The 144,179-nt window shown below is 37.2% G+C and overlaps 7 protein-coding genes and 1 non-coding gene across 11 annotated transcripts; 2 read left to right on the top strand and 6 right to left on the bottom strand.

Moving 5' to 3' along the window:
- Positions 1–59,358: 59,358 nt before the first annotated feature.
- LOC145018726 (metacaspase-1-like) lies at positions 59,359–62,380 on the bottom strand. Of its 2 annotated transcripts, none has more exons than XM_078976582.1 (5): positions 61,975–62,380; positions 61,510–61,843; positions 61,184–61,295; positions 60,536–60,715; positions 59,359–59,613 (listed from the first exon to the last, which is right to left on the bottom strand). In XM_078976582.1, the coding sequence occupies exons 1-5, from the start codon at positions 62,306–62,308 to the stop codon at positions 59,557–59,559; spliced, it is 1,017 nt and encodes a 338-aa protein (XP_078832708.1). In that variant the 5' UTR covers positions 62,309–62,380; the 3' UTR covers positions 59,359–59,556. The 2 variants fall into 2 exon arrangements, with proteins under 2 accessions (XP_078832708.1, XP_078832709.1); XM_078976583.1 differs by having other exon boundaries at positions 61,510–61,834.
- A 9,844-nt stretch (positions 62,381–72,224) lies between these two features.
- On the bottom strand, positions 72,225–75,688 carry LOC145018725 (metacaspase-1-like). Of its 3 annotated transcripts, none has more exons than XM_078976581.1 (5): positions 75,211–75,688; positions 74,558–74,891; positions 74,232–74,343; positions 73,570–73,749; positions 72,225–72,724 (listed from the first exon to the last, which is right to left on the bottom strand). In XM_078976581.1, exons 1-5 carry the CDS (start codon positions 75,611–75,613, stop codon positions 72,668–72,670), a joined length of 1,086 nt encoding a protein of 361 aa, XP_078832707.1. In that variant the 5' UTR covers positions 75,614–75,688; the 3' UTR covers positions 72,225–72,667. The 3 variants fall into 3 exon arrangements, with proteins under 3 accessions (XP_078832707.1, XP_078832705.1, XP_078832706.1); XM_078976579.1 differs by lacking the exon at positions 72,225–72,724 and adding an exon at positions 72,761–72,926; XM_078976580.1 differs by lacking the exon at positions 72,225–72,724 and adding an exon at positions 72,765–72,926 and having other exon boundaries at positions 74,558–74,882.
- A 5,261-nt stretch (positions 75,689–80,949) lies between these two features.
- On the bottom strand, positions 80,950–81,035 carry TRNAY-GUA (transfer RNA tyrosine (anticodon GUA)). Its single transcript is given in 2 exon segments — positions 80,950–80,985; positions 80,999–81,035. It is a non-coding gene; the product is annotated as a tRNA-Tyr (tRNA).
- Positions 81,036–81,524: 489 nt separating this feature from the next.
- Positions 81,525–83,879, bottom strand: LDL1 (LSD1-like 1). Its single transcript, XM_078976578.1, has one exon. The coding sequence runs from the start codon at positions 83,786–83,788 to the stop codon at positions 81,680–81,682; it is 2,109 nt and encodes a 702-aa protein (XP_078832704.1). The 5' UTR covers positions 83,789–83,879; the 3' UTR covers positions 81,525–81,679.
- A 9,515-nt stretch (positions 83,880–93,394) lies between these two features.
- On the bottom strand, positions 93,395–98,366 carry LOC145013955 (uncharacterized). Its single transcript, XM_078972307.1, has 14 exons — positions 98,055–98,366; positions 97,453–97,529; positions 96,983–97,141; positions 96,685–96,898; positions 96,126–96,212; positions 95,887–96,026; positions 95,727–95,807; positions 95,363–95,427; positions 95,090–95,265; positions 94,847–94,977; positions 94,688–94,775; positions 94,382–94,598; positions 94,210–94,301; positions 93,395–94,129 (listed from the first exon to the last, which is right to left on the bottom strand). The coding sequence occupies exons 1-14, from the start codon at positions 98,220–98,222 to the stop codon at positions 93,698–93,700; spliced, it is 2,127 nt and encodes a 708-aa protein (XP_078828433.1). The 5' UTR covers positions 98,223–98,366; the 3' UTR covers positions 93,395–93,697.
- Positions 98,367–100,686: 2,320 nt separating this feature from the next.
- On the top strand, positions 100,687–104,634 carry MCM9 (minichromosome maintenance 9). The gene is made up of 19 exons (XM_078974564.1): positions 100,687–100,913; positions 101,066–101,168; positions 101,246–101,381; positions 101,449–101,587; positions 101,674–101,740; positions 101,837–102,011; positions 102,084–102,183; positions 102,280–102,377; positions 102,453–102,518; positions 102,617–102,709; positions 102,807–102,923; positions 103,055–103,127; positions 103,228–103,294; positions 103,383–103,464; positions 103,554–103,675; positions 103,754–103,821; positions 103,893–104,050; positions 104,113–104,265; positions 104,370–104,634. Exons 1-19 carry the CDS (start codon positions 100,792–100,794, stop codon positions 104,414–104,416), a joined length of 1,986 nt encoding a protein of 661 aa, XP_078830690.1. The 5' UTR covers positions 100,687–100,791; the 3' UTR covers positions 104,417–104,634.
- A 2,569-nt stretch (positions 104,635–107,203) lies between these two features.
- On the bottom strand, positions 107,204–111,174 carry LOC145014767 (dicarboxylate transporter 2.1, chloroplastic-like). Its single transcript, XM_078973211.1, has 4 exons — positions 110,228–111,174; positions 108,991–109,304; positions 107,901–108,349; positions 107,204–107,510 (listed from the first exon to the last, which is right to left on the bottom strand). Exons 1-4 carry the CDS (start codon positions 111,047–111,049, stop codon positions 107,395–107,397), a joined length of 1,701 nt encoding a protein of 566 aa, XP_078829337.1. The 5' UTR covers positions 111,050–111,174; the 3' UTR covers positions 107,204–107,394.
- Positions 111,175–138,421: 27,247 nt separating this feature from the next.
- On the top strand, positions 138,422–142,002 carry LOC145015247 (bifunctional riboflavin biosynthesis protein RIBA 1, chloroplastic-like). Its single transcript, XM_078973703.1, has 7 exons — positions 138,422–138,582; positions 139,158–139,503; positions 139,714–139,929; positions 140,034–140,356; positions 140,437–140,566; positions 141,156–141,452; positions 141,527–142,002. The coding sequence occupies exons 1-7, from the start codon at positions 138,533–138,535 to the stop codon at positions 141,746–141,748; spliced, it is 1,584 nt and encodes a 527-aa protein (XP_078829829.1). The 5' UTR covers positions 138,422–138,532; the 3' UTR covers positions 141,749–142,002.
- Positions 142,003–144,179: the final 2,177 nt, after the last annotated feature.

Genomic DNA, 144,179 nt, shown 5'->3' with positions numbered 1-144,179 from the left:
AGAAATTATATTTTAACATAATAAACTCTAAATATTCATAATTTAAACATATTTTGATGAAAATCATTATTTAAATAATAAAAATCAAGTGGGTGAATTATTAAAGGTGGAGTCTTGACTTTGCCTTATCCAATGTCACAAGCAACCACCCCACACCCACTCTTTGACTAACCACACCTCCCCACCTTACCTAGGTCACTTCAATGCCCCTCACACCCAATTTACACTCATTCCCACGTTTTTGAACTGGAACAAACATAACTAAATTTTTTCTAACAGCCTTCATCAGAAAAGTTCAACTCCATTCACGGACTGTTTTGGGCATCTTAAACACTTTTGTTTTCAAAACTGTACAAGGTGCAAATAGTTCAAGTTTTTAGCTTTAAAATGACTACTTGCACATCTCCATACGATTTTTATGCAATTTATGGTGATTTTTACAAAACTGCCTATCATTTCAAACAACAATCCGGACCAGTCTGTGATTGTGGACTTTTTCACCCAAGTTGGAGGTCATTAAAAATCGTGATAAAAATTATGAGTAAACTAGACACATTTTGTGAACTCTCAGAATTTACGGATCTAGTTTTCGACTTCGTATGATTTTTCTATGATTTTTTCCAAAACAGGGCAGAATTGCTAAATTTAGCCAACAACATGTAAATATCATAACACTTTGTAATATGTTGAGCAAAGTGTATAATCATAAGCTCTAATTATTGAATGTGTTTCTTTGTTAGTTTATCATCATGAACTGAAACTAACTCATTCATAATAAATATATTTCATTCATTTTAGAACACGTATATTAAACTATAAAAAGTATAGTTTGATAAATTCATAACACTAATACATTTCTATAAAAGAATTCATACATATTACATACATTTTAGATAAATTATAATAGGTATAGTTTATGATACATCACTCAACACACTCGTACAAAAAGGGTACATTCATACAAGAAAGATTTATATTCACACATATTTCACGTAAAGTTGTTTATCTATAGTTTGATAAATTCACAACACTAATACATTTCCATAAAAGAATTCATACATATTACATACATTTTAGATAAACTATAATAGGTATAGTTTATGATACATCACTCAACACACTCGTACAAAAAGGGTACATTCGTACAAGAAAGATTTATATTCACACACATTTCACATAAACTTGTTAACCTATATTGTGAGACTCTCTCTCTCTCTCCCCGTACGTCCGAGTGCGGGATATAATTCCTGGTAGTTATAATCAGAATCTCCTTGAGGGAGAACGTGATACTTGTATATAGATCTATATTGGGTTTGACACCCCACACCTTGCTGCTAGCTACAGTTGGACCTGCAGGTCTACGGGTGACAAATGTCATTTTATTTTTCGCGACACTGAGAACGTCGTGGCAGGTTCACATAGTCATAGTATGATTATAGCGACTCACATAGGGATATAACAATCCATAAGTTTACGGGATTTTATTTTTAAAACCTAAATGAGTTTTATATCGATTTAAAAATCACTTTTTATCTCTATGAGTACAGATATTACTGTACACTTTTGGTTTTGGTAGTTACGACTACACATCATTTGAAACCACATTTATACTTTTAAGTATGGTCAATACTTGTTATTTCTCGGTCCTCTAATTTAGGACTACATATATATAAAGTATTAACGAACATGAGAACATACAGAAATTTCATTTAATTCAAACGCGTCCATGTCCATTTAAGTACATAACATTTTATAATTAATAAGAAAGGTTACTTATACATTTTGGTCTTCAGTCATAAGACTACATTATGCAGATTTTAAAGAAAATATCGGATTTTCTGGATGCATATTGTAACGCTTTTACAAGGAAAACGATTTACTTTTCCAACGAAATTTCTTATGAACTCACCAACCTTTGTGTTGACACTTTTCAAAACTACTTGTATTCTCAGGAATTCAGTGAAAACAGGAAATCAACAACGTTTTGAGGATGGGACGATAAATCGTCAACCAGTTCATTTTGTATTATAATGTAATTGATGGGAATCATGTAAACATGTGCTTTGATGTAACGTTTTCAATTATATTTGTGTTGGTTGTATTTACTTTGAGAACTATTATACTCTTTGTTGTGATACTCTACATGAAGTCCTCCACCCCCGGACGTTTCCGCCATCCTTGGTTTGGGGGTGTGACAGATTGGTATCAGAGCATTGTTTGTAGTGAACTCAGTATATCAAACCACATAAGATATACAAACTATAAATGCATTCGGACTAAGTCTCTGATTTAAAGTTTCAAAACAACTAAACTTTTAGAAATAAATAGTTTCTTATTAAAGGTATACATGCATACATACATATTAAGGTCAGCACCACTCTAGAATAAAAGAAAAGTAATGATTGTTGAATATCACAGGTAAGCTTGGGGATGTATGGTCAGTCTTGGGAGTGGCATAGCCTGATCAACTATGCTGGTCCGAGAAGTGATTAGCACATGCCCAAGAATAGTTGTGATATGGCAACAAGTCTAAAACTTACCAACACTACCACAATGAGAACATTAGAATAGAACATGAGTTTAAAATGCTATAGGAGTATTTTGTAATATCATAACTTATATGAAAACTAAATAGATCCTTATTAATAGGTCTATAGTCCCTAAGTGGGTACTTAAGGTTATATATAACTTAGAAATTATAGACTTAGAATTGTGGTCATTACTTTACTTCCTTTTCCTTGTTTGGATGTGGACTTAGAGTGGGATCACTTATTCAAAGGTCTATCGTATCTTGTTATATGTAATTAGTATGCACTACATCATTATAGAAGTAACTAATAAGGATCACCCCTATAAGTAATTGATAATAGAGTTAGACGCATAGTACTTATCTCCTCCCCTTCTATTCTCGCAAATACGGCATAGCAAAATCCTACTTACCAGACGACCCTTACTTTCCTAATCCGAACTCGAGGAATGGTGAACGATTATGAGAAGAATCATAAGCGGGACCGAAGGTAATCAATCCTCCATGCATAGCAAGGGTTCCGTGAACCGTTTCGACTATAACGAACCCATGAACCGTTGGGCAATCGTGATCGAGGGTTGAATGTCGACAACAATGAAAACAACCACCATGTGGAGACCAACGAGGGTGCTATGACCTCAACCACGGGGGATCGACGGACAGAGCCCTCCCGGCAAAGACCTGGCGGATCGCGATCATCGAGGATTAAAACAAGAAGACTACAATCTGAGTTCAGAAAACTAGCCACTACTATAGACCCCACCATCTCATGTACTGGTGACTCAGAATTATACTACTATTCCCGAGACCAACTCTCTTTTAGGACCTTATCACCACTCGTGAAGTGGAAAGAGAGTAATAGGGTAGGACACACATCATTCAAAGAAAGGATGATTGTAGCCAAGCGTTGATTGGCAAAGCTACAAAATTGCATCGACCTTGCCTCAAGCATCACAAGGGATGGATCATCGTAAGTAGAGTTCATGCCGCTCACCAGGCCTGGTAAATTAGCTTCATAAGTATGCGTTGGTGCTACTCTATTGTAAGTAAAAATCACGACACTACGAACTAAATGGTCATACTAATCGAGAAAGCTATCTACTATCAAAACCCGCCCATGCACAAATGTGAAGTAGACCTGCATCGAGATCAAAATTTTCACTAAAATCATGATTACTAAAGTCATATTAACAAGATGGGCTTAGGATGTACCTAACAGACTCGAAGGACTATCTAGCCTTAATTATATAACTAAAAATACATCAACAGGTCGTGATGAGGACTTAGCTTGGGTCAAGTATAAGGTTTCACTTGAATACAGAGCTACTAAAATATATGAGTTTATTATACAAAGAATCTCGTTATAAATTGTTTTCAGAACACCCTAAACAACCGAACTTTGATACAAATCGATATGAGATAAACTTAGTTAGAAAACTCGCGACATATAGCCATCCTAGAAACTCATTATCGTCTCACCTTTAAGCATTTGTTGAGAAGTTTCTTCTTCATAGACCCATGGGTGCGATCATACCAGCACTAATGCACCGGATCCCCTCAAGATTCCTCAGCCAAGATTGTTCGGACAAACATGATTCTAAGAGGAGTAAAACTTAACATCCGTATGAAACCCACTCCTACCTACTGCCATAACTCCATCTCGGGAGCGTTAGTAGAAACACTAAGGATAGTACAGTAATGTGCAAAAATTTATATGCGTAAAATATAAATTGTAAGGATGCACTTAAGACAATCATTTCCACTAACGAAGTCGTTTTTCGTCATGAAACAGAGCTATGTCTTCACCAAGAGGCAACAAACCAACTAGCAAGGCGCCAACACTTCGGATAGACGCTGCTACTTTTCAAGCTGCAGTCACGGCAGCCGTGGCAGCTGTCATGGTGCATTTCAATACTAACAACATCAACAAGGGTGGAAGCGATACTAACAATACAAATTATGGTAACAATCAGGGACACCAATGGGTACCTACCAACAAAAATACCTCAGGCCACGAACCTACGAACAAGAAGAGAAAGTTTTGGGACATGAAAGAGCGCCACCAATCTAAGGGATACACTAAAAGACAACAACCTAGGGCTGCCCCTACAATTACAACAGCAGTCATGACAAATGCCTCGACTCTAGCCTCGGGGTCTGCCACCCAAATGTCTGCCAGACCATATGAGGGATCACTCCCAAAGTGCAACAAATGTGGCTTTCATCACCATGGGGCTTGCCGAGAGATGCACTGTAAAAACTGCAACAGGAAAGGGCATACCGTTCATTTCTGTAGGGCCTCGGCCCATCACCTCCCTTCAATCACCTGCACCAAGGTAGGCCCAGTATGCTACCTATGCGGTGAAACGGGACACTTCAAGAGAGAATGTCCAACTGAGAAGAACGACGAAGGAACAAGAGGAATGTGACGAACACACCAACAGGAGCAACAAGGGAACCATGTTAGGACTTTTGTAATGTTCCCAACGACAATACGTTTAAGTACTATATGTTTGTAATGAATTTGGTACGCTTACTAAAGTAACCTTCCTTCTAAAAAGTAGCTAAAATATTTTCTCTCTCATACAAATCAAACCAAAGACATTCATATGTGACCTTAGGAGCATTACCTGTAAGTTGTAATGACTTTGTCCATACATCGGGGATAATTTAAAATCAAAATACTTAAGTCTTGAAATAGATAATTCCATCATGACTCCGATTCCATGTCTAGTATTAGGGGTTGAGTGGGGTCACCCACTCGACAAATTTCACGATGTCAATTTACATACGACAATCATATACCGCTCGATCGTAAGGAGACCTTTCGAGAGTCATGATATCAAGTATCATTACTGGCTATCGAAAACACACCCACTACCAGTGCTAGACACTGTGGTAGGAATCATCTACAATAATCATAACATCAAACAAAACGGAACACACAGAAAAGAAATACAGGACACTCTATCACTCTATTGATCTCTTCCTTTGTATACAACTTATCTCATGTTATCTAAAAAGATAGTGTTGTCGTATTCCAATTTTGATTGATATTGCCCTCGTCTTCCTGATTAAACGACTACAAAAGGGCTTTTCGCCTAACCCATGAATATCGAAACTATCGTCTCTCATAAACACCCAGCACGGACCTTTGGGTCATCTCTTGCTGTGGAACTCCAAAACACGAACCAGAGGAGTGTCATACTTCCCGAAGCCTTATCACATGTATATACGGGAGACCTTCGGGATTGTCGCGCATGTAGCAGACAAGATTCAAGCATAGAAGCTTGGGACAGATAGAGTACGAGTCCTGCCATGAGCTTCGGGCTAAGATTGCCCAGAAGGACGAGTGAATGTCCTACCATTCAAAAAGGCCTAGTCGCGTAAACCAAACCCACATACTTCCTACCGAGCTATAAGAGCTGTCAGGTCAAACCTATCGAACTACTCAACAATGAAATTGAAGAACCAATTTTCTCACCCTGAAAGGCTCTCGTCTTATTCTTCAAATTAGAAAGACAAATTGCTCACAATTCCATCGATTTCAGAGGCCCCGACAACATCTCTAATAGAAACCTTTACTATCTGCCTCGCATTGACGAATAGGCCGACTAACCTCAAGAAACGAGGTACCCTTCAGGAATTGGGCTTGAGATCTGAATATCACTAGTCACGAGTATGGAAGAAGGATATCCGAGAACAATCCTCCAATTTCGATGAAGATGTTGAAAGTTCGTTGTGATAACCCTCGGATAGGACCAGACCCACTCGTTGGATTCATGAACGTAATAAATAGGATATACCCTTATTGCTAGGATCAGTTCATCATCGTCATTACAAATGACTTACTTAACTACCCTCGTAGTAAGAAGGAAACCAAGGAGAGCAGCTACAACAAACCACGGAAGAAATACGATCAGAGAAGTATTACCCGAAGTTCTCTAGATACGAGTTTTGGAATTAAGGAGTTCAATTCTCAAGACACATCGTTACCAAGGTGGAAATTCATAAGGACCCTTTCAATTGATCAAAACCGTTGAGAAACAGTCAGCACCGAAGGCGTTAGCAGAAATACGCCAAGATTCTGGGTCTCGCTGACCTACCGTCTTAACTCCTTCGGAACCTCTCGAAAAATACGAACCCCCTCCCAACTTTGACCCTAAAGGGAGCAACCCTTGACAGGAAGAGAAACAAGAAGAAGAAACCTCTAGAACTCCGGTATGACCGACCGAATTCCTCTAGAAACGCTTACTCTGGGAAGGCTTAGTACGCTTCGGAAAGCATGGAAAGCCAATACCCCAAATAATTGTGTCTTTCGAGATTCTTGTCAGAATCAGCCCTGTAACTCGCTACTTCAATCTACTCCCGCGAGCTTGGTAAAGTACACCCTACCCAACACGTCCCAAATTTACAAGAAGAATCTATCCGATGAGACTCTTGCATTTCCCCTCGACGAGATCGAGTTCCACAAGAGCCTCACCTTCTTAGAAGAACCATGGTGACTTGATCGAAGTCAAGCGGATGAAACAACGCCACTTCCCATTAGTGAAAGTTCGTTGGAATACTAACCAAGGACCTAGAGTCACATGGGAGCGTGTGAGTCAGTCGATTAGGAAGTACCCTCACTTCTCGGCTTGATTATGTTGGAATAGTGTCTAAGGCTATAACTATATTCGGTGGTGCATGGTCCTTTTGGGTTGCCTTCACCATAGCAACTTGAAGGATGATTTGTTAAGAGAGAGTAAATGTTATAAGGAATAATATTTAGCTATTTGATTAATATAAGTCATAAATTAATTGGTATTAATTTGGTGACTTAAAGAGATTAATTAAATAAGAGGGTATAAAATGTCAATTGTTTGATAGTTAGACTTTGGACTATAAATCCATTAGGATGGACTTTGGACGGTTTCTAAGAGCTTTAGGATAGCTCAAAATAGTCCATAAGGATATCTATGAATGGATTTGGATAGCCTTAAGTGAAGATTATCCAATTAGGGTTTAGGGTGAAACCCTTAAGGAGTCTAAAGGTATAAATAGGCCCTTGGGGTGTGGAATTCGTGTACAACCTTTCAGAACCTAAAGCAAGGAACCTCTGGCCGAATTCCATCCCCTCTCCTCTCTCCTAAATCATCTTGCTTGCTATTGGTGTTTGTAAGCCATTAGAGGAGTGACAATTGTGACTCTAGAAGCTCCAAGACAAGAAGATCAACAAGGAACTCAAAGGTATGATTCTAGATCTGTATTAATGTTGTTGTTTAACCTAATTAGCCATTAGAAGTCTTGGATTCACAAGCATGTTTATTAGAAAGCCTAGATCCAAGCAATAGGGTTTTGCATGCGCACATAGGAAAGTTCTTATGGCTATAACCCAACAGTGGTATCAGAGCCTAGATTGGTTTTCTACAAATTGTTGCTTGAATAACTGAAACAAACCTGCAAAATTCGATTTTTTGGTTTTGAGTCACTGACTCGTCAAGTTCCAAAGTGGACTCGGCGAGTAGGCCTGACTCGGCGAGTCCATTTGTGTACTCGGCGAGTCCAAGCGTCAGGAAAGGCCAGATTCGGGATTTCTTTGTGTTTATCTTATCCAAACTTTCCATAAACTAATTAGATCAATATGAATCCGATTTCTTGATAAATATAAGTGTTATCTTGATCTAGTTAAAGGTAATTATCAACTAATTAAATATTTAATTTACTTATGTGATAATAATTAATTGTTTTTGGTAATTATCTTCAAAGAAATCAAGATAAATCAAATAAAGATAATTATAATATTAAATTGTTAATTGGAATTATTTGTTATTTGATCCTCCATGTTTTTAAATGTTTAAAACCTACCCTATAGTTTTGAAATTTATATTTGTGATTAAAAGCTTTAATTTAGACAACCTAAATTTCAAACCCTAGATTTTGAAAAGTTTAAAATACAACCCTATACTTATATGATATTATTAGAATAATATATATATGTATAACTAAATGCTAGTCTTACCGCTAGTAGGCCTCATTCGCGAAGTCGATCTATAAGGTGGGTATAAGGTTGCGGCCTATAAAATGGCGCTTAATGGGTGTACACTCACACCCACCGCTTGCTTGATTGGTGGAGGGTCGTTAGCCGAACGGGTAGGATAGGGCAACCTCATCCTCTCATTAAAAGTATAATAAGAAATACGAAGTAACTAAATCTTTTTCCAAATTTCCCAATCTTAGTTACTTTAGGAAAAGTGAATTGATGCAATTCCATGAAATTACACTTTGCACCTTGCTAAGATGTTAGTGGAGCGTGTGTGGTTTACCGGCACACTAATTGGTTCTAAGCGAAGGTGGCAAAGGGTGATTCATTGTTTATCATAGTTCGATGGAGCGTGTGTGGTTTACCGGCACATCGAATAGGTGATCGTAACAATGAAGGCACCATGTAAATTTGCATGGTAATTCACACCCGCTTTGTGATCCTCGGCATCCCAGTCACAAACAAGAGGGGCATATCGAGATTTAAACATGCCATTGAATAGTTCAATGAATCTCATCCGAATCTAGGAATTCTCAAAAACACTTAGGACTAAAAGTTTAAGTTTTGTGATGGAGAATTAGTGAATCGTCATTCACTTACCTTCAATTTATTTGCATGTTGGATTACGGCATCCCTTTTCTAGTATGTAAATGTTATTGTTGGATCCTAGCCCTAATTTTTCTTATTGGGTGATAATTAGGGATTCTTGTTCTAATCTATCTTTGTCCTTTCTATAGATGTCAAATGCAAACAACGCTGCTTCTAGTTCTTTCACGTTGATGAGCCTTTGCCAAAAGGTCACCTTCGATGGAACGATTTGGCGAATGGATAAGATACATTCGCACCATTGCTCGCTATGAGGATAAAGAGTATGTCCTCGACGAGAAGCTCGAGAAAATCAACCCCGAAATTGCTACTCCCGCTGAAATCACCGCCTTTGAAACCCATGAGCGAGATGCGACGAAAGTACATTGCATCATGATCGCCACCATGAACTCCGAGTTCCAAAAGTCCTACGAGGACATGTATCCATACGAGATGCATCAAGACTTATTGGAGAGGTACCACCAAAACGCGAGACAAGAGCGTTACGAGATCTTCACCAACATGATTTCCGCTAAGATGGGTCATGGAGAATCTCTTACCGTGCACTTGCAAAAGATGCAAAGGTATGTCGACCGCCTTCGCAAGTTAAACGTTGACTTCGGCGAAGACTTGGCGATCGACATGGTGCTTCACTCTTTGCCTCCGATGTATAATCAATTTAGGATGACCTACCACATGAACAAAGAGGAGGTCACTCTAAGTAAGCTCCAAGGTCTCTTGAGGGTTGCTGAGAGCAATTTCAAGGACAAGTCTGTTGCACCAACTCCCAATCCGTCTGTTGCGCCTGTCTTGGCAATTGGTCAAGGGAAGGGAAAGAAGAGGAAAGCTTCTTCAAATAACTATCGAAAGGTGAAAGCCCGAGATGGTTCCTCTTCTAGTGGGACAAAAGTTGATCCCTCTAAGCCCTGCTCTAACCCGAAGGAGGCAGAGTGCCACCACTGCCACAAGATAGGACATTGGAAGAGAAGCTGCCCGGATTACCTGCAAGCCATCAAGGAAGGAAAGATAAAGCCATCTTTCGCAGGTATATATGCAATCAAATCTAACGATTCTAATCATGCTATTTCTTGGGTTCTTGACACCGGTTGTGGTTATCACATTTGTTCTAATGTGCAGGGACTAAGAAGAAGTAGGGATGTGGAGCAAGGAAGGATCAATCTAATCATGGGGAACAGAAGATCGTCGCCTGTGACCAAGATTGGAGTGTATTCTTTGGTGCTTAAGAATAGTTTAGTTTTAGATTTGAACAATTGTTGCTATTCACCATAAATGGCTAGAAACATCATTTCATTTCATGGTTTATATAGACAAGGTTTTAGATTTTCTTTTAATAATGAGAATGGTTCTATTTTGGCTTATCTAAATGGTGTCTTTTATTTTGAAGCTATACCATGTAATGGAATATATGAAACTGTTATGATTGTTGATAACTTAGGAAATGATGTTTTGAATATTGATTCTTCCACTAGTATGGATAAAGCATCCTTGTGGCATTGTCGTCTTGGACATGTCAACAAGAAACGCATAGCCCAACTCCAAAAGGATGGAGTGTTGGAGTCATTCGACCTTAGGGAAGATGACACATGCAAATCTTGTTTACTTGGAAAGATGACTAAGTCACCCTTCACGAGTACTTGTGAAAGGGGTGAGGGACTATTAGACCTAATACATACCGATGTATGTGGACCTTTTAGATCAACCACGAAGGATGGGAACCGCTTCTATGTGACCTTTACCGATGATTATAGTAGATATGGGTATATCTATTTAATCAAGCAAAAGTCAGAAACCTTTGAAAAGTTCAAAGAGTTCAAGAATGAAGTGGAGAATCAATTGGGCAGGAAAATCAAGATGCTTCGATCCGATCGAGGAGGAGAGTACCTAAGTCTTGAATTCCACGATTATCTCAAGGAGTGTGGAATAGTTTCGCAATTGACGCCTCCTAGGACACCGCAATTGAATGGTGTGGCAGAAAGGCGTAATCAAACCTTATTGGATATGGTTCGCTCTATGATGAGTCGTGCTTCACTACCTATCTTCTTTTGGGGGTATGCCTTAGAGACTGCCGCCCATATCCTTAACCGAGTCCCTACCAAGAAGGTTACCAAAACACCTCACGAGATGTGGACGGGGAAAGTTCCCTCGTTGGCACATATCAAGGTTTGGGGTTGCAAGGCTTTCGTAAGACGAGATACTCACGACAGGCTTGAACCTCGAAGTGAGCGATGTATTTTCATCGGCTACCCGCAAACTTCCTTTGGATATCTCTTCTATAGACCGAAAGATAATGTTATCTTTGTTGCGAGGAGAGGAGTTTTCCGAGAGCGAGAACTCATAACCCAAGGAGACAGTGGGAGGCAAATCGAACTCGAAGAGATTCAAGGATCGATAGATGAAGGAACCTCTACCGCTGGCGTTCAACCCGAGGAGGAAACTCCGGTTGAACCAATTGACGAATCCTTACCTCTTAGACGTTCCGATAGAGTTAGAGTTCAACCCCAGTTTTATGGTTTTCATATTACTACCGAAGGGGACACGTATATTAGTGATGGTACACTAGTAAATCTTGATGAACCTAATAGCTATAAGGAAGCCATGGCAGGCCCGGAGTCTGCGAAATGGAAAGAGGCGATGGATAGCGAGATCCAATCCATGTACGATAACCAAGTTTGGAATTTGGTTGATTACGTGCCCGAACGTAAGACCGTAGGGTGCAAGTGGATCTTCAAGAAGAAGACCGACGTGGATGGGAACGTACACACATACAAAGCGCGATTGGTTGCGAAGGGCTTTACTCAAACTCCCAGAGTTGACTATGATGAGACCTTCTCGCCAGTTGCGAAGATTAAATCTATTAGAGTGATGCTAGCGATTGCCGCATTTCGTGATTATGAGATTTGGCAAATGGATGTCAAGACTGCTTTCCTTAATGGAAAGTTGGCTGAGGATGTTTACATGGCTCAGCCAGAGGGGTTTGTGGATCCGAAGCATCCGAATAGAGTGTGTAAGCTTGAGAAGTCCATTTATGGACTTAAGCAAGCGTCTCGCAGATGGAATCTTTGCTTCGATGAGAAAGTCAAAGAGTTTGGATTTGTACGAAGCGAAGACGAATCTTGTGTATATGTCAAAGCCAGTGGGAGTGTAGTAAGCTTCCTCGTTCTATATGTTGATGACATATTACTCATAGGAAACGACATCCCGACTCTGCAGGAGGTTAAGTCCTGGCTCGGGAAGTGCTTCGCTATGAAGGACCTCGGAGAGGCTTCTTACATTTTGGGAATAAGGATAGTAAGAGATAGAAGTAAGAGACTAATTGGACTTAGTCAGAATACTTACTTGGAGAAGGTACTAAAACGTTTTAGTATGGAAAACTCAAAGAAGGGAGAACTACCGATACAAGGAAATGCCAAGTTGAGTAAGACTCAAAGTCCGAGTACCGAAGCCGAGATAGCAGAAATGAGCCGAGTACCATACGCTTCCGCAGTTGGCTCAATCATGTACGCTATGACTTGTACTCGCCCTGATGTAGCCTTCGCTTTGAGCATGGTTAGCAGATATCAAGGGAATCCTGGCAAAGCACATTGGATTGCGGTGAAGAACATCCTTAAGTACCTTCGGAGAACGAAAGAATGGTTCTTAGTCCTTGGAGGGAGTGATGACTTGAAGGTGCGAGGGTATAGTGACGCCAGCTTTCAAACCGACAGGGACAACTATCGTTCGCAGTCGGGCTGGGTCTTTACCCTAAATGGAGGAGCAGTGACATGGAAAAGTTCCAAGCAGGAAACCGTAGCTGATTCAACGTGCAAATCAGAGTACATCGCAGCGAGCGAAGCGTCGAAGGAGGCAATATGGCTGAAGAACTTCATCGGTGATCTTGGAGTTGTACCGGCCATAAAGGAGCCCATGGAGATTTTCTGTGATAACGAAGGTGCGGTTGCCTTGACCAAGGAACCGAGGGATCATGGTAGATCTCGACATATCGACAGAAAATATCACTTCATTAGACATCGTGTAGAAGAAGGAAAACTCGTAGTGAAGAGGATATCATCAGAAGATAACCTAGCAGATCCGCTTACGAAGGGACTGAGTAGGGTTAAGCACTTACAGCATGCTAGGAGTATTGGGCTGAAGGATGATATTAGCATAGATTAGATTGTATTAGAAACGTATAATAGATAAATGTAATTAACATTTGATGATTAAATAAAGAAGTTTTATTTATGAGTAAAGTTACTATCACATGTTAGTTGTTTAACTATTGTTTCACTTTGCATGTTTTGACTTCCAGAATAATTGAGTTTATTAGGAATAATCGAATTATTTAAATGGTCCACAATCGTTCGTATGTTGGGAGTAGATATGAATGAAGATTGTCGTGAATTGGTGTGTAGAGTGTCTAAATGGTGTTAGACATCGCAAGAGTTGCTGCAACGTTCATGAGTGCTTACGAACTGGTTTTGAGCATTGGAATAAACCCGCGCTTGCTGGAATCACTTTATGGAATACGATATAAAAGGTGATCGCAAGACGATAATATCATATGGTCTTAAAACCTAGATATATGGTTTATTATTTGTTAATTGATTGTGCATTGATAATGCGATAACGCATCAGTAACTTGATGTTATAAAACGCATTGTTGTGTATAGTTGGTTAATGAATAAGTAAATGCATATAAGTCGAAGTTTATCTGTAAATTTTATCCTAAGAGGGTAGAAGAGATATCTTGGCCACTCGATGATTTGATTTGACTTATGTGCCGGGCCCGGTCAGAACTGAATTGATGTGTTCGATTAAGTTCTATGTCAAATAAATCGAAGATCGAGAAATCTAAATGCTAGACTAACCATTCCATAGGATTGTCAGCATGATATCTAACAGAGGACTGTACGATCCCTTATCTAAAGGACAAGATTGATTAGATCAGAGTTGACAGCGTCTTTGAGAGCTACGATTGCAAACCGTATTATACTTGTATAGTTACTAGACTTATCCAAGTGGGAGACTGTTGGAATAGTGTCTAAGGCTATAACTATATTCGGTGGTGCATGGTCCTTTTGGGTTGCCTTCACCATAGCAACTTGAAGGATGATTTGTTAAGAGAGAGTAAATGTTATAAGGAATAATATTTAGCTATTTGATTAATATAAGTCATAAATTAATTGGTATTAATTTGGTGACTTAAAGAGATTAATTAAATAAGAGGGTATAAAATGTCAATTGTTTGATAGTTAGACTTTGGACTATAAATCCATTAGGATGGACTTTGGACGGTTTCTAAGAGCTTTAGGATAGCTCAAAATAGTCCATAAGGATATCTATGAATGGATTTGGATAGCCTTAAGTGAAGATTATCCAATTAGGGTTTAGGGTGAAACCCTTAAGGAGTCTAAAGGTATAAATAGGCCCTTGGGGTGTGGAATTCGTGTACAACCTTTCAGAACCTAAAGCAAGGAACCTCTGGCCGAATTCCATCCCCTCTCCTCTCTCCTAAATCATCTTGCTTGCTATTGGTGTTTGTAAGCCATTAGAGGAGTGACAATTGTGACTCTAGAAGCTCCAAGACAAGAAGATCAACAAGGAACTCAAAGGTATGATTCTAGATCTGTATTAATGTTGTTGTTTAACCTAATTAGCCATTAGAAGTCTTGGATTCACAAGCATGTTTATTAGAAAGCCTAGATCCAAGCAATAGGGTTTTGCATGCGCACATAGGAAAGTTCTTATGGCTATAACCCAACAGATTATTCATGCATACTCCTCGCCTAAATTCAAATTTCGGGACGAAATTCCCTCTAACGGGGGGATGATGTGACAACCGTCAAATTTCGATCAAGTCAAAGTCAACTAAAGTCAGCAAGTCAAACCGTTTGACTCAATTTGCCCATGAGTACTAAAATTCACACTATGAAACTTCTACATAACTTCTATTCTAATGAGAAATCATAAAACAAAAAGTGCGAACATCTAGATCTCCTTAACCAAAAATTGTAGTACGTGGCGAGCCAAACCGATAAAACAATGATGCATACTCATCGGGAGTGTGTAAGATCCTTAAACAAGGCTTAACAGGGTTTACGAACCATGCATTGCGATGCCGGACACTCACAATTGTCACACATGGATCCTCTCTCAATCGTTTTCACTCTATCTCTCTCTATGTCAAATCTCTCCCAAATCTCTCCAAGTGTGTGAAATCTCTCTCAAATATCTCTCTGTATTAGAAATCTCTCCAAGAATGTCGAATCTCTCCCAAATCCCTCTAAGTATGTGAAATCTCTCTCAAATATCTCTCTGTATTAGAAATCTCTCCAAGAATGTCGAATCTCTCCCAAATCCCCCTAAGTATGTGAAATCTCTCTCAAATATCTCTCTGTATGAGAAATCTCTCCAAGAATGTCAAATCTCTCCCAAATCTCTCCAAGTATGTGAAATCTCTCTCAAATATCTCTCTGTATGAGAAATCTCTCCAAGAATGTCAAATCTCTTCCAAATCTCTCCAAGTATGTGAAATCTCTCTCAAATATCTCTCTGTATGAGAAATCTCTCCAAGAATGTCAAATCTCTCCCAAATCTCTCCAAGTATGTGAAAACTCTCGCAAATATCTCTGTGTATGAGAAATCTCTCCAAGAATGTCAAATCTCTCCCAAATCTCTCCAAGTGTGAGAAATCTCTCCCAAATCTCTCTCAAAAGTTTCCCGTAACTTTTTGGAATCATTTGGGTCATTCCGACCCTTAACCGGGTCAAAAACAGCTTAAAACGGGGTAAAAACGAGAAAACGGGACCTTAAGAACCGAAACCCTTCTTAAGGAGCCGAAGCTCCTTAAGGCCGAGATTAAACACCGAAGACCGAGCCTCTGTTGGCTAAGAAACCGGAGACCGAGCCTCTGTTGGCTAAGACACCGAACACCGAGCCTCTGTTGGCTAAGACGCGAGGACCGAGCCTCTGTTAGCTAAGACGCGCGAAGATCGAGCCTCTGTTGACTAAGACGTGCGAGGACCGAGCCTCTGTTGGCTGTGGCACGCGAGGACCGAGCCTCTGCCTCTGTCGCTTCTCGTTCTGCTTCTTTTCTCGCTCTGTCTTTACCCGCCTCTCTGTCTCTTCCCTACTCTCGGTCTCTGCCCGCCTCTCTGTCTCTTCTCTCCTCTCTGTCTCTACTTCGCGCCCCTCTGTTCTCCTCCCTCCTCTCGGTTCCTTCCCTTCTCTCTTCTTCCCTCTCGGTTCTGCCTCCCTCTCTCTCTCGGTTCAGCACCAGAAGGCCGAACCTCGGCCAGACTTCGGGAAATTGTCACTTTTAGCCCATTTTTGATATTTTTAACATTTTAAGCTCGTTTTTCATGATTTAAAAGCAGGATTTTCTCCAGAAATTATATTTTAACATAATAAACTCTAAATATTCATAATTTAAACATATTTTGATGAAAATCATTATTTAAATAATAAAAATCAAGTGGGTGAATTATTAAAGGTGGAGTCTTGACTTTGTCTTATCCAATGTCACAAGCAACCACCCCACACCCACTCTTTGACTAACCACACCTCCCCACCTTACCTAGGTCACTTCAATGTCCCTCACACCCAATTTACACTCATTCCCACGTTTTTGAGCTGGAACAAACATCCTCTCTCCTCATTTCTCTCATTTTCTCCCATTTCACTAAGTATCAAACACCACTTTTCTCTCAAACTTTTTCTCCACCAAACTCGAGATTCAAGGCTGATTATCAAGTGTTCTTCCACTCTTAGTAAGTATAATTCATCCTCCTTATGATTATCTCACTTATTTTCCACTCAAATCATGGATATCTTACACAAACTCCATCATATTAGCGTTAGAGCTTCGAATCTTCAAGTGTTCTTGGGTTGAACACTTCTCTTCTTCAACACTTATCTACTGAAATCACTCAAGGTGAGTTCATACCCCTACATTTTTATGTTTTCTCAAGTTTTCAGGGGGGGAATACAAGTTAAAACACTAAGAACATAACTAAATTTTTCTAACAGCCTTCATCAGAAAAGTTCAACTCCATTCACGGACTGTTTTGGGCATCTTAAACATTTTTGTTTTCAAAACTGTACAAGGTGCAAATATTTCAAGTTTTTATCTTTAAAATGACTACTTGCACATCTCCATACGATTTTTATACAATTTATGGTGATTTTTACAAAACTGCCTATCATTTCAAACAACAATCCGGACCAGTCTGTGATTGTGGACTTTTTCACCCAAGTTGGAGGTCATTAAAAATCGTGATAAAAATTATGAGTAAACTAGACACATTTTGTGAACTCTCAGAATTTACGGATCTAGTTTTCGACTTCGTATGATTTTTCTATGATTTTTTCCAAAACAGGGCAGAATTGCTAAATTTAGCCAACAGCATGTAAATATCATAACACTTTGTAATATGTTGAGCAAAGTGTATAATCATAAGCTCTAATTATTGAATGTGTTTCTTTGTTAGTTTATCATCATGAACTGAAACTAACTCATTCATAATAAATATATTTCATTCATTTTAGAACACGTATATTAAACTATAAAAAGTATAGTTTGATAAATTCATAACACTAATACATTTCTATAAAAGAATTCATACATATTACATACATTTTAGATAAATTATAATAGGTATAGTTTATGATACATCACTCAACACACTCGTACAAAAAGGGTACATTCATACAAGAAAGATTTATATTCACACATATTTCACGTAAAGTTGTTTATCTATAGTTTGATAAATTCACAACACTAATACATTTCCATAAAAGAATTCATACATATTACATACATTTTAGATAAACTATAATAGGTATAGTTTATGATACATCACTCAACACACTCGTACAAAAAGGGTACATTCATACAAGAAAGATTTATATTCACACACATTTCACGTAAACTTGTTAACCTATATTGTGAGACTCTCTCTCTCTCTCCCCGTACGTCCGAGTGCGTGATATAATTCCTGGTAGTTATAATCAGAATCTCCTTGAGGGAGAACGTGATACTTGTATATAGATCTATATTGGGTTTGACACCCCACACCTTGCTGCTAGCTACAGTTGGACCTGCAGGTCTACGGGTGACAAATGTCATTTTATTTTTCGCGACACTGAGAACGTCGTGGCAGGTTCACATAGTCATAGTATGATTATAGCGACTCACATAGGGATATAACAATCCATAAGTTTACGGGATTTTATTTTTAAAACCTAAATGAGTTTTATGTCGATTTAAAAATCACTTTTTATCTCTATGAGTACAGATATTACTGTACACTTTTGGTTTTGGTAGTTACGACTACACATCATTTGAAACCACATTTATACTTTTAAGTATGGTCAATACTTGTTATTTCTCGGTCCTCTAATTTAGGACTACATATATATAAAGTATTAACGAACATGAGAACATACAGAAATTTCATTTAATTCAAACGCGTCCATGTCCATTTAAGTACATAACATTTTATAATTAATAAGAAAGATTACTTATAAATTTTGGTCTTCAGTCATAAGACTACATTACGCAGATTTTAAAGAAAATATCGGATTTTCTGGATGCATATTGTAACGCTTTTACAAGGAAAACGATTTACTTTTCCAACGAAATTTCTTATGAACTCACCAACCTTTGTGTTGACACTTTTCAAAACTACTTGTATTCTCAGGAATTCAGTGAAAACAGGAAATCAACAACGTTTTGAGGATGGGACGATAAATCGTCAAACAATTCATTTTGTATTATAATGTAATTGATGGGAATCATGTAAACATGTGCTTTGATGTAACGTTTTCAATTATATTTGTGTTGGTTGTATTTACTTTGAGCACTATTATACTCTTTGTTGTGATACTCTACATGAAGTCCTCCACCCCCGGACGTTTCCGCCATCCTTGGTTTGGGGGTGTGACAGTATGTCTGCGGGTGTAGCCGTAGCATTCATGAGTAGCCAGATAGTGTGAGAACGTGTTGTAAGCTTGCGGGTGTAACTGTAGCATTCACTAGTAGTCAGATAGTGCTAGAGTGTTGTGAGACTGCGAGTGTAGCTGTAGCATTCACTTGGTTGGTTGATTGCATGAGCACATTGTTAAGACGCGGAAGGAACAATAGTACCCACCAGTTCGAGTGTAGTAGTGAGGATATGGAAACCCACGGATTGGATTTTGGAATTTCCCAGATGGATTAGACCTGGTTAAGCCTATGATAAGACTGTAGGAATGCCACTACAGTTTTTAGATTGAGAACACAATGGATTGCTTAAGGTTGCTTGTTATATAAGGCTACAATTAGTCATGTAGCAATCACGTTTAGCTGTGGTTTGGTAATATTAGGATTCGATACATGAACCCAATCAGTTGAATCAGGAGGTTGTTAGAGCCTTAGTGGCATGATAATTAGTGACAACTAGTTCTAGAGAAGGATTTGTTTAGAAGTCGTGCGAGTCGACTAAGTACGGGGCCCTTTGGCTTTGCAACCGGGCCGAATCCCGATATTTCAGGTAATTGGTGAACAAACTGAGACCAGAGAGGCCTCATTAGATTTTAGAGAGCAACCATGTGGCAGTATACTGATTCAGGCAGTTCAGTGTTGGGCAGTTTCAGCGTTTGGGGCAATGTTAGTAATTTTGACCTAAGTTTCAAGTATAGAAAGAATAGTTGGTTTATTCGGAAGTGACAAGTCACTCACAACGGGATTATCTGAGTGGTTGGCCAAGTATAAGTGAATAAGAGGGATAAGTGGATCTATGATTATGTTTTTCTAATGGGAGCCTTGAGTTACCAGGAGATGAGTATGCAGCTGACACACAAGTGGACTGTATTCAGAGATAATGATTCAGTATGAGTGGTTTGTCAAGGATTCAGACCATCTCGAGACAGCAGCTTTCGAATGGAGTAGATGTTATCTTGTTGTGAAGAATTCGTTCACCCGAGGATTTTAGGGCTTTCCCAAGATTGGTCACGGCTACCCTGGAAGGGCTAGGACGTTCCAGGATGGTGACCATGTACTTGAGTGGTTTAGAGTGTAAGGGATGGTAAGGAATGATTTCAAGGACAAAATCTAATTTAAGTGGGGGAGAGTTGTAACGCCCCTTTTATTTAAATAAACTAATAAATGTAAGTCCCGAACTAAATTGCGAAGAATTTTAGAAGTTGGGGGTTAAAAGTGTAAGTTCCAGATTAGCTTTGTAAGTAATTATGCAGGCCGGGACTAAATGGTAATTTATGGGAGTTCTTTTGAAATGATTTTAGAGGTTAAGGGACTAATTGATAAATTCCGAATTTTATTTGAAAGGAAATTCCGAAGCTCGGGTAGAAAAGGTAAATTGCGGGCCTTTGTTTGAAAAGATTTTATAGGGAGGGGCCGTTCTTGCCAATATGGAATGAAGATTGTTGGTAGCAAGCATATAACTGTTTCATTGCTTAAAACCCTAACCCTATGGAGTGTTATACTCAGCCGCCGACTTCACTAATCCCGTGCCCTCCTCCAGCCTCCACTCGACTCCTTCATGTTTTTTCAGCTAGACAAGACCCGGCGGCCACTAGCATCCATGCTGTCGGCCAGAGCCACACTCCAGCATGTCGCCATCCCGCTGCCGATGTGAACCAAAAGCAGACATCATCTCCTTCTTCCTCCTGTTGTCGCCGCTCTCAATAATTGGTGGAGTCGCATCGAGCCTCTCTGTCTTCTTCTGCTACTGCTCAGTCGCTGTTGATCATCCCGGGAGGCTGTTGCGACTGGTGCTCCTTCTCGGCTACCTTGCGCCACTTCGAGTAGTGGCTATGTTCAGAGTGAACCTCTAGATCGAACTCGCGACGTCTTGGGTTCTATGGACGTTGTTGTTGAGTTGGGACACAAGGAAACTCGCCACCACCATAAGGTGGTGGCTGTCATCGAAAATCCTTCGGGAATCACCGCTGCTGCCGTCACCTCGTGTCACCGCCGCCACCGTACGCCACCAAGTGGGTAGCTGGCTTCGTTTTTTCAAGCAAAGAAGTGAAGACGTGTGTATTTCATTTAGTGTGTATGGGTGTGTATAGCTGGAGTTCCCAGAAACGGCATGACCACCACCATAAGGTGGTGGCTGCCGCCAAGCGCAACCACCAGCCACCACGGTGTGGCTGTGTGTATGATAGTTAGTGTGTGTGTGTGTGTGTTTATCTTTGGATTAAGCATTGTAATTATAATTTCCCAAAAGAATAATGAAAAGAAACTCAAACCACCACCGTATGGTGGTGGCTGCCATCGTGTGCCGCCATTGACCACCACTACCCGAGGTGGTAGTGGGTGGTGCCCCACTAGCAAACCCTAATGGGATTAAAGATTAATTTTGGGCCTATTGGGCCATGTTTGGGTGGAAACCCTAATTGTGAGTATTTGGGCCTTGGACTTGTTTGGACTCACTTTTGGGCTATTGAGATTGGATTATGTATTAAGCCCAATTTCTCCATATCATTGACCTAGTAGAGTAAAAGACTTAATGAATTAAGTAAGAAACACTTAACCCTAATCATCATTTTATGTGAAACCCTAGTTTCACTTGGGCCTTGAGTTGGGCCTTTCAATTGGGTTTTGGTAATTGGTTTACTAATGGGCCATCCAAGAATAATCAAATGGACTAGAGTAATTAGTTAGGATTTAGGGTAAGACCCATATGAAGGATTGGGCCCAATTTGGAAAATTGGGCCATAGTTTGGGCCTAGAGGGTTGTATGATATTAAGCCCTTAGAATGAGACATGTTGGACTGGACTGAACATTTGGGCCTTAAGGGAAGTCCATGTAGAGGTTTTGTCCTAATTTTGAATGTTGGGTCATATGTTGGCCTTTGATCCCTAATTCACTTTAGGCCTATGGATTTGGCCTTGGGCTTGGGTAAGCCAAACTAGGGGTAATGTAGTAATTATCCAAAGTATGTATTTATAGTTATGTAGTGGAACCCAATTATTAATTGGGTGTTATTTTTATATTGACAGATCGGGAGTCTGTCATCCAGCAGCTATGGTTTTGTCAGTAGGACTTCAGTAGTGTGAGGTGAGTTTCCTTCCGGTAGGAACGGGTCTACAGCCACAATACCGGCCCGTTAGATAGCAGTAGTTTCGGATTGCGGTCCGATGTAGGGGTGGTCCCGAGAAGTAGTTCAGTATGCTTGATGTCTTTGTGATTCAGGCATGTCTATGTGTTATGTGTTCTGGACTGCGGTTCGATGCAGTATGCAGTATATGTGTTATTGTTATATGTTATGATTATGTTATGCTATGTTCAGTCAGTTCCGGACTTCGATCCGATGCAGTGGGCAAGGCCCTAGTTAGTTCCAAACTTCGGTCTGATGTAGTGGTCGAGGCCCAAGTTAGTTACGGACTTCGGTCCGATGCAGTGGGCGAGGCCCAAGTTAGTTCCGAACTTCAGTCTGATGTAGTGGGCGAGGCCCAAGTTAGTTTTGGACTTCGGTCCGATGCAGTGGGCGAGGCCCAAGTTAGTTTCGAACTTCAGTCCGATGTAGTGGGTAAGGCCCAAGTTAGTTCCAGACCTCGGTCCGATGTAGTGGGCGAGGCCCAAGTTATTCCGGACTTCAGTCCGATGTAGTGGGCGAGGCCCAAGTTATTCCAGACTTCAGTCTGATGCAGTGGGCAAGGTCCTTTATTTGCTTTATGTGTTATTATATGGTATGTGGTAGTTTGGGGGAGCTTACTAAGCTTTGTGCTTACAGTTTCAGTTTTGATTTCAAGTACTCAGTTTTCAAAAGAGGAGCTCGGGAAGATTGTAGTGCATAAACTATCTGTTTAACCTGGGATGTTTATACTCTGATATTTTGACAATTGTTACGATATCTTGAGATACACTGTTTATGATTTTTATATGATGTTTGATGACTATGGTATTATTATTAAATTAAAAAGAAAATTTTAGACTGTACTTTTGGGATGTTACATCGAATCTCTCATAAAAGAAATGTATAAGTTGCCAACGTGGAAATTCATGATGCGGGCACGACTACAACAATTCTTTGAGGTGTTTAAATGCATCGTGAAATTCCACATCGGGTATTTATTGTGAAATATTGAATTGCTTTTTTGATTTCCGTGGTTTTACTTGCGGGGTAAAATTCTTGTAAAAACTTAGTTTTTAATTGATCCCAAATAGTAATACTACTAGGATCAAGTGATGTAAACCAATACTTACTTTTTTTAAAGTGAATGAAAAAAGTGAAGTTGGAATGAGTCTTTATTAGTGCCTCGTGGAGTATTCGTGTTAGAAATTGAAAGGAACTCATAGAGATGATTGCACTGATCATCTCATTTATTACCTTTGAAAAATGGTAAGGCACTAATAAGTTATGGTCTTACTTCCACATGGTGATCATTTCCTATTGCAAAGAGTACAAGTGAGTAATCATCATACTATCCTAACTAAAATGACACACCACAGGTTGTCGATTAGGTTGCGCAAAGTAAAGATAAGGTAATTTGTTACCTTCGTAGTAGTACCCTCCATTTATATTGTTGAATCCACCGTTTTGGATTCATTTTGTATTTATTTCCAAAGCCTTTATTCTCAAATCTGTCATTGTAATCATTTTTTCCAACATTGTTGAAATTCTGGTTGTTCCAGTTGTTGTGATTCCCTTTTCCACCCTGATTGCCTTGATTCCACCTATTACCATTGTTGTGGTTCTGATTCCAACCATTGTCATCGTCACTATCATCACCAAAGTCTCAGTCATCATTGTTACCTCCATTACCACCATTACTAAATTGACGACCGACATTTATAGGATTTTGGTTTTGATTTCTATCATTACCACTGTTGTGGTTTCCTCCATTGCCTCCCATACATTATACCCAATTTTCTATGTTTCCACTGTTATGGCCACAATTTCTTCTATTCAGTTGCGGTTGTACTGGTGGGATGATTGGTGTACCAACATTGTTCTGGTTTCTGTTGTTCCCATTGTTGTTTTTTGGGAATTGAGGAGCTACTTGTGAAACTACTAGTGGATGGTTGTTGATTGTATCCTCTTTCCTTGCAATCACATCTTCCCTAACCATATTATCTACACTCATATTGTTCATGTTCCTTCTGGCGACCTGATTTCAGTGACTGTTCATTCAGTTTACGAATCAAATGCAAGCGGTGAAGAGCGTTCACTTTGTCCCGTATGCATGCACCAGTGTGCCAGCACAACAAAAATAAACCAAATGTGAATTGCAAAGGAGAATTAAAAATGAAAATAAAAGACTAAGATTACTTAAACATAACGTTTCAAGCATACAATCTCCACGGAAACAACACCAATTTTTGATCGATATCATTGTCTCAATAAAAAATAACCTCAAAAACCACTAGATAGCTAGGGTAAGTAATGGTCGAATCCACAACGAGTTTGTGGTGAAACCTTGTGTTAAAATAGTAAAATGGAGAAAAATAATGCTTGAAATTTATATGAAATCAAATTAAACTAAAAGTAAACTAAATAGCTAGAAACTTTATAAAAGGTTGTTAAAACAAATACTATCTATAAGAAAATAAGGTACTTTTGGTTCAATTATTTAGAGGGTTAGACACACATGCATCTCTTCCCTTAAATTCATATTTAATTACATATACATAATTAAGTTCGAATCACATTCATTATATAATTTTTGGCACACAAAATGTTGATCCAACTAATTGTCTTACTCCTTATTTCTAATTAAATTAGGAACAATTAGTGGTTTGGCAATAATGTGTCTTACGATTACCTATTACAATGATAAGCATATAATACTACAAATTCAACATAGTGTATGTGGATTCAACCAATCATCTTAGTTCATAAACTACTTGAATTTGGAATGATTAGTGATTTAACCATATGTTATCTTAGCTGCAATACCAGCATAATATTAAACCACAACTCCAATCATTGTAAATAAAAATCATAACTTTAAGCGTGAAACAATAACTAAAATTGACTAGAATAAAAGTAATAATCAAAACCTGTTCAACCTAACATCCTACAACATTCCTGGAAGTAACCTAGGTTGTGTAGCCTTCCATAGAATTCACAAAACACACAACTTGAATAATAACAATGGAATTCATACTAAAATTAATAAACATACTTAAAGTCATAAAATGAATGAAGTATAATGATCAATCAGTTATCTTTCATTTAATGATTAATCAATTATAGAATGATAAAACCTTGGAGATAAAGTAATAAAATCTGGAACTTGATGGAATTGATGAAGTTCCACCGTTGAATGATCCTTAAAAGTCAGTGGATAATAATTTCTCACCTTTAATTCGGATTGGAATGATCAAAAACAGGTTTGGAGAAGCTTTGAATGTGTTTGCAACCCTCCAAAACAGTGGAAAATCGTAGGGTAGAAGAGGCAAAAAGTTCCTTTTAGGTGTAGGAGGCATTAGGTATTTACAAGTGTGAAAAACTGCCTAAAATCGCAATTTCCATGAATCATCGTCCTCTCTGGAAAACAGGACGAGAAGGAGGATGGTGAGAGTGTAATACCTATCTTTCGTAACCATATATCACTTTAGAAGATACAAAATGATAAGCGACGAGTAGGAGAAATAGAGCATGGAGTTACTTTAAATTAAGAAATGATAATTAGCAAAAGATAATTGAGTAATGTTGTAGAGCTTGATGAAAGGATTATGTTGATATAAAATTGTCGAAAAAAGAGTTTTTATGATAAATTTATGGCCACTTGAAGTTGAGAGGAGAGTACGTTGTTATTTTGAGAAAGTTGATGAAATTCAAAGTCAACGATCAACACTTAAACTCTACAACATGGAAGAATGTTAGCCACGCCATGGCATTAAGTATGCCAGGACATGAAGAGTGGTGAGTCATCGAAACATTCGAGAGTGATACGTGTCAAAACCAGAGTCTACTGGTCCTCACGATGTGATGCATATATGGTCACGACGTGACATGAGTCAAATTATCAAGACACATCACCAAAGAGTAAAATATGTGTCAAGATCGGAGTGCATAAGATCATCGTGTCATTTGAGACAGTTTGGAATGCAAGATCGGAGTTGCTTCTTGGGAGTCGTTTGCAGAAGATTACAATAGTGAAGTTATACTATTATACGTGTAATATGAGGGGAAGTTATGGGATATATTGAGGTATCTTTTACACGTTAAATTATATTTACGATATGTGATTATTAGATTTGATTAGACCCGATGGGTTATGAATATTCACGATATTGAGTTGTTATGAACCCGTTGACGAAACTAGTGAGAAAATCTTATGATTTGACTCAAGTTTGATTGATGAGGGTTGTATACCCCAATATTTGAGAATTACCCATAATGAGAGATTTAGCCACTAGCTTACGAGTTAAGCCAATGATGGTTATATTATGAAATTTGATTATTATTATTATGTGTAACATCATAAAAATCACAATAAATTCAAAGTTTTAAAAATCAACACAAACTCATAAAATGTTTACAAAATAGTTTTCAAAACATTTTCCAACATCAGAGTCTACCAAATTCATTAGTCATAACAAGAGGATGTGTACGAGCACACCTTCACCTTCCCGCAATCATCTGAAGTACCTGATACATAACCCACAACTGTAAGCCAACGTTTAATGAGTTTCCCTGAAAGTACCACCACATAAACATAATAACAAACAACATGCATACAGAGCCTTCAACCTGACTGGAACGTCGTACCAACCTACAAACTATCTGGAACGCTCACAGAACCTTCAACATGACTAGAACACCTCACCTGGGCTTCAGCCTATCTGGACTGTTCTCTGGGACTTCGGCCTGACTGGTATGCCTCTTAGGCCTGCAGTCTATCCAGGACATCACATGTCTCTTAGCCTTCATTCTACAATGGTCCGCCTGACCCCAACCACACACAACATGTCGACATATGCATAACATATAACATACACATAACCAATTAACAACAATTAGGCAGATCTAACAGATTACTAAGCATAACATCATCCTATATACTAACCAATCTAACAAATCACTAAACACAGTAACATACTATCCATTAACAAGATATCAAATCCAATGGGTCGGCCTTGGTGCCATCGACCCACAAGTACAGTAAGAAAGACTCACCTGAAAAACTAGACAAAAACTGATAAGGTCTTGGCTCTAAATCTCAACTCCAAATGTGTAACAACCCGAAGTTGTCCATCGCCAAAACCCGTTCTACCCGAAAAATTCGCCGTTACCAAATTTGTTCCGTTTTCACTTTGGTTTAAATTATTTAAACTTATATGTTTATTATAATTTCATGAGTGTCCACACCCCTTTGGAATTCATGAAATTAACCCAAAATATTTATTTCATAAGTTTTAGAAACGTCCCCGCCGGGTGACGAAAACTTAATCGGGTGCGACCTAAAGCCTCGTTTAATGCCGGTATCGGGTAGAATTCCATCGTGTCCAAGTTTAAGGACCTATATAAACGTGTTTAAGCACCCATTTGAAGCTTTTTCTTCCTCTCTCTACTCTCTCTCTAACCTCTCTCCTAAAATCCAAAGTTTAAGAGTCCAAAACTCAATTTTAAGGCCTCAAATCCCTAAGGTACCTTCCTAACCTTAATCTATAGCATATTTGGCTACCAAATTAGGGATTTAATCATGATTTAAAGCCTTGAATGTGAGTTTACGGGCATGGATTAAGCTTAGGTCGTAAACTCATAGTTAAGGGGTTTTTAAGCCCTAAAACATTTCCTAAACACATTTGGACTTTAAATATGGCTTAATGGCTTCATGAATTGGACTTATAACATTTTAATCATGAATTTTAATGGATTTGAAGGAGTTTACGGCCAAGGCACAAGCTTGGGCCGTAAACTCATGTTTATAGGGTTTTCTTGACCTTAAACCCTTCCAAATCACTAATAAGGCTTAGATATGAATTATAGAATATTGGTTTTAGCATTTGGACACTTGAAACATAAATTTTGAGGGTTTATTGTGAGTTTACAGCCAAGGCAAAAATCTTGGGCCGTAAACTCCTTGAAATATGGTATAAATTCATTTTAAAGTGTCAAAAATCCCCTATAACACCCCTAAAGCCTTGGAATGAATTTTATAAGTCCATACAAACAAGTTTTTGGCTTTAAAACACATGGAAATACTCTTTAAGAGAGTTTATGGCCATGAGAGGGGTCTCATAGGCCGTAAACTCCAAAAATCTCTTCAAAACATCAAGAAAATGCATGTAGAGCCTTGAAACAATTTTTCCAATCACATGTTATTTGTTTTAGCATCATTTAACACCATTTTCAAGAGTATTAAGGAGTTTATGGCCAGGAGCCTATGCTAGGCCGTAAACTCCCATAAATATGTCATTTTGATGATTTAAATCCATTCCAAGCCTTTAAATCCAAACCTAGAAAAATGTCCTTAAGTGTTACAAGCCATTTTGTGCCATATCTCACCCCACCATGAGTTTACGGCCGTAAACTCATGGGTAGAGGGTCTTGTGGCCGTAAACTCCCTAAGGAGTGTTCCTTTGAAGTCCAAATTCAATATCCTAACTATATGTTGTAACAACGCAAATTTTCAAATAAAATTTTTCATTTTAAATAAAGTGAGTTCATTCAACCAATAATATTTATTTCATGTTTCAAAACAAATACATATGTAAAATCCCCAAGATCTCAAATATCAGCAGTGTGTATGCATCATGCTGGCGCCTTCCCACAGTCCTCGCTAGTACCTGAAACACATACATAACAACTTGTAAGCATAAATGCTTAGTGAGTTCCGCAGTATACCACTTACACATATACGCCTTTCCAGGCCCGGACCTTCCGGTCCACAGTACAATGCCTTCCGGCCCATATGATAATCGCCTTCCGGCCCATAAGATAATTGCCTTCCGGCCCATAAGATAATTGCCTTCCACCCCATAAGATAATTGCCTTCCGGCCCATAAGATAATTGCCTTCTGGCCCATAACATGATTGCCTTCCGGCCCATAAACGTATATAACACATAATACATTTACTCTAACACATATATCACATATATCATATATCATACCTGACCTTCCTGTCACATAATACATTGCCTTCCGGCCCATAGAAACATACATAGCATGCATAGCAACTATTCCTTTCAATTATAGCATATATATAACACATAACATATCCGACCTTCCGGTCACACAGTCAAACCCTTCCGGGTACAGTATAGTGAGAAGACTCACCTCGTGGTAATGTAGGCTATCAACTCTTGAAACTACTCGCACTCAATCCGCCGATCTGCAGACTCCCTATAATACCATATACCCTTATTAATACTCTTAACATTCAAGACAACTGACCCTAAGAATTTACATGCAGGTCAACTCTGGTCAACGGTCAACTTGACCGGACTCGTCGAGTGCAAAGGCGACTCGGCGAGTCTAGACGTCCTCCCTAATTTTCCCTGTTGTTCTCCTTTCTACTCGTCGAGTATCCCTCTTGACTCGACGAGGTCCTCGTGGAAGAATCGCGGGGCCACCCCGACTCCACTCGCTGAGTCTGAAGAACAACTCGGCGAGTCCCAGTGAATCTTCAAGCTACTCGCCGAGTCTGCTCATCCGACTCGACGAGTCCATGCCATGCAGTCGATCAACTGCTTCCTGAAACACGTATGATCCCGAAATACACACTCATGGGACTATCTGGACCTCTAAACATCCTATTACTGGGGTATAAACACTTGGGTAACAACATAATAATCCCTCTAATCATCGAATGGGCTCTATAAACCCTAACTTCATATACACATCAATCACAGAAGAACGAAATCCGAGATATTACCTGATTGATGCACTTTCTGTGTCCCCAATCCTCAGAACGTGATTCTCTTGTTGTTCCTTTAGCTAAACCTTCCTCTTCCTTGCACACAACTCTTCCAAACCCAACAATGGTCTTCAATCCTTGTTCCAGATGCACACAATCGTTCTAGGGTTCTTCTCAGTAAGCAAAAACGAACAATGACGGCCTAAGAGGCGTTATAAACGATCCAAAACCAAACGGCTAGGGTTTCTGCTGAACAGCGTCGACTCGCCGAGTCCCTAATGGACTCGTCGAGTCCAGTCGCGAATCTGCGACCAAGTCTGTGGTCCTACTCGGCGAGTCAGGCACCAACTCGCCGAGTCCCTTCCTAAAATGTCCCCAAAAATAGTTTTAAAACAATACCTGAAATTTCGGGCTGTTACAACTCTCCCCCACTAGAACTAGACTTCGCCCTCGAAGTCTCACTCTGCGAATAACTCCGGATGTTGCTCCCGCATTTCACGCTCCGGCTCCCAAGTCATCTCCGATCCCTTCCAGTGTTGCCACTGAACCAACACCATAGGTACTTCCTTGTTCTGCAGAACCTTGATCTTCCGATCCCTAATAGCTACTGGTCTCTCGGCGTAATTCAGGCTCGCATCCACCTGAATATCCTCTAACGGAACCACCGCCGATTCATCGGCTATACACTTCCTCAACTGTGATACGTGAAAGGTATTGTGAATCTGTCCCAACTCTGCTGGCAACTCCAACCGATAAGCTACCCGACCTACCCTTGCAATTACCCGAAATGGACCTATGAACCGGGGCCCCAATTTGCCCCTCTTTCTGAACCGGATCACTCCCTTCCAAGGAGAAACCTTCAGGAGAACGAAGTCGCCGACCTGGAATTCCAGCTCGGACCGGCGTCTGTCCGCATAACTCTTCTGTCGGCTTTGGGCGGTCAATAATCTCTGCCTAACCTGCTGAATCTGCTCTATCGTCTGGAGTACGATCTCTGTACTGCCCATCACTCTCTGACCCACCTCTCCCCAGCAAATGGGGGTCCGACACCTCCTACCATACAACAACTCAAAAGGTGGCATACCAATGCTCGAATGATGGCTGTTTTTGTAGGAAAACTCTGCCAAGGGTAAATACGCATCCCAGCTACCCCCGAAGTCTAACACACACGCTCGAAGCATGTCCTCCAATGTCTGAATCGTCCGCTCGCTCTGCCCGTCGGTCTGGGGATGGTATGCGGTACTAAAATGCAGTTTAGTACCCAACTCCTCATGAAATTTCTTCCAGAACCTGGAAGTGAAACGTACATCACGGTCTGAAACAATCGAGATCGGCACTCCATGCCGAGATACTACCTCTCTCACGTATAACTCCGCCAACTTCTCCGCTGATGAACTCTCGCTAATGGCAAGGAAGTGTGCACTCTTCGTCAATCTATCCACAATCACCCAAATTGCATCGACTCCCCTAGCAGTTCTTGGCAATTTGGTGATGAAATCCATAGTAATCTGCTCCCACTTCCACTCAGGAATCTCCAAGGGCTGCAACTTACCATGCGGTCTCTGGTGCTCGGCTTTAACCCTACGGCAAGTCAAACACCTCTCAACGAACCATGCGACGTCTCTCTTCATACAAGGCCACCAATATTCCTTCCTCAAGTCCAAATACATCTTCGTAGCACCGGGATGGATCGAGAATTTCGATCTATGAGCCTCCTCCATCAAAATAGTACGCGTACCGCCCACGAATGGTACCCAAATCCGACCCTGAAACGTCAAAAGTCCTCGTCCATCCTTAACGAACTCTGAAATTAACCCAACGACTCTCTCTTTCTTCTGCATCTCGGATCTCACAGCCTCGGCCTGCGCCCCACGAATAGCATCCAATATCGGGGTCATCACTGTCAGTCTCAAACATACGTCTCGCAATGGAGTGCTTTCCGCTCTACGACTCAATGCATCGGCTACCACATTAGCCTTGCCTGGGTGGTATAGGATCTCACAGTCATAATCCTTAACCACGTCCAACCATCTCCTCTGACGCATATTTAGGTTGGGTTGATCCATCAAATACTTCAAACTCTTATGGTCCATGTATATAGTACAACGAACCCCGTACAGGTAGTGACGCCATATCTTGAGAGCGAACACCACCGCCCCCAACTCTAAATCATGTGTGGGATATCTCGCCTCATGAGGCTTCAGCTGCCTCGACGCATAAGCTATCACATGACCTCTCTGCATCAACACTGCACCCAGTCCCGAAATCGATGCGTCGCAATATACGACAAAATCCTCCATCCCTTCCGGGAGAGCTAACACCGGGGCTTCGCACAATCTCTGACGAAGTGTCTCGAAGGAAATCTGCTGCTCGGGTCCCCATGAGAATGTAACACCCTTCCGGGTCAACCTGGTGAGTGGTACTGCGATCTTGGAGAAGTCCCTAATAAACCTCCGATAGTACCCCGCCAACCCAAGGAAACTCCTGATCTCGGAAGGTGACTTCGGTGCCTCCCAACTCATCACTGCTTCCACCTTGGCCGGATCGACCAATATCCCTGCCTGATTAACAACATGTCCAAGAAATTGGACCTCCCGCAACCAGAAGTTACATTTAGAGAATTTTGCATATAGCTTCTCCGACCTCAGTACCTCAAGGACCTCCCTCAAATATCTCTCATGCTGCTCTCTAGTTCGCGAATATACTAGGATGTCGTCGATAAATACAATCACAGACTGATCCAGCATCGGCCTGCATACCCTGTTCATGAGGTCCATGAACACTGTCGGGGCATTGGTGAGCCCAAAAGGCATCACTACGAACTCGTAATGCCCATACCGCATCCTGAATGCTGTCTTCTGGACGTCCTCATGCCGCACTCTTACCTGATGGTACCCTGATCTCAGATCGATCTTGGAAAACCAAGATGCCCCTTGCAACTGATCGAATAGATCATCGATCCTCGGTAACGGATAGCGGTTCTTGATCGTCACCTTGTTCAACTCCCGGTAATCAATACACATCCGGTGTGAACCATCCTTCTTCTTGACGAATAGAATCGGTGCTCCCCACGGCGAGCTACTCGGCCGAATAAATCCCTTCCCCAGCAACTCCTGGAGTTGCGAGGACAACTCTTGCATCTCTGGAGGTGCAAGACGATAAGGCACCTTCGCAATAGGCGCAGCCCCCAGAATCAGATCGATACCAAACTCCACTTGCCTCGTAGGAGGTACTCCCAGCAAATCCTCGGGAAAGACATCTGGAAACTCGCGCACCACTGGTACCTCCTCCACTGTCCTCGGTCTCTCGGAAGCCTCCTGCGTATCCATCACATACGCCACAAAACCTTTACATCCCTGCTGTAGACATTGCCTCGCCCTAGTGGCCGAACAAAAAGCTGATCCCGAACGGGTACCCTCGCCGTACACCGTAAGAACTCCCCCACTAGGGTCTCGTATAGTCACCAGCTGGCGCTCACAGTCGATGACGGCGCTGAATCAACTCAACCAGTCCATGCCCACGATGACACAGACATCACCCATCGCAATAGGAATTAGGTCAATCGGGAACGCAACCCCAAAAATCTCTAGCACGCATCCCTAAAGAACCTCCGTAGCACAAACCACCCTCTCGGCCGCTATAGAAACGCTCAGAGGCCGACTTAACGGCTCACGACTAATGCTGATATGCTGACTAAAAGCTAAAGATACAAAGGATCTACTCGCACCCGAATCAAATAACACAAGAGCAGGCATAGAGTTCACAATAAAAGTACCTACACATATATTAACATAAGCATAACATTTCAACTTTAAATAAATACGCGAATTACAGTATACCTGCCACAACATCGGGTGCAGCGTGGACCTCCTCCGCAGTCAGCTGAAAGGCTCTCCCGCGAGCCCTTGGAGCCTCGACCTTCGCCGGTCGTGTCTCGGTAGTCCTGGTAGTAGGTGTAGATCCCTGACGAAGCTGCGGGCGCTCGGCCTTCCGATGGCCTGTCTGGTTGCAATGAAAGCAAACCATAAACCCCTTAGGACAATCCCTGGAAATGTGTCCTTCCTTGCCACACTTGTAGCAACCACCCGCTCTACACGCCCCCTCATGACTCTTGCCGCACTTTCCGCAAGTGCAGCCCTTCGAACCTCCCGTCCTCGAATCAGCGGACTTGAACCGCTTGGCTGCCGGCTGAGACTGAGCTGGTCGCCAGTCCACCTGCCGAGACTCGGCCTCCTCCCTGGCCTGGGTCTCCAACTCGATCTCGCGCTTCCTGGCATTCGCCTGAAGCTCAGTGAAAGTACGATAGGTGGAGTTTGACACAAACTCCTGGATATCCCTCCTCAACACGCCCAAGTACCGGCTCATCCGTGACTGCTCTGTAGACACCAACTCGGGGCAGAACATCGCCCTCTCATGAAACTTCCGTGTAACCACCGCAACGGAATCAGTACCCTGCTTAAGGGTCAAGAACTCCTGGATCAATCGTTCCCTCTCCACTGGGGGAATGTACTCATCCCTGAACATCTCAGTAAACCTCTCCCATGTCACCGCTGAAATCTCCGCCTGAGTGAAGTTCGTCGTCACGAACTTCCACCAATCCTTCGCTCCCAGACGGAGCTGGTTCAAGGCGAACCGTACCCTCAGGTGCTCCGGGCATGAACAAGTGTAGAAGCACCCCTCAATATCGGCGATCCACCTCATCGCAGCAATCGGATCCTGCGTCCCATCGAACTCAGGGGGTTTCGTGTTGCTGAATTCCCGGAATAGCAACGAATCACCCCCTTGCGGCCTAGCAGCGGCCACAGCTGCGGTAGCGGCAGCGACTGCAGCTTCAGTCAGTGCGGCGTACCGCTCCTCAAACTCCTCCATCAGGGTGGTCTTAATGGACCCAAACATCTCCGGGATCTCAGCTCGAACCGCCGCAGCTACCTCCTCCTGAATCATCTGACGAATCTCCTCGTCACTCATACTACTCGAACTCGCTCCGTGGCGTGTCGTAACCATGATGTCTCTGAAATACAACATAAAATTATCAGAGACTCCATCAAGTACAATTGTACTTGATAACACAACCCTACTCAGTCTCCGATATCCAGGGATTCTTACTTGGGTCTTCCACCGACCCGGTGTCTTCGGTAGTACGGGCCCAATACCACCGACCACACCGTGTCAGTATTCGTCCCAAATCTTCCTCCCCAAACCCCGAATAGTGAGTACTCTACTTCTCGTATGCACTATCTACCTGCACGCTACCGAATATCTCATACAAGCAACCTCCCTAGACTAAGGCATCACAAAACAGGCCATTCTAGTCCTATCATGTATACCTAGTCTTCTAGCATGCATAACAATTCATAATTCAGAGCATAACATAACATTGTAAGGTATTCTGGGGATCTTTACCGTTCGGGCGCTGGCTGATCGTACACACTGCGTCTTTCTTGTTTACCACTTTACCATTTATAAAAGTTTATGTATTTATTATTTTTAAAATATTTTTTTCCTCAAATCCTCGGTTTCAGTTCATTTACACCCGAAGATACACCCGAATCCCTCAAACCAAGGCTCTGATACCAATTGTAACAATGCAAATTTTCAAATAAATTTTTCATTTTAAATAAAGTGAGTTCATTCAACCAATAATATTTATTTCATGTTTCAAAACAAATACATATGTAAAATCCCCAAGATCTCAAATATCAGCAGTGTGTATGCATCATGCCGGCGCCTTCCCACGGTCCTCGCTAGTACCTGAAACACATACATAACAACTTGTAAGCATAAATGCTTAGTGAGTTCCCCAGTATACCACTTACACATATACGCCTTTCCAGGCCCGGACCTTCCGGTCCACAGTACAATGCCTTCCGGCCCATAAGATAATCGCCTTCCGGCCCATAAGATAATTGCCTTCCGGCCCATAACATGATTGCCTTCCAGCCCATAAACGTATATAACACATAATACATTTACTCTAACACATATATCACATATATCATATATCATACCTGACCTTCCTGTCACATAATACATTGCCTTCCGGCCCATAGAAACATACATAGCATGCATAGCAACTATTCCTTTCAATTATAGCATATATATAACACATAACATATCCGACCTTCCGGTCACACAGTCAAACCCTTCCGGGTACAGTATAGTGAGAAGACTCACCTCGTGGTAATGTAGGCTATCAACTCTTGAAACTACTCACACTCAATCCGCCGATCTGCAGACTCCCTATAATACCATATACCCTTATTAATACTCTTAACATTCAAGACAACTGACCCTAAGAATTTACATGCAGGTCAACTCTGGTCAACGGTCAACTTCACCGGACTCGTCGAGTGCAAAGGCGACTCGGCGAGTCTAGACGTCCTCCCCAATTTTCCCTGTTGTTCTCCTTTCTACTCGTCGAGTATCCCTCTTGACTCGACGAGGTCCTCGTGGAAGAATCGCGGGGCCACCCCGACTCCACTCGCCGAGTCTGAAGAACAACTCGGCGAGTCCCAGTGAATCTTCAAGCTACTCGCCGAGTCTGCTCATCCGACTCGGCGAGTCCATGCCATGCAGTCGATCAACTGCTTCCTGAAACACGTATGATCCCGAAATACACACTCATGGGACTATCTGGACCTCTAAACATCCTATTACTGGGGTATAAACACTTGGGTAACAACATAATAATCCCTCTAATCATCGAATGGGTTCTATAAACCCTAACTTCATATACACATCAATCACAGAAGAACGAAATCCGAGATATTACCTGATTGATGCACTTTCTATGTCCCCAATCCTCAGAACGTGATTCTCCTGCTGTTCCTTTAGCTAAACCTTCCTCTTCCTTGCACACAACTCTTCCAAACCCAACAATGGTCTTCAATCCTTGTTCCAGATGCACACAATCATTCTAGGGTTCTTCTCAGTAAGCAAAAACGAACAATGACGGCCTAAGAGGCGTTATAAACGATCCAAAACCAAATGGCTAGGGTTTCTGCTGAACAGCGTCGACTTGCCGAGTCCCTAATGGACTCGTCGAGTCCAGTCGCGAATCTGCGACCAAGTTTGTGGTCCTACTCGACGAGTCAGGCACCAACTCGCCGAGTCCCTTCCTAAAATGTCCTCAAAAATAGTTTTAAAACAATACCTGAAATTCCGGGCTGTTACATATGTGTCCCTAAATGTCCCCCAGGTCCCTCCAAACACTTGTATCGGAGTGTTTTCGTGACTAGAAACAATTGTCCCCATCAAATAATCAATCTAAGTCCTAATTAGATACAAATGTGTATCTTTACATTATACTTAGGAACCTCGTGTGTTTACAAGCCCCAGATCAACTCTTAGCATCCAAACCGTCACATATCTCGTCCGGTGAGTTCATACCCCTACGCCCTTTTCCGTGTTTTTCAATGTTTTTAGGGGGGAATACAAGCAAACTATAACTGTTTTCAAATCATAACATTGATATGTTTCAAATAATATCTGACAAACTTATAAACTCTTTTACTCCTTATGTATTATGCTGAGCATAAGGAATGATTTATCAATTACAACTAAATGTATTTTAGTTAAGAAAATAACCAAACTAATCAAATTATTATGGGAATAATTTGGGGTTCTTTACTATTCGTTTTATCATGTACTGATATCTATATAAAGTTATTAGATAAACTATGTCTGATTCAGTTTATCTCCATATCATTTGAATGTATTGTCAGATACTTTCATTATATGTATCTATATTCGATGTATTACGTTTCATAATCTTCTGTATGTTGCTATCGTTTGAGAACCCTGTGAATAGTTTAGTACTAGTTTGTGAGATAGTCACTACCCTTTATGGATGATCAGTAAATCCTCCCCGTAAGTGTAACCAGAGTCTTCTGGAGGGAGAACGAGGAATTTGTGAATAGATCTATTCAGGACTGACAATCCCACACCTTAACTGCTAGCTACAGTTAGGCGGGCACGCCTGGGGTGACAAATTTCTGGATATCATTCGACGTCTGACAAGCGTCAAGGAGGTCTCGTTGTCGTATTAGCATGGTTACCCGACTCACAACATGTATTAATATAAGTTTATTCACAGCTTGGGTTTTAGAATCTATATCTCGTTCGGGATAGTGATCCCATGGTTTTCAAATATATTTCTTAGTATATCAAACTATCTTGTAATTAGTTCGGGATGTTAGTCTCAAGGTTATCAAACTAGTTTCTATCTACAATTCGTGTATATTCTGGTATTTCATATCTAATTCGGGATGTTTGCCCCATGATTTTTAACTATATCTTATACGGGATAGTAATCCCATGGTTTTGAATCTATAACTATTACGGGATAGTAATCCCATGGTTTAAACCTATATCTTGTCCGGGATAGTGATCCCATTGTTGTCAATATATATATATTTCGGGATAGAAATCCCATGATTTCGATCTATATCAAGTACAGGATGATAATCCCATGGTCTAAATCTATATCTTGTCCGGGATAGTAATCCCATGGTTCCCAATCTATATTTTCATATATATCAAATTATCTTGTGTCTAGTCCGGGATGGTAGTCCCATGGTCTTAAATTTGTATTTTCATATGTGTCAAACTATCTTATATCTCGTTCGGGATAGTGATCCCAAGATTTTCAATATATAGTTTTGTGTATGAAACTATACTATGTGTTATTAAATCTTGAATTTAGGAAAATATGGGATTTTCCTGGGGTAAAATACAACACGTAATCGAATTGGTAACAATTGATAACTAAACTAACTTTACATAAGAAAATATGGGATTTTCTTGGATAACAAACCTTTTCGGAAAACTAAAGGAAACCGATACATTATCATAAAACAAAACCGCTTATGAACTCACCAGCTTTATGCTGATTTTCAAACCGCTTGTATTCTCAAGTCCAAGTTAGACAGGTACCCGGTGATATCTTTTGGTGAAGACGGAGTGCTCAGAAGACTCGTCTCAACTTTTGTTAATATGATGCATATGTATATCTTGTATAGCTTTACTTTTGAAACAAATGTAAACTTTCATATATATATATATATATATATATATATATATATATATATATATATATATATATATATATATATATATATGTAATGTAATGGTTGTTTACTGTGATAACTATGTACATTGGATTTGATACACAACGTGGAGTCCACCCCGGAAATGTTTCCGCCTTTGATTTTTGGGGTGTGACAGATTGGTATCAGAGCCCTTGTTTATAGTGATCGGAGTATACCAAACCTTACATGGTATAAAACTATAAACACTAAAGGGGTTCAGTGCTCTGAATTAAAAGTATCTTCAAAACTATAAGTATTTTCAAAAGTATACAAGTATACCGAACCGTCGATATCCGTAACTACAAGTAGAACAAAACATAAGTAAATGGGTGTTGTACACTGCGGTTAAACCTGGGCAGTTATGTAGTCGTGTCTAGGATCAATATAGCCTAGCCAACTATATTCATTCAAGACACGGCCAACATGTGCTTGGGAGTGACCGTGGTACGCAGCATGCCTAAAACTTACCTAATATCTCAAACAATGAGTCGTCGCTGCAGCGAACCATGAAATACTATGGGATTATTTCTCGAGCCGATCCTTCGTAGAAAATCCCCATATACGCGATGTTACTTGACTATTCCTCTAGCGATAAATGTTCTGTCTTGATAACTCTTTCCTAATTTATCGCTTTGTATAATGCTATCTCTGTCTTGATGAGATATCCCCTGTTCCATATCTCTTGATTCAATTCAGAGGACTTATGATCCTCTCTTTCCTGATCTTTTTAGATCAAGATGCCTCCAAGAAAAAGACCCAGCTCGAAGAACAACGACAATCCTCCTCCGCCACCACCTCCTCCTCAATTCGATCTTGCATCACTTCAGACAGTTCTGACTGCCGCAATTGTGGCAGCCATGTCACAAATGAATCCCGGTGGCTCCAGAGGTGGTCCCCAACCCCAAAATCCAGAAGGCAGCCAGGAACACCGAAGAGGGGGTTCCTATAAAGACTTCATGAACGCGAAGCCCACAGCCTTCGATGGCACTGGAGGTGTCATTTCCCTGACCCGATGGTTCGAGAAAATCGAATCAATCTTCGAAATATGTGCCTGTTCGGAGTCTGACAAAGTAAAGTTCGCCGCCTGCACCTTCCTTGATAAAGCCCTGACTTGGTGGAACGGCCGAGTCAAATCTTTAACTTTACCTGTAGCAAATGCCATGGGTTAGGAAGCTATGAAGGAGCTTCTACTTGCAGAGTATTGCCCTCGGGGCGAAATTCAGAAGCTAGAACACGAACTCTGGAACCTTAAGATGAAGGGTTCCGACATAGCTGCTTATACCTCAAGATTCGATGACCTGGCATTACTCTGTCCGGGAATGGTTACCCCGGAGAGTAAAAAGATCGAGAGATTCATCTGGGGATTGACCCAGCCAACAAAAGGGAATGTCTTGGCTGCGAAGCCAGACACCTACGACAATGCTAAATGTCTTGCGAAAATCTTGATCGATCACGAAGACAACTCTGATGAGGAAGCTACTACCCCCGAAGTAGTCACCAGTGGAGACGGAAGCAAAAATAAATCTTGGAACAAGTGGAAGGCCCCGAGTACACAAGGGTCTTCTAAGAAACAACAAACGGTAGCAGTCCATGCTGCTACTGCCCCTGTTGTTGTCTCAGCTGTTGGATCCATAGCCCAAACTCCTACAAGTGGATACACCGGTACCCTTCCTTGGTGTGGTAAGTGCAACTACCATCACCGTATTCCTGGTCCATGTCGCGAAAGGATCTGTGACAACTGTGGCAAGAAGGGTCATCTTGCTCGAACCTGCAAAAAACCAGCCAAATCAACGAACCAATCATCCGGAGCGGGAATCAGTCCAGCCTGCTACAATTGTAGCGAAGCAGGGCACTTCAAAAGGAATTGCCCCAAAGCAGCTACAACCACTGATCCCTCTGTCGCCGCAGGTATACTTCTCTTTAATAATTCTTATACCTGCAACTCTTTTCGATTCCAGTACAAAGAGGGAAACCTGTTATCTATCTATTCAAACATTTTCTAAGCTCAATCCTTCGTATGTAATCGAAATGTGTATCATCGAGACGACTAACCAATGAGATAGAGAACACTAACTTCGTACCTATAGATTATATTCTCAGTCCGGAGAATCATTATGTTCCATTCGATTAAATGGGAAACTTTTCGCGAAAATACTTTGATGCTATGATTGACATGAAATGACCGAGTCTCATTCATGTTGTTATCTTTAGTTTTGAAAGGGTCGCTCATCTAGATCTTTTCCCGACCCGGTTCTTGTGACCTTTAGCATCAAACCTTCGTATCATTCCATGCTCTAAAACTCAAAAGTTTTTCCCGATATGAATTACCACACATCCCTCGTTTCTGTGATCATTGAGAAACGGGAAGTTACCAGCTCTTTCTTCTAAATCTCTGTCCCGAAGGATTCCTGGGAATTTCATTCGAACGTCTATTTTAGTCCCACATCAGACCTTTCAAAATCTTCGTAGAAATCGATTCTGCAATCTCAGATTTCGGATGCCTTCAGAGCTTGGTAACATCTATCCAGTACATCACGTCTCGAATCCATAGAAACATCTACCCAACGAGACCCTAGTGATTCCTTTGCGGAAACCGAAGTCGTACAAGGTTGGAACTTCCATGAGAAAACCGATTGATATCATAGATTGAGAGAGAGTCAAGGTACGAAACAAAGACACGTCCCGATAGTGAGAATTCGCTAGAACGCCCAATAGAGACCTGATTCCACTTGAGAAAGTGAAGATCGGAGGTAACAAATCCATTTGTGTCCCATTCCAAATTCATGATCTATACCTTATTCTTTAAATTTCGGGATGAAATTCCCTCTAACGGGGGGATAATGTAACAACCCGAAGTTGTCCATCGCCAAAACCCGTTCTACCCGAAAAATTTGCCGTTACCAAATTCGTTCCGTTTTCACTTTGGGATACATTATTTAAACTTATATGTTTATTATAATTTAATGAGTGTCCAAACCCCTTTGGAGTTCATGAAATTAACCCAAAATATTTATTTCATAAGTTTTAGAAACGTCCCCGCCGGGTGACGGAAACTTAATCGGGTGCGACCTAAAGCCTCGTTTAATGCCGGTATCGGGTAGAATTCCACCGTGTCCAAGTTTTAGGACCTATATAAACGTGATTAAGCACCCATTTGAAGCTTTTTCTTCCTCTCTCTACTCTCTCTCTCTAACCTCTCGCCTAAAATCCAAAGTTTAAGAGTCCAAAACTCAATTTTAAGGCCTCAAATCCCTAAGGTACCTTCCTAACCTTAATCTATAGCATATTTGGCTACCAAATTAGGGATTTAATCATGATTTAAAGCCTTGAATGTGAGTTTACGGGCATGGATTAAGCTTAGGTCGTAAACTCATAGTTAAGGGGTTTTTAAGCCCTAAAACATTTCCTAAACACATTTGGACTTTAAATATGGCTTAATGGCTTCATGAATTGGACTTATAACATTTTAATCATGAATTTTAATGGATTTGAAGGAGTTTACGGCCAAGGCACAAGCTTGGGCCGTAAACTCATGTTTATAGGGTTTTCTTGACCTTAAACCCTTCCAAATCACTAATAAGGCTTAGATATGAATTATAGAATATTGGTTTTAGCATTTGGACACTTGAAACATAAATTTTGAGGGTTTATTGTGAGTTTACAGCCAAGGCAAAATCTTGGGCCGTAAACTCCTTGAAATATGGTATAAATTCATTTTAAAGTGTCAAAAATCCCCTATAACACCCCTAAAGCCTTGGAATGAATTTTAGAAGTCCATACAAACAAGTTTTTGGCTTTAAAACACATGGAAATACTCTCTAAGAGAGTTTATGGCCATGATAGGGGTCTCATAGGCCGTAAACTCCAAAAATCTCTTCAAAACATCAAGAAAATGCATGTAGAGCCTTGAAACAATTTTTCCAATCACATGTGATTTGTTTTAGCATCATTTAACACCATTTTCAAGAGTATTAAGGATTTTACGGCCAGGAGCCTATGCTAGGCTGTAAACTCCCATAAATATGTCATTTTGATGATTTAAATCCATTCCAAGCCTTTAAATCCAAACCTAGAAAAATGTCCTTAAGTGTTACAAGCCATTTTGTGCCATATCTCACCCCACCATGAGTTTACGGCCGTAAACTCATGGTTAGAGGGTCTTGTGGCCGTAAACTCCCTAAGGAGTGTTCCCTTGAAGTCCAAATTCAATATCCTAACTATATGTGTCCCTAAATGTCCCCCGGGTCCCTCCAAACACTTGTATCGGAGTGTTTTCACGACTAGAAACAATTATCGCTATCAAATAATCAATCTAAGTCCTAATTAGATACAAATGTGTATCTTTACATTATACTTAGGAACCTCGTGTGTTTACAAGCCCTGTATCAACTCTTAGCATCCAAACCGTCACATATCTCGTCCGGTGAGTTCATACCCCTACGCCCTTTTCCGTGTTTTTCAATGTTTTTAGGGGGGAATACAAGCAAACTATAACTGTTTTCAAATCATAACATTGATATGTTTCAAATAATATCTGACAAACTTATAAACTCTTTTACTCCTTATGTATTATGCTGAGCATAAGGAATGATTTATCAATTACAACTAAATGTATTTTAGTTAAGAAAATAACCAAACTAATCAAATTATTATGGGAATAATTTGGGGTTCTTTACTATTCGTTTTATCATGTACTGATATCTATATAAAGTTATTAGATAAACTATGTCTGATTCAGTTTATCTCCATATCATTTGAATGTATTGTCAGATACTTTCATTATATGTATCTATATTCGATGTATTACGTTTCATAATCTTCTGTATGTTGCTATCGTTTGAGAACCCTGTGAATAGTTTAGTACTAGTTTGTGAGATAGTCACTACCCTTTATGGATGATCAGTAAATCCTCCCCGTAAGTGTAACCAGAGTCTTCTGGAGGGAGAACGAGGAATTTGTGAATAGATCTATTCAGGACTGACAATCCCACACCTTAACTGCTAGCTACAGTTAGGCGGGCACGCCTGGGGTGACAAATTTCTGGATATCATTCGACGTCTGACAAGCGTCAAGGAGGTCTCGTTGTCGTATTAGCATGGTTACCCGACTCACAACATGTATTAATATAAGTTTATTCACAGCTTGGGTTTTAGAATCTATATCTCGTTCGGGATAGTGATCCCATGGTTTTATCAAACTATTTTGTATCTAGTCCGGGATAGTGATCCCATGGTTTTCAAATATATTTCTTAGTATATCAAACTATCTTGTAATTAGTTCGGGATGTTAGTCTCAAGGTTATCAAACTACTTTCTATCTACAATTCGTGTATATTATGGTATTTCATATCTAATTTGGGAAGTTTGCCCCATGATTTTTAACTATATCTTATACGGGATAGTAATCCCATGGTTTTGAATCTATAACTATTACGGGATAGTAATCCCATGGTTTAAACCTATATCTTGTCCGGGATAGTGATCCCATGGTTTTCAATCTATATATATTTCGGGATAGAAATCCCATGATTTCGATCTATATCAAGTACGGGATGATAATCCCATGGTCTAAATCTATATCTTGTCCGGGATAGTAATCTCATGGTTCCCAATCTATATTTTCATATATATCAAATTATCTTGTGTCTAGTCCGGGATGGTAGTCCCATGGTCTTAAATCTGTATTTTCATATGTGTCAAACTGTCTTATATCTCGTTCGGGATAGTGATCCCAAGATTTTCAATATATAGTTTTGTGTATTAAACTATACTCTGTGTTATTAAATCTTGCATTTAGGAAAATATGGGATTTTCCTGGGGTAAAATACAACACGTAATCGAATTGGTAACAAATGATAACTACACTAACTTTACATAAGAAAATATGGGATTTTCTTGGATAACAAACCTTTCCAGAAAACTAAAGGAAACCGATACATTTTCATAAAACAAAACCGCTTATGAACTCACCAGCTTTATGCTGATTTTCAAACCGCTTGTATTCTCAAGTCCAAGTTAGACAGGTACCCGGTGATATCTTTTGGTGAAGACGGAGTGCTCAGAAGACTCGTCTCAACTTTTGTTAATATGATGCATATGTATATCTTGTATAACTTTACTTTTGAAACAAATGTAAAGTTTCATATATATGTAATGTAATGGTTGTTTACTGTGATTACTATGTACATTGGATTTGATACACAACGTGGAGTCCACCCCGGAAATGTTTCCGCCTTTGATTTTAGGGGTGTGACAAAATGACACCTACTCGAACCAATTGACCAATCTCAATCAAAATCCCAAAATACCCCTAAGGTCAATCTTGGTCAAACTTGGTCAAAGTCCATAAGTCAACTGAGTCAACCGAACCGAGTCAACCCATTCGAGTCAACTCAACAAGCGTATGTGAGGCGTACTCCTTCATTGAGCATATTGGGGTCGTAGACCGCGTACATTGGGAGTACTCCCAGGTACACTCGGCATAACCCTAGACTTCTTTTTTTCCCTTTAAGTGCTTAATATAACGTCTTACTACGTCTAAATGCGTATCCAAGGTCAAAATGTCATTAGGAGTCATAAAGTTTCCAACTTTATGACCTTGCATGCTCAATAAGTGGTAAATCCATAAAAACCTAACATCATAATGCCTTAAGACTCTCAATGACATGCATGGGACAAAACCAACCATTATGACTCCATCTTTATGAATCAAAACCCTTCCAAGGGTCTGAAAGGACAATTTAATGGGTCAAGAACATGCTTTGTTCAAGAATCATAATTTTGGGACCAAAAAGCATCATTAAAACACTCATTTATAGATCTATATGATGGAGGAATAAAGTTTCAAGCTTTACACCTTCAAAATATTGCCAATGAGGTACAAATCTCAGATCCAACATTCTTCATTCCTCCAAGGTGAGCTTTACTCCCTTCCTTCTTCTTCAAAGCACAAAAATACACACTCTTAAGCTTAGAATGGCTTCACAAAGCAGATTAGGGTCACAATAACGTTCTAAGAGAATGGTCGTTGATGAGGTGAGGGGAAATGAGGTTCTAATGAGGTTTAAATACGAGCTAAACCCTAGAAATTAGGTTTTCCATATCAGTAAAGTACGCCCCACGTACAAGATGTATGCACAACATATTAGGGGATATAACGAACACTGAAATCCGACTTATAACAAAGATGTTATGACCCATCAAAGTTTTGCGACAAAACCAACATGACACTATGTATCTGTCACACCCCGAAAACCTAAGGCGGAAACATTTCCGGGGCGGACTCCACGTTGAGTATCAAATCCAATGCACATAGTAAGTAAGGTAAACAACCATTACATTACATATCAAAGTTTACATTTGTGCAAAAGTAAAGTTGTACATTTGTGATACATAGTATATATGAACAAAAGTAGATACGAGTCTTCTGTACGCTCCGTCTTCTCCAAAAGGATCGCTAGGTACCTGTCTAATGTAGACCTGAGAATACAAGCAGTTTGAAAATCAGCATAAAGCTGGTGAGTTCATAAGATGTTTGTTTTGTGAAAATGTACGAGTTTCCTTTGGTTTTCCGAAAAGTTTGTTATCCAAGAAAATCCCATATTTTCTTAAAAGTATTGTTTGATTAATTGTTAGGTTACACGATTCTGGTTATGTTTAACTATGATCCCAGAAAAGTCTCATACTTTCCTGATTGTATGTTACCAATTGTGAAAGATATAAAGTTATCTGGTTTATTACACTTTTCTAGTTATGTAACGTTCCCTAGGAAAGTCCCATACTTTCCTAAAAGTAAGTTTAGTTATTGAATTTCGATGTAATGATTGATTTACATTCGTACTTATTGTATTAACTAGGTATTCTGATATTCTAATGGTGTTTCACTGGAGTGTACCTAGATACATGTCATTGTATTCGTATTCCTATTCTTAATCGTATTCATAGTTATAATTTATATTTGTATTCGTATTATATTTGTAGTCCTATTCGTATTCGCATTCGCATTCGTATTCGTATTCGTATTCTTAGTCCTATTCCTAATCCCATTCATATTCATATTCGTATTCGTATTCGTATTCGTATTCGTATTCGTATTCGTATTCGTATTCGTATTCGCAGTCGTATTCCTATCCCTAATCCTACTCCTAAGACTATTCATATTCGTATGCGCATTCGTATTCGTATTCATATTCGTATTCGTATTCATATTCGCAGTCGTATTCGTATCCCTAATCCTACTCCTAATAATATTCGTATTCGTATTCGTCTCGTATTCTTATTCATATTCGCATTCGTATTCCTATCCCTAATCCTACTCCTAATACTATTCGTATTCGTATTCGCATGATTATAAAATATAATTTTAGATTGTAGCATTTTGTCATGAAATCTGTGACTAGTCTGAAAGCTACTTCGTAATTCGAACTATTTGATAAACACAGTTTTTAATATTAGAACATACAGAATAAAATCAATTGAACTGAAAACAATAAGTTGGAGTACAAGATCCTTGTACTTTTTCTTGTTTTCCCCCCTGAAAACAGTGAAAAACATTTGAAAAAAAAAGGTAGGGGTATGAACTCACCGGTCGAGAAGCGTGTCGGATTGGATGCTAAGTATCAGTTCGGGGGTTGATAACGTGTAAGGCTCCTATGTAATATGACATGATATACAAATGTATCTAATTAGACTTTAAATCACAAATTAGATATGATTATACACTCCAAGACGCGAAAACACTTCAAATCAAGTGTTTGGAGTGACCCGGGTGACATCTAGGGACGTATAAGGCTCGGATATGGAGTTTACTCCTCAAGAGTAAACTCATAAGAGGGTTTACGGTTCTAATGACTCATTCCCCATGAGTTTACGGCTGTAAACTCATGGGTGGTGTGTTCTTGGATGCCACAAAGTCTTACAATGCACACGGGAAGGTTCTAGGGTCGATTTCATGGCTTAGGAAATGATCGGGACTTGAAATGGTCTTGGAAATGAGTTTAAGGTCTAAGGAGATGTTATTGGGGAGTTTACTACCTTAAACTCATGAGTTTACAACCATAAAATCATGTTTATCCATGAATTAAGGGCTTTGATGGTTGTAATTCAATCACATGTGATTCTAGGTCCAAAACTAAGCTTTTCAAGGGATTAAAGGCACCTTAACACCCTTTGTTGGGTGTTTACGGCCTAAGGAGGTGGCTTTATGGTCCAAGAATGTTCTTGGGCCGTAAACTCAAGTTTATCCCATTTGATGATGTTTTGGTGCATTTCTAGAAGGGTTCTAAGGATATAAGCACTCATGGAAGTTCATTGAAGGTGTTTAGGGGAAAACTAACTCCCAAAATGGTGTTTAAGGTCTAAGAATGAGGGTTTATGGTCCAAGCATGTTCTTGGATAGTAAAATCATGTTCATACATCAAATATCATGATTTTGGGGTCCTTAGTCCATCCATGCAAGTTTCTAAGTCGAATCTAAGCCCTAAGAGTGTTTTGGAAGGGTTTTATGGCACAAAAACCCCATTTTCATGAGTTCACGGCCTAGGGATGTTCTAGGACCGTAAACTCATGCTAATGGTCCCAATCCTCATAAAAATCTCGAATTTGAAGGTCTAAGATGCTAATTCATGAGTTAGGGAAGTTACCTTAGTGATTTGGAGCTTGTTTTGGATGATTTTGGCTAAGTTTCAGATTTTAGAGAGAGAGAGAGTAGTGAGAGAAAGTTTTTAGAGAGAGAGTAAAAGCCTCAAAATGATGTCACTCAATCCCTCATATAGGGGTTGAGTTTGTGGCCCGGAGGAATTCTACCCGATACTGCCGTTAGACGGTGCTTTTGGTCGAACCTGATAAATTTGCCGTAATTACGATTTACATGAAATAATAATTTTCCAAACAAATATGGAAAATATTTTTAATGATTATAACACATTCCGACATTTACGAAATCAAAATAACTGTCGTGTTAAAATTTATTTAACTCAAAGGTTAACGGAACGAATTTAATACAACGGATTTTTAATGACGTATCGGGTTACGACGATGGAACGAACTTCAGGTTGTTACAGTATCGTAAAAAGTGAGTTTGCGTAAAATACTTTTTAGCCTTAGTGATCTGATAGAAAGTCATAGTATACGTTAAACCGAGAGCGTGCATATAGATAACGTCCAAATCTAACTTTGTTAGAGGAAGATATGATTATTCTAAGATTTGGCATAGCGGTATGCAGCCCAGAAAACAAATTATAGATTGATCAATTTTTGGTTGACACAATCTAAATAAGAATCGAAGATCTTGTTAATAGGAACTCAACTATATAAAGACAGATGAAGACAAATTTCGGATGACAAAGTTATGAGTTTTTAACGGACTTTATCTGTCTAAGCCTGTTAAAATATAACTTTAAAAATAAAGTTGAAATTAGCCGAAGGAGTCTAAACGAAAGTTGTAGAAAACGTCACTACCTACATGTGGATATAAAGAATGTCAAAAATGGAGCTCGTATGCGAAAGTTATAGAATTTAGAAGTTAATTAAATTATGGGAGGATGCGCGGCTGACACGTGGTGTAATCCCTACCCTCCCTTTCTCTCCACGGCTTCGCATCGGATGTCGACACCTAGCCTTAGTATGTGCGGTGCAGGGCCTCATACGCCCAGTGTACCGAGTACGTGCAACGTACTCTAAAGTTCCAGCCAATAAATAGATGTGAGGATCACCCCCAAAAACTCACACCTTTCCCATTCTCTCTCTCTTAATTACTTTTCTTGGGCCCTATAATTCCCTAGTACTTCCCAAGTGCTAGAGGTAAGTCCCAGAGCGCTAGAAGAAGAGATTTCGGCTCAGAAGTTCTGCCCCTGCAGAGTCTGGCTCCTAGCTAAACCCCCTTGTAAGTGAGGTATGCTTACCCTACTTTAAGTATAACTTATGTTTAAGTTCATTATCGTTATTATGAACCTATAAACAATATATGTGCTAAGTATTATAAATTATTCAAAGTTTTATTTTAATACCTTTTAACTGTTCGCGGTACGGGGAATTTTGTTTTAAAGGGCCGCATAGGGTGAGAACATCTTAAATGCCAAAATGATCCTACTCTCCAGTGTTTCCTGTCTGGCCCCTGTTTGTACATAATAGTTGAAAATTATTGTTTAACTCTTATATAATAGAAGAAAAACACTGTTACGTAAACTAATAATTAGTCGCAATAAATATTAGACTAAGTTCTAGTGATAATGATACTAGGTTCCGTTGAAGGAAAATAAAATTGTTAGAAGCGATGCACTGCCCAAGATTGGAGTCATCACTTTAACAAGTGAGTGCATAGTTACTTTCATCTTACATGTAGATATGAGATATTTAATATGAATTACGTGCTATGTGTGCATATTATATGTGTTCTTGATATCTATGTTGGATGAACAAAATATACATGATTTGTTCGATTTAAACTGTATATGTATTTTATACCTATAATTATGATGGGTAAAGATGGGTAGATGATATAGATGATGAAATAAATGATTAGATGCCCCAATGTTTAAGCTGATCAAGTCATTTAGCAGAGTATAGATGACGACCACATATTATTCTAGACAGTCTAGTGGAATGCTGGCAGACTCGCAACCTGTAGGTGTTTTTGAACTATGTTATCAGTAGGTGTACTCTATCCCCCTCATGGTTTCCTTTTTGACATATATTGCTAAGGAGTCTGCTAACCAGTGTTGTCCATCCTGATGAAAATACTTAGGCTAGGTCCTTTAATTTAGATGTTTTAGGGACAGAAAGTGAGGATAAAAGGAACGGGTAATCGGGTTGATTGAGTTGATGAAAATGAATACACTTAATTATTGTGGGTTGAAAACCCTATGTGCTCACTAGGCTCCCAAGCTTGACCCACTCAGTTTCTTGTATTACTGGTAGTGGCCATAGAGCACAAGAGTGATGATCTGATGAGAGATTAATGGATTATAGGCCATTAGAATAATAGATGTTGTAAGGCCTATATTATTTCTGTTTATGTTTATGTACTGTATTGATAATGACATCCCAACATTTTTAATATAATGAAAACATATTTCTTCGGAAATGATTTGATAAATTACTTATCATATTTTTGGGAACAAATTCTGCAACATATTTCTTCAAAAGGATACTCTGATTTTCAAATAAAGCATAAACAAATAGGTCTTTTCTGGCAGTGAAATTGGGGATGTCACAGACAGTGTAACGTATCGCTCATCAAAGTACTCCACCATAGCGGTCTTAATAGATCTAAACATCTCCGGAATTTGTTCCTGGAAGAGGGAAACAAGCTCTTCCTGAAGGATCTCCCTAACCTGATCCTCAGTCAATGTTGTCCCATCATAGCCACCTAATCCGGATCCTGCCTCAAATCATCACGTAATCACCATACTTAAAATAAAGCAGGGAGATAACATAGTAAATGTGTATCATACTAGGGGAACCAACTCCCAACAAAGCCTTGGGGATTGTGACTTCCCTCCTACACATACGGGTCATGTGCTTCCAGTCGTACAGGCCCATACTACCTTCTACACCTACCTGTATTTACCTCAGAGGATCATCACAACGACCCTAACAATACATACTAGCATACACATACACTTTATACTCACTTCCTATAGGAAGGCTAAACTATGCAACTAGTTAGCTAACCTTACACAAATCATCCATGAAACATCCACCAACCCTACAACAATCGTGTGTGCTAGTTATACATAACACTAGATACTATAGATAGTCGAATCAAGTTTGATTCTACCCTATTACCTTCATCATTAAAGAACAAGAAATATGGCCAAACCAAACATTCTTAGACTATAAAATCTTAGTTATGTACAGTTATGATGCATACACTAAGCAACTACAGTAATGATGTCAATTTCATTAACGAAAGAACACTATGCTACCAGGCATCATATAATCATGCAATTCTATCATGCAATTCCTGAAGATCCCTAGCCTATCACTATCATGTTGTTCTAACATATCACAATTTCAAATAATAGTGTGGTAATTTGGGCTCTACTTACTGGCTTCCGATGATCGTACACATCACATTCTCTTTAATTATAGTGAAAACAATTTGAAATCATTTTTAAAAATCTTTTTCCTTAGTTTGAGATTGGATTTAAACGAGTGTTCCTCGAGTTCACTCGAACCAAGGCTCTGATACAAACTTGTAACGTCATAAAAATAACAATAAATTTAAACTTTTAAAAATTAACCCAAAATCATAAAATATTTGCAAAATATTTTTCAAAACATTTTCCAACATCAAAGTCTCCAAGAATCAAAAGTCATAACAAGAGGATGTGTATGGTCACTTCTTTGCCTTCCCACAGTCATCCGAAGAGAGTTTCCTTCAAAGTACCACCACATAAACATAATAACAAACAACATGCATACAGAGCCTTCAGCTTGACTGGAATGCCACACCGACCTACAAACTATCTGGAACGTTCACAAAATCTTCAGCATGACTGGAACGCCTCACCGGGCCTTCAACCTATCTAGACTTTTCTCGGGGCCTTCGACCTGACTGGTATGCCTCTCAGGCCCACAGTCTATCCCGGACGCCCTGGGTCTCTTGGCTTTGATTCAACATTAGTCTTCCGCATCCGAACCACACATAACATGTTGACATATGCATAACATATAATATACACATAACTAGTTAACAACATTAGGCAGATCTTATATATCACTAAGCATAACATCATCCTATATTCCAAGATAACGATTTAATAGATCACTACAACACGGCAACATACTATCACATAACATGATATCTAATTTAATGGTTCGGCCTTGGTACCTTCGATCCGCAAGTAAGTGAGGAACACTCACCTCACAATCTGGACAAAAGCTAAGGAGGTCTCGGCTCTGAATCTCAGCTCCAATCGACACCTCTTCTAAGCAAGTGACCAATCTCAATCAATATCCCAAAATACCCAACATAACCTTAAGGTCAAACTTGGTCAAAGTCCATATGTTAACTAAGTTAACCTAGTCAAGTCAACTTAGCAAGCGTATACGGGGCGTACTCTGGAGGTAAGTTGGGCGTACTCCTCTATTAACCGCGTACGTTGGGCATAATCCCACATACGCTCGGCCTAACCCCAGACTTCTTCTTTTTCCCATTAAGCGCTTAATATAACATCTTAAGACGTCCAAATGGAGATCCAAGGTCAAAATTTCATTAGGAGTCATGAATTTTCCAACTTTATGACCTTGCATGTTGAATAAGTGCTAAATCCCTACGCAACATCTTAATGCCTTAAGACTCTCAATGACATGCATGGTACAAAACGAACCATTTGGACTCCATCTTTGTGACTCAAAACCCTTACAATGGTCTGAAAGGATAATTGAAGGGGTCAAGAACATGCTTTGTTCAGGAATAATAATTTTGGGACCAAAAAGCATCATTAAAACACCCATTTCTAGATCTATATGATGGAGGAATAAAGTTGCAAGCTTTATACCTTCAAAAGGTTGCCAATGAGGTATAAATCTTAGATTCAAAGTGCTTCACTCCTCAAAGGCGAGCTTTATTCCCTTCCTTCTTCTTTAAAGCACAAAAACACACACTTTTAAGCTTGGAATGGCTTCACAAGGTAAATTAGGCTTTCAAGAACGTTCTAAGAGAACGGTGGCTGATGAGGTGAGGGGAAATGAGGCTATAATGGGGTTTAAATACGAGCTAAACCCAAAAAATAGGGTTTCCATATCTGGAAAGTACGTCACACATACAAAATGTACGCACAACGTACTAGGCGCATGCATGGCGTACTCCCTTAAAGCTAATTTATGAAAATGCAACTAGGTCCCTTTTCACACACTTTCTTGAACTTAGGGACCAAAATGCAACATAATTAAATTATAGGGTCAAATTTAGAACTACTTCATCATTGGGATGTGATATTATGACGAATGGTCATAGAGTATACCTAGTAGTGAGTGCGACATGTTCTAAGGAACTTGTTATATGATGACTAGGTGTTACACTACTCTAACATCCATTGATGGGTTATCTATGTTATACATGATTTATGTGATAAATTGTTAAATAAAAATAAATTGATACTAGAGAAATTGATTATTCTGAGAGATAAATATCTGATTGAAAGATTGATTCTGATTAATGATATAGATTATAATTGAGATATACATTACATTAAAAGATAGATTATTTCTGAGTAACTGCGTAGATTAGATTTGTGATATATACGGTGCTTATGATATTTGTCATATGTGATATATAAATTATACATAGATCTAAATAATTGACTTTTGTTGATAAATTATTCATTTCAACGAGATAGACCATTTTCGAGAAATACATTACAACTGATATAGCATTGATGAGAAATAAATCAACGGTTGAGAGACGGATTATTAATTGAGAGATAAAGCTTAATTGATAGATTAATTGTGAGTGAGAGATTTATCTTGATTAATTAAATTTAGAGAGAGAGAGAGAGAAAGAGAGAGAGAGAGAGAGAGAGAGAGAGAGAGAGAGAGAAGATATAGATAGAAAGAGAGAGAGATAATTAATCGAGAAAGTGATCACACTTGAGAAATAAATTATTGATTTAGTGTAACAACCATTAATTTTATGCTAAATTTAAACTTTTTCAATCATAAATAAAAACCAAATAGCATTGTTTACAAAATGTTTTCAAATCCTTTTCCATCAGAGTGTCGCAAAAATCATAACATAAGGATGAGGAGCGGTACGGTCACGCCTTCGCCTTTCCATGATCACCTGAAGTACCTGAAATAATAAACTGAAAATTGTAAGCCCGAGGGCTTAGTGAGCTACCCCCAAAATACCAATACCACACTGATAATACCATATCAGTAATAATCAATCAATCAATCAACATGCATACTGGGCCATCGGCTTGACTGGACCGCCCTACAGGGCCTACAGTCTATCTGGATCTATCCCGAGCCTTCAGCATGACTGGTCCACCATGTGGGCCTACAGTCTCCTCGGACCGCTCATAGGGTGTGTTGGCCTACAGCACAAAGTAGGTCTGCCTCAACCCAACCGACAAGCAAATACTATGTGCGCATAACTATCATATACTGGCATATATAAACATCAAACATATTTATCACTGGTCATCAATCATAGAATTCTCTCGTAACTAGAGTATCGACCTAGCAGGTTACTAGCATACCAATCCCTACGGATCATAAGAGCATAGCATACTCTCTACCCTGATTCCCATCTAACAGATTATAACCACATATAGCATACCATAAGAATAACAACTAAAGGGCTGACCTTGGTGTCGTAGACCCTATCTGGATCTATCCCGAGCCTTCGGCATGACTGGTCCACCATGTGGGCCTACAGTCTCCCCGGACCGCTCATAGGGTGTGTTGGCCTACAGAACAAAGCAGGTCCGCCTCAACCCAACCAACAAGCAAATACTATGTGCGCATAACTATCATATACTGGCATATATAAACATCAAACATATTTATCACTGGTCATCAATCATAGAATTCTCTCGTAACTAGAGTATCGACCTAGCAGGTTACTAGCATACCAATCCCTACGGATCATAAGAGCATAACATACTCTCTACCCTGATTCCGATCTAACATATTATAACCACATATAGCATACCATAAGAATAACAACTAAAGGGCTGACCTTGGTGCCGTAGACCCTATCGATATGGTGAGGATAACTCACCCCGCAGATGTTGACTTGAAAGGTAAACTCCAACTCTCGGATCACTTAACACAGGCTCCACCACCTATTATCATAGTTCAACATACTCATAAGTCCTTAACCTTATAAGGTACTCCATAACCCACTAGTTAACCATTGGTCAAAGTTAAAGTCCTCAGTCAAGGTCAACAGTCCATGTTGAACTTAACTCGCCGAGTTCCTTGAAGGACTTTCCAACTCACTGAGTCATCGGGGTGACTCGTCGATTTCCCTCGATTCCAAATCAAACTTTAGGGCCACCCGTCGAGTTTCCTCCTTGCAACTCGACGGATACACATGCATACATATCCTGGAAAAAACTCATTCGACTCGCCGAGTTGTTCATCCAACTCATCGATTTCATGGCCATCTTCATGTGACTAGCCGAGTCGACCTTGCGACTCGTCGAGTCGATGCAGTCCTTTTTCCATACAGACCTATTTTGAGCCATACAAGGACTCCAAATCACAAATCCAAACTTCTAGGGCATGCTTTTCAGTTAAAGTTGCAAACTTTACGTGCATGCATGGCTATAAAGGCTCTAAATGCCTATTTTAAGTTCTTAATGGAACTTCGTGCTGAAGAGGGACCTTAATCATGACCAAAACTGAAACTTTATGCTTCTAGAGTCCAAAGAGGGTCCAGATCTGAAGTTACAACCTCAGATCTAGCCCATAGCTCATCTTTCCAACTTATTATCTCATCAAAACCCTAAAACTCAACCAATAGAAGAGATTCATAAGGAAAAAGGCGATGTGGTTACCTCCAGAAGATGATAACTGAGATAAGAGTTGATTCCCACACTCTACTTGCTCCAATATCCTTCTCCTCCAAGCCTTCACCCTCCAAATATCCTTATTTCAAGCTTCAAACATACAATGGGAACACACACATATTAGGGTTTAAATGGGCTCTCAAAGACTGCAAAGAGGCCAAATGAGGCTAAGGCTCCTTTAAATAGAGGTGCAAACCCCGGAATTTAAGGTTTCTTCTGCCAGCTACTACTCGTCAAGTCCCAATATGGACTTGTCGAGTAGGTCAGTTAACACGCGATCCACTCCGCTGCTACTCGACGAGTAGGTCAACCAACTCATCGAGTAGAGCTTAACCCAATAAGTCTTATTTAAACAATACCTGAGAACCTGGGTGTTACATTTAGTGGTAGATTATTACTGAGAGGTTAATTATGAGAACACTATAATTGATTTGAATTAAAAGCTATTAAGAAAATGAGTTATATGGGATTTATTTAATTTATATGATTATGTTTTAGTAGTTGTTATTCATTAAGTTGTGAGCTTACGTTGTTATGTTGATTTATTTTGCAGTTATATTAATGTGACGTCTAGCTCGATCCTGTACTTGTACTTGAAGCCAATGCGATCCTTGTAATACCTTCTTGTATGTCAGTTCGTCATTGTACACCAAATTATACTGTAAAATTTTAAATTAGAAATGAAAATTTTGGGGTGTACTTGGTATGAAATCATGGGGTTTAGAGAGAGTTTTATTGGTAGAAGTGATAACGTCCTAGTACATGCCAAAATCGTCCACGAAGGTGACAAATGTTTCCGAGGACGACGAAACTCTACTTTTCACTAGAAAAACTTCTTTCTTCAATGTCTTACATCGTTTTCCCTCATTTTTTTACCCCGAATCACAATAATACAAATATCATCAAAGTATGTCCATTCTTAACGTAAATTACTTCTATTAGACTTATAAAAACAAGGAATAAAAGCATGTAAAAATTGACAGATCAGTTTTCATTATAGTTTATCTAATATGTTTGGAAGAATTGAAATCTTGTTATGGAACTTGAAATGGAACAATGACTTACCACCCATTGTGTCATGTGCATTAAGCTGTGGAGCTTGATTCTCCCTCTAGCCTCATAGTAGCTAAGCAGACCAACATGGACATGTCAGATTCGTGACAAACTTTTTTTGCTCTAGACCTTATTTGCATTAATTAACATGGGCAGGTCAGATTCGTGACAAACTTTTTTGGCTCTAGACCTTATTTGCATTAATTAAGGACAATTTACTTATATAAATAAATCCTATATGAATTGATGTAACCCTAAACTAAAGAAAAAGTACAATTCGACTGTTATAATAAAATCTCTCACTTTTTTTCTCTATCTCCCTCTCTTTTGTTTCTCTTGTTCAGCCGTATATGTAGCTAGATTTATCAGATCGATTGAACCATGTTAAACACTATGTTTTTGTCTTTTGTTTGCATTATTATTTTGTGCATATACAAAATTGTTAATTGTTTCTTAAAGTGCTTTAAATCTAAGAATATGTTTGGTTGGTTGATAAAATGATATTAATGCATTTATTACTTATATTTAAGTATAATTCTTTTACTTATTAAAATTTATAATTTTGCTTTTTATCATTCCGGTGTGTGTGTCTATATATATATATATATATATATATATATATATATATATATATATATATATATATATATATATATATATATATATATATATATATATATATATATATATATATATATATATATATATATATATAGGTATTTTAACCTTTTAGTAAAAACTATAGAATGAAATTAACCCCCACCCTCCCTAAGAATGACATAGTTCATTGACATATAACTTTGAGAATTTCTACGACAATTGGCAACCAAACACCCCATGAAATGGAATGTCGAATTCCACTTCCTTTAGAATGCATAAAATACGCTCCATGTTGCGGAAGCTTCCCAAAACACTCCAACAATCAATTAGTGAATGTTTTTTATTGAAAAAGTAGATTATGCTATAAAATGATCAATTAGTGAATGTTTTTTATTGAAAAAGTAGATTATGGTATAAAATGATCAATTAGTGAATGTTTTTTTTATTAAAAAAGTAGATTATTATATAAAATCGATAAAAGTCAACGTAGGTCCACATAAGGTGTATATCCCATGTTCACAATTCATTTACTAACACGATTCTATCATATATGCACATTAGTGAGTAAAGAATTTTATGTTTGTATATGAAGTTCCAAACTCAACAATACATATATGGAAAATAATCAAAGAGACAACTGACTTGTTACCTTTTGACTTAGTAGACTTGACATAAAGAAAACTTAATTCAATAAACTATATATGAGTGTTTTTTATTTACAAAATTAATGCATTAAGAACAAGTTAATAAAAAAATCAGCAGATTATTTTTTTTTTCCAATGAATGGGAACTTTCTTACAAATTCGTTTTCATACTCTTTTATTCCAATTTCACCAAGTGTGCAATCATTTCCTCAAAAAAAAAAAAAATAAAATAAATAAACATCCTATAATTTGTACCGACAACACTTAAAAGGAAAAAAATAAAAATATTCTTAATAGGCTAATTGTATATATACCCTCAATTGTTTATTGTACCCTCATGTGTGAGTGAGTAAGTATGTACCCTCTATGTTTAACTTTTTTATTTCACTAAGAGGTACACATACTAATACCCTTATTATATAATAAAATTTCCTTTATTTATACTTTTTTATTCTCTAAAAGAACAACTGAAACTTATTCATTAATTGGGTGCACCGTATAAACAGATAAACAAAGAGATGTCTGTGTCACCAAAAGAAAATTACAAACACAAAACAAACATCAAAACCAAGCAAAAAGCTAAACAAATTGTGCAAATGGTTGGTGTTACTTTGGATAGTGAAATCATGACTTGGATAGTCATTGGTTTTTATTGCAAATTAACCTTAGGAGCTCCTAGTTGTATGGTGGAGTTACAGGACAAATGCTTTGTTTAAGTCAAATTCTTCAGAAGATGATAGCAAAGGTTCCTGAAAGTTTAGCAATATATGAGCACCCCATTCTAAGACAATAGAATCAATAAACATTTAGTTACATAGAAAAGAAGATAATATAAGATAACAACATTTGGTGAATATTGAATAGACACCGATGCCAATAGGACAAAGAATGCAATATTTTTGTCGTACCCAAAAAGTTGGAACAAGGTGGGGGCGTGCACTTGCTCTTGACCGTACGAAAGACATAAAGCAGTACTTGTCATCCCCATCTTAAAAAAAATTGTTGTAGAAAGTTTGTCTAGTCCATTGACTTTACAAAAGACATAAAGTAGGACTTGTCATCCCCATCTTAAAAAAAATGTTGTAGAAAGTTTGTCTAGTCCATTGTTTTAACTATCTACGACTTCCTAGTTGATTTCAACATTTGTTTCAGAGGTAAATTTTCAGGAACATTCCGTCTCATGAAAATTAGAACACTCTTATAGTTAAAGATAAAATTACTTGTTTCTCATTTTATTTTTTTGACAAGCAAACTTGTTTCTCATTATTACTAGTTAACAACTTGATTTCAAATCAATAGATTCCCTATGTTATCTTAAAGCATTTTGAACTACTTACCAGTTACACACTTCAATAAAAGTTGCATGTTTCGTAAAAATTGCATTTTTTATGGCAGATTCGAATGCCTTTCTACTCAAATCTAATCACAATCATCAGTTTAGCTTCTGAATGTAAATCGGATTATTTTCCAACATCAAAAATAACAATCTTAATTTGTTGGTATAAAATGTTAATAACAACATAAAAGTATCATAACAGAAACATTTCTTGAAGGTAAAAGATCCAAAAAGTTTCAAATATGGAACAGAAAACAACCGTGGTTGAATCACTAAAATTTATAAGCAAAGATTGGGACATCATTAGGTCATACAAATCAATAATCGAATCTAACCTGTAGTCTTTCACGGTGAAACAATCCACTGAGACTGAAAATTTTTTTCTTGGCTGCCAATATATTATCATGCATTGAAGACAAGACATTAGCATAAGTAGCTTTGGAGTTATCCGAAAGTGCTTTCCGAAAAGTGTGCGTCATAGCACCTTCCATTTGCTTTCCTGACTCTGAGAAAGCCTGCACAAATTCGGATTTTATATTTGATTAAAGTTATTAATCATGTTATGATTAAACAAACAATTATTTTTATTCAACATCACATCAGGACAAAAAGGTATAATGATCATTTATTCTCGTCCATTCAATAAAAATGTCTTTGCTAATACAACACTTAATGCAAAAAGGCCTTGATAAAGAATGCGAAGAAAATGAGAATTCCCCATAAAGTCCTAACTTGTCACAGATCTTCCATGATTTTTCCTTCCATTTTCCTTAGTATGCCGTTACTTTCTCAAATAATTTCTTAGCCTCATTAATTCAGACAATACTTTATGCAGACTGTACTTAATGGGAAAAAGAAGACACAGGTCTCTAATATCAAAGCCAAAGATTAAAAATAATAATACCAAGAAAGAAAGAAAAAAAAAACTGACATAAACCCCTTAAACGATAGAAGATATCATAGAAAAAGAAAGATTTACTCACAGAAGTATCTGCAGCAAGTTGATTATCTTCACACGCACTGATAGAAATGGCAAGCCCACCATTAGTACCTTTATATACACCAGATGGGGGTTTGTTATCTGACCAACAATGCCTGCCAAAGAACCAAAAATGCATTTTAAAGTTCAGATATCAAGACATGTGGAAGTAGAAAGTCCCTAGAAGAAGGAATATTGTGATGCCAAAACTTGAACTTGATGCCTCACTTATGGATTCCCACCTTCTTACCACTAGGACAAGTATTAGCATGGGGGGACACTTTCAGAATAGAGTAATTTGTACAAAAAAGATATGGTAATAGGGCTTACTCTTTTGTGCTATAGACATGTGATAGGTCAAGTATAGTTCCACTGTGACAAGCATCTATGATGGCATGAAGTTTGACACCTTTCTTGAGAGGCCTGACAATGGTGTCATTGATTTCATTATCAATGATCATTCCTGCAGTCTTAAAATCTAGAGGACATATTGTTTCATCAAACCCATCCTGCTCGTCATCAAAAAGATCAGGCTGCCTTAATCCATGACCCGAAAAATAGAACACCAGTGAGTCTCCATGCTGGTTGTCCTTCACGAGCCACCTCAAAGCTTCTTGGATATTTCTTTTTGTTGGATGAGGGTGTGACTCCATTTCTGCATGTTCTTTCACAATGTGGAGGCAATCATGTATGGACAACGTAGGAGCATTTATATATAGGGATTAAAGTGAAGGCAATCATGCATTTATGCATATATATACAGATTAAAGTGAAAGCATAGCAATATGTACGTACCTGCAAGAATGTGGATAGAGGCACTTGGAAACTTAAACCGTGTCATTAGGAATTCCTGCATTTGGGTCACATCATAGTTAGTTCCTTTGAGTTTATATTTCTGCTTATCGTAAGTTACACCACACAGAAGTGCACGCTTCCCTTTGATCGTTTCCCAGTTTCTTATTGTGTCAAGAGTTGACTTCTCATGGCTACTCAGAGAATTAGGAATGGTGGTTCTGTGTCTATGCAATATCTTTCTAAGGTAAACATGCGTTCCCTTCTTCTTTTTATCGCTAACAATTTCTTGACATTCAGGGCAACCGAAATCCTGATTCACTGCTGAAGATGACATTTTAGTTGATCAAATTAGAGGCGAAGTTAAGTGAACCGAAGAAAACTAATATGTATTCAAGAGGCTTAATGGTGCTAGTCGAAGTAATGAATGCTTTAGCGATTGTGAAACAGATGTATTTATATAACCTGTAAAGTAGAAAAGGTAGCAGCATGAAAAGGAACCTGATACGCCAACATATTTCGCTGTTTTTTTTTTTTTTTTTTTTTTTGAGCATCAGATTCTTTTCAAAATGTTTAATTAACATGTTGAAGTAGACGATCAGGAAGTTGATAGGCACAATCAAGGGACAATATTATCAAGTGGTACCCCACTTTTTAAGAATGTTTGTGGATCGTACTGCTATTGCACTTTTTAAGATAGTTGTTTCTGGCCGTTAGTATTGCATGCGTCTACACCAGCTGATGACACACAAACTACAGAATGATCTGAAATTGACGGAAACTTATATCAGATACGATTCACTGTTACAAAATTCAAAATCTTCCAAAGTTTTCTATTGGCAACTATGTTAACCGTTATTTTTTATTCTATGAGCCCTGCTGCAATAGAACATTAACTTAACTGAATTATTTAAAACACAAACCATATGCATAAACACTCAACGATTCAAGTTCTATTTCGATGCATCATAGTTCTACAACACAAGACTATAAGGAGTTCTTCCTTTTTTTACTTGTTAAGTCCCCTATGGATATGTGTGCTAATAGAGTGATATATACATGAAGCCTGTTACTTTTGTGGACGAAACTACCAATCAAAATCTTAATAAATGACCAGTTTACCATTAGGTTCGAAAATAATGCTAAATGACAAATGACTATTAATCAGGATTATAATTTTCTAAATTTTTTAAATTATAAATTTTGTAGTGCATGTTCAAATAAATAGTACTAACTTAAGCTATTTTCAAATAATTTTATGCACATCAACATCAAAATCAAAAGATCAAAAAAATTCACTACTAGAAGTCTTTAATGACAGGTATTTATGACAGGGCCTTAATGACATGCGTTGCTTGTCATTAAATATATATTTTCTATTAGTGCAAATCAACACATGTTTGCAGTTCTAGCAAAATAAATTAAAAACTTAATGGAATAAATTCACACCAAATGAGTACCGTTTTGTAGGTTTTTTTAGAATAAACTAGAAATGATAAAAAAAAAAATAGTAGTCACTCAAAACCACTACTATGTGATTTTGGGAATTTAAAAAAAAATAAAGAAATCGCAGCATCATGCACGGTTGTAGTGCTCTTAAAATAATCTAAAGAAATCGCTTTTTAAAAATACAAAAAAGATTGAGTATTAAATTATTGAAAATAATAAAAGACCATATCAATCATGTTGAGAAGGTGTGAAAAAAAATGTGGGGTTAGTTTGGTATATAGGATAGTCTTAATTCACAAACCGATACATTCTTATCTTAACCCACTAAGATTGTTTATATATTAAGTTAAAAAGAAACACTTTTATTGTAACACCCAAAATCAGAAAGTTCAAGAAAGGAAATAAAACCCTAAGTCAAAGGGTCAACTCGTCGAGACAAGGGAGCAAAGGGTCAACTCGATGAGTCCGAGCGGGATTCGGATCGAGGAGTAAGTGACCGACTCGGCGAGTCGGAGAATGGAGTCGGCGAGTCCGGTCTGAAGAGAGAAACCCTAATCTCGGGGGTTGTACCTTATTTAAGGGATGTTATGTCCCTTCCTCAACCTCTATATCATCCTAGAGAACCTGTAAATTCTAGATTTCGTGTGAGCTTCCATCATTTGAGGGAAAATAGCTTTGGAGGAGGGAATCTTTGAAAGGAACTTGAAGATCAAGAGGGTTGCTTCAAAGGAGAGGTGTAGATCCGAGAACTATTTCAGTTTGTGCTCATCTTGGAGGTAATAAGTTGTTATCTTCCCTCCTTTGCATCTAGATCTATCTTGGTTATCAGTTTTGGGGCTTTTATGCCATGTCCTTGAATCATTTCGAGTTAGAGCCCAAATCTGAAGTTGCTACTTCAGATCTAAGTGTATTCTGGCCTAGATCATCATAAAGCATCAGTCTTTGGGTTGGTTATTAAGCCTCTTTGTTTTAAACCCTAGTTTGTAGTGTTTTGAGCCTTGATCTCCTTAGTTATACGTAAAGTTTGCAACTTTACATGGGGAATGGACTTTGGAAGTATGGATCTATTATTTGGAGCCCTTGCATGGCTCGAAAAGCCACTGAATGGATTAAGAACTCAAACGACTCGGCGAGTCACATGGGTGGACTCGGCGAGTTGGATGAAGTTAGGCAGGAACTCGGCGAGTAGGAAGAACAACTCGATGAGTCTGTTGAAGATTGCCTTGGACTCGGCGAGTCTGTTCTTGGACTCGGTGAGTCATGTCGCGAAACCCCAAACCCTTCGAGTTAAGACTCAGATCAGTGAGTTGAGTAGGGACCCAGTGAGTTGGACAGGTCAGGACTTAGAAATCAGTAGACTCGGCAAGTCATGGTCTGACTCGGCGAGTCGAGTCGCAAATGAAAGGGATTTCAGAGCTTATGAACTCGGCGAGTCAGTAGGCTGACTCGGCGAGTAGGGTCAACCTGGAAGGTTGACTGTGACCAGGACTTTGACTTTGACTTTGACCAGAGTTGACTTAGTTGAATTTTGAAGGACTATCAGACTAAGTATCATTTTGATATTGGTAGCTCAGAGAGCTAGAGGAGTAGCGGCTCAGAAGGTGGTCAGTTAGCAGTTAGAGGGTTATCAGTAGAGCTCAGCAGTTCAGGTGAGTTTCCTTCGAGTAGGAACGGGTCTAAGGCCACAATGTCAGCCCGTTTAGCTAGTAGTAGTTTCCGGACTTCGGTCTGATGCAGTAGTTAGTATGTTTGATGCCTTTGTGGCTCAAACAGGATTTATGTGTTATGTGTTCCGGGCTACGGCCCGATGCAGTATGCAGTATATGTGTTCATGCTAGTTGATATGTTTATGTTATGCTATGTTCAGTCAGCTTACGGACTTCGGTCCGATGCAGGGGATAAGGTCCCAGTCAGTTTCCGGACTTCGGTCTGATGCAGGGGGGCAAGGCCCCAATTAGTCCGCTTATGCTAGATGATATGTGTTATGCTAGTTTATATGTGTTTATGCTATACTATGATCAGTCAGTTCCGGACTTTGGCCCGATGCAGTTAGTTCCGGACTTCGGTCCTCGTCGCTCACACCCCCTCCACTAGTCCCTTGTCTGTGGTGCGACCCACCATGATGCCTCTCTGAAATACAACACAAGATATCAGAGACTCGTTCGGGTGTACACGCACTCGATACCCCCAACCCTACTTGGTCTCTGGTACCCTAAGGATTCTTACTTGGGTTGCACACTAACCCGGTGCCTTCGGTAGTACGGGCCCAATACTACCGTCCACACCGTATCAACATTCATCCCAAGTCCTCCTCCCAGAGTCCCAAATCCCAAGTACTCTACTCTTTCTACTCATATGCTACTTGCTAGCTGACCTCTCATAAGTTCCTCGCTGCTATCTAAAGACTCTCAAGCATCCCTAGCAGCAAAACTCCTAGACTAAGCATCATATATATCAGGCTACTCTAGTCCTAATAAGGATACCTAGTCTACTCTAGCATGCATAGTATAGCTCATCATATAACATAACATAATATATCTCGTAACACTTATTACAAGGGTACCATTCAGGCGCTGGCTGATCGTACACACGGCTCTACTCTGTTTGTCTTAAAACTCTTTTTACTCTTTAAAAAAAAATTAGTTTCATTATCAAAATTTTTCCTCAAATCCTCAGTTTGAGTTCAGATACGCCCGAAGATGCATCCGAATCCCTCGAACCAAGGCTCCGATACCAACTTGTAACACCGTAAAAATTTAAACAATTTTTTTCACATTTTAAAAACCATATAATTTCATTCACATCCACATCTTAAAACATTGTATCATCATTATCTTAATACAAAACCCCAAGATCAAAACATATGAACTCCAGTGTGCATGTGTACAAGTCATGTCGGCGCCTTCCCGCGATCATCTCTGGTACCTGAAACACAACACATAACACTGTAAGTATAATTGCTTAGTGAGTTCCCAAAAATAACATTCTAACACATATTAGCCATTCGAGGCTATAACTCTGTTGACCCTCTGGTCAATGTGTCTTAGTGGAACCTTCCAGTCCCAACTCTCTATGGGCCCTCTAGCCCTAACTCTATGGACCCATTGGTCCTACTCTGTATACTCTGAATCATGCATATCACATATCACAATAAATCTCAACACATAAATAACATGCAAATATAATGGCACATAACTCTAAAATACACTGTCACATATCTCTGTACCACACTAGGTAAAGTATAGTGAGAAGACTCACCTCAGATGTCTCGGTAAATCTCTGACTCGGTAGAAATACGATCTAGCCTCCGCCTAATCACATAAAGTAAATATTCTCATAAATATAACTCTTAATACTAGAATCAACCCTCTATTGGCACCCTCAGAAGGCAAAAGACCATTTTACCCCTCTTTTAGCTCAAATGCCACATTGTTGACCAAATCCTACAAGTCAACAAAAGTCAATGGTCAAACTTTGACCCAACTCGTCGAGTGCACTTGGGCGAATCGATGAGTCTACACGTGTCCACTAACTCTCTAGTCTCTCTTGGCACGTCCAGTTCCTCCCCTTGCTCGACGAGTCACACCTGGCATGAATCGCAGGGCCACCCTGACTCAACTCACCGAGTCTCAAGATCAACTGAGCGAGTTTCACTATGAACTCTAGTCCTCTAATCCCTCCTCTGACTCACTAAGTTATTCCCCCAACTCGTCAAGTCCACTCACTGAGTGATTTATGGGAAACCCTAACCCTACTCGCCGAGTCTGCCCTTGGACTCGGTGAGTTCATGCCATGCACAAACTCAAATGACCTCCTTGGTGATTTAGCCCCAAAAGTAACATCCTTAGCTCAACATAAAGCAAGTTGAGATAAGCTCTTTAGACCACTATGGGTCCAGATCTGAAGTTTCAAAGTGAATAGGGGCCATATCCTCACAATTTTCTTCCAATAATGGTCATAAAACTCTACATCTATGGGTTCCTTCAACAAAATAGATAAATGGGCGATATAATACCTCAAAGATGAAGTCACTTGCTCGAAATCCACAGATGCACAACCTCCTTGGTCTCCTCTAAGCTGGAAACACCTCCTTCTTGAAAGAATCAACCACAAAGATCAAAAAATGGCTCCTATCCTCTCACAAACGCTCTAGCTCCTTTAGGGTTTCTCACTGGGGTTTGGTAGCCGCAAATGACGGCCCTAAGGGCCTTTAAATAAGTCCCAAACCCAGGAAATTAGGGTTTCATAAAACAGTGTGGACTCTCCAAGTCCACTCATGAACTCGCCGAGTCCAGCCATGAACCCGGATAAGAATCTGCGACACTACTCGGCCAATCTAAGCACCAACTCGTCGAGTCCCTTCACATCCTCCAAAAATAAGAATAGAATAATATACCTGGGAATCCGGATGTTACATAGAGCCTTTAGCTTGATTGGAATACCGCACCAGCCTACAAACTATCTAGAACGCTCACAAAACCTTCAGCGTAACTGGAACGCCTCATCGGGCCTTCAGTATATCTGGACTGTTCTCTAGGCTTTCGACCTAACTGGTACGCCTCTCAGGCCTACAGTCTATCCAGGACGCCCTGGGTCTCTTGGCCTTCAGTCGATACTGGTCCGCCCCATCCTAACCACACACAACTTGTTGACATATGCATAACATATAACATACACATAACCAGTTAACAACAATCAAGCAGATCTTATATATCACTAAGCATAGCATCATCCTATATACCAGGATAATGATCTAATAGATCACTACATCACGACAACATACTATCACATAACAGGATATATAATTTAATGGTCCTACCTTGGTACCTCGATCCGCATGTACAATGAGGAAGACTTATCTCACGAATTGGACAAAAGCTGATAAGGTCTCGGCTCCGAATCTCAGCTCCAATCGACACCAATTACAAGCAAGTGACCAATCTCTATCAAAATCCCGAAATAACCAAAATACCCTTAAGGTCAACTTTGGTCAAAGTCCATATGTTAACTGAGTTAACCCAGTCAAGTCAACTCAGCAAGCGTCTACGGGGCGTACTATGGAGGTACGGTGGACGTACTCCTCTGGTAACCACGTATGTTGGGCCTAGTCCCAAGTATGCTCGGCCTAACCCCAGACTTCTTCTTTTTCCTATTAAGTGCTTAATATAATGTCTTAACATGTCCAAATGCAAATCCAAGGTCAAAATGTCATTAGTAGTCATAAAGTTTCCAACTTTATGACCTTGCATGTTGAATAAGTGCTAAATCCATAAATAAATAAATTAAAAAAAAAAAAAAAAAAAAAAAAAAAAAAAAAAAACACAACATCTTAATGTCTTAAGATTCTCAATGACATGCATGGGAAAAACCAGCCATTAGGACTCCATCTTTATGACTCAAAACCCTTCCAAGGGTATGAATGGATAGCTTAAGGGGTCAAGAACATGCTTTGTTCATTAATAATTTTAGGACCAAAAAGAATCATTAAAACACACATTTCTAGATCTATATGAAGGCGGAACAATGTTGCAAGCTCTATACCTTCAAAAGGTTGCCAATAAGGTACAATTCTGAGATCCAAAGTGCTACACTCCTCAAAGGTGAGCTTTATTCCCTTCCTTCTTCTTCAAATCACAAAAACACACACTTTTAAGCTTGGAATGACTTCACAAGGTAAATTAGGGTTGCAAGAACGCTCTAAGAGAATGGTGGCTGATGAGGTGAGAGGAAATGAGGCTATAATGGGGTTTAAATATGAGCTAAACCTAACAAATTACGCTTTTAATATCTAGCAAGTACGCCCCATGTATAAAATGTACGCCCAACATACTAGGACTCGCCTTAGTACGCTCAACGTACACATGTACGAATGGCGTACTCCCTCAAGAATAATTTATGAAAATGCTACTAGGTCCCTTTCGCACACTTTCTTGAACATAGGGACCAAAATGCAACATAATTAAATTATAGGATCAAATTTAGAAGTACCTCATCATCGGGTTGTTGTTATGACGAGTGGTCATAGAGTATACCTAGTAGTGAGTTGCGACATGATATAAGGAACTTGTTATGTGATGACTAGATGTTACACTACCCTAACATCCATTGATGGGTTATCTGTGTTATACATGGTTTATGTGATAAATTGTTAAAGCGAAATAAATTGATACGGGAGAAATTGATTATTCTGAGAGATAAATATCTGACCGAAAGATTGATTCTGATTGATGATATAGATTATGATTAAGAGATACATTACATTAAAAGATAGATTATTTCTGAGTAATTGCTTATATTAGATTTGCGATATATATGATGCTTATGATATTTTTCATATGCGATATATATAAATTATACAGAGATCTAAATAATCGACTTTTGTTGAAAAATTATTCATTTCTACAAGATAGATCATTTTCAAGAAATACATTATAACTGATAGACAATTGATGAGAAATAGATGTGCGGTTGAGAGACGGATTATTGATTGAGAGATAAAACTTAATTGATAGATTAGTTGTGAATGAGAGATTTAACTTGATTGATTGATTGAGAGAGAGAGAGAGAGAGAGAGAGAGAAGAGAGAGAGAGAGAGAGAGAATTAATCAAGAAAGTGATCACAATTGAGAAATAGATCATCGATTGAGAAATAAATTATTGATTTAGTGGTAGATTATTAATTAGAGGTTAATTATGAGAACACCAGTAATTGATTTTAATTAAAAGCTATTAACAAAGTAAGTTATATGTGATTTATTTAATTTATATGATTATGTTTTAGTATTTGCTATTCCCTAAGTCGTGAGCTTACGTTGTTATGATGATTTATTTTATAGGTATATTAATGTGACATCTAGCTCGATCTTGTACTTGTATTGGAGGCCAGTGTGATCCTTGTGATAACTTCTTGTATGTCAGTTCGCCATTGTACACCAAATTAAATTGTAAAATTTTAAATTAGAAATGAAATTTTTGGGGTGTACTTGGTATGAAATCATGGGGTTTAGAAAAGGTTTGATTGGTAGAAGTGATAACGTCCTAGTACATGCCAAAACCATCCACGACGGTGACGAATGTTTCCGAGGACGATGAAACTCCACTTTTCACTAGAAAAACTTCTTTCTTCAATGCCTTACATCGTTTTTATCTCATTTTTGAGCCCAAATCACAATAATACAAATAGCATCAAAGTAGGTCCATTCTTAACATAAATTACTTCAATTAGACTTATAAAAACAAGGAATAAAAGCATTTAAAATTGACAGGACGGTTTTCATTATAGTTCATATAATATGTTTGGAAGAATTAAAATCTTGTTGTGGAACTTGAAATGGAATAATAACTTACCACCCATTGTGTCATGTGCGTTGAGTTGTGGAGCGTGATTCTCCCTCTAACCTCATAATAGCTAAGCAGACCAACATGGGCAGTGTCATGGGTCAGATTCATTTCAAATTTTTTCGACTGTTATCAATAAAATTTCTCACTTTCTTTCTCTATCTCCCTCTCTTTTGTTTCTCTTGTCCAGCCGTATATGTAGCTAGATTTCTTTTGTTTGCATTTTGTTTCTCTTGTCCAGAAACACTATATTTTTTGTCTTTTGTTTGCATTATTATTTTGTGCATATACAAAAATTATTAATCGTTTCTTAACGTGCTTTAAATCTAAGAATGTGTTTGGTTGGTTGATAAAAGGATATTAATGTATTTATTACTTATATTTAAGTATAGTCTTTTTAATTATTAAAATTTAAAATTTTGACTTTTATCTTTTCGGTTTATAGTATATATAATATAGGTATTTTAGCCTTTTAGTAAAAACTATAGAATGAAATTGACCCCACCCTCCTTAAGAACGACATGATTCATTGTCATATAACTTTAATAATTCCTACGGAATTTGGCACCCAAACACACCATGAAATGGAATGTCGAATTTCACTTCCTTTAAAATACATGAAATACACTCCAAGTTGAGGAAGCTTCCTAAAACACTCCAACGATCAATTAGTGAATGTTTTTTTTATTGAAAAAGTAGATTATGGTATAAAATAATTAATTAGTGAATGTTTTTTATTGAAAAATTAGATTATGGTTTAAAATAATCAGTTAGTGAATGTTTTTTATTGAAAAAGTAGATTATCGTATAAAATGGATAAAAGTCAACGTGGGTCCACATAAGGTGTATATCCCACATGCAGAGTTCAGTTACTAACATGCTTCTATCATATATGCACATTAGTGAGTAAAGAATGTTCAGGCCCGTCCCAAAGGGTGGGTGATAGGGGCGACCGTTCAGGACCCATCTTTCAAAATGACCCAAATTTTTTTATGAAAATTCTTATATTTAGAAGATAATACAAGTAATTTTCTTTCAATTATTGAGTTATTATAAAAAGCTTGATGTCATTTATGTATTTTAAGGATCCATTTTTTTCTCTCGCTCTGGATCCAAAATATGTTTGGAACGGCCCTGAGAATATTCTATTTGTATATGAAGTTCCAAACTCAACAATAAATACACAAAATAATCAAAGAGACAACCGCTTGTCACCTTTTAATTTAGTAGACTTAACAGAAAGAAAACTTAATTCAAAAACTATATACGAGTGTTTCTTATTTACAAAATTAATGCATTAAGAATAAGTAAAAAAAAAAAAAAAAAGCAGCAGAATAATGTTTTTTTTTTTTTTCTTCAATGAATTGTAACTTTCTTACAAAAATCGTTCTCATACTCTTTTATTCAAATTTCACCAAGTGTTCAATAATAATAATAATAATAATAATAATAATAATAATAATAAACATCATTTGTCCCACAACACTTAAAAGGAAAAAAAAAAATAGTCTTAATAGGCTAATTGTATATATACCCTCAATTGTTTATTGTACCTCCTATGTGTGAGTGGGTGGGTGTACCCTTTATGTTTAACTTTTTTATGTGAGTGAGAGGTACATATAATAATACCCTTAATATATAATAAAATTTCCTTTATTATAGTTTTTTATTCTCTAAAAGAACAACCGAAACTTATTCATTAACTTGGTGCACCATATAAACAGGTAAACAAACAGATGTCTGTGGCACCAAAAGAAATCACAAACGCAAAACAAACATCAAAACCAAACAAAAAGCTAAACAATTTGTGAAAATGGTTGGTGTTACTTTGGATAGTGAAATCATGACTAGGATAGTCATTCGTTTTTATTGCAAGTTAACCTTAGGAGCTCCTAGTTGTATGGTGGAGTTATAGGACAAATGCCTCGTTTAAGTTAAATTCTTCGGAAGATGATAGCAAAGGTTCCTGAAAGTTTAGCAATATATGAGCACCCCATTCTAAGATAGTATAATCAATAAACATTTAGTTACATAGAAGAGAAGATAATGTAAATTAACAACATTTTGTGAATATTGAATAGACATCGATGCCAAATAGGACAAACAATGCAATATTTTTGTTGCGCCCAAAAATGTGGAACAAGGTGGGGGCATGGACTTGCTCTTGACTGTACAAAAGACATAAAACACTTGTCATCCCCATCTTAAAAAAAATAGTCATAGAATGTTTGTCTAATCCATTGTTTTAACTATCTACAACTTCCTAATCCATTGTTTTAACTATCTAGTCCATTGTTTTAACTATCTACAACTTCCTAGTTGATTTCAACATTTGTTTCAGAGGTAAATTTTCAGGAACATTTTGTCTCATAAAAATTAGAATGCTCTTATAGTTAAAGATAAAATTACTGGTTCTATTTTTTTTATTTTTGAAAAGAAAACTTGCTTCTCATTATTACTAGTTAACCACTTGATTTCAATTTAATAGATTCCCTATGTTATGTTATAGCATTTTGAACTACCTACCAGTTAAACACTTCAATAAAAGCCACATGTCTCGTAAAAATTGCATTTTTTATGGAGATTCGAATGCCTTTCTACTCAAATCCAGTCACAATCATCAGTTTAGCTTTTAAATGTAAATCAAATTATTTTCCAACATAAAGGTGTCATAACATAAACATTTTTTGAAGGTAAAAGATCCAAAAAGTTTCAAATTTGGAACAGAAAACTGCCGTGGTTGAATCACTAAAATTTATAAGCGAAAATTGGGACATCAGTAGGTCATACAAATGAATAATCGAATCTAACCTGTAGTCTTTCACGGTGAAACAGTCCGCTGATACTGAAATTTTTTTTCTTGGCTGCCAATATATTATCATGCATTGAAGACAAGACATTAGCATAAGTAGCTTTGGAGTTCTCCGAAAATGCTTTCCGAAAAGTGTGCGTCATAGCACCTTCCATTTGCTTTCCTGACTCTGAGAAAGCCTGCACAAATTCGGATTTTATATTTGATTAAAGTTATTAATCATGTTATGATTAAACAAACAATTATTTTTATTCAACAGCACATTTAGACAATAAGCTATAATGGTCATTTATTCTCGTTCAGACTCTTCATTCAGTTAGAAAAGTCTTTTGCTAATACAACACTTAATGCAAAAAGGCCTTGATAAAGAATGTGAAGAAAATAAAAATTCCCCATAAAGTCCTAACTTGTCACAGATCTTCCATGATTTTTCCTTCCATTTTCCTTAGTATGCCATTACTTTCTCAAATAATTTCTTAGCCTCATTAATTCATACAATACTTTATGCATACTGTACTTAATGGGAAAAAGAAGACACGGGTCTTTAATATCAAAGCCAAAGATTAAAAAAAAAAAAAGAATAACAAAAATAAAAAAATAAAAACTAACATAAACCCCCAAAAAGATAGAAGATATCATAGAAAAAGAAAGATTTACTCACAGATGTATCTGCAGCAAGTTGATTATCTTCACACGCACCGATAGAAATGGCAAGCCCGCCATTAGTACCTTTATACGCACCAGATGTGGGTTTGTTATCTGACCAACAATGCCTGCCAAAGAACCAAAAATGCACTTTAAACTTCAGATATCAAGACATGTGGAAGTATAATGTCCCTAGAAGAAGGAATATTGTGATGCCCAAACTTGAACTTGAGGCCTCACTTATGGATTCCCACCTCCTTAGCACTAGGACAAGTATTAGCATGGGGGGACACTTTCAGAATAGAGTAATTTGTACAAAAAAGATATGGTAATAGGGCGTACTTTTTTGTGCTATAGACATGTGGTAGGTCAAGTATTGTTCCACTGTGACAAGCATCTATCATGGCATGAAGTTTGACGCCTTCCTTGAGTGGTCTGACAATGGTGTCATTGATTTCATTATCAATGATCATTCCTTCAGTTCTAAAATCTAGAGGACATATTGTTTCATCAAACCCATCAAGCTCATCATCAAAAAAATCAGGCTGCCTTAATCCATGACCCGAAAAATAGAACACCAGTGAGTCGCCTTTCTGGTTGTCCTTCACGAGCCACCTCAAAGCTTCTTGGATATTTCTTTTTGTTGGATGAGGGTGTGACTCCATTTCTGCAAGTTCTTTTACTATGTCAGTTGTAATGTTCCAATGAAAATGGTATAGAACTACCGAAAGAAATGTTTTAAAACAACCACTTTTCATGGAATTTGCGGTTTAAAAGGGGTAAATTTGGTATATGCCAACCTTAGGCGCTCCACAAACCACAAACCGGTTCCACAACCAACATGGGGAAGGTAAATCACAAATTTCCAAGAGGAACAAATGTGATGCCCCTGAGATCTCACTTATGGATTCTCACCTTCTTACGGTGAAGCCAATCATGCAGGGATAACGTACGAGCATTTATGTATACAGATTAAAATAAAAGGATAGGAATACCTGCGAGAATGTGGATAGAGGCACTTGGAAACTTAAACTGTGTCATTAGGAATTCGCGCATTTTGATCACATCATAGTTAGTTCCTTTGATGTGATATTTCTGCTTATCGTAACTTACAGCACAAAGAAGTGCACGCTTCCCTTTTATCGTTTCCCAGTTTCTTATTGTGTCAAGAGTTGACTTCTCATGGCTACTCAGAGAATTAGGAATCGTGCTGCTGCTGCTGCTGCTGCTGTGTCTATGTCTGTGCAACATGTTTCCGATGCAAACATGCAGTCCCTTGTTAACGCAGACAGACTTACCACTTTCTGGTTTTGATTGTATCTGTACGTCTCCATCAACTGCAACAGCTTCTTGACATTTAGGGCAGCAGATACTTTCAGTTACTGGTGATGATGACATTTATTTGAACAAATTACAGGCTACGTTAGATGAACTAAAGGAAGATAATCTGTAATCTAAAGTCTAAATGGTGCTACTCGAAGCAATGAATGCTTTAACGATTGTAATACAGTTGTATTTATATAACCACTAAAAAGGAAGCAGCCTGATAGGGAACCTGATACGGCAACATATCTCATTGTTTTTATAACTTTAATGGGGTATCAGATTCTCATTCTGTTCAAACATATATAATTAAGTTGTCGATTAGGAAGGAGATAGGCACAATCAAGGTACTTTACCAAGTGCATGATGTGATCATAAGAATGTCTGTGGATCCTACTGCTATCGTACTTTTTAACATTCTTGTTTCTGTGTGTTGGTCTTTCATGCGTCTACACCAGCTGATAACATACAGGCTACAGAATGATCTGGAATTGACGCAAAGTTATACAAGATACGATTCGTTGTTACAATATATAAAACCTTGGAATATCTTTTGTTGGTAACTATATCGACCGCTATTTTTATTCTCTGAGCACTACGTAATAGAACATTAAGTCAACCGATTTTTTTAAAATACAGACCATATAGTGGTAAAATGTCAACGATTCAAGTTCTATTTCGATTCAAGAATAGCTTCAGTTCTGCACAAACAGTACAAGAGAGAAGATACAACAACAAAAATACAAGAGGTCTTCTAGATTTTCAAACTCTCATAATTCAACTTTTTTTTTTTTAACAAAAATTTAATATACTCCTAAACACACCGTACCAAAGGTCTTTTAGTCTAAAAATCAAGGTGATTCGATCCTTATGCGAAAACTTTGTAACTTAAGATATACGTCCATTTTGAAAACCAGAGTCACTCTACATATAGCCTGAGTGAGAACAATTACGGGTTACACCCCTATTTTCCCACCTAATTTTTCGTATACTTAGAGCATCTCATCTACATTTCAACCTTTACATAGACTTTTTTTTCACTTTGTTAGACTACTTATCATCACTCAATAGAAATCGAGTGTTGAGTTTATTTTCTTTTTCCTAATGAGGTGGCAAGAGTTTGAATATCATTAAAGTGACAGGTCCTAGATTGGGTTTTGAACTGGATATCAAGAAAAGTGATCCATATTTGGCCTTCTTATGATGGTAAGAAGCTTCGTATGGGTTTGTTCCGTGTTGACAATGGTCGGCCAATATTGTGGGTGAGCCTTCTTGGGGGAGGGGGCTGTTAGTAGAGACGCGAGTTTTATTAACGGGTTAGCCATGAAGAAAGTTGTCAACGTTGTTGTTTTGATGTGCCTTCTTCCACAGTTCCGTGACCCCCTAAGAGTGAGTTCATTTAATGTCGATCTTGCATGGGCATTGTCAAACTATTCTTTGGCATGATGACATGCCACCCCATTCACATGGAAGAGGTGGCTTTGTTCATTGAAAATGGGTTACGTGGTTTGATTGACAACATTGTAATTTGTGGGGGTCCTTTCTTTGGGGACATTTAATGATGACTTGCATCATTACCCATTAGGTTTGGTGGTTTGGGGTTGTACTTAGTGGTAGAAGCTTCCCCCTATGCTTTTATGGCTCACGGGCTCAATCGTGGGTGTTACAAGACCATTATCGTACGAGATAGAAGCATATGTGGTATGGATTCTGATTATGTTTGTGTATTGGCGAGTGCCTTTTTTAGTAAATTATCCAAGACATGGAAGTTCATTTCAACTTGACTATTAGACAGAAAGCAGATTTTGAGTGTCTTCATCTACCACATGCTCAGGATTTTCTTATGATTATTCCTACTGATGGTCTTGGTCAGCATATGTTGTAACGTCCATATTTTTAGGCTAAGCATTATGATGATGTAATAGCTATGATCAACAATTGTAACGTATTTTGAAGTAACGAAGAGGAATTATTTGAGTATTATGTGATTTATGTGCAATATACGTGCTTATAACGATGTAATAAAATAATAGTAAAAATATGCTTCAAAAATAAAATATTAGATGGAACCAATATCTATGAATAAAGTTGAAGTAACCGTAACAAGAATTTTTGGGATATAAGGAACGCTTAAATCCGACTTATAACGAAGAAGTTATGACCCATCGAAGTTTTGCTACAAAACCGGCACGACATTGTGTATCGTAAAAAGTGAGTTTGCGATAAAATACTTTTTAGCCTTAGTGAACTAAACGAAATTTGTAATATACGTTAAACCGAGAACGTACATAAAAAATCATTCAAATCTAACTTCGTATGAGGAAATTATGATTTTTCTAAGATTTAGCACAACAGTGCACAGCCCGAAATTCAAATTTTGGATCGCACGATTTTTAGCCAACACAATCTAAACAAGAATCAAAGATTTCATTAACAAGAACTTAACAAAATAAAGACAGATGAAAACGGACATCGAATGACAAAGTTATGAATTTTTAACGGATTTTAACTGTCTAAGTCTGTTAAAATATAACTTTCAAAATAAATTCAAAATTAGCTCAGGAGTCTAAACGAAAGTTGTAGATCCTGTTGATACCTACGCGTTGATATAAAGAACTTTAACACGTAGCCGAATCCGGACTGTCCCTTGCTCCCCACGGTTTCGCATTGATTGATGACAACTACCCCCCGTACGCTCAGCATAGCACTTCGGACGCCCTGTATACTGACTACGCCCAGCGTACTCCGAAGGTACGCCCCACACACTCGCATTCTACAGCCTATAAATAGATGCAAAAGAGGGAAGGTAACGACTCCTTGCTTTGAATTGCTCTGGAAAGGCCCTCAAACTCTGGATCTACTGCAAACCCTTGAATCCCCAATGGTTCCTTCCTTCCTTCTTTCTTCAAATCACCCAAAACTGGCAAGAAACTTGAATGAGCAATAATGGGGGCTTAGGGTTTCGGTTTCCAGATGAGAGAGGTTATATGGAACCCTAATGGAGAGAATAAGATGCTTAAATGGTGCCCAAAGTCCCGGATTTAGGGTTTCCTTCTTCAGACCGGACTCGCCAAGTCCATGAGGCTGACTCGCTAAGTTGATCACTTACCCCATCCCCGGATCCTGCTCCGACTCGACGAGTTAACCATTTGACTTAGGGTTTTCTTTCCTTTCTTGGTCTTTCTGATTCTGGGTGCTACACAGATGTATGCATAATTACTAGTGTGATATGCAAACTAACATAAGAGAAAGCTACTAATTATGCATCATTACTATATTTGTGGGAAACTGATAATTCTAAGATTATGACTTTGATCAATAATTCGGCAGTTATGTCAATCGGCACCCAATTGGCAAAGTATGATACATCAAAAAAATTGAGACAGTTGGATAATTGTACACTCAATCTAACTTTACAAAACAATACTAGTTGGAGATGAAATTTGAGCCCTCCAACATAATATTATGAGTACTCATGAATTTCTATGTTACTATGCCTGAGTTAGGTCCTGTTTAATAATTTCTGTCTAGGAAAGTGTTGTTTAGGAAAGTACTGTATGAGAAAGTTTTCCTGATTGGGAAAGAAACCATTGTGTTTGATTGTACATCTAATTGACCGTGTTGAATGATAAAAAATGATAATATTACTCTACTATTTTATACTGTGATGGATGAAGTTGTTAAATAATTATACAAAACATACAAAGTGTCATACAAAATCAAAATTAAACAATAATCATTTAAAAATTCAAATAGAATATCGATTAAGTTGTTTTTTAGTTTATTATTTTTCAATTGATGTTACATTGTTATTCTTTCTAGCAATTTTTATTTTTTTATAACTCAACTTATGATTCTTGACCCTATTTATATCCGATAGTGGTGGATGGATGAAAGTTTTTAAAATATATTAGAATGATGGTGGTGTTGTCCAAAAAAATTAATTCAATAAAAATGAATTATAAATAGTAACTAAAAGAAACTAATAACCCAATAAAGTAATATATATTAATATATAAATATTATATATTTATAAATAATATTTATTAATATATAATAATTTAATAAAAAAAGAATTAATCCATAAAAAGGAAATAAAAAAGAACTATTTAAAAGAAACTAATAATCAAATAAAATAATATCAATTAATACATAAATATTACATATTAAAAATAATATTTATTAATATATAATAGTTCCAATATAAAAGTAATAATTCAATAAAAAAGAAATTAAAAATATATATATTTAAAAGAAATTAATAATCCTAGAAAGAAAGATGCAGGGTTTGTGGCACAATTGTTTTTCTAGCCTATTCAACCAGAAATATATGGTTTTAAAGTGAAAAGTTTTTTTTTAACATCCGCCACATGCCATATTCCACTAAGAGTTCATATTTTTGTCGCATCTAAGGGTTGATTGGGATTGTTTTTTAAGGTGAAAATTTTTTTTTTAAATAATTTTTTGATTTTAACTTTTAATGAGTAAAAATAAAAGTTAGTTTTAAAAAGTGTTTGCCAAATATTATTTGACTTTTGAAACTAATTTACATTGTAAGAAGGTAAAAGTCACAAAAAAAAAAAAAAATCATGATTTTTTGTCTTTGAAAAACCACTAATTCCATCTTATTAAAAAGTTATTTTTAAAAGTTTTTATAAATGTCATACATCTTTTTGAATTTTTCACTTTTTGAAAAAACCAAAAATCAAAAATCACACTTTTTAAGCAATCCCAAACATCCACCGAATAAAAAGAAAACTTAATTCTTTGGGTATTTTTTGAGTTATTTGAATTTATTAAAAACACATCTGAATAACAAGAAAATGAAACTCTTTTGGTGGTTTTTTGAGTTATTTGAATTTATTAAAAAAACGATCGATTGAAACAAATGTATATTTTAGAGTAAATTACATGAATGGTCCCTATGGTTTGGGGTAATTTGCGAGCTTGGTCCCTAACTTGTTTTTTTAACTCGGAAGGTCCCTACTATTTGTTTTTGTTACACGCTTGGTCCCCACTATTTGTTTTTGTTACGCGTTTGGTCCCTATCTTAACTAAAAATACTATTATTTAAATAGAGAAAAATAGTGGGTTATGTAAGATAATGTGAGGAGATGGGGTTGGAGGTGTGTTTATTTAAATAAATTAAAAAATCAATGAAAAAAATAGTCTTTTTAAGTAAGACAGGGACCAAGCACGTAACAAAAGTAAATAGTAGGGATCTTCCGAGTTAAAAAAATAAGTTAGGAACCAAATGCGCAAATTACCCTAAACCATAGGGACCATTCGTGTAATTTACTCTATATTTTATTACAACCATTGTTTGAAAACATTGATATTTCACATGATCATGTTGGTATTAGTATAAACAACTACAATATAAATATAGAAAAATAATTTAAAACAAAAATTCCGACCTGCCGGATTCGAACCAGCGACCTAAGGATAGCTATGATCACACTACAGTCCTCCGCTCTACCAACTGAGCTAAGGTCGGAAGATGTTTGATTTATAATAAACAAATTAATAATCAATATTAGTATTTTATCATTTTAGTGCAAAAAGAAACAAGATATTTAAGTGTTAAAACATTAGTCGTGTATTTGATTTAATATTCAAAACTCAGTTTAGTTGATCGATTTACAAGTTGCAAACAAAATAACATGGCTGATTGAAAGGTATATCGATCAAGTATTATCTTTTTGTCAATAGAAATTTGGGAAAAAATTGTTTATTTATGTATTCTTATATCATATTTTTATTTTCTTTTAATGCAATAATAACGTTCAATTTTTTAATAAAAGACTTGTTATTTTACAATTTTACCCAAATATTACTTTAAAGTTTAACTTGATAACACATTCACTTTTAAAATATACACAATTGTAACAAAAAAAATGCTTTTATGTTTGAAATCTTATGGTATTAATCCGTTTTAACTGTATTAGAAAACAGACATTTTTGAAGATGCAGGTTGATGACATAATTGATAAAAACCCCTTAAAAACACTCTAATGTCTAATTATATACACATAAATAAAATGTTAACTCGTTACATCCTTTTAACCCAACAACCAAAAATGACTTATTTGCCCTCATTCAACCTCGTTACATCCTTTTAACCCAACAACCAAAAATGACTTATTTGCCCTCATTCAACTTCAACCTCCTCCGCTTTTCAATTCTAGACATATTAGCCGCCTCTCTCAACCCACTGAGAAACGCCCCATGCATAGTCGCCGGATAAAGTTTATTAGTAGCTTCTCCGGCGAAGAAAACTCTACCACCTCCGATGTTCTCCGCCAGTATATCATAATCATTTCCAGAAGCACCAATTCCAACATAAGAATAAGATCCATAAGAAAACTGATCCTGGCCCCACCGTGTGCATATTGCCTGAAGTGGGTCCGGCACTGCTATCCCTTTCGGATTAAAAATCCCCTTCAAAATCTCCATAACTCTTGTAACAGATTCCACCGGAGACATCTTTTCAAACTCAATTGCAGCTTCTCCGGCCACCAGGGCAACCAGAAGTGGCCCACCGGAGACAGATGAGTAGCTGTAGAATAAAAAGAACTCACCTCTCATACTTGATTTATCAGATAGATGACCGAATGTATCAATCTCGCCTCCCCAGAAATCGTAAGGAAATAAGATGGCTACTTTGTTTAATAACCCGAAACCTAATCTATCGATTGCGTCTTTCTTTCTTTCAGGAAGATCGGGGATGAATTCGATTGATTTCTTCTTTAGCACGCCTAATGGAACTGTACAGAGAACCATATCTGCGTGATAATCTTGTCCGTTTGCAGAGATTGAGACGCCATTAGATCCATATTTGATGCGTTCGACTGTTTGATTGTAGAAAATAGGAAGGTTTTCGGATAATGCTCTGATGAACAGATCGTTTCCTCCTGGAATGAAGCAATGATCACCACCCATTTCAAACGGATCATCTTGATCCCAGAAAACCATGGAGAGATTTGACATTAATGTTGCGTTTGCGTATTCTAGATTAGCTAAGTGCCAATCTAGGAGCATTTTCTCTTGTGGGTCTTCTGCTACTCTGTAAACCTGTCGGAAAGCTTCTAGAGCTGTACCTAATGGAACGTCAATGGATTTTGCTTCTTCCATCATTGATTGCCGGAGCTTGCAGACTCTATCCAGGAGTTTATTGAAGGAAACTTCAACTTTTGAATCGATTTCAGGGTTTACAGTTCTTCCATTGGGGAGATAAAGAGGGCAAATGTCTCTAACTTTGTGAAGAGGAAACCCTAGTTGTCGAGCTAGAACTCCAAGGGGATTGCCATTGATTCCGGTGAGTACACTGCCGCCTAGATCTGCTGCAGCGACACAATCGCCACCTGACATTTTCTTCGTGCGAACACGACCGCCTGGCCGGGATCTGCCCTCTAGAACCACGACTTTAAACCCTAGAAAAATCAATTGTCTTGCTGCTACTAATCCAGAGAGTCCGGCGCCGATTACGATAACATCACCTCTGGAAACACCCTCGGGGGGTTTCAATTTGGCTTCCTTCACGGCGGCGGCGACGCCGAAGTTGATGTAACCGTGTTCAAGGAGAAACGAGTACGCAGAGTCGACAAGGTTTGTGTGTTCGAGTCGGATCGCCTCCAGTGCATGATCTCTGGTTAACCAAACATCAACATTTGAGCGCCACAGGGCGAGAATGTGGTTGCGAACGACGATGTAGTTTGATTGCTCAGTTCCGCCGATTGTTTTGACGACGTTGGCTTCAATCTCCTCTTCAGTCAGCGAATCGGCGGGGAATCCAACGGAAATCGCGATTAGACCCTCGACGTCGAGATCTGATGATATTCTCCGTCGACGGCGAGATGATGGGTCGTCGTCTTCGTATTCATCTATATCTTCTGTTGATCTGTTACCGGATTTGTGGCGGATAACGCCCAGGCCTTCTACGGCGGCGGCGATCGATATCATCTCTGGGAACTGCTTCTTTCGACGGCGACGTTTTCGAGGTGCAGGTAGGCCATCGGTGTTAACTGCAGCTGGTTCCATAAGTTCAACAGACTCACCGGTGGTTTGGAGGGTTGAGTACGGCAAGACGTTGTCTGACGCCGTACCGGCAAGGGAAGGAGCGACGGTTGGGGTTAGGAGTGAGGGAGGATGGCTGATTTCGAGAGAAGTGTCATCGTCGCCGGAGGAGCCATTGTTGGGGTTATCGGAGGCGTCGGCTCGGGATTCCGTCGTTTCCATGGCGGTGTCCATACTTACTATGAGACTGAGTGCAGCACGGCGGCGAAGTGGCTCCGATAAGAGAACGATTGTATATACCTCAATAGTGTAGCAAAAAAAGGGTTAGGCGCATTTATTTTATAAAATAATATATTTTAATTTAATCTTTCACATATAAGGTTTTATTTTGGGATGGGCTAATGTCATAAAAAAACCATCAAATTTTTAAGAAATTTTTTATTACATCACATAAGTTTATTTTTATGTCCATAAAACAGCACATTTGGACAAAAATTATCATAATTGGCCTCTTTTCAGATTTTACCCTTCTATTGCATTAAGGGGTGTTTGGTTATAGATCAACACATGTTAGGGATGTTTGGCATTAGGGGATGTTCTGGCGACCTGCAACTTCCAATGACATTTCATGGTCCTTCTCTTATCGTCGGCGACAACCAATCGAGAGGAAAAGGAATCAACAACGGGGTGGATCGGGAAAGTACCTTCGGTGCTCGCCTGCTTTGTAGAAGAAGAAGAAGAAGAAGAGAAGCAGGAATCAAGAAAAAAACTTCAAAATAAAGATGTATCTCAATAGAACCAGGATTGGATCTTTAGCTTGAGACCCATTGACCACCAGTTAACACCCTCTCCATTACCGTGCCCACCACGACCACCATCACTCTTAGGTCACTACCAAACTACCACCACCCACATCTCCTGAACAAAGCCTACACCACCGCCATCATAGCTAAGCAAACCCCTAGCCTCTGTTTTTAGACAAACATAATCAATATTTCAAAGTATGTTCCCTATAAACCCTTACCCCTTTCTGTTCACCCGGCCCATGTATTCAGACCCACCCAACCATAAATGACCATCATCGAACATGCTAATGGACACCTCTTCAGATATGAGAAAAGCTGAAGGAAATGGAGAAACACAGAAGATGGGGTCTGCAAAGGTTTGACTCTTTTAAATTAGTTTAACACGTAAAAATCGTTTCATAATTTTCATAGCTTCATCTAATTTCTAACATTCATAATGGAGAATCAATGGATACACCAGAGTTGTAACGACCCAAATTTCAAGTCCAAAAATTTCATTTTAATTAACTGACTCATAAAAACATTCATGAGAAAATACTGTGAAATCACATCATCTCATAAAACAATGTATCAAGTCTGAAAACCCAAGTCATAAAATTAGTAACCTGTCAGAGTACAATCCCAGAACATCCATAGTGCGGAAACCAAAGAGTGTGGGTATGATGTGCTGCTACCGCGCCAGCTCCTTCCCCTTCGCTGAAGAGGTACCTGAAACCAAAATTGTAACCTGTAAGCACGAAGCTTAGTAAGTTCCTCCATCGTACCACATACCATACAATCTGTGACAACCGTCAATTTTTGGTCAAGACAAAGTCAACTGAAGTCAACAAGTCAAAACCGTTCGACTCAATTTGCCTGTGGGTACTAGAGTTTACGTTATGTAATTTCTAAACAACTCTCTATTCTAATGAGAGATCATAAATCGAAAAGTGCGTACATCTAGATCTGCTTAACCTAAAACGGTGGTACGTGGCGAGCCAAACCGATAAAACAATGTTGCATACTCATCGGGAGTGTGTAAGATCCTTAAACAAGGCTTAACAGGGTTTACGAACCTTGCATTGCGAAGCTGGACACTCACAAATGTCACACACGAAACCTCTCTCAATCGTTTTCACTCTATCTCTCTTTATCTAGAATCTCTCCTAAATCTCTCCAAGCATGTCAAATCTCTCCCAAATCTTTATTTGTATGAGAAATCTCTCCAAGAATGTGAAATCTCTCCCAAATCTCTCTTTGTATGAGAAACCCCTCTAAGTATGTGAAATCTCTCCCAAATCTCTCTAAGTATGTGAAATCTCTCCCAAATCTCTCTTTGTATGAGAAATCTCTCCAAGAATGTGAAATCTCTCTCAAAAGTTCCTTAAAGTTTTTATAGTCTTTCGGGCCATCCCGACCCTTAACCGGGTCAAAAACGGCTTAAAACGAAGTAAAAACGAGTAAAATAGGCTTAAGGACCCGAAACCCCTCTCAAGGAGCCGAACCCTCCTAAGGACCCGAAACCCCTCTTAGGAACCGAAGGCATCAGAAGCAAAGGTCAGAAGCGAACTAGTCTGAACCGAACCCGAACCTCGCTCAAGCCGAACTCGAAGGCTGCTGAACCGAACCCGAACCTCGCATAAGCCGAACCCGAAGCTACTGTTCATTTCGGTCTATTTCGCTCCTGATGCTTCGGACCGAGCCTCTTTCTCGCTTCTTGCTGTTTCGCGTCATCTCGCTTCGGCCCAGCACCAGAAGGGACCGAACCTTCGGCCCCCTTATGAGAAGTCTCGCTGGAAATTCGTTTTTTTCCGGTTTCGACTACGACTTCATTTTAACTTCGTTTTTCATCGTTTTAACGCGGGATTTTCACCCAAAAATTTATTTTAACATATAAGACCCCTTAATTAATGATTAATCACGTTTTTTGGGATAAAACCTTATCCAAGAAGAGTGGGTGAAGTACAAGAGGTGGAGTGTTGACTTTCCTTTATTCTATGACACAAGCAACCTCCCACACCCATTTCATGTCATTATTCCCCATCAGTCCATACCTAGGTCACTTCAATGTCCTTTCCACTCATTTACCAGACATTTCCCACGTTCTAAGCGATGGAACATCCATCCTCTCTCTTCAAACTTCTTTCATTTCCTCTCATTCCTCCATCAAGAACAAACTTCATTTTCTCTCATCTTCTCTCTCTAAAATTCAAGATTCAAGGCTATACTCCAAGCTTTTCTTCTACTTTTGGTAAGTATTAACATCCTCCATATGATTATTTCACTTCCTTCTACTCAATTCATAGATTGCTTACCCAAATATCGTCATATTGGTTGTTAGCTCCTCAAATCTTCAAGCATCTCCCAAGTGTTCTTAAGTTGAACACTTCTTTTCTCCATCATCCATCTACTGAAATCACTCAAGGTGAGTTCATACCCCTGTATTTTCATGTTTTCTTAAGTTTTAAGGGGGGGGGGGGATACAAGTTAAAACACCAAAAACATAACTAAACTTTGCTAACAGCTTTCATCAGAAAAGTTGGACTCCATTCACGGACTGTTTTGGACAACTTAAACATTTTAGTTTTCAAAACTGTATTAGGTGCAAATATCTCAAGTTCTTAGTTTTAAAATGACTACTTGCAAATCTCCATACGATTTTTCTACAATTTATGGTTATTTTTACAAAATTGCCTATCATTTCAAACATCAATCCGGACCAGTCTGTGATTATGGAATTTTTCACCAAAATTGGAGGTCATTAAAAATCATGATAAAAATATGAGTAAACTAGACACATTTTGGGAACTCTCAGAATTTACGGATTTAGTTTTCGACTTCGTATGATTTTTCTATGACTTTTCTAAAACAGCGCAGAAAGGTTAAAAATTATTTAACAGCATATAACTTTCATAACACTTTGTATTATGTTGAGCAAAGTGTATAACAATAAGTTCTAAATATTGAATGTGTTTCCTTGTTAGTTTATCATCATAAACTGAAACTTAGTCATTCATGATAAAATTATTCATTCATTTAGAACACGTATATTAAGCTATAATAAGCATAATTTATGGATTCATAACACTAAAGCATTTTCATAAAAGAGTTCTTATACATTACAAACGTTTTGGATAAACTATAATAGGTATATTTTATGTATCATTTACTTCTCAAACTTATTTACCAAAGGTTTTCATTTTAGTTCACGTAAATCTGTTAATGAATAAATTTGTGAGTCATTTGCTTCGGGTTACATCCAAAGTAATCAATTCTAAAAGTCTTGTAAATTGTAACCAGAGTCTCTTGTAGGGAGAACGTGATAGTTGTGTATAGATCTATATTGGGTTTGACAAACCCACACCAGAGCTGCTTGCAACAGCTAGACTGGCAGGTCTGTGGTGACAAGTGTCATTTCAGTTCGCGACGCCTGAAGAATGTCGCAATTACGAGGCCGTCAAAGTCAAGTATGGTTATGATAGCTCACATGTGGTATTAAAAATTCATAAGATTTACGGGTTCTAACTTCAAATTAGTGAGTTATGTCGATTTAGCTCACTGAAATTACTTTAAGTATGGAAAAATACTTGTACGCCTTCATATTAAAAAGGGTTTTATGTCGATTTAAAATCACTTTTTATATCAATAATTACAGTTATTGCTGTATATTTTCAGTCTTAGCATTTAAGACTACACACCATTCATTACGGGAGTTTTCTCAAACCAAGAAAGGGTTTTTACGCCAATTTGAAACCATTTTTATATCTTTAAGTATGACAAATACTTGTTCATTTTCGGTCCTAGTATTTAGGACCACATAACTTTTATAAGGAAAATATTGGATTTTTCTTGGTAACATACATCTCTTTACAAAGATCGATTTTCAAACTCTTACTGTCAAAAGCTTATGAACTCACCAACCTTTGTGTTGACACTTTTCAAAACTATTTGTATTCTTAGGAATTCAGTGAAACAGGAAATCAACAGCGTTTTGAGGATGGGACGATAATCGTAAAACATTCATTTTGTATCATAATGTTAATTGATTTGAATCATGTAAACATATACTTTGGTGTAACTTTTTCAATTATATTTATGATGGTTGTATTTATTTTGAACACTATTATACTCGTTGTTGTGATATTCTACATGAAGTCCTCCACCCCGGACGTTTCCCCCATCCTTGGTTTGGGGGTGTGACACAATCAAATAGCATACATACTGTCGATCAATTCTGGGGTGCCCGACCTACCCGGTACGGCCATTCTGGGGTGCCGACCTACCCGTACGACCATTCTGGGGTGCCGACCTACCTTTGCGGCCATTCTGGGGTGTCATCCTACCCGTGTCAAGCCATTCTGGGGTGCTGACCTACCCATGTCAAGCCATTTTGGGGGGCTGACCTACCCATTAGTCCTAACAACCGACCCTCAGGGACTATTCCACCCCTACTACTACTACTATCACATATATCATAACATAAACATACTATCAGACATATATGGGGTATCCGAACTACCCTTCGGTCCTAACAACCGAACTTGGGGACTATTCCCCTCCTACTACCACTATCACGTATAACATATCATGCCAACATATAAACATGTCATCACATACTGTCAGACATATATGGGGTGTCTGACCTACCCTTCGATCCTAACAACTGAACTCTACTACTATCACATATAACAACACATCATGCCAACATATAACATATCAGGTAGTAGAAAACCTAGATGATATCACAAAGACAATCATCTAATCATACAACTCCTACTGTTGGGTCGGCATTGTGGCGGTAGACCCACCACTACTGGAAGGTAACTCACTTCGAACAAGTAGTTGCTGATAATCTGTGGGGGAAACCTCTATCTGCTGCTGATCCGAAAATCCTTCGGCTATAATCCCCACAAACACTCAGTCAGAGACTGATATCTACTCTTGGGTAAAATGACTATTTTACCCCCAACCAAGTCCAAGTCAACGTCAACTGCCAGTTGACCCGACTCGTTGAGTTGGGCCGTCAAATCGTCGAGTCCCTAACCCTTTACCCGTCCTTATCCACGACTCGACTCGTCGAGTTTGGCAACGACTCGCCGAGTTGGGCCGTCAACTCGTCGAGTCCCTAACCCTTTACCCATCCTTATCCACGACTCGACTCGTCGAGTTTGGCAACGACTCGATGAGTTCATCCTCTATATGAACATCGAAAGAACCTTCATCCGACTCGCCGAGTTGTATGAACAACTCGTCGACTTCACCTTCATCTGATGAACAAGTTTTGGCCTTGACTCGCCGAGTTGTATGAACAACTCGTCGAGTTCATCTTCAACCATAAGGAGATTGCCTTGGACTCGCCGATTCTGTTCTAGCACTCGTCGAGTCCTATGAACTCCAGGTCTCAGGCTAAGTCAAATACATTGGGTCACTCCTTCGGACCTTCTACAACCCTTCTAACACCCAACTAAGTTCTTTTGACCCTCAACATACATGGGAATTTATGACTTGGACTCATCGAGTCCCAAGAACGGACTCGCCAAGTTGATAACGTCCACACCCTAAATCCTCGATTTCTGATGTACAACCTTTGACCAAAAGATAGATCCAAGCCCCTAAGCTTGATCTAGGACGTAAAGTTTCAAACTTTACGTGCATGCATGGGACTTTTGAGCCTAAAAGGCTCGAAAATGGCTCTTATGTTGCATGGGACCTTCCTTGGGAGCAAAAGCAACCCAAATCTGCCTTGTGACTCCTCCCAAGACTTAGATCCGAAGTCTTGACCCCCCAACCATGTTTACAATCATGGTTGGCTACCTCATATGGCTTAAAAAGCCCTAAATCTTCCCCGGAAAGGGATCTAACAAACAAGCAAGAAAGGTACAGACTTTATATCTTTCAAAGACTGCAAATGATGAACCAAACTTGAATCCTTCAGTCTCCTCTTGATCCTTCTATGCTCTTCCTTCTTCCTTGAGGTCAAAACCCACAAAAAATCACTCCAAAGCCTTAGATCTTGCACCAAAACACTTAGGGTTTGTTATGGAGGGTTTATGGGAGCAATAGGGACGAGTGGTGGCTGAAAGAGATGATTAAATAGGGTACAAGCCCTCAGATTAGAGTTTTTGTCCAGTCAGAGCCTACTCGTCAAGTCCGGGACTCGACTCGACAAGTCCATCACTTAAATCCCGCGTCCTGTCCCGCTTCTACTTGGCAAGTTGGTCCTTCAACTTGCCGAGTCCCAAGCCAAAATTGCAAAACTCTAAAATGAAAATACATACCAAGAACCAGGTGCTACAAGAGTGATTATCGATTTATAGGTTATTGAATCATATATTTTTTTTAAATCTAAGTGGGTTTTTATTTTGAAAGTAAGAAAGATTAATCTTTGAAAAACAAGTAATGATTATGGATTCTCATAGGTTCTGTTAAATTTGAGCTTTGCATTATCTACTTTACAATAAAAATTGAAAACCCATTTGTTGCCTTTACGACCTGAGGTTGGACATTAAAACTTCTAGGATAATGTTTTCATCATCTGATTATCAATCTTCAGAGTCTTGAATTCATGCCCTTAATTTGGAAATATAATTTCTTGAAGAAATACAAAAGGCATCTAAAATTTATGTTGTATCAAGTATTGGGGACAGCTGAAGTGGTCAAGTGTGTATCGTTGTAGGCTATGATAAAGCCTTTAAGGTATTTTGTTGTTCATCTCAGTGTTCTAACAAAGGGTCGTCGGAAGTTGCAGGTCGCCAGAACATCCCCTAATGCCAAACATCCCCTAACACGTGTCAATCTGTAACCAAACACCCACTAAAGCCATAGAAGGGTAAAATCAGAAATACGACAATGATGACAATTTTTGCCCAAATATACGGTTTTTGTGGACATAAAATGGATTTAGGATATAACCGAACATTTCTTGAAAGTTTGAAGGTTTTTATGATAAGATTGATTATTTAAAACTACGGTTAAAAATGTCCCTCATGATTTTTTTCTTTGTTTATTTTTTGCTTTTTAGGGTCACGTACTTGTATTTTACCTTTCTAATAAATGGATGAACCATATTTTAAGCCGGTTTATCGGTTACAAAAAGTTTATTTGTCTTTTTAATTTTCTTTTTAAAAGAATAATCCATGATGTTTTTTTTTTTCTTCTAAGTCGGTCAACCCTTGCTTATTTATCCTACTCTTCTTTTTTCTGCTAAAATCGCAAAAAGTCACCCCCTTTTCTTTTTTATTCGATCAAAGCCTCCTTCTCTCTTGTTTTCCTTCCGTTCGTACTACACAATCGTTGAGTTGCTTTAAAGTCGACAAAAAGGAGCGATTTTGTATTTGAAACCCAACAACGAGTCTGAAAAGGAACCAAAATTATGGAAGAAATTTCTGAAAACCGGGTCAATCTATAAAGATGATTTCGTTGAAAAATATCTAAAATCTATAAATTTGTACAGAATCCAAGCTGGTTCTATATCGTAAATATAGCAGAGGGTCAGAGGCTACATATCATCACTAGCATCGACACCTCCGAGAGCTCCAATTGGAGTGCTTTTCAGGTACCCAAATTTGAATGAATTTCTGATTTCGATCTACTTTTTCCATGAAACAGTTCATTAAGAAAGGATTAAAACAATTGTAAAAAAAAAAACTTAACCGCTAAGTTATCTTACAATCTTTCTAACTTTCTATATAGTATACACGCAATCTTAGTCTACGAAAAGTCGTCAATTTCTTGATTTGGGAGCGAAAATGAGAGGTGGGTTTTCGAATATGGAAAAAGATAAGCACATAAGCGAAATCTGTAGCGGTTTTGTGGGCAATTTCTTTGAATCGTTGCATGAGGAGTTCGTCGCAAATGCGTTGGCACTCACGAGCCGTAGGGATGTCTGTAGATTATCATTCATGTGTTTTGTTTTCCGATTTGCGGCGGAATAAGACATTGTATTAAAGAAGTTATTGCCTCCAGAATACCAGCAAATTTTGACGGAGGTGGAAGACGGCGACAATTCAGCCAAGTGTGGTTCGAAGAAGGAGATGTATCTTTGTCTTTGCGATCATCTAGTCATCATCGGTGGTGGAATCAAGAATGAATCTTTACCTTTTCTTTATAATTTTACTTATTTTATAGTAAATCTTTACTAGAACTTGGGAATTCGTAATGATCCACCGACTTTGATTATTTTATGTCATACAAAATTGATCTTTTTGGATTTAATCATTTCTTAATGAACTGTTTGATTCCATTATCCCTTTCTGTTTGAAACAGTTGGACGCTTACCAAATGTCACGTGGTATATCAATTAGGAATGGATTTACCGATTGATCCCTTTATATTTTTGATAATTGCCTTTTAAAAGGGTAAAACATAAGTATGTGCCCTAAAAGACAAAAGAAAATCACGAGACTTTTTAAATCAATATACTAAATATCATTAGGCTACAATGACAATAACCTTTAAAACTATTTTATATTTTTTATAAATATTTATTAACTTGTTTAGAATTAAAATGAAATTAAAAAAAAAACAATTGAATTAGTTATCCAGTACAATATTTATTAATTTATCTAGAATCAATTTTTTTTAAAAAAAAAAACAATTGAATTAATTATCTAGTATAAAACGGAATAATTAAGGGAAAGTAATAGGATTATGGACACCAAAACACTTTTATGTTAAATAGTCACTAAACTAAATTTTTATCACTTAAACCATTAAAATAGGAAATGACTTGTTGGGGAATTTTCTACAATTAAAACCGGTTAACGTGCTGACGTGGTCAAGATGATGGCACATAGACAAAAGAAATTGTTGGCGTTGGTTGTTTAGTCGGTTCAACAAATACGATTGTGGCAAGGGTTTGAAGATATTAAATCCATACACATCATTCTCGCTCCAAAATATCAGTCAGTCATATCCTCTTCATGTTCATCCCGTTAGATCGATCTTGATATCATACCCTTAATTCGAGTCACAACCTTATAAACTCCAAAAGTTTATTTGTATCTTCAAATTCGAACTCATCGTAGCTTAACAATTGAATTTAAACTCAAATCACTCAATAAAAGCTCGGCATTTTGCAATGGAAATATAACGCATGAGTAAAATACATTTAAGTGTATCCCAAGCCAATGTTATGCACATATCAACTTAACTCATCTAAAACATGGATGCACTACGCCTCTATACGTGGCCCACCAAAATCACACAACAACTAAAAGTTGTTGAGAGTCACTTATGGATTCTAACATTCTTACTCTTAAAACAAAGCACGTATACAATAATATAAATATACATTTACACACTAATCAACACAAATCTTCATCCTATATAACAAAATTTACAACAACATCAATGTATTTCACCTTTGGGGCCCACGATTACTCGGGCCCACAGCAAAACCGTCAAGATCCTCGTCATCATTAGCTCGTGGCGGTTGTTTTAACCTCTCGAAGATCTCATCGAGAGATTGAGAAGGTGATTGTTGAGGTGGTTGTGATTGAGGTACTTGCATGAATCTTTTAGCCGCCATATTAGACCTTAAATTATGGAAATTTGTCTTCATCGACACCCATGTTGATGATATTCTAGAAGCCGATGTTCTTGAAGATTGTCCACTTTCTGAATTGTTAGTGTTGGTGTCGATATCAAGTGAAGAAGCATTTGAGAAGGTTCTATTTGTACGGATTTTTTCATCCGCTCTTAATGCTTTGTATTTTTGGTTCATTTTCTCTTTGTTAGTGGTATCATGGGGTTCGTTTATCGAAAGAGCTGCTTTTGAATCAGGGGAAACCTAAAACAAATACCAAGAGTACAAAGGAAATTGTTTTAATAAGAATACAACCGAAATTAAAGAAGATATAATTAACTTACTGTTTCTATATCTGTATTCGCATCATTAAAATATCTTGCTAAGGGAATCACAAGTTCACCAACTTTATGTCCGTTTGTAATGGAAGAACATTCTATGAACACAAAAAAAAAAGATTAAAAATAAAAAATAATTTATGTGTATAAATAAATATCAGAACAAGTAAAAACTTACCTTTTTGCAAAATCATCAATCCAGATGGATCAAATCCATCAACATCATCACTACTTTCATTTCTCAGTCTGAATATCTTCCAGTTTCCACAATAACTCATAATTCGATCAAAAAAATTGCTTGCAACAATTATGGTATATACAACCATAATAAGCGGATAAACCTTGTTAAAATTTTCCCCAAAAAAGGGAACTGCATCATCAATTTTCCCCATTCTCTGCATGTCATTACATATAATACATGTAAAAAAAAAAAGTACCATTTTTCTTTAAAATTTATTAAAAAAAAAACATATGAAAATCTAACCTGTTCAAATACAGTATTAGTATTTCCTGGAAGACGAATAAGATTTAGGAAGTTATATGAGATTGGTGGTGCGTATCGCGCCACCTGTCTGGTAAATATTTTAATGTTAAATACTTAAAATATGAATATATAAAAGGGTAATTAATATTTAATACTTACGAGCATATCATTAAGAGGCTGACTGAACTTGTTTGACTTGGAGTAAGTGAGTAGAAAGTCAACATTCCGATTTTGAATAATGAATAATAAGTGCAAACACACATGTACATTAAGGGTATGAAACTAACAACCTGAAAAAATATATATATATATATCTATATAAATATAAATATAAAAAAAAAAGAGAGAGAGAGAGAGAGAGAGATAGGTTTGTAATATTAGTTAGAATTTAGAAATAGTTACCTGTACAAGTACTCCATTTGTTTGAGCTGCATTAATTAAAAAAGAAAAAAGAGAAAAGTCAACTCCTTTAGGGAGTATAGTGGCTTCTGCTACAAGAATTGCAGCAGTTAAGCAACCAAGTATGATAGCCAAAAGCTTTTGGAGTTGCTTCCTTAAAATACATCGCCATACCAGCTCTGAAAAAAATATATACATATGTTAATTGATTTTTTTATTAAATAAATAAAATTAAAATATATTATTATTTTGGAGCATAAAAAGTAAAACGATTACCAATTGTGTCAAGACAAAATCCTAGCTTCCCTTCCCGCTCGGGCCTGTAGCTTGAAATATATTTCCTGCAGTTTAAAAGAAGTAAAACAATAGAAAAGTTTTGAATATTTTTTGTTCTATAGAGAATTACACATTAGCCCCTATATAAATGTTGTTTTACAAGATTGGTCCCTAACATGAACAAAGGTATATCATCTCAGAGTTTTGACAATGTCAAAACTCTCTTAAACTTTGGATTATGTTTTCTTTTGGGGTTCCAAGAATTTGATATATGATGAAGAACAAATTTTTTTTTTTTTCTTTTTTATATTCAGAAAAAGAGAGACATAATGGGAAGAATAACAAGCCTGGATTGAGAGCAAACCATCCAGTTGCATTTCGGCGCTCAAAATTCTTTAGAGTGTCCTCAAGCTCAAGAGCTTCCAGCACAAAATTCATATATTCACTGATTTAAAAAAAAAAAAAAACATAAATGTCTTAGAAAAAAAAAAAAAAAAACAAAAATAGAATTATTTTTTACTTGCCTTTTACAACGGTAGTACTCAGCTTTAGCTCTGCCTAGCTGGCGTCTTAGTGTTGCCATGGATTTCTCATCAGCATCATAATCCATATCATTTTCCCCTAATCTTCCTCCTTGAGGCTTGAAAGATGGATCTTCATTAAGCTGGATATAAGAAATTAATATCATTGTGTCTTGCAGATTCAAAATCAGAAAGTGAAAAATATTCAAAATTTGAGCTACAAACATAAAAAGAAAACTCACCATATTTGTCAATGTTACATCAATGATATCCATGTAGGGTCTCAATGGATCACGATTTGACATTTGCTTTGATGTTGCTTGAGCAGCCTAATACAATAAATCATTATAAACATTACTTGTATCTAAGTTGTATTGAAATGTTATTTAAAAAAACGGCTTTTGACATAAAAGTCCTTATGTTTCACAAGTTTTGTCGGTTTTGTCCCTGTAACAATTTTTTTTTGGCCCTTGTTACAAACCTTTTATGTTTCTACCCTATGTTTTTCAAATTTGCAAAAAAAACCATTAAGTTTATAAATCTTTTATGTTTTTACCCTAAGTATGTTTTTCAAATTTGACATGAAAGTCCTTAAATTTGTCAAATTTTGTCGGTTTGGTCCCTAGAAAGTAGAAACCTCTGCTATTACAGTTAACAAGGGCAAAAATGAAAAAAACTTGACAAACTTTGTGCATTAACAAACAAAAAATCGTCACAAGGACAAAACCGACAAAACTTGCCAAACTTGAAGGACTTTTATGTCAAAATCCAAAAAACAAACAAACAAACAGTGATTCTTACAACTATAGCATTTGACAAATTCTGATGAGCATCGTCAAGTTTTAGAGCTGCTCTAGCCACTTTATGGGAAAGAACTTTTTGGCGGGAAACATAGTCAGATTTACTCCAAATACCCTTTGGGATTTCACTTAAACCAAAACCAAGAAGAAATGCACCAGTAACAAGCCCAAATGTATTTGAACAAGCCATTGCAAACCCAATGATGCCACCTCTCCTATCAACCAATTTTAAAAGAATAATAATAAGAAGAAGAAAAGTAGAGGTTTAGAGAATTAAGTAAAGGTATGAAGAAACAAACCAGTTTTCATGCAATAAAATAAGCAGTATAAGTCCAAAGAGTCCAACAGAGGCAAGAATGAGGTAGAAAAGTAAATTCACTTGTAAACTGGTTTTTAATCTTTCCATTACTGTGAAATCTCCAGCATCTTCATAACCCTGAAGGATAGGCACGACAGCCCTGCTTAGAAAAATTGTTCAATACAAATTTATGAGAATATGATGTATCTAGATTCTAGAAGCTAATATGTTATGAAACTATGGAAATGGAAGAATATAAACACCAAGAAAGGCTACAAGAAACAAATTAAGATCATGAACATATACACATTGTGAATATTGGATGCAAGTTATGCAGAATCACCTTATTGTTTGTATGTGTTTTTTTGAATATTTATTTAACTTCTTGCAAAGCCAAATGGGAATACTAATCTAGGAGCAAAATGTAAGAAGAGGATAAAAAAAGTAACAGATATTATTTTAAAGCCTTACCAAGTAAGTAAAAATGTACTCCAATATGACCAACTCCAAAAGAAAGAAATGCCTCCCCTTGCCTGATCACTCATAGCCTGCACAAAACAAAAATATACACAGCATAAAAAACGTTTACTGAATGTATAGGAACTTATCAAAACTTCTATGCACACATATTGATGCATTCATTGAAAGCTCATGAACATTTGATATGAAACATTAGAAAACAATGGGAATACAATAGTTTTCTTCTTATGCTATCATGATAATTGAACATTAAAATACTTTTATCAGTTGATTTTGTATGTTAATCGTTTGCAGAGATTTAGTACCCCAATATGATCACACTATAACCAGTAATGTGAATAGAATAGTCCTACAACAAGACTTTCACCTCAAACTATGCGGATATGAACTACAAAATGGGGGCAAAAAGCAAGCATACAGGCGGTGGAATAACACAATGCTGGTGTTAATATCGAAAGATAAGCAACGATGAAGGTTTCGTTTTCTCAATTCAACCAAAATCGTAAGAAAATTTCTAAAATATATGGAAACCAGAGATGCATGTGCCACGGAATCAACAATCAAACAAATTAGAGAGGCGAAGAATAACATACAGCCCAAATGTCGGCGGGGACGAGGACGATGAAGGAGAGAGAGCAAAACCACGTGTAACCAACGGTGAATATGACGTAACGAGGTATGTCAGGTCCGGCGAAGTATCTTATCGTCAACATCACCATACCCATCGTCAAGGGTAACGAGATCAGGTAGAATGCCCACATGATTCTTCTCTCTCTCTTTCTCTCTCTCGATTTCCGTTGGAAAATTACAGAATGTGTTCAGAAAGACGTTGAAAAGAAGGAGATCCTTCAACAGAGAATGGGTCAAGCGTCGTCAAGAGGCGCTCCCGTCGGTTGCTCCTTCGGTTAATTTTCCAGGCTTCCAGCAGCTGCAGCTTTCTACCTTGGCCCAACAAAAGAGAAAACTATATTAATAGTCCCTCTGGTTTGTTCCAATGTTCAATTTTCGTCCCTATGTGGAAATTTTCACTTGGATAATCCATGTGGTTTGTTTTGTCTAAGTTTTGATCATGGATCAACTTGATCCATTTAAAATGATAATTTTATCCATATTGACTTTTATTCTTGTTTTATTATTTATATAACATTGAATGTTATTCAGACTCATTCCCATAACCCATAGCCCACCCAAACACCCTCCCTCCTCCCTTTTCCTTCCTTTTTTTTCTTTGTTGATGCTCTTTTGTATTGATGAAATTTCATCGTTGATCTCCTACAACACCACCACCCACCTCGCTGGAGCCCTCCTTCTTTATACCTTAGCCGTTGCCCTAGGGAAAGCATAAAGCAATAAATTTATTTTAAAATTAAGGACCTACACTTTAGACTAATATTCATGATTAATAAAACTGGTAAATATAAAAAACACAAATGATGATGATGATGTAAGGTTCTTGGGGTTTCTTTCGGTGGGTTTAGGTTTTTTCCGAATGATGATGAGGTGCGACAAGATGTTTCACCACATAATAGGCTAAGTAATGGTATTAACCACAATTCTTAAGTGTTTTATACTAAAATCATACCGCATTTCAGATAAGTTCTGAAGAAAAGGTAATCAGAGAGACAATATTACATAAATCTCTATAAAGCTCTCTGTATATTTCAATAGGCAAAAACATACAATTATAATAAATAGCAAAGAAATAAGTTAAATAAGGCCACAAATCAATCAATCCCTAAGATGGAGGCGGTAACAGGGAAAGATAAAAAAGGAAACAATATGACTAATTTCAATAAGTTCATCGCATCCCATATTGTGTTTTTTTTTTCAAACGCTACAATAATGAAAGAACATAGTCACGTAAACAAAAACTTACCCACATCACCAAATCTCTTAATCATTGCATGTCATTTTTCTAGTAATTATGGAGTGTGCATAATGTTATTCCAGGATTTGGTGGGCACTATTTGATTTTGGGTCAGAATATCGGTCAACGACTCGGATAAATTAAAGAACACTAACAATACCACTACCCTAATTCCAAAAAAAAGGGTAAATGGGAGGTAAGAAGTAGACGATCTCTATCGATGGTGGATGATAGGGATGATTGCTTTTGACGATTACCCTCGATATGAGAAAGTAACAAAATAATAATAATAACAACAAAAATAGATAGGTAACAATTGTCTTGTCAATGCACCCGTACTCGTATCGAATAAACTATGCAATATGTAAACAAGTTCCAAGATAGATGATGTGAATTAGAAGAGGCTAAAATAAATATATGTAAAGGAACCAACTCAGATAAATTCAAGGACATTGTATAAAACACTTTCTAAAATTTGTGATTTCGACCCTATTGTTTAGGAATCACTAAATCAAGGTTAATTGAAGGAAAAAAAAATGTAATATGAATTTCAAGCAAAATCCAATATTTAAACACAAAAACATCTTGCTTTGTTTGATGTTTTGGATACAATACTTTGAGAAAAATGTAATAGAAAAATGTATTCTGCAACAAAACAAACATGCAAGTATGTATATTAATGATAATATTTAATTTTGTGTTTGTTGGGAACAAATAGGCTTTTGGAAAAAATTAACGAATGTGTATATCCTTTACATATAGATCCGCTTTTGGCAATTAGCTTTTGCACCCTTATCCCGCCTGTTTTGCTGATGGGCAATACCCCTTGGAACCCCACCAAGGCGCTGCTCTCAGACCTTGTGTTTTCGAGATCATTTTAGCTTCTCCGAACGTGCACTCACTCCACATATCCATGTTTGTATATAGCCAAAGTTAAGTTCATCTTGTCTCAAGTTAAACCCGATTATACTAAACGATTTGACACTAAAATCACCGACATGCACCACGTTCTAAAATGCCTTTATATATGCCACATTCTAGGATGCCTTTATACATGCCACATTCCAAAATGTGTTTATAAATTGGCAAATGTTTGAATTTGTGTCGTGAATGACACATTCCGGACAATTAGGTCATTTTTTTTTAAAATTGACAAATATATATATATATATATATATATATATATATATATATATATATATATATATATATATATATATATATATATATATATATATATATATATATATATATATATATATATATATATGGCAATTTTAGTTGATACAAAAATAAAAAGTCATCACTTATGTCGATATTCCTTCTTTGCCCTCCTATCACTAAATTGCCTCGTTTTTGCAATTTGTTGCGCACCTCTTTCCCGCCAAATCCATAGAAACCCCTTAGCTCTCCGGCGTACCTTCTTCAAGTGGTCCTCCGGTGGTATCGAATTAGTTGTTGAAATGGACGACGACGACGGATCAAAGAAAACCCTATCGGATTTCTTGACGGAATATCACTCCGACCAGCTTCAATCGATCCTTCACTCCTCCGACCATCGCCTTCATTACCCCCTCTATGTAGAGTACGTATCCCAAAAGAAGCAACAGTCTTAGCCTTAAAGTTTTAAAACAGAAAAGACTAAACTCTGTTTATTGGGGACAACGGATATTATAGTTTATGGAGCCTGTTCAATCACTAATCTCAATTGATTTTTTCTCTCGTTTTTGCTACCAGTTTTGCTGAAGTGATGGAGCAAGATTCTCCGCTTGCTCATGAAATCCTTTTCGAACCAACAAAGTACTTGCCTTTATTCGACGAAGCAGCAAAATTGGCTCAGGTTTCATTTTTCTTCCATAACAATCTTCCATTGTAGTTAATACATTTACATGAAAGTCATAAGTGTTTTGGATTTAGGAGATCATGTATGAACAGACTAAGAAAATTTGGGAGAATGAAAGTTATAAGGAAGGCCTGGAACGTCCATCTCCAACTATCAAGGAATTTGTGCATGTTCGGATTGAAATCCGTGGTCCTATGCTTGATAATCCTGGTAAAATTCCCTTTTTGCAATAAGTTTTCTGTTTACTTCATGAATTTCACTGTTTCTTATTATGTAGAATTATGTCCAAGCATTGGACGTGTTCGTGTGAAGCATCGTGGTGTTCTTCTCACTCTGAAAGGAACAGTAATTAGGTCTGGATCAATTAAGATGATAGAAGGGGAAAGGGAATATGAATGCAGGAAATGTAAAAAGAGGTTGCTTTTCATTAAACTGTTCTTTTCCTAGCTATAAAACATTATTATCTTCAAATACCATACAAACTTGATTATTTGATTTGTAGGTTTAAAGTTCATCCCGAACTCGAAAGCAGAAATTCCATACCCAAGCCCATTTTTTGCCCCTTTCAGGTCATTTTTGATTTTTCACTCTTTACTTGTTTCTGTAAGTGTATACAACAAAATTACAAATTTGCCACCTATATTTTTTTGTTATAATCTTTACAGAAGCCCAAATTCTGTGAAAGCACAAGTTTCCAGCTTCTAGAAGGCAACAAAGTGTGTCATGATTACCAGGAGATAAAGATTCAAGAAAGCACTCAAGTTTTGGGTGTTGGGGCAATCCCACGTTCAATTCCTGTTATTTTGCAGGATGATCTTGTTGACATTGTTAAAGCTGGAGGTATCATGTAATCTTTTTAATATTTTGCAGGATGAATTTTGGAGGCTAATTATTTTATAAGATTATCTGCAGATGATGTTATTGTCACAGGAGTTTTGACAGCTAAATGGTCACCAGATTTGAAGGATGTTCGCTGTGACCTTGAACCTGTATTTGTGGCCAATTATGTGAGGTACTAATTAATAGGCATATTATCTTTTTTTTTTTTTTTTTTTTTTTTTTTTTTTTTTTTTTTTTTTTTGGTTTAACTTGGGTTTTGTTGCTATAGGCGAATAAATGAGATAAAGTTGGATATTGAAATCCCTGATGATGTTATTCAGAAATTCAAAAACTTTTGGTCAGATTTCAAAGACACTCCATTAAAAGGTGAGATTGTGTTCTTTTTATGTTAATCATCTATTATCATATACATATATACCTTATTGATAGATACAATTACAGGTAGAAATGCCATTCTACGGGCTATTTGTCCACAAGTTTATGGGCTCTTCACTGTAAAGCTAGCAGGTAACTTTTCCTAATTTTAACCTAAAAAGGTAACTTTTCTAATTTTAACCTAAAAAGTTAGTTTAAATAGTTATGAAGACAAGTGTTGTTTAATGTAGTTACATTGACACTTATTGGAGGAGTACAGCATGTTGATGGTTCAGGGACAAAAGTTAGAGGCGAATCCCATCTTCTTCTTGTTGGTGATCCAGGTGATGCCAAGTTTCTATTTTCTTGAATTAAATTTCTCAAAATTTATTGAGTTCATTTAAGGGAATTTGCCCTTTATTTAAATATGTAAGTTTTCAGGAACAGGAAAGTCTCAGTTTTTGAAATTTGCTGCTAAGTTGAGTAAAAGATCTGTTATTACTACTGGATTGGGAAGCACTAGTGCTGGATTAACTGTCACAGCAGTCAAAGACGGAGGTGAGACTTGTTCCTTTGGTAGGATGGAATCGTAATGGAATCGCTGATTCCACTGGAATTGAAAAAAAAAAAACTGTTTGTTTTACCTGATGGAATGGAATGCACCATAATTCAATCCAAGGAACTTGTAGGTGAATGGATGCTGGAAGCTGGGGCCCTTGTTTTAGCTGATGGTGGACTATGTTGCATTGATGAATTCGATAGGTAGTACAACATCTTAAAAAAAAAAAAAGTATTTTTTTAAAAATAAAGAAGTAAAAAATAAGTTGTTTCTGTAACCTTTATATGAACATCAAAATGACAGCATGAGGGAACATGATAGAGCGACTATACATGAGGCAATGGAGCAGCAGACTATAAGTATTGCTAAGGTATACATTATCCGATATACCCTTTATCTTTTAAAAAACTACAATTTTGATCCCTGTCATTTATATTGGAAAACTATTTAATTTCCAGGCAGGTCTTGTAACCACTCTGAGTACAAAAACTATAGTCTTTGGTGCAACAAATCCCAAAGGCCAATATGATCCTAATCAATGTATCATTTCTTGGAATACTATTATATAGTATTATTAATTTTCCCTTTATTATGTCACAAAATATAATTTGTTTCTTGACAAAATTCAGCTTTATCTGTGAACACAACGTTATCTGGGCCTTTAATAAGCAGATTTGACATAGTTCTTGTTCTCTTGGACACCAAAAATCCCGAATGGGATAAAGTTGTCTCGGATCATATTCTTGATCAGGTACATGCTAGACCACTTGATGTTGTGTGCACCCTGTTCTTCATTAGCACATATGACTGAATCTGGTCTTTATTTCAGGCAGAATCAGATAAGAATAAATGTCATGAAGATCTTGATAAGATGTGGCCTCTTTCCACGCTCAGAAGGTAGGATGGCGAATTTGTAAATAATTAGAACTTAATGGGGAGCATTTTTAACTCTTGACATTATGTTGCAGTTATATCCATTTTGTAAAAGGGTATTTTAGACCAACTCTATCGAAAGAGGCGGAAAATGTTATTTCGAGATATTACCAACTTCAAAGAAGCATTGCAACTGAAAATGCAGCAAGGACTACTGTCCGAATGCTTGAGAGTTTAATTCGACTTGCTCAAGGTAAATCTTTTATACTGTATACTGTGTATTGTGTACTGTGTATTGACGTATCATGATTGTAGCACATGCACGATTGATGTTTAGAAACGAAGTGACTCGATTAGATGCCATCACAGCGATCTTATGTATCGAGTCATCTATGACAACATCGGCCATTGTTGATAGTGTTGGGAATGCATTGCACTCTAATTTCACTGATAACCCTGATCAAGAATGTATCCTTTTTTTAAAAAAAAAAAAAAATTCTCTTTTAGCTTATAAGTTATAATACATTGATATTATTTTTAAATTGGAAAAAAGGCCTTGACTAATGTTGCAGATGCCATGCAAGAAGAACTGATCCTTAAGAAGCTTAAAATCTCTTGAAGTTCGGGATATGATTATCATATGAGTCTGGCGTATGTGGTGATGTAGGTGTAAAAGATGATAGAAAATGAAAAATGTTTTATTGTTTGTGAGATGAAGTATAGATGCTGTTGAGTATACATAATGTTGGTAAAAGTTTTGTAGAGGTATACAGTGGTATAAAAATTTAATTGATTTTGCTAATTTTGTAAATCACCAAAAGCGAGTTGATAATATCCATGTCGAGGTCAACTTTGAGAATAATAACAGTTTGTGTATGTTCAACAACGAGATTTTGAAAGCTTTTAGATGCTTTTACCTTTTTAATTAAAAAAAAAAAAACTTTGTTTGGGAGCAATCTTAAAATTTTTGTTTTAAGCAAAATATTGTCAATCCAAAAACTATCAAATAGTTATTACTTTTGGACTTTATAATTTATGTTATTTTATAGATTTCAAAAGTTTATAACTATTTTTGTCAAACACTTTTATATAAATTGTTTTTTATATAAATAAAAGTTATACCTTCTAGCTATTGGCTACAACTAATTTTATCAAATACACATTTATATGTGTGTATTTTAATGATGTTTTACTCCTCTTTTTTATAACACATTCTATTTTGGACCAAAATAAAAAAGTCATTTTACATTTTTACTTATAAGATCATACATATTTTTTAAAAGACATGTGGAATAAAGCCAACATAACATAAACAAAGGCTTATAAAACATAAATGGGACCTATCATATTTATATAAAACTATTTATATACTACATCCTTATTTATATTAATATTCTAATTAATTAATTTCCTTTTTATTACTTTAAACATATGTAGGGTTGTAAACGAACTGAACGTTCGGCGAACCGTTCGTGAACTGTTCGGCAGGAAGTTCGTTTATGCTCGTTTATTTAATAAATGAACGAACACGAACAAAAATTATCGTTCGTTAAGTTAAATGAACGAACATGAACAATGGTCTCGTTCGTTCATTTATGATTTCGTTTATCTTCGTTTGTTTAACTTTATTTATATATATATTTTTTATAATATTGCTATATTATATGTTCGTTTATGTTCATATATGTTCAATTGTGTTTTTTTTTTTTTTTTTTTTTTTTATCTTTCTTCATTTATGTTTGTTTAGCATGTTCACGAACATAAACGAACGAACATGAACAAGGTAATTTGATAAACGAACGAACATGAACAAGAATATCTCGTTCGTTTATCCGTTCGTGTTCGTTTGTTGTTCGGCTAACTTAAACGAACGAACATGAACAAGACCTTGTTCGTGTTCGTTTGGTTCGTTTACAGCCCTAACCATATGTATTTAACCAAATTGTTTTCAACATTATTCTTTTCTTTTTCTTCAGATTAATCATCAAATTCATTATTATTTGATGGTCAAATTCATTATTATTTGATGAGTATGTATATTTGTAATTGTTTATGTTTGTATTATATACGGTTATTATTCATATTATTTTATTATTGAATTAATATTAAAGTAAATACTTTATTAAAAAAAATATAAAGAAGTTATTGATGTGTTTGGACCATATTTGAAAGAAAATTGGTATTGCACTGATGTAAAGGTAATTGTAAAATGTGATGTAACAAATTTGAAAAACTAATCGTATTGCACCATGTTTAACATCTATGAATCATGATTTAATAATTTGTTTTGGATGCATTATTCAGTAAAAAAAAAAAAAAAAAAAACATTGTTGCATGAATTAATAGAGGAAAAAAACATTTAACTGAAACTGTTGCATAAACAAACATTTAAAATAAAATTGCTGCATAAAGTAGTAATTAAGTGAATTGTTACATAAACAAGCGTTTAATTGATATAAATATACGTGATTTATCAATTACAAAATGTAGTAAGATGTTTATTAGAAAAAATATGAAGAAAAAAAGTTATATACAAATTGATCATATAATTTTAACAGGAATGAAATATTATATTTGTAGTTTTATATTAAAATATCTGGAATCCAACCACATCTACTAATGATGTTAAAATAACCTTTTGCTTCAATCATATGATCACATGGGTTCAAACTATTTGAGGTTAAAATATGATGGAACAAGTTATCAAGATCTTTGCATGTTTGCCACACATTGGAACCATACCTATCAATCATTTTCCCCAAATCCAGACCAACAATGCTACAATAGCTTATACCCTTCGAAGAAAAACTTGTAAATTACTCTTCATTTACCCCTCATTTCTAATGCCCTTTCTGGTTGTTCAAGGGATACCTTATCACTTCATTATCCTATATGCCCATGAGTGTACAAACCAAGACCATAAACAAAACCATCCCATTCCAACATATGAGCATTATGTTTGCATTTGTTGTTACACTGGAGTAGATAAATTTTCTAGGGTTATTTCTAAAAACACGGATAAGAAAAACATTTACACCTTTCGCAAAAAAACTATCAATAGCAAGTCGAGTCTCTCTCCCATCTTGTTCCACCTTTTCGTGTATGACGAATAATTCCAATTTTTGTCTCAATGACATTAGTCTTAGTCAAACACATGACAAACATAGTACAAACAGATGCTTTTAAAAAAAATTGGTAAATTGCACAATCTAAACAGCCCATGTAAACCTACTGCAAATCTAACGTGGAGGTCAACGTTGAACACTAACAATATTTCAGGCATCAGGGCTTGAATCCTAGACAGCCTGTCTGGAATTTAGCACCGCAATCGTTAGGCTCCCATCGTAGGGGCAAAAATAAAAAAAAATCTTTAAAAACGGATGCATTTTATGCAACTACAAATACATAACAACTCAATAATCAATCTGACTTTCTCAATTAAGTCTTTGTTACATGCGTTCATTGTTGATACCAAAAGGTCAAAACCCAAAAGTACAAAATCTGTGTAGTTTTCTTTGGTGCTTAAAACCCTATCGCGAATGAAGGGGGTTATCGGAAATGAAAGACGTCTTCTACTTACATGGAAGTACTCAAGAATCAGTACAACCCCAAAAACTTCCACCATGCACCGCCAACAACCGTCCAAATCACCGCATTGATACAAGCCATAATGAATCCAATTCTAAATACATCAGGGAGGTCCACATATCCCGCTGTTGACAAAACAGAACAAAACAAACAAAGTTAGTCCCAATAACCTAAATGCAAGAAATAGCAATGCACTTTCACTTCTTTCTATTACAACATTCTACTTTCGAAATTTTTTTTTTTCTTATTAAGGCCAATATCGTACTTAAAAAGAAATGAAAGTAAAACGTTTCCACAAATTGGTTATCATCATGCTAGATGTAAATCAGGTATATAAAAGGTGGCTGACATATGGGCCCCACTACCCAACCAACCAGACATTGAGACATTGAAACTGAAACTCCCACACTTCAATGATTGCTCAAGTTTTCTTTTAAAATATTTTATTTGACCTAAAAAAAAAGTCAAACGACATCCACAAAGAAAACAATTTAAGAGAAAGAAAGTGAACAAACCTCCAAAGTAAACCGCGGCTTGACCACTGCTATAATGAGTTTGAGCACCGAACAAATTTGTATTGTAAGCCAAAGCAAGTGCCGCCAACACACCGGGGACTCCGGCCGCCAAATGCATAGCAAGAAAAGCGGAGTACAAGGCACCCACATGACCCGTTTGACTCGCAAACATGTAGTGGATTAAAAAGTAAGCTCCTTGAAGAACACCAAATGCTGCGGGCCAACTTAAAGAGAAAGATTGAAGGAACTTAGCTACACAACTAGACATCCATGTCACTATTCCAAGATTTGTTAATTGACCCGCCATGCCCACAAGAACTGCAAACCAAGTCAAAGTGTCCCACGCCGATTTCTCACTTAAGCAGTCGTCCCATTCGAGTACTCCTAATAATAACAATACCGATAATCCCAACATTGCGGTAACTACACTTGGTATTCCAATTTTGTCCCTACAAAACAAAACCATGTTACATATATTTGTATTTGCTTATATCATTTTGTGGGTCCCGTGGTGTTTTCCACAAGGGTATATGCTATTATATCTAATTCTTTTAGGGTACGTAACGTAGTAGAGTCGCAACAATTTTAGTTTTGATTTTTGAGCTAAATGCAAGAAATAGCAATGTTCTTTTGTTTATATTTTTATAGAAGCATCATACTTTTATTTCTTTCTATTACAACATTGTTGTTATGATTTTTTATGCATTGTACGTAGGAAATCTACCAAATTATAGCATTCTACTTCCAATTTCTTTTTCTTGTTGGATCATTATACATTGAAAGTTTTATCCAATTACAGAATCGGAAATTTCTTTGTAATTGGATTTCATTGCTATAATTAAGGTGGATTTTTCAAAGTACAAATGTTGTAATAGACAAAAAATGAATGTATGATGCTATAATAAACAAACCATGATTAAGTAAGTTGCGATTTCTCACATTTTTAACCCTTATTCTTTTACATTACAATCTTTTCAACCATATTCACTTTTTTTTAGCAAAAGGGGACCATTTCTTCTCACATATATTATATATAACCATGACCCACATAATGAAAAATATTAAAAGACTAGAATAAAAAATTACATACCCAAGTACCCATAGAGACACTGCAAGAATCATGGTGCCAATCATGACCCATTCATTAGTTGTGACAGGACCCATGGCTTCAAGCCTTTTTGCAGCCATGGCAGGGGCCTCTGGTGTATCTTTTGTTTCCGGAGGGTAGATTTTGTACAAAATGTATGGAGTAAGTAAAAGTGAAACAAAAGCAGGCAAACTTGCAGCCTTGAACCATGAAACCCATGGACTTGCAATCACTAATCCAAGCTCCTCAGCCAATTTTAGACACAAAAGATTTTGTGCTGCAGCAGTTAGAAAAAGAGCACTAGAATTTCCCGCACTCTGTTAAATAAAAATTTAAATTATATCAACAAATTCATCAGAATAACAAACATTTTGTCCTTCTAGTTGATATCATAACCTATATATATAGGTGTTTCTTTTTGACTTTAATACAGAAAGTCAAGGAAATGAGGCTTTCCTCATTAAACCCTAGTTTTGTGCTCATTTATTTTGGGTTAAATGCAAGAAACATTAATGTATGTTTGTATATTTGTGTGTTATAGACTATTAGACTCTAGCATCATACTTTTGTTTCTTTCTATAACAACATTTTTTTTTCTTGTTAGGCGTTGTAGTTTGGAAAATCTACCCAAATATAGCATTGTAATTTTGATTTTTTTTCTTATTGTAATAGTGAAAGTTGCTTTGTATTAAGATGAGATTGCTACAATTGGGTATATTTTTCAAGGTACAATGTTGTAATCGGAAGAAATAAGTAATTCTAGGAATGATATCTTTATATGATTCTAAAAGCAAAGTACAAGTCCAAGGCAATAAAATATGAAAAATCAAAAAATTTCATATTTTGCATATTAAACAAGACCTCTACTTAAAGTTGACCATACTAGTAATCAATTAACTTAATAAATTTAAACTTGCCCTCTAGCTCCATAAGAGGCCATACTTAATGCACATAAAGATCTAATTTAATGACAACTTGTAAAAAATTCCATTTGTCTAGAAGACTCCATTTATCCTCATGACATTGAATATGGACCCATGAAATTAAATAATAAGCATAATTAACAAATGGGGTTAATCACTGGGTGCAAAGATCATTAGTTTTCTGCATCAACTCTTCAATTTTAAAATTCAAATTGTGTAATCTTACTGCAAATCTCATGGCCATTAGTGACTAGATGAATCAAATTATTGTATTTTAATCATGTTTCGTTATGACAAATTTATGAAGCTGAGCTAACCTGGAATTGAGATTGAATAAGATATGAGCCGAGTTTCCTTGAAGATGGATCGTTGGGTTTACTCCCAGCTGACAGTGATAAGGACTTAATAATGGGTAAGAACACACCGCCGGCCCTGGCGGTGGTACTGGGCATCGCCGGAGCAATCAAAGCCTCGCTCAAAGTTAATCCATAAGACAAACCCAGTGTGCTTTTCCCTAACCATTTCACGAAATAGGTCGCAATTCGATCCCCTAATCCGGTCTTAACAAACCCACGAGCAAAGAAGAAGGAAATCACAATCAGCCAAATGACTTCGTTGGTGAAGGCGCTAAACGCCGTGGTGAATGTAAGGGTTTTGGTAATAATGGTGGTGGTCAGACCTAAAAGAGCCCACGCGCCGACGGGTAATGGAGAGAGAACAAGTCCGGCAATGGTTGAGACGAAAATCGAGAGGAGTTGCCATGCTTGTGCAGTGACTTCAACTGGTTTTGGGACAACGAAACGCACTAGTAGACCGATCGCGATTGAGAGTGCTAAGGGTATGATTTTTGCGCCTTGTAATTGGGTTTTCTTTGGTTCGGCGATTGAGCTCACACTAGTTGATGCTGCTGAGATGGGTTTGAGGGGTTTTGGAAGGGAAGTGAAGAGGGAGGGTTTGGAGGTGGTGGTGAAGAAGAGGCGGCCAGCGTTGGTGGCGACGGGTGGTGGTGATCGGAGGAGGGGATGGAAACTGGTTTTTTTAGTGGGGAAAACATGGGGTCGAGATTTAGTGAGAATACGAGATCGAAGATGAATGGAAGGTGGTGAGAAGGCAGTAGAGAAAAGGGCTGAAGCCTCCATTGCCAATGCGGAGAAGAAGCTCTGAGATTCACAGAAATGGAGATGGCTGGGCGGAAAGCACGAAGATGAGTCCGCCACAGAATTTGTTTTGTGCCCAGGAATATGAATCTGTTTGCGGCTAAAACTATGCACTTTTTATTATTTTCTAATCTGCCAAAAAAATTGTATTTTAGTTAAACTTTAGAGATTATATTACAGAAATGGTCCCTCATGTATATACAAATTGCAAGTTCAGGTCAACTGTTTTCCCCCACGACTCGTTGAGTCTTGCTCGTGGGTTGTTGGTCTTTGTTGGGCTCCTTGTTGGTGGGCTGCCAAAATCCTTGGCCCGAAGTCCGATTCATTTTTTGATGGTTTCCGTCTTCGTATGATATGTTCTACGTATTTTCATAGCCCAAAACACGGAAATCGCAGCCCAATATGGCCCATTTTCTTGGCTATTGTAATTTTTTTTTCTTGTAAAAAAGTTCAAAAATTAGGCTAGATTTTGTTTTTACTAATATCCAATTATATAAATACTATTATGTAAGTTAATAAGAAGCATGAACCAAAATCAATCACAGTAATTTGTTTCCTATAAAAAAATTGGTGTATATTTAAAAAAAAAAACTAAAAATAAAATAATGTATTTTTAAATTAAAAAAGGTAGTGCTTAACATTTTCTTTTCACTAAATATAATATCACGTTCATTTCCCCGGCCAGTCTCTCCAACTCGTGAGTCGTGATAAGAGGTTATTAGTTTCTCATCTTTTTTATTTTCAATTTGTTTGAGAGAATTAAGAAATTTTACTGAGTTTAAAAATATATATATATAATTTTTTTAATTTAATATAAAATCATATATTTATTTCTTTTTACACAGCGCACAAGTATTTGCGCAGCTATAATACATATTTTGATAGTAAGATCGGTTATTCGAAGTAGAGATGGCGTATTTTATTTATTTATTTGTTTATTTTAATTTTGACAATAAACTTTAAGGGATGGGGTGGATGGGCAAGCACATGAGATGATGGCAATCAAAAATAATATAAAATCAATTTCAACATCTCCTTGAGACCTTCACATTCAATTAAACATATATCGAAGACCTCGATGCACATACTTATGAACTAAGTTATATGAATTTGGACAGAGTAAATGAAGTATAGCAAACAAGGAGAAAATCAATCAAATTTTAATGAATCCAACTTTTAATATGTGGAAATTAGAGATCCCAATAGTAGTCTAGAAAAGGTATTCATACTTCGAATGTTATGATAAAGTTCAAAATCCAAAAACTTTTATTTAGAACATCTTTACGAGTTCTTATAAAAGTTAAAAACAATTATATATTAATATATATTTATAGGGTAAACAACACAAAAGTCATTACATTTTGAAATTCTAATTTGATATTTTTTTGTCTAAAACTTGATAATGTTTTTCAATTTATTATAATTCTAACAATTTAACAGGTCAACATGGTTGTCTGCTGATATGATATGATGATGTACCCGTTCGCTGACTTGTTAAAATTGATTTATTTTACAAAATACATTAAGTTTTCACCTTTTCAATTTTGACATTAAGTTTTTAATTTTTTTTTCAATTTTGAAACTCCATTTTTTGTTCCAAATTGAAATCATTTTTCCAATTTGGTTCAATGTTGATCATTTTTCATTTGAAACAGTATAAATATATATATATATATATATATATTTACATTTGAAACTGTATAAATATATTTTTTTCATTTAAAAACCATATTTTTGTATAAATACAACGTTTTGCTTACCTTCAAACCACAATGTTATGTATATATTAATCTCGGAAACACAAGAGTTCGGATGTCGTTTTATTACCAAGGTGGGACCGTTCGTTGTATATATAGTCGTAATTTTTGGTTAATGCCGAAATATTTCGTCTTCACTTAACATTATTATGCAAAAATCTTGTCTCAAAGAACATCAAACAAAATAAAGTATTTTATGTTTCTGAATTTTAGATTTTACATTAAGATTATTCCAAATATGGATTTATGTTACTCCATCATTATGTTAGGTGCCACATAACCAAATACATGAAAAATACATTTATAATATAATTAATACATATTTATACATAACATTATGATTTGAATGTAAAAAAAACCTTTAATTATAAAAAAAATATGCTTTTTAAATGAAAAAAATTATATTTATACAGTTTCAAATATAAAAGATTCCGTTTGAAACCGTGTGTGTGTGTGTGTGTGTGTGTGTGTGTGTGTGTATATATATATATATATATATATATATATATTACATTTGAAACCGTATAAAGTGGAAAATGGTTTGAACTCGTTTCTAATAGAAAAAGGTTTGAAAAAAATGTATTTATACGAATTCAAATGTAAAAAAAAAAAATTATATGATTTCAAATGGAAATGCTTAACATTGAACAAAATTGAAAAAATATATGATGTTCTGTAACGCCCCGATTCTCGAATACCAAGTTATGGTTATGAATTCTCATGAATTCAAGATATACTCGACGAGTTGGTTGTCTGACGCGTCAAGTAGCAACAGGTTTGGGCAACGTGTTTAAGTGACCAACTTGCCAAGTCGGAAGAGTGACTCGACGAGTTGGAGTTGGAGGGTGAAACCCCAATTTCCGGGGTTTGGCACCCTATTTAAGGGATCATTAGCCTCCTTTAGTTCCTTTGTAGCCTCTTGAGAGTCCAGAAACCCTAATTCGTGTGTGTGCTCCATATTAGTGTAAATTTCAAGCTTAGAAAGAAGACCTTGATGCAAGAAGCTTGAAGATCAACAAGTTGGAAGCAAGAATGTTTGTGGGTATGAAGTCTATCTCAGCTAGCTTCATTTGAGGTATCAATTCATGATCTTGGTCTCATTCCTTTCTAGACCTCTTTGGATGAAGTTAGGGCTTCTTGGCTTGATTATGAAGCTATTCTTGGGTATGAGCTTAGATCTGAAGTTGTAACTTCAGATCTGAACTCTCTTTGATTTATAAGTCCATAAAGCTATCAGCTTTGGCAAGCATGAACCCCTCCTTAAGTGTAAAACCCCATTTCAAGCTTGGTTTTTGCATTTTGAGTCATTAGAGCCTTGCATGCACGTAAAGTTTGCAACTTTACGTGATAAGCATGCCTTGGGAGCTTGGATTTGCAGTATGGAGCCTTGGCATGGCTTAAAAAGCATCTGCATGGATGAAGGACTGAAGGGACTCGACGAGTCGCATGGTAGACTCGACGAGTCATATGAAGATGATCATGAACTCGACGAGTTGGATGAACAACTCGACAAATCTGATGAAGATTGCCTTGGACTCGGCGAGTAGCATGGTGACTCGACGAGTTGGAAGTTATGCAAGGAACTTGACGAGTAGTTGAGGGTACTCGACGAGTTGAGGTCAACATGGACTGTTGACCTTGACAGTTGACTTTGACCTCGAACCAAGGGTTGACTAGTTTGACTTTTGAGAGTAATTGGTAAGCGGATATTTATGAATTGGATCATTGATGGTTATAAGTGTTGGAGTTTGCGGCGGTGTTTTGAGAGTGTGATTTCGTGGTTCCATCCGACATTGGAAGGTGAGTTATCCTCACTATACTCAAGGGTCTAAGGCACCAAGGCTAACCCTTTGATTTGTTATTTGAGATAGTTACTATTATGATATGTTAGCTCGTCATCCTGGTAGATAAGATGGTGATATGCTAGTATGATCAGTTAGATCGGTATCCTAGTAGATCGGATGTGGTTATGCTTAGCCACCTATAATTGGTCTGACTGTGTACATGCTAGTTGTTATGCCAGTTAGGTAGATCTGTAGGACTACCTGTAGTATGATGTGGTTATTTGTATGCGTATTAGTTGTGTTATATGTCGACATATTATGTGGGATGAGTTGAGTTGAAACTGCTCCGTGCGGTAACCAACAAACCCGGGAGCATTCCAGATACGAGATAAGGGAGACTCGTACTGTGGGCTCGGGAGCATTCCTGATACGAGCTGAGGGAGACTCATACTGCGGTTGACTGGACCCATAGTATGTTGTTCATTGATGTATGTGTATGGTTGTGTGTATGGGTATTTTGGGGGTAACTCACTAAGCTTTCGGGCTTACAGTTTCAGTTTATTGTTTTAGGTTCAGCGGATGGCCGAGGGTAGGCGAAGGTGTGACCGTACACTTCCTCGATTGACGATTATGATTTCTAGGAACTCTGATGTATAAACTATTTTGTAAACAAATTGTGATAATTGAATGGTTTCAAATGATTTAAAAAGTTTTAAATTTGCTCGAATTTTATGGTCTGACAAGTTGGTATCAGAGCCTTGGTTTGAGTGAATTGGAGGAACACTCGTGTGAATCCAGTCTCAAATCAAGAAAAGATTTTCAAAATGGTTTTCAAAATAAGTAAAAGAGGATGCGAAGTGTACGATCAGCTGAAGCCTGTAAGTAGACCCCAAAATACCATACGACTATTTGATATTGTGATATGTTAGAACAACATGCTGGTACTAGGCTAGGGATCTTCAGGAATCGCATGATAGAGTTGCCTGATTACATGATGCTTGTTAGCCTAGGGTTCTCTCCTTATATGAGACTGACATCATTACTGTAGTTTCTTGTGTATGCATTACAGTTGTATATAATTAAGATCTTATAGCTTGAGAATGTTTGATCTGGCCTAATGCTCTGTTCTTATTGATTAGGGCTTAGGGTAGGATTGGATATTCGAAAGTCTATAGGGTCCAGCGCAAGGTTGCAAAAAACGCTCGACGTTAGCTAGTCGGTGGACTGGGGTCAAGGGATTAATCGGCTAGGCGGAGATTAATCGGGTACCATTAATTGCTAATTTTTTGAATTTAAAAAAAATAAATATGACTAATATCATATCAAAGTTCGTATATAACACTAATATGATAACAAAATAGGTTAATATGATTAATATAACACTAATCATGCCTCAAATAGTTTCCATTGAGATAAAAAAAATTCAAAATGTTCAAATTTCATCGTTTTATAATGTTTCACTCATTATGTATGCAGGAATTAATCGTTAGGCGCCCTCTAATCGGTCGAGTAGCATCTAGGGATTAATCGGAGATTAATCGGGACCTAGTCGGGATTTTTACAACAGTGGTCCAACGTTATGTATGGCTAGCGCACACTAGTGTTGCAGGGGGTGGTGGAAGTTTCATGGATGGGAGGGTAGTGAGAGGCCGGGAGGCCAGTTATGAGATATTTAGCATTCCTCTAGGAGTGAGATTTATTGCTCACTATGTATATGTATATGGTAGGATGTTGTGGTGATACTTGAGACAAATATGGGTAGGCGTGGAAGGTAGTATGGCCCGTACTACTGAAAGCACAGGACCCATACGCGTATCAAGGAAGTCACAATCCCTAGGGTTGGGTTGGGAGTCGGTTCCCAGTTATGGTAAGGAATATTCAAGACGTATTGAGACCAGATCTAGGTTAGGATCGGGAGCGGGCATCCATTATAGGCCAGCATTTTCAAGGGATCGTGTTAGTGAGATCATTAGGGAGTAGGTGATCAAGATTGTCCGGGGGCAGTTTCCGGAGATGGCAGGTCTATTAAGACCGCCATGGCTGAGTATTTCGGTGAGTGCTATGTAGCCATTTCCGAGACGGATGTCACAGCAACTTAAACAGCTGTAACGATGGCAGGGAGAAGAGCTGGACGAGCTTTCCAGTACCAGAACTTGTTATTGGTACATATTCTGATGAGCAGAGGGTTGCAGTTATCTGGGATCAGGAAGATGATTTGTACTTGTTATATTTACGCGGGTTGAGCGGGGGAGTCTAGCTCATGAGTTCTAGATTTGAGGCTCGGGGGTTTACTCGAGGCCGGATTATGAGTCGCAGGGGCTCCGGAAGGGAATGGTGATTATGTTCAGCTGGGATTTTGCAGCTGGAAGTGGAATGGTGATTATGTTCAGCTGGGATTTTGCAGCTGGAAGTGGAATGGTTAATTGATGGATTGAATTTTTGTTTTGTAGGATGATGTGTGTAAAACCAACTAGTTTTAATCCTACTAACTTAAACACAAAGACAAACACACGAAAGGCAGTGTACCTATCGATTAGCAGTTTAGTTCAGGTAAGTAGGGTATCGAACACAGGGAACGGTAAACAATTAAAATAGATGCTAATATTATCTAAATAAAACAAGTAATAGAAAGAGTTTTCTCTAGTTTTGCAAGACTAGAAACTTAAACAAACTAAATTAACTAATTAACTAAAGCAACAACTATTCACCAAATTTGATAAAGATGTTTCTATTTAGGTTGAACCAATTCACTCCTATGGTTATTTAAGTTAAGGTAGATTAATTGCTATTGGTTACCAATGATAGTAGTTAGGTTCATGTTCATTACTCCTAACCCTTAGACAATTAACTAATTTAAGCGTTGATCAAGTGTTTAAACTAATTAATTCCCCAGATTAATTATTTGGATTAAATAAGATTTGTAATGGTCAATTAAGTTATTAATTCAATTAACCTCTTGTTGATGGTTTCTCAAACAAGCTCACACATTAATCTTCCTATTTTCTTATTAATCTTAGTTTCATACTCATTACTTCCAAGCATATGTTTTAGCATTCACATAGACATATGAGGTTAACAATTAAGTGATGTTCATGCAACCTAATTGCCTTCCAATTAACAGAAAATAGTAGTGATTAATACATAAGGTTCTTTAACAAACTTAATTTAATAAATCACCAATAGACAATTAAACAAAATTCAATAATTAAACCATAAGAGTTCTTTGGTGTTCCCCAAACAGAAACAAAAACGAGTTTAGCTCATAGTTGCAGTAGAAACAAGCATAAAAACAAAGTTTATGAAAGCAAACATGTTTAATTCCTAAGTCTAAGTGGTAGAATTAACCTAATTGCTTGAATTCTTCCAACTCTTGAAGCTTAGGGTTCCTCAGCGCCTTCTGAACCTTTTTGTCGCAGCTAATCCTTCAAAATTCGCCAGGAGTTCTGTCCCATGAGATAAGGATTCGTCTTTTAAAGATATCCCAAAACAGAGGGTACTCGGCGAGTAGCAGAATCAACTCGCCGAGTAGGTCAATACTTATCCGTCTTTAGATTAGCAGTCGTATTTATCTTCTGGCATATCATCGTGTACTCGCCGAGTAGGGTCGATCTACTCGCCGAGTAGGTCCTTCTTTTCACTCTTTAATCTTCACTTGCTTTCCCTTTTCTCCTCTTTGCCTCCAAGCATATCTTTTGGACTGAAAACACAATTCAAAGCATTTTAAGTACCTTTTGTCCACATTATTTTCATAATTAACCAAAAATAACTAAGAATATATGTTAAATAATTAACTAATTATGCACATATCAAAATACCCCACACTTGACTTTTGCTTGCCCCCAAGCAAAACTATATTTTAAACACATTAAAATCACATTAATAACTCCAATCCTTCCCAGCCATTATGCCAAGACCGCAACGCATGCATTTGTGTCTAAAATTCCTAAAAACCCCCCATACTTCAAATACTCACAATCCTCATAAACATTCACCCACTCACCCCGAACTATGCTCATTTCATGCAACCCTCCGAATCCATCCTCAGAAAACCTCTTTACCCTCAAGGTATTTTTAATTGAGCAACCCAAGCATACATAATCTAGAAAATTACAATTTATGATACCACTATGGAGCTCTTTGGAATTCTTCACTTCTTGATAATTTGATCTTGGATATCTTTGAATTCACCACCTTTGTTGTTTGATTTTTTGGTATCTTCAACTCTTTGGATTTCTTGGAATTTTGATCTTCAGATCTTTACTTCATTTGCTCCAAAATTCTTACAATTTTTCTTGTAATTTTCTCTTTTTTTTTTTACATGTATACCTCACTTCTTTTTTTCTTTCACTCAAATCCCTACATGCTTAAGCAGGGGCGCTCAATCTCAACCTTTATTGGCTAATGATAAAAATTTTCCTGGATACATTTCAGGTTTAGGCTGCTAAACATATTGCATCCCTCAGGCTGAGCAAGGTCGTGTTTTTGTCTCATAATTTCACTGAAATAAGGAAGCCACAAATGCACTAGAACGTGTATAGGCTCAACTAAACATTTGGGTTCTCCTGCAATTATTAACACAATTCTAATATGGAATCCTAATTTTTTTTACCAAAATTTTCTAATTTAAGACCTAATCATTTTTAATATTCAACAAATTTAAAAATTAGCCTAAATTAAGATTCTAAGTGTTCTAAGATGTGACTAACCCCCTACCCCACACTTATTTTATGCAATGTCCCCATTGCATATTATGCATGATAAAGAACAATAAAAATAAGGAGAAAATTGGAACAAACTCCCCTGGGATAGTAGTGGTGAGGTTGATATCTATTCTCTTCAGCTCCATCTTCAATTGACTTTAGACATGGGAACAGCTCATCCATGTATTGGGTGTCAAAATCTCGTGTGGTACAGTCTTTATAAAAGCTCCAAACATAAGGGAAAAACTCTTGGAAATGCTCGGAAAATGATCTTCAAAGAATAGAACCAATGCCCATATCAAATGTCATCAAATCTTCAGCTCAAAAGTAAGAAGAATGAGCGACTCGTCGAGTAAGTATGTAGACTCGTCGAGCTGAAGCGTAAATGGCAGAACAATCGTGAATTTTCACATGGACTCGGCGAGTCCATAAGATGCACTCGGCGAGTAGACCGCTGTGTGACAAAAATTTTATTCTGCCCAAGTCCATTTATGATGTATGGGGGTTATATAAACTAATAATTTCCCTCATTTTTCTTTAGGTAATAAACACTATATAACCCTTCTATCAATTGGACTCATAGCTTGACTCAAAACTTCGTTTCCTCTCTCGCCTAGACTCGATTTCTCGCTTCATCAGCCTTGACTCTAGATCCTCACATGCATCCTTACACTCAAACTGAAAAGATCAAAAACAAATACCAAGTAATAATAAATCAAAATAAAAATCCTAAATTATCCCTAAATACTAGAAGTTTAGAAAGAAAAAGAAAAGCAAACTCTAATGACGGGTTGCCTCCCGCAAGCGCTTCTTTTTGTGCGAGTCTTTAGCTGGACTCCCAACTTAATAAACATCTAATAAATTTGATGCCCATCCATCCATTGCATTAAATATTTTATTTGGTGGACCAATTTGTGAAATTTGGCTCTTTACTTCTACAATTGGCCCAACGAGCTTGATTTCATAAAACCCAAGAATATTGACAAGGGCTGGAACCGGTTGGATACTAATCAAAAATGGATCGTGCCTCAGAACTTTCTCCAAAGTTGGAATCGTCACCCCATGCTTCGAAACACAAACCAAAAATACAGGGGGGCATGTCGTGGTAATGGTCAAACCACAGCTTGGTTCCTGCAATTCAGCTTGTTCTTGTTCTTCATCTGACCCTCCTGCTAGCAATCTTTCCAGCTCCTCCAAGTCTCTTTCTGGATTAAATTCTTCATCTTGTAACTTAGATGTCCCTTCTATGTTGGGCAAGATGTTATCTAACCATCTTCCAAATTTCTGCAAATCTTCATCTGAGTCATACTCCTCATCTCCTTGCTCAATTTCCTGTACTACTTCCTCAAGAAAAGCATCAAAAGCATCGAGATTTGGAAAATACATAATAAATAAAAATAAAAATAAACTAAATAAACTAAAAAAATCAATAAAAAATAATAATAACTATTTAGAACCGTTCCCCGGCAACGGCGCCAAAAAACTTGATGTGTGTAAAACCAACTAGTTTTAATCCTACTAACTTAAACACAAAGACAAACACACGAAAGGCAGTGTACCTATCGATTAGCAGTTTAGTTCAGGTAAGTAGGGTATCGAACACAGGGAATGGTAAACAATTAAAATAGATGCTAATATTATCTAAATAAAACAAGTAATAGAAAGAGTTTTCTCTAGTTTTGCAAGACTAGAAACTTAAACAAACTAAATTAACTAATTAACTAAAGCAACAACTATTCACCAAATTTGATAAAGATGTTTCTATTTAGGTTGAACCAATTCACTCCTATGGTTATTTAAGTTAAGGTAGATTAATTGCTATTGGTTACCAATGATAGTAGTTAGGTTCATGTTCATTACTCCTAACCCTTAGACAATTAACTAATTTAAGCGTTGATCAAGTGTTTAAACTAATTAATTCCCCAGATTAATTATTTGGATTAAATAAGATTTGTAATGGTCAATTAAGTTATTAATTCAATTAACCTCTTGTTGATGGTTTCTCAAACAAGCTCACACATTAATCTTCCTATTTTCTTATTAATCTTAGTTTCATACTCATTACTTCCAAGCAAATGTTTTAGCATTCACATAGACATATGAGGTTAACAATTAAGTGATGTTCATGCAACCTAATTGCCTTCCAATTAACAGAAAATAGTAGTGATTAATACATAAGGTTCTTTAACAAACTTAATTTAATAAATCACCAATAGACAATTAAACAAAATTCAATAATTAAACCATAAGAGTTCTTTGGTATTCCCCAAACAGAAACAAAAACGAGTTTAGCTCATAGTTGCAGTAGAAACAAGCATAAAAACAAAGTTTATGAAAGCAAACATGTTTAATTCCTAAGTCTAAGTGGTAGAATTAACCTAATTGCTTGAATTCTTCCAACTCTTGAAGCTTAGGGTTCCTCAGCGCCTTCTGAACCTTTTAGTCGCAGCTAATCCTTCAAAATTCGCCAGGAGTTCTGTCCCATGAGATAAGGATTCGTCTTTTAAAGATATCCCAAAACAGAGGGTACTCGGCGAGTAGCAGAATCAACTCGCCGAGTAGGTCAATACTTATCCGTCTTTAGATTAGCAGTCGTATTTATCTTCTGGCATATCATCGTGTACTCGCCGAGTAGGGTCGATCTACTCGCCGAGTAGGTCCTTCTTTTCACTCTTTAATCTTCACTTGCTTTCCCTTTTCTCCTCTTTGCCTCCAAGCATATCTTTTGGACTGAAAACACAATTCAAAGCATTTTAAGTACCTTTTGTCCACATTATTTTCATAATTAACCAAAAATAACTAAGAATATATGTTAAATAATTAACTAATTATGCACATATCATAGGACAAGGATTGTGCCCTTTCATTCTTTCGAGCTCGAAGGAGTGAGCAGACTTGTGAACCTAGGATCAAGTTGTATTCCAGCTCGGGGTCAGTTGGTTGCAGGAATAAGCAACATTATTCAGCATCGGTGAGCACAGGACGGTCAACGTGGCATAAAAATTTATGAGGACCGGTTTGCCTTGGATCTCTTGTATCGGATGGAAAGGATTGGTTGTGCAATCTATTACACTTTCAGGATTGTAGACTATATCTTGGGAGTAGTTTGTAGCCCGGTTTAGGGCAGAGGTTGTTTCAGCTGTTGCAGTTCAGTTGTGGGCGTTTGAGCTGGAATGAGAGTCAGGGTGCGAACCCTGAAGAGAATGATTTCTAGAGCCCGAGAGCGGGAAGCTTGTTTGGGACACCTTTGGAAAAGGGGGTATTATGTGGGAGGCCTGCGGATAGGGTCCCACAGAAGGGTTATTCAGCATTGTTAGGATTCAATGGTTAGAAATCGTTAGTGATTGACGGACTAAAGCGTCAATGGAAGGGGTTCGTTGTCGAGGTGTTCGTTGGGGCATTTATCTTTTGATCTTCAGAACATGAGTGTGGGGTCGTTCAAGCATTAGTGGCTGAAGGTTTCACTGGGATTCAAGAAGTGTTCATCTGGTTCATAGAAGTATGTGATCGATTGGGATTCTAGCAATGGAGCACTAGTGGGAAAGAGTTGGCCGTTATCAGATTGATCATTGGGAAGTGAGAAGGATTTATAATCCTCAAATTTTATGTATTATGAAGGCTTAGTCGAATCTAAGTGGGGGAGTGTTACCCTGAGATGTGGAAGTGGGAGAGGTTTTGAAACGGTGATACGTTTCATAACCCGATAGGGAGAATGGAGGCCCTAGTGGCTGCTTGGTTTGAGGGTTGTGTTGATTGGGGGTTCGACAAAACTCCTCAACATAAGAAAACGTCTTCTGGGTGCTTGATAGAAGAAGTTGGGGAACCATGTTGGAGTTTTAGTAAAAAATCGAGTTCAATTCGAGTATTCGGTCGAGGGCATGCTCGACTTCGAGGTTTTTTGGATTGATAGATTGAGGGTTTTGTTAGCTGCCAGGGCTCAGCAGTGCATTCAACACAGGATTGCGAGTTATTTAGCGTATGTGGTGGTCATGCGGGACAGGGATATATCACGGATTTCCGAGAGGGTGGACGATCGACATGAGGCCTAGGGTTAGGCTGGGGATATAGTCCACAGAGTAGATCCAGAGTTTGAAGCCCCAAGTGGGTGAGAACAGGATGCATGGGAGAGAGCATCAGGAAGGGGGTCCAGGGAGGTGCTCAACAGTTTAGAGTGGCCCGGATAGACTGAAGGCTAGTGGGGCGTACCAGTTAGACTGAAGGTTCTGAGAGTGGTCTAGATAGACTGAAGGCCTGGTAAGGCGGTCTAGTCATGCTGAAGACTATGTATGTTTTTGTAGAACTATGTGAGGGTATTGGGTATACTACTATGCTATATCAATCATTTGGTCTGTCCCCAATTATTGAACATGTTTTTGGAATAGGCTGAAGACTCCAGTGTATTTTGGTTTGATCGGAAGTTGTTGTTAGAGATCAGATAGAGTGCTAAGGATCTTGGTGATCCCAACGGTTCGGAGTGTCTCCGAGGTTTTGTCTTCTTGGATCGGGTAATACTCTTGTTGGGGACTGGAGGTGGATCTGAATGGGTATTAGTCAGCTTTGGGAAGGTTTGGGATTAGAATATCCTATCATTCAGGTTCAGGGAACCGTGTTAGATCTTTCTCATGATTTTCTATGGCATTTAGATAGGGTTGAGGTGGTCCTGCTCTATGCAGTAGGCTAAGATACCCAGTGCGGGCCGACTGTAAGTCATAGGCATGGAGGCTTGAAAGGAGCGGTAGGGTTGGGGCGGTAGGCCAACAAACCCTGAGAATTTCGACTTGATAGTTGAATTGATTAGACATGTTGGTATCCTAACCCGAAAGGGGTGATATGGGTTAGATATGAGTGTCGTGCTTGTTGGCCGGTAGTGATAGGTATACGGATGACGGTTTGAGTTATTGTGATGTGTCTTGGGTTGGTTTCATCTGTGATAGAGCCATAACGTGTCTAAAGTAAGGAGAAGATGGGTCACTAAAGACCAAGTAGGATGTGAGGCTGACGTGGGTCATGTAACATTCATTATGTTGGCAGGAGTTGGTGGCAGGGCGTGGAAGCAGGTCCAGTCAGTTGGTTTCTTCTTGGGAAGACACGTGGGAGTGTCGTTTGTGTGTGTGTTTTGGTTCAGTAATCGGTGAGGTTTTCGATGTTCGGGTTGTGGCAAACAAGTTGGGACCAAGGAGGTTCGACTTCGCTTGAGAAACATCATATGGTAGCAGGAAGAGTTGAAGTGGGTTTATAACTTGGGATTCATGTGTGGTAGTAGTTTTTGTATCGTTATGTTGCTCGTTGATAAGAGGAGCATTGATTAGGCCCTTCGAGTGGCGGAGGAAAGTGGATATCCACAAGGTCGGAGTGCTGGGCAACTGAAGTGACGACAATAATGTCGGTTGGTCATTGGGAGCATTCCAGTCATGAGCTGAGGGCCGGGGAGGGCTTACCAGACTCAAGCTATGGGCTCAGAGGCAATCCAGACCTATGCTGAGGACCATGTAATGGTATTCAAGTCATAGGCTGTGGGCATAGAGATTGTATTGGTTATGTCTGTTATAGGAGCACGTTCGGATTGGATGTATTGTTGAAGATTCGGGGGAGTTGCACTCGGTTGTGACAAATAAGAGAATGGTGGATGAGACGCAATGATAGATCCTTGGATATCAAGTATGAGTAGACCCGAGTTATATTCATAGAGGTATTCCAATCTAGGGTATTCCATCCTAGGGATGACCGGACCCTGTGATTGATTGGGCCAGATATGTTTGGTATTTCAACCCGAGGGTTGACTAGGCCAAACAAGTGCGGGATGCGAGGGTATTCCATCCTAGGGATGACTGGACCCGTCATAGGCATGCCCAACATTCGAGCCCGAGGCTGATTGGGCCAGGCGTGAGTGTTCGTGTTTCAGTGGATTGATTTTGTATGATGTTCAGGGACAATTGTCCTGTCAGCACAAAGAGTTCATCTCAGGAAGAGGGAAAGTTGAGTTTCCGATACGTTGGATCATAGGATTTTGTCAGATGGCAAAGTGGCTTGTATGTTAGGCCTTTTTAAAAGGTTCGTTTGGGATTTGCATCACCTACTAGAAAAACAACCTTTTATGACGCGCAATGCGTGTCGTATAACACTCAGACGACGCACAAATGCGTGTCAAGGAAGACCCTGTCATAACGAGAGACGACACGCTTTTGCGCATCGTCTCTAGACGATGCGCATTTGCGACACTCATTATGACACACATTGTGTATCATTAAAGCCACTGTCAAGAAAGGCCACGTCATAAATGAAGATGACACACATTTTTGCGTATCGTAATTTTAATTTTTTTTTTAAATTATTTACTAATTTTCATATTAAATTTGCATTTCATGTCTCATAATAGAAAATAAAATACCATATACAAAAGATACAATCCATTGCACAAAAGTTAATGTCATATAAATAATCATTACAATAGTAGACAAATGTAATACATCCAATGTGAAAGAGATGAAAGTCATCAACAAATAATAGTTGAACTACAAGAACTTGTTGCCCACCTTCACAACATCCAAGCTACTTTGCTTGACACTATGCACATCAAAAAGATCTACAAATTTGAATAATGCAACCATTAGATTCACAAAAAACAATATGTAAAAATGAGAATAACTATACTTAGTACTTACATTTACTACTAACACGTAGCAGTCGCACCACATGAATAACAAATCATAAGAAAAAATGGTGGATTTTATTTTTGAGTATGAGTGATGCAAATTCATCAGAAACATCTTCTTATTAAGGCTAGTTCTATATAGTTTAAGTTAAGGTAGAGAAATGATCAAAGTTGCTATTTAAATTACCTTAACATGCATAGGATGCATGACTCTATCAACATGATGAGGAACCGCATCGTTAAGTATACCCAAATGTCTCAACCTGTCGCAACTTTTCTGTTCAACAACAAAATTAATTCAATACATAGATTTACAAAATAATATAACAAATACACATCATCAAAATTCATTTAATGATCCTACTTGTGTGAAACACAGGATGTATTTTGAAGCCAAAAGTCCACAACTTGGCATTTTTACCCTCTCAATGGTGGGAAAAATGATTCTGATAAATGGATTTCTCAACTTTTGGCTAGCACTCCAACAACCCTACTGAAACATTATGAAAACAATTTATATTAATAATAATTAATAATGAAACTCATCTTAGAGTTCAAGGAACTGCACTAGCAAGCTATCTCCTAAATGACTCCCTTAAAAGAAGAAAGAGCTTCCAACAGTAGTGTGATTCCCTGTAATACAATAAAAACTCATCACATATTGCAAAAATAGGCCAAATTAATTCCTTTTCATATCTTTATAATGTTATCACAGGGTGCAAATTGTTAGCATTTCTGTAAATCAAAGAAAAGTTTCAAAAGCTTCAAAAGCCTAGCACTCTAAATCAAAGAAAAAAAGGTAAAGATTTTACTATTTCTATAAAATAAAAAAAGTTAATTACCTAAAATTCCATTCAAGACAAGAATAAGGACTAACTCTGATGTGATAATGTAACATTGATAAAAATAGGATGTCCATGAATGATAAGCTTACATCACGTATCATAAAAGCAGCAATGGATCCAAATCCAAGGGCGTATCCGTCTTTTTGCTTATTTCTTCCCTAGCTGCCTCCATGGAGCAAAAAGTAGTTTGTTAGAAGTTAGAATTTAGAAGCAATATGTGTTTATTATGCATCAATATATGTAATGTAAAGCATAACAGACAACTGAAATCAAGAGGTTACCTTGTTTTTGGTGTTTGTAGATAATGAGGAAAGTTAAGTCCTAATGATTGGGATTATCAATTTCTAAGCATTTACTTAGTCTCATATTTTCTACAAAAGGGTTTTTATAGGAAACCAACAAGAATAATTAGAGTATTTTATCAAGGAGGGGTATTTTGTGTATTACGTTAATTAGTTTGCTGCAACTTGCAACAATGCTTATTTTGGGTATTCTGTTCCCTTTCTTCTATTCAAGGTTTTATCGCTACATTAGGACTTGACTCTCTTCATTATCTACAAACACCAAAAACTGAAACAGATGTGTGTACTCTATACTACGTTTACATTACATGATTATCTGTATTGTCAAAAAGACAAATACGATCAGGAGTAAAGCATAATAGACAACTGAAATCAAGAGGATACCTTGTCATATTATAATCACATAATCACACCAAATGAACAATAGATTCGCAATCAAGAAGGTATGAGTTTAACCACGCAGTCCAAATAACCTCTTGCATCTTCTCTTTAATGTTGTCATCCCTATCAATGCCATCACCGAGCATAGAAAATTCTCAAAATTAATTTGAAATATTAAAAATAAAAATCACCACTACCACATACACAAATATTCATAGATACAAAAGAACCTGAGAATTTAAAAAGGTATAGAAGGCAAAGAAGGAAGATATCAAGTAAAAGGATAACTACGTCAAGCAAACACAGATAAAGGACACTGTGCTACAGCCAATTAACCTCCATGGATACCTACTCTTTCTCCGAAGCCTGAATGCCCATTCTATTTTGTAAATAGAATTTATGAAATCGATTTCATGAATCAATCATGGGAATCAAATAATGAAGAAGAGGATCGGTGGTGATGGAAGAAAAGTTGATCGATTAAAGATAAGGAAATCGATTGAAGATAAGGAAATCAATTGAAGACATTGAAGCGGTTGATTGAAGATAGTTGAAAAGATCTGGGTTTTCTATTGGGCGTGTTAGGGATGATGTGCTAGTGTTTTTCTAGGATGATGATGTACATAGGGTTCGAAATCAAATTGAAAAAGGAAATCAACTTCATCCAAGTTCTCATCACCATCATCATCTGTATAGACGTCCGTGAAAGCGGAGGAGATGGAAGCCAGAAAAAAAATAACCGATCATGGGTTTAGAAACTGAAGTGCGTGTGATGTTGGTGGAGTCACTGATGATGTTTGAGGGAGGCGGCGTAAAGAATCATTCTTAGGGCTTAGGGAAAAGAAGGAAACAAAAATGAGGGATAAGAAGGAAGGCGACATTTCTAAATTTTATAATTTTCATCTCCCGCTCGTAGCTACCAAAGGAGGTGCGCGATCACCTGAAAAAATATAAAACGACACATAATTCTAGGTCACGCAAAAAATGCGTGACCTAAATACTTGAAATTTTATTAGAGATGACGTTTTTTTTACAATACACACTTTTGCGTATCATAAATCAGTGTGTGCCATAAATTGTGTGTCCTTAAAGGCCTGTTTTCTAGTAGTGAATTTCACGATTCACATTTGCGAAAGTGCGTCATGGATCAGGAGGCGGTAGTATCGTTGGAAGACATTCAGGTCGGTGAGCACCTGGATTATGTGGAGAGGTCTGTGGCCATTTAGGTCAGAGGGGTGAAGGTTCTGCGGGACAAGGAGGTACCTTTGGTAAGGGTGCAGTGGAAGCACCAAAGAGGGTCTGAGTGGACGTAGGAGCTGAAGGCAGAGTGTAGGAGCACTATCCGAGGATGTTCATCGCAGTAGACTTCGAGGATGAAGTCTAGTTCAAGTGGGGGAGAATTGTAACGCCCCGATTCTAGAATACCAATTTATGGTTATGAATTCTCATGAATTCAAGATCCACTCGACGAGTTGGTTGCCTGACTCGTCGAGTAGCAACGAGTTTGGGCCACGTGTTTAAGTAACCAACTCGCCGAGTCGGAAGAGTGACTCGATGAGTTGGAGCTGGAGGGTGAAACCCTAATTTACGGGGTTTGGCACCCTATTTAAGGGATCATTAGCTTCCCTTAGTTCCTTTGTAGCCTCTTGAGAGTCCAGAAACCCTAATTCGTGTGTGTGCTCCATATTAGTGTAATTTTCAAGCTTGGAAAGAAGACCTTGATGCAAGAAGCTTGAAGATCAACAAGTTGGAAGCAAGAATGTTTGTGGGTATGAAGTCTTTCTCAGCTAGCTTCATTTGAGGTATCAATTCATGATCTTGGCCTCATTCCTTTCTAGACCTCTTTGGATGAAGTTAGGGCTTCTTGGCTTGGTTATGAAGCTATTCTTGGGTATGAGCTTAGATCTGAAGTTGTAACTTCAGATCCGAACTCTTTTTGATTTATAAGTCCATAAAGCTATCAGCTTTGGCAATCATGAACCCCTCCTTAAGTTTAAAACCCCATTTCAAGATTGGTTTTGGAATTTTGAGTCATTAGAGCCTTGCATGCACGTAAAGTTTGCAACTTTATGTGATAAGCATGCCTTGGGAGCTTGGATCTGTAGTATGGAGCCTTGGCATGGCTTAAAAAGCATCTGCATGGATGAAGGATTGAAGGGACTCAACAAGTCGCATGGTAGACTCGGCGAGTCATATGAAGATGGTCATGAACTTGATGGGTTGGATGAACAACTCGGCGAGTCTGGTGAAGATTGCATTGGACTTGGCGAGTGGCATGGTGACTCGGTGAGTTGGCAAGTTATGCAAGGAACTCGACGAGTAGCTGAGGGTACTCGATGAGTTGAGGTCAACATGTACTATTGACCTTGAAAGTTGACTTTGACCTCGAACTAAGAGTTGACCAGTTTGACTTTTGAGAGTAATTGGTAAGCAAATATTTATGAATTGGATCATTGATGGTTATAGGTGTTGGAGTTTGGGGCGGTGTTTCGGGAGTGTGATTTCGTGGTTCCATTCGGCATTGCAAGGTGAGTTATCCTCACTATACTCAAGGGTCTAAGGCACCAAGGCCGACCCTTTGATTTGTTATTTGACATAGTTAATATTGTGATATGTTAGCTCGACATCCTGGTAGATAAGATGGTGATATCCTAGTATGATCTGTTAGATCGGTATCCTGGTAGATCGAATGTGGTTATGCTTAGTGACCTATTGTTGGTCTGACTGTCTGCATGCTAGTTGTTATGCCAGTTAGGTAGATCTATAGGACTACCTATAGTATGATGTGGTTATCTGTATGCGTATTAGTTGTGTTATATGTCGACATATTATGTGGGATGGGTTGAGGTGAAACTGCTCCGTGCGGTAACCAACAAACCCGGGAGCAACTCAGATACGAGCTAAGGGAGACTTGTATCGCAGGCTCGGGAGCATTCCCGATACGAGTTAAGGGAGACTCGTACTGTGGGCACGATGGCAGTCCAGATGTGAGTTATGGGCCCGGAAGGCAATCCAGGCTCACACTGTAGGCCCAGGGGTAATTTAGTCTGTAAAATTGTGGACCCAGTACATGGTGATTATTTGTATATATGTTACGGTATGTTGGCATTCCAACCCGATGGTTGACTGGACCCATAGTATGTTGTTCATTGCTGTATGTGTATGGTTGTGGGTATGGGTATTTTGGGGGTAAGTCACTAAGCTTTCGGGCTTACAGTTTCAGTTTATTGTTTCAGGTTCAGCAGATGGCCGCGGGTAGGCGAAGGCCTGACCGTACACTTCCTCGATTAATGATTATGATTTCTAGGAACTCTGATGTATAAACTATTTTGAAAACAAATTGTAATAATTGAATGGTTTCAAATGATTTTAAAAGTTTTAAATTTGCTCGAATTTTATGGTGTGACATGTTCGATTTTGAACAAAAACATGAAGTGTCAAAATTGAAAAAAGAAAATTAAAATTTAGTTTTAAAATTGAAAAAAGTGAAAACTTAGTGTATTTTATGAAAAAAAAAAATTCAATTTTGCTACATCAGCATGTCAAGTTATCAAAACTGACACATCATCATGCCATATCACCAAACAAGTGTGTTGATGAGTTTTGTATTAGAAAACATAATGTCAATTTTGAGACAAAAAAACACAATCTCAAATTAAATTTTTTTTATAAACTTAATGAGTTTTGTATTATTTATCATTTTTTAAATCATTGTAATAGATAACCCTATTATCAAATTCTATCAATCATTTATTATATACTAAATGTTTTATTTACTTTTGTATTTTTCAGAATTATTCATAATAATTGTTGATTTTAACTTTCTAAATTATATTGAAATCTCATAATAACTAATTATATTTTTAGTTTAACCTATTAAATATTGTATTCCTAAAGATTATATAATAATTGTATCTTTTTTTATAACTATAATCGTTATAAAATTTATCATATTTCATAAGTTTTAAAAAATAACCAAAATTCAATGATGAACAAAAACCAAAGCTGGAACAAATATTAATAGTATGATTGTAACATCTTGATCCAAGTATTTTTCGTTTTTGCCCTTAAAATGAAATTACATTGCAAATTTGGTTTCCTGGCTATGTAAGTGAGGTCGTGTGCTTTGCCAAGTATATTGGGTGTACTCAGTGTACGTAGGGCATATGTGGATGAGGGTCAAACACTAATTTGTAGGGTTTCAGCCTTATTTAAACAATATTATCTCTTCAATACCTCTTCCCACATCATCTTCCATCTCCCAAATCGCCCCTTGCTAGCCCTAATCGATTGTGTGAGCATTTTGAGCTTGAAAGTGTGCTTTTGGTGATCTTGAAGGAAGAAGAAAGGAGTGGAATCAACTAAGAAGCTCAATGCATCTTGGATCCAGAAGTATCTTGCCCTCACGCATCATTTGGAGGTATAAAGTTCGAATATTGATGCATATTTGCTTTGGATCTTGCTAGTTCTTAGGTTTTTATGATTTTAGTCCCATAATCTTGGTGTTCATGAGTACGGCTTACTCTAACCCGTAAGGGTTGTCCTTCCAGGCATTTTTAGATTCTTAAAACCATAAAAATGCGATTTAGGTCCCCTTTCTTTCTTCATGCATGAGATATGAGGTTTTGGTTTGTGTATTAAGTTAGGGTTTAGTTGTTGGACCCTTTCTAGCCTTGAAAAGTCATAAATTCGGAAATTTTATGACTTAGAAGGTTATTCGGGACTAGATTTGAAGTTTTGGATGAGGTGGCTTAATAGATTAAGAACTTTAAAGAGAAAAAAAAGACGTTAGCCGAGTATACTTGGCGTACCTGGTCGAGACCCCATATTTCTAGCCAGGAGTACACTACGCTGGGTGTATTGTCTGAGTATGCCGAGCGTACTCAGTTTGAGTTGACTCGTTGAATTTTTGAATTTTGACCCGAATTTTGACCAAGTTTGACTTGGGGGTATTTTGGATATTTTGAGTTGTAGTTTGAGTTTAGGTCACTGTTTATTGTATAGGTGACCTGTAAAGTTGACATTGGAGCATCATTCTTTTTTTCTATCTTTTCAAACTGTGAGGTGAGTTCTCCTCACTGTACTTATGGGTAGAAAGTACCAATGATGGCCTACTAGGTTATGTATCCTGGTATATAGGATGTTGCTATGTTGTAGTGATATGTTAGATCTGCATGATTATCTGTTTGTTGGTTATATGTTTATTTGTTACATATGTCGACAGAGTGTGGTTGGGTTGAGGCAATGCTGCTTTGTGTAGAAGCCAACAAAACTGAGAGCAATCCAGCCATAAGTTGTGGGCTAGGAAGGGTAAGCCAGACTTATGTTGTGGGCTTGGGAGCAAGCCAAACATAAGTTGTGGGCTGGTAAGGTAAGCCAGACTTACGTTGTGGGCTCGTGAGCAATCCAAACATGGGTTGTCGGTCGGGAAGACAAGCCAAACTCATGCTGTGGGCTTAGAGGTAATCCAGCCCGATGGCTGTGGACCCAATATACATGTTGTTATATGGTTTGTATGGTGGTACCTTGGGGATACTCACTAAGCTCTGGCTTACAAGTTGATTTATTGTTCCAGGTACTTCAGACAGGGATAAAGCGAAGGCGTGATCGTGCACATCCTTCGGATTTTATGAGTTTTGATTTTGGGATATTCTGACATTTTAGGAACTATGTTTTGTAAACAATTATGGCTTTGGGTTTTGGTTTTGAATTGGGTTTGGATTTATGGCTTTGGGTTTTGGTTTTGACTTGGGTTTGGATTAGAAACAATGATTTTACCTTAACTAAATAATGAAAAATTTTATCGTGATTTTTAGGATGTTACAATGGTACTAAGGTTCGTGATGTTTTCATAAAAACAAAACTTTTTAGTTATGTACAATGTAACTATTGATGACTCATAAACTTAACACTTACATATGTGATGATATCAAAGGATATAGAGAGCACTAGAAATTAAGAAGGCTAGGAAAGTGCAATTTAAGAATTAAAGTAGCTCTTTACATGTTCGAGTTAGAATGATATTTGTATCCATCGTCTTACAAATAAGTTATTTACTTATGTATACATGATTAGATTTGAGTTCTTAATGTAACCATGGAACTCAAATAACAAAAATAGATTGCAGGTTTTGGTTGGGAATTAATGGTTTACACAAAGCTATAAAACAAAGAGTGATGATAGAGTGTTTCTGATAATAGGTGAGATACAATGATAAGAGACAGAAGGAGGGGTTAATAGAGGGATGGTGAAAGGATGGGCATGGTGTGGTTTGGTGGGGGTAACATTGTAACATCCCGATGCTAAGTTACTTCTAAATTTACCCCTTTAAGTTTATTATATGACATTTTGGTCCCTAAGTCCAAGAGAATTTGCCTTAAAGCCCTAGTGGCATTCTCGTAATTTTGGGATGAAGGAGTACGCCAAGCGTACATGTGTGTACGCTGAGCGTACATGTTGTGTTTTAATTCAAAAGTAGTTTCATAAACTAGAAAAATATGGCAACAGAAGAATTTAATTTTTGAAATAACATAAACATTTTATACCCACCAAGGATCTTCTTGCAAGTTATAGAAAGATTAAAGTACCAACCAAAGAAGAGGTGAATAAATAACAACCTTTGTAATTGTTTGGATCCTCTTGGGAGGCTTGGAAGTTGATGAAGAATGTGGAACCTTTAAGACACCAACAATGACTCAACTTGATGTAGATGCTAGTCCAAAACTCTTAAACCCTTAAGCTTTAAGTTCATAACCAATATGAACTTAAAGAAGGCTTGAAGATGCAAGTAACTTCAAGTGTTCTTTAATAATTAAGATAGAATGAGAGGATGAAGAGGAACTTTCAACCATTGCTTCTTTGAGTGAATAAGCAAAGAAGCCAAGTGAAAGCCCTCCTATTTATATGCATAAAGTGAAGTTACTAACCATTAGTTCCTTCAACTTTAGACAAACTTGTCTTCATGTCATACTAGTGTCCATGCATGCTTCTAAAGCCTGATTTCTTTTGATTAAACAAATCAAAAACCCATCACTAGCATGCTTCTAAGCGTGCTCACATTTTTTTTTTTGTATAAAAAAGAAGTCAAACATGGTAAATTGTATAAACTCTTTTATAAAATATAAACCTTAACCTTTTGGTAAAAGACAAAAAGTCCTTTTGGTCCAAAATATTGTACATGACTTAATAAATCACACTATATGATATATTATGTTACTTGCTAATGAAAATTAATTATTTCCTTGAAATAAATAATTCCCAATTTAATTATAAGTGTTTTGTTCAATATTTATTAAAATCAATTTCTAATAAATAATCTATTGTATCAAGTTGTTGTTAGTGTGACCCATTAGTATCATATTTTATTTAGCAATATCACTTTAGAGAGCTGAGATTCGGAGTCGGGCCTCATCAGTTATGTTCAATTTGCGAGGTGAGTTTCCTCACTATACTTGCAAGTTAAAGGCACCAATGTTGGCCCATTGGATTGACATCCTGTTATGCATGCTAATGTATTGTATTGATCTGTTAGATCGATATCCTGGTATATTGGACGATGTTATGCTTTGTGATCAATTGATCTGTTTGACTGGCTGTAGACTATTATATGATTATCTGTTATATATGCACATGTTTGGTCGATGTCTGGGCTTCACTGCTTGGTATATTGGACGATGTTATGCTTTGTGATCTATTGATCTGTTTGACTAGCTGTAGACTATTATATGATTATCTGTTATATATGTACATGTTTGGTCGGTGTCTGGGATTCACTGCTTGGTACGTAAGCCAACAAGCCAGGGCATACCAACCATATGGTTGAATGGGCCCGAGTGTATTCCATCTTGAGGATGATTCCATAATATGTTGGCATTCCAACCCGATGGTTGAGGGGCCTAGGGTATTCCAACCTGATGGTTGATTGGACCCACGATAATATGTTGTTATTGTATATGTGTTATTTGTTTGTGTGTTGATACTTTGGAGGAACTCACCAAGCTTTAGGCTTACAGTTTAAGGTTATGTTTCAAGTACCTTAGATAATCGCGGGAAGGCGAAGGCGTGATCATGCACCTCCTCGTGTTTTGTTTTATGATTTTGGGAAAAATATGATATTAAACATGTTTTGAGAACTATTTTGTAAATAATTTTGATTTTTGGATTGGTTTTAAAAGTTTAAATTTTTCATGAATTTTATGGATATTACAAACATATAATAATTCTTTAATCAAATTCAACAAAACAAAATGATAAAAGAAATTAAATAAGGGCATTTTAGTCATTTTATACGGTAACAAAATAGAACCCTAAGACTCACATAGGAAGGACAACCCCGTGAACCATTTCTATTTTATAGCATAAATTGATTTATAAATAACCACTCCTATTACTTGTGTTGAAGTGAAAATTTCACATTATATGTCATAACCACTTGCATATATTTTATAAGAAGAAGGTAAATTGCATCATCTAAGCGACCCACATCAACCTGTCCCACGGTTCACGTGGGCGGTCAATCGCGAAATACTAGCAATATTTTAGGTGTGCTAGAGTTTGAACTATGGACCTCTTTTGTCGAATTTTACTCCTCCACCACTAAACTTCTATCGCAGGGGCTTGTATATATTTTTCATAGTCATAAACAAAAGAAAATATTTAAATTAAATTGTCCCAATAAAATGTTCATAAACTAGGTTTTGCACTCGCACGATGCATCGTAAGTGCACATGTTTCCAAGTTAGTATTACATATATATATATATATATATATATATATATATATATATATATATATATATATATATATATATATATATATATATATATATATATATATATATAACGAGAGAGATGATTATGTTATTATATGAAAGAATTCAATTCCTGCATGATGTTAAAGGATTTTGTGTATGTATAATATAAGACATAACTTGTTGTAGATTATATTTAACTATTTGTAAAAATACATTTCAAACTTTTTTTTAAATGATATTAGAAAAAGAGAAGTTTAATATGTTATTATAACCTTATATGCATAAACGAATATTTAAAAAGTGTTACAAAAATAACAAGTTACTTACAATATTGACAATATTGTCCTAATATACTGTTAAAATAAACATACTATCAAACCTTATAAAAATAGTTATCAGAAGACATTGAAAAAAGACTTAATCTTGTGAAGAAAGTTGTAGCACATGAGGTAAATAAATGAGCTTCATTATCACAATAGCAAAATAAATGAGCTTCATTATCTTGAATGTCATTTTAGGGGACCTAATATGTTGTACAAGAAGGAGGAGAAGAAGAACTAGTGTGCAAAAATTAACCAATCCAATTGGAACCGACCAATTAGATTGTATATCCAATTAAAGTTGGATCGGATCGGATGTGAAATTTCAAAATGCAATTGGATTAGATCGTTTATTGGATCATCCTGAAAATCCAATAGATAACCGAACCGATCCGATTCAATTGGATATCCAATTTTAGTCAAATAAATATCCAATATTATAATTCAAATCCAATTAGTATTATTAATTATTCAATAAAAAATAAGTTGAAGACTTAAAGTTAATGTTACTTTGTTAGTCTTATTTAGCGTAATTGTGTGCAATTTCATTTTTAGTTATCATAGTTATATGTGGTTATTCGATAGAAATGTATTACAATTGGTTGAATCTCATTTTTTTTGTCACATGTTACACTCTCATTCAATTTGACAAGTATCATTTTGTGGTTATTTTGAATTAATTTTTTTTCCACAAGTTATTTCATGAGTTTTTCTATTTTAATAAATTCTACATAATACTTTAATGTAATAATTACAATAAATATAGTAATAAATGAATATCAATTTCATTAATGAACTTATCTTCTTATTTCAATATTCTCAAATTAAAGCTCATTCGTTTATTTTGTTTATTTATTTAAATTTAAAAGATAACAAAAATCAATTTTAATAATTCATTATATATATATATATATATATATATATATATATATATATATAAATCCAAAATTGTTAAATATTTAAACATTTATATTTATTTTTTAATTAACCCATATAATAAATGAGTTTTATATCTAGTAATAGATAACCAATTAAAATATCCGATGGATAAAGCTGATCCAATCCAATATCAATTAGATCGTTTCGATTCAATTTTTTATACCGAATTAGATTGAATTGGTTGAAAGGTCTAACATCCAATAAATAATTGGATTGGATCGGTTCCATCGAAATCCATTGGATTTGAACTGATGAACATCTTTAGCAGAAATTGGCATATGATTTTAGAATCAATTATCTTTTTAGATGATTGATTTTAGGATGTACGTGAGTTACAATAGTTGGTAACCGACTATATTAATGACATAACAATAGATATGCTAAAGTTGAGTTTATTTTGAAAAAAAAAAGTTTAAAATAGAAAATATATATATATATATATATATATATATATATATATATATATATATATATATATATATATATATATATATATATATATATATATATATATATATATATATATGCGCAAAGTATAAAGTTTTTTTTCAAAAAAAAGAAAAAAGAAAAAAAAAAACTCAATTTATCTATTGATAACCGATTTGGAGGCTGAAATAACCAAGTAATAGATAAAAAAAAATCTCCAAAGAATGGCTAGCCCATCGATATCATATGTTTACCTCCTTAATTTCGTTTGAGGTCGAAGATTTAGATCCTACTTGAAAAATATATAAAACTAAGAGTTAAATAAGTAGTAGATTAAATTTAATGTTAAAAAAAACATTTTATCTTTTTCACCGTTGGGATTGGTTGGTGATGTAGGAGAATCACCTACCAAATTCCTTCCGACTTTCCACATAATTTCGTTATTAGTTAATTCCTCTATCTTTCTGCCACGCCACTCCCCCCATATTCGTATGCTATTTCCCATGTATTTAACTATCAGCAATCTGGGATTTCTTTCAAGATTCAAATCAATCAAAATCCTATTTTTTTGTCTCAATTTAAGATACATCGATCCAATTTCAAATCAATGGCTTCCATTAACATGGCTTCGTCTTCCTCACAACTACTACGCTCCAAGTAAAGCTTTCTTCTCTTGTTATTTTCCTCAATTTCTTCTGCTAATTAAATGCGTGTTTCTATTCAGAAACAAACTAGGGCCCTTTCCATGATAATACGATCGAGCTTCTTGGGTTTTTCTGAATTCATGTTGGCTTGAGATATTACTCCTCGATTTTTAATTCTTTGACATCACTTTGTAATTTCTTTGAGCTCAAAACATGGGTATTTCCATGTTTTATATTTTACCTATCTACTAAACAAGTTCATGCTTCTGTGGATTGGTGATGTATTCGGTTTGTTTTGTATCATATTTTAAAGTTTAGAATTGGACCTTCCATATTTAAACGGCTTTAATCTTCTATGATCATCTTATGGTTTGAGAAACTTCATGTAAGTAATTATCAGATTCTTCATTGATTCCTATGTTTATAGCAATGGAGAAGAGCTTTTTCTCATACTAAGTTTACTGCTATTTACTTACTCCATATTAATCATATTGAGTATCTTCTCTTTTATTCTTTCCTTTTATAACAACATATCAAGATTGCAAAATATAAATATACAAATTGATTATAACTTTTGTTTTAATGTAGGATGAATCCAAACATCAGCTCATTTAATGCTCTTTGCTCTCTAAATCCTTTTTCATGCAACACCCATCTAGCAGACGCGTTTCTTGGTAAAAAATTATGCTCCATAAGTAAATCTGATGGAAGCTTCAAAGCTTCATTATTGCCTGTAGATTTATGGAAAACTGCTGTTAGCTTGTCATCTGGAATTGAATTACAATCTGATTCAATAGCATTGGGGACATTAGAAGCAGAAACCATTCCTAGCATGAATTCCTTCCCACATGATGCAGATGGATACAATCTTGATTTTCCCTCTCCTGGCTTCTCATCCATTCAAGAGGCCATTGAAGATATTCGTCAAGGAAAGGTTGTTTTTAAACTTTACTTTCCTTTTTTCCTCGAGTTTTTACTTTGTGAAAAAACTAAATGAGTAGTTCGACATCGGTTTATTATTTCAACAAAAGGGTTATTTTTATAACTGAGTAGTTTTTTCAAAGTTTGCAATGAAAAAATGAAAGTGCAATGATGTAATGAAAAGTAAATTAAAGTGTATTAAACCCTTTGGTTTATGTCACAGATGGTGGTGGTTGTAGATGATGAAGATAGGGAAAACGAAGGGGATCTAATAATGGCAGCATCAAGTGTGACACCTGAGGCTATGGCTTTCTTTGTTAAGCATGGAACTGGGATTGTTTGTGTAAGCATGAAAGCCGAAGATCTTGAAAGATTGCAACTTCCGTTAATGGTAACTCATAATGAAGAGAAGCTTTGCACAGCATTCACAGTCTCAGTGGTACGTAATCTTGTTCAATAATTCATATTTCAAAAATCTACGTAATTATAGCTATATTTTTGAGTTATATGTCTTGATAGAATTTTTGTAATACTAATTTATAGGATGCAAAACATGGTACAACCACAGGGGTATCTGCTCAAGATAGGACAACAACAATAAAAGCTCTAGCTTCAAAAGAGTCAAAGCCTGAAGATTTCAATAGGCCAGGTCATATATTTCCATTAAAATACAGAGAAGGAGGTGTTTTGAAAAGAGCTGGTCACACCGAAGCTTCGGTTGACTTAGCCATGCTAGCGGGGTTTGACCCTGTGGCGGTTTTATGCGAGGTGGTGGATGATGATGGTTCCATGGCTAGATTACCAAAGCTTAGGAAATTTGTTGAAAAGGAGAACCTGAAGATCATTTCTATTGCTGATCTTATCAGGTAGGTGATTCGAGTTTTGTTATGTTGGAATTGTACGTTTGAAAAAAAGGGTATTTTTGATATTTTGTTTAAATTGGTAGGTATAGGAGGAAAACCGATAAATTAGTAGAACAAGCTTCGGCTGCAAGGATCCCTACTACATGGGGACCGTTTGTTGCTTACTGTTATAGGTCGGTCTTGGATGGGATGGAACATATCGCCATGGTCAAGGTGAGCAGCTTTTGTTTGACTTTTAAGGTTAACTTAGATTGAAAACTAAATTGTTAGGATCTTACATTGTGTTTGACATGTATTGGACTGAGATTATGAGACTAAGGTCAATAGGATAAAAATTGCAATTTTTTTTTGTCTCATTCGGAAGGTGGGACAAAAAATCGCTTTCGATTACCTGTTTGTTAAAAAGACGTAAATACCCTACTCATCTTTATCATCGAAAAATGCCCTAAAAAGTTTGTCCAGTTCGGTTTTGTTCGGTCATATCTCTTGTAACAAGCACAATGTAAAACTGTGTTTGTTGCACATGACTGGATTGGACGGAACCAAACAAGCTTTCTAGGGCTATTCTTGATGATTTGTATAAGGAGGATATTCACGTTTTTTCACCAAATAAGTAATCGAATGTGATTTTTTTTCACCTTTTTGGATGAGATGAAAAAAATGCAAACTTTGTTCCATTGATCAGTTTCATTCCCAGTCCAATGCACGCCAAACACAATATAAGGTTTTCATGTTTTTCTGTCATGTCCCGTGTAACCAACTTGCCACAAAACGATGAGCGATTTTTTACGTGTTGAAACAGGGTGAAATCGGGGATGGGGAGGATATACTTGTGAGGGTACACTCGGAATGCTTAACAGGAGATATATTCGGGTCTGCTAGATGTGATTGTGGTAATCAACTCGCACTTTCAATGCAACAAATTGAAGATGTCGGGAGGGGTGTACTGGTATATCTAAGAGGTCATGAGGGTCGAGGCATCGGTTTAGGCCACAAGCTTCGTGCTTATAACCTGCAAGATGATGGGCGTGACACTGTGGAAGCCAATGAGGAGCTTGGTTTGCCCGTTGATTCAAGGGAATATGGCATTGGAGCACAGGTAGGCTTACCATATTTGAAATATCCAATTGGACTATAATCTTGATTTTGATTGAACCATATCACCATATGCAGATTTTAAGAGATCTTGGTGTCAGAAAGATGAAGCTGATGACGAATAATCCGACTAAATACATTGGGCTCAAAGGCTACGGTTTGGAAGTTGCAGGAAGAGTTCCCATTATGACTTTGATCACAGAACACAACAAGAGATATCTTGAGACCAAGCGAACCAAGATGGGTCATGTTTACAGCTCGGGAAATAATGGAGTTTACTTTGTTAATGAAAAAGATTAATCAAACTCTGTGAACCTTAGTAATTGACATGTTTTGAGGTGTAAACTATCATTTGTATTCACATTCTTCACTTACACAAATCAGAGAAGTCATAATTGAAAAAAGACCTCCATTATGCTCCCCAATATGTGTCCTAAAAGGCTCGCCATGGTGACGTCACGCTGACCATTTTGAAATGCTCACTTAAGTTGAACACCAGTTAGGATAAGATTCTTGTAAACTCGAGAAATGTTTTATGTGATTTTTTTTCAATTTTTTGGGGGTTTTAGTCGCTAGCTTTTAAGCATTTTTGAAAAAAAAAATCCAAAAAAATTGTATTTAAAAAATATGCATATATAAAAATGTTTGATGTGCATCTCTACACGTCAGAAACTTGCATGTATGTACCATTATGGAAAAGACATTTATCTTGAATTTTTTTTTCAACGAATTAGGCCGCAAAGATTGGTTACAAAATATTAGAAATATGGGTTTGGAAAAAGTTTTTGGGTTTTCACGAATATTTAAGTTCTCAACAGAGAGGTTAAAATGAGAATAATTATCGGATTTGAAAACGTAAAAACAAATTTGGGTAACTTATTTTTTTTATTTAATTAAAATCATAAAAGAATTTTGTATAAATAAAAAAAAACAACTAAAAAACCTACCAACCAACATCACCCACCCACCACTCTCCACCACCTACACCCCACCACCCATCACCATTGACTACCGACCACCACCCACCTCCCATTACTACCTATCACCATCGACCACCGGCAACCACCCATGTAACACCCGAATGCCAGATATTTCTTATTTCGACCATTGATATCAAATTAGTTTGCAAATTTGGTCCCAAGGGGCGAAAGTGTAAATCTTAGGGAGGGGGTGCGTACGCGGGGCGTACTTCTATTACGCGAGGCGTATGATATACAGGGTCAAACCCTAAGTTTTAGGGTTTGGACCCTATTTAATCATCATTATAGACCCAAGACCTCCCCCCTCACCAGCCTCCATACCCTAGAAGATATCCTATGAAACCCTAGCTCACTTTTGAGTGTTCTTGAGTTTTTTAGTGACCTTTTAGTGCTTTTGGGTGATTCTTGGTGGTGAAGGAAGTTCCTTGAAGAAAAGTGGTGCATTTAAGTCCTTAGATCTAGATTCTACACCTTCTTGTGCATCTATAGAAAGTATCAAGTTCACACCTTTGAGTTCTTTGTTTTAGATTTCATTATGTCCATGTTTATGTACTTTTTGTCCTAAAACCTTGGTCTTCTGGAGTATGGACTACTCCAGACCATTTGAGCTGTCCTGTTGGACATTTAGGAGTATATGAAGTCATAAAAATTGAATCTTTGGGGTTGAAGTTCACCCTTGAGTTGTTGGCCTTTTTTTTATGTAGTTCTGGACCTAGGGTTTGGTGTTGGGTCCTTTTTAGCCATGTAAGTTAGTAAAGTTGTCAAATTTATGATTTAAGACCTTATTTTTTAGTAGATACGAGGTTTGGATGTAAAGGTCTTAAGGGATTAAGACCCTAGGTTGGCTTTTGGGACTCTGGCCAACATGACAGGCGTACTCCTTAGTACGCTGCGTGTACTGGGTTAGCAGACCGCTTCCAGGTCAACATGCATATGCGAGGCGTACGCTAAGCTGTGGGCTTCCTTTGATATTTGGTCATTTTTGGGCTACAGGATTTTGGGCCTTGAATATCTTATGGACTTAGGCCATTTTAGAGCTTTAAGTGCTACTTAGTTTGGTCCATTTGAGGAAGGGTAAAATGATATTTTATCCTTGGAATCAAGAATTATGATTTAAAGTTTCGGTTATGGTTTATGACCTAATTATTAATTAGGATGTTATTTGATTGTATTTAGTGCGGAGATTTCCCGGATTAGCAGCCCAATCATTTACCTAATTTTCCAGTAGATTGAGGTGAGTCTCCTTACATTACTTGTGGGTCGAAGGCACCAATTTCATCCCATTGGATTATGTTGCAATATGTTATTTGTCTTTGTGACTCTTTCATGTGTTGTCTATGTATGTATGTATACCGGATAGGGCCCGCTACTAAGCGAGATCCGATGATGGGTGGGGGCTAATGTATGTATGTATGCATGATATGTATGGAATGAGGTATTTTGGGGAACTCACTAAGCTTTGTGGTTACAGTTTATGTTTAACATGTTTTAGTTACTTCCGGTTCCAAGGGGAACGACTCGAGTTGATCGTATCCTATGCACCTATGATTACCGCATGTCGACTCCGATGTATTTTTGGATGATTGTCGTTATACTATGATTTTCACATAATGTTTTTGCTATAAACAATGAATGGTTTGTGGTTTTATATTATCTAAAAATGAAATTTTTATTTATGAATTTTTGGGATGTTACAAGTTGGTATCAGAGCCTTTATTTGAGGCATTCCAGCATACCCTCGGGTGTGTCTG

This window comes from Lactuca saligna, chromosome 9 (genome assembly GCF_052625555.1).
Source record: "Lactuca saligna cultivar CGN05327 chromosome 9, ASM5262555v1, whole genome shotgun sequence".
In the NCBI taxonomy this organism is placed as follows: domain Eukaryota; kingdom Viridiplantae; phylum Streptophyta; class Magnoliopsida; order Asterales; family Asteraceae; genus Lactuca; species Lactuca saligna.
This window is presented reverse-complemented; position numbering and strand designations above follow the sequence as displayed.

Coding starts and splice junctions, on each gene's coding strand:
- MCM9 (XM_078974564.1), top strand. CDS start 100,792: ATGGACGACGACGACGGATCAAAGAAAACCCTATCGGATTTCTTGACG. Junction 103,128..103,227: donor TGCATTGATGAATTCGATAG/GTAGTACAACAT, acceptor TCAAAATGACAG/CATGAGGGAACATGATAGAG. Junction 103,295..103,382: donor AGACTATAAGTATTGCTAAG/GTATACATTATC, acceptor TTTAATTTCCAG/GCAGGTCTTGTAACCACTCT.
- LOC145014767 (XM_078973211.1), bottom strand. CDS start 111,049: ATGGAGGCTTCAGCCCTTTTCTCTACTGCCTTCTCACCACCTTCCATT. Junction 109,305..110,227: donor TTATTCAATCTCAATTCCAG/GTTAGCTCAGCT, acceptor TTTATTTAACAG/AGTGCGGGAAATTCTAGTGC. Junction 107,511..107,900: donor AGCCGCGGTTTACTTTGGAG/GTTTGTTCACTT, acceptor TTTTGTCAACAG/CGGGATATGTGGACCTCCCT.
- LOC145013955 (XM_078972307.1), bottom strand. CDS start 98,222: ATGTGGGCATTCTACCTGATCTCGTTACCCTTGACGATGGGTATGGTG. Junction 96,899..96,982: donor ATTTTATTGCATGAAAACTG/GTTTGTTTCTTC, acceptor ATTGGTTGATAG/GAGAGGTGGCATCATTGGGT. Junction 96,213..96,684: donor ATTTGTCAAATGCTATAGTT/GTAAGAATCACT, acceptor TTATTGTATTAG/GCTGCTCAAGCAACATCAAA.
- LOC145018726 (XM_078976582.1), bottom strand. CDS start 62,308: ATGTCATCTTCAGCAGTGAATCAGGATTTCGGTTGCCCTGAATGTCAA. Junction 61,296..61,509: donor CATGTCTATAGCACAAAAGA/GTAAGCCCTATT, acceptor GTTCTTTGGCAG/GCATTGTTGGTCAGATAACA. Junction 59,614..60,535: donor TTCACCGTGAAAGACTACAG/GTTAGATTCGAT, acceptor CTAAACTTTCAG/GAACCTTTGCTATCATCTTC.
- LOC145015247 (XM_078973703.1), top strand. CDS start 138,533: ATGGCTTCCATTAACATGGCTTCGTCTTCCTCACAACTACTACGCTCC. Junction 138,583..139,157: donor TCACAACTACTACGCTCCAA/GTAAAGCTTTCT, acceptor GTTTTAATGTAG/GATGAATCCAAACATCAGCT. Junction 139,930..140,033: donor CAGCATTCACAGTCTCAGTG/GTACGTAATCTT, acceptor ACTAATTTATAG/GATGCAAAACATGGTACAAC.
- LOC145018725 (XM_078976579.1), bottom strand. CDS start 75,613: ATGTCATCATCACCAGTAACTGAAAGTATCTGCTGCCCTAAATGTCAA. Junction 74,892..75,210: donor CTCTATCCACATTCTCGCAG/GTATTCCTATCC, acceptor ACATAGTAAAAG/AACTTGCAGAAATGGAGTCA. Junction 73,750..74,231: donor AACTTGCTGCAGATACATCT/GTGAGTAAATCT, acceptor GAATTTGTGCAG/GCTTTCTCAGAGTCAGGAAA.
- LDL1 (XM_078976578.1), bottom strand. CDS start 83,788: ATGGACACCGCCATGGAAACGACGGAATCCCGAGCCGACGCCTCCGAT.